At 39.0% G+C, this 122,258-nt stretch overlaps 5 protein-coding genes and 2 long non-coding RNA genes across 12 annotated transcripts; 2 read left to right on the top strand and 5 right to left on the bottom strand.

The window, feature by feature from the left end:
- Positions 1–1,097: 1,097 nt before the first annotated feature.
- On the bottom strand, positions 1,098–14,497 carry LOC128016624 (carnitine O-palmitoyltransferase 1, liver isoform-like). Of its 4 annotated transcripts, XM_052601275.1 has the most exons (21): positions 14,481–14,497; positions 14,197–14,346; positions 13,923–14,111; positions 13,122–13,283; positions 12,871–13,013; positions 11,815–11,986; positions 11,613–11,717; positions 11,053–11,190; positions 10,239–10,316; positions 8,802–8,909; positions 8,019–8,103; positions 6,954–7,149; positions 6,570–6,758; positions 6,317–6,422; positions 5,660–5,776; positions 5,360–5,524; positions 5,137–5,268; positions 3,862–4,014; positions 3,516–3,629; positions 3,328–3,420; positions 1,098–1,983 (listed from the first exon to the last, which is right to left on the bottom strand). In XM_052601275.1, exons 4-21 carry the CDS (start codon positions 13,260–13,262, stop codon positions 1,897–1,899), a joined length of 2,322 nt encoding a protein of 773 aa, XP_052457235.1. In that variant the 5' UTR covers positions 13,263–13,283; positions 13,923–14,111; positions 14,197–14,346; positions 14,481–14,497; the 3' UTR covers positions 1,098–1,896. The 4 variants fall into 4 exon arrangements, with proteins under 4 accessions (XP_052457235.1, XP_052457236.1, XP_052457237.1 ...); XM_052601276.1 differs by lacking the exons at positions 13,923–14,111; positions 14,481–14,497; XM_052601277.1 differs by lacking the exons at positions 14,197–14,346; positions 14,481–14,497 and having other exon boundaries at positions 13,923–14,176.
- A 10,084-nt stretch (positions 14,498–24,581) lies between these two features.
- On the bottom strand, positions 24,582–29,689 carry LOC128016623 (uncharacterized). The gene is made up of 4 exons (XR_008184226.1): positions 29,559–29,689; positions 28,378–28,499; positions 28,178–28,278; positions 24,582–25,873 (listed from the first exon to the last, which is right to left on the bottom strand). It is a non-coding gene; the product is annotated as an uncharacterized LOC128016623 (long non-coding RNA).
- Positions 29,690–32,617: 2,928 nt separating this feature from the next.
- LOC128016621 (TNF receptor-associated factor 6) lies at positions 32,618–49,462 on the top strand. Of its 2 annotated transcripts, XM_052601272.1 has the most exons (8): positions 32,670–32,756; positions 33,105–33,164; positions 39,006–39,304; positions 41,766–41,916; positions 44,574–44,732; positions 46,619–46,690; positions 46,819–46,896; positions 47,029–49,462. In XM_052601272.1, exons 2-8 carry the CDS (start codon positions 33,153–33,155, stop codon positions 47,896–47,898), a joined length of 1,641 nt encoding a protein of 546 aa, XP_052457232.1. In that variant the 5' UTR covers positions 32,670–32,756; positions 33,105–33,152; the 3' UTR covers positions 47,899–49,462. The 2 variants fall into 2 exon arrangements, with proteins under 2 accessions (XP_052457234.1, XP_052457232.1); XM_052601274.1 differs by lacking the exon at positions 33,105–33,164 and having other exon boundaries at positions 32,618–32,756.
- Positions 49,463–50,010: 548 nt separating this feature from the next.
- Positions 50,011–54,286, bottom strand: LOC128016622 (uncharacterized). The gene is made up of 3 exons (XR_008184225.1): positions 53,839–54,286; positions 53,402–53,483; positions 50,011–50,132 (listed from the first exon to the last, which is right to left on the bottom strand). It is a non-coding gene; the product is annotated as an uncharacterized LOC128016622 (long non-coding RNA).
- Positions 54,287–54,503: 217 nt separating this feature from the next.
- On the bottom strand, positions 54,504–67,225 carry LOC128016620 (transient receptor potential cation channel subfamily M member 5-like). Its single transcript, XM_052601271.1, has 26 exons — positions 67,124–67,225; positions 65,366–65,433; positions 65,138–65,288; positions 64,871–65,051; positions 64,622–64,788; positions 63,880–64,057; positions 63,729–63,793; positions 63,430–63,615; positions 63,204–63,300; positions 62,973–63,091; positions 62,564–62,893; positions 62,343–62,486; positions 61,389–61,512; positions 59,922–60,067; positions 59,727–59,839; positions 59,533–59,631; positions 59,205–59,454; positions 57,523–57,641; positions 57,308–57,440; positions 57,048–57,222; positions 56,704–56,872; positions 56,409–56,587; positions 56,062–56,194; positions 55,899–55,971; positions 55,728–55,818; positions 54,504–55,599 (listed from the first exon to the last, which is right to left on the bottom strand). The coding sequence occupies exons 1-26, from the start codon at positions 67,148–67,150 to the stop codon at positions 55,487–55,489; spliced, it is 3,630 nt and encodes a 1,209-aa protein (XP_052457231.1). The 5' UTR covers positions 67,151–67,225; the 3' UTR covers positions 54,504–55,486.
- Positions 67,226–70,043: 2,818 nt separating this feature from the next.
- Positions 70,044–71,545, top strand: LOC128016300 (cyclin-dependent kinase inhibitor 1C). Its single transcript, XM_052600791.1, has 3 exons — positions 70,044–70,653; positions 70,764–70,866; positions 71,086–71,545. Coding segments are annotated over exons 1-3 (621 nt in total). The 5' UTR covers positions 70,044–70,136; the 3' UTR covers positions 71,087–71,545.
- Positions 71,546–75,379: 3,834 nt separating this feature from the next.
- LOC128016619 (potassium voltage-gated channel subfamily KQT member 1-like) lies at positions 75,380–110,477 on the bottom strand. Of its 2 annotated transcripts, XM_052601269.1 has the most exons (17): positions 109,884–110,477; positions 103,254–103,344; positions 97,533–97,659; positions 97,377–97,455; positions 97,190–97,286; positions 95,798–95,938; positions 95,582–95,692; positions 95,400–95,495; positions 95,191–95,292; positions 94,663–94,801; positions 94,223–94,276; positions 94,004–94,130; positions 82,367–82,442; positions 81,205–81,299; positions 80,906–80,952; positions 80,655–80,716; positions 75,380–77,531 (listed from the first exon to the last, which is right to left on the bottom strand). In XM_052601269.1, the coding sequence occupies exons 1-17, from the start codon at positions 110,177–110,179 to the stop codon at positions 77,316–77,318; spliced, it is 1,956 nt and encodes a 651-aa protein (XP_052457229.1). In that variant the 5' UTR covers positions 110,180–110,477; the 3' UTR covers positions 75,380–77,315. The 2 variants fall into 2 exon arrangements, with proteins under 2 accessions (XP_052457229.1, XP_052457230.1); XM_052601270.1 differs by lacking the exons at positions 80,655–80,716; positions 80,906–80,952 and having other exon boundaries at positions 77,360–77,531.
- Between the last annotated feature and the right edge of the window lie 11,781 nt (positions 110,478–122,258).

The following is a 122,258-nucleotide window of genomic DNA, read 5'->3' as shown; positions in this document are numbered from 1 at the left end:
TAGTTTTCATTTTAGACAAATAGATGTATAAGTATGTAACTAGTTTCAGTTGAACATTCATATTTTCAAATTGCTTTGCCAGTTAAGATGTGACTCAAATGATAGAAGGAAGGCAACCAAATCCAAACTGGTTAAAATTGGCATTAGGAGGATCACTAATACATGAAAATAATGAAGCATCTGTGCAAAAATAGTAAATCTGATGGTCTGCAAGGGTCTCAAAAGAAATATTTATTTTATTAAAAAAGTCAGACTGAAGTAAAAAAAAAAAAAAAAGGATCAAATTACAGCACTCTAATGGCTCAGGGTGCGTAGACCCATAAAAACGTACACTTATTTTTTAAGAAAAAAAAAAACGGGAAGATCAAATCTCCTATTTCTACTTTTTACATTTCATTTTGCAACACAACACAGCACTATAATGAAGAGAGCAGATCTCTTCAAATAAGAACATAATTATCAACTGCAGCAATACAGTTATGAAAAGTATCTGAAACTCTATCCAAAAATTCTTCTTATTACAGAGTACAATGATATTAAAATGCAAACCAGGCCCAGATAAATGATGGTGTTTATGATTAAATGTGTACTGCCTTAACCTTATTCGTATCCCATCTCAAAAGCAGCAATACACCTAATATAAAGTGGGAATTAACAATTAAATAAGTAGTTTTAGCACACAACATTCTTTATAGAGACACTTCCAAAGTTCTGCGTTTAGTTTTTTAGAGGAAATAAAGGCTTGACCACATTTTCTCTTTGTTTTAGGATGATGTCATACTGATAACACAGGAACACGGTTCAATTCACGCAGCCTACTTAGAAGAGATGGCTTTCATAGGTCAATGACTGGACTCTGGCCTGAATAAAAAACACCAGTAATTCATACAAATCAACTGAAAATAGGAAATGCAATGAAACTGCAATAAATTCAACAAAACTTTAATGTGAAAGTAAAAATTATGTTTAAGATTTCCCAGAGTCTATCTTTAGTGAAGCATCCTACTTATATTTACGAGAATAATCTTATATATAATATAAGTCAACACTATTTTATTAGACCAGACATGAATAACTGAGAAAAAAAAGGACTTCCATTATTAATATGTTTATGGTATGTTTAATGCTTCTTCTGAATTTCCAAATAAATGTATACATGTACTTTAAGAGAACACTCATTATTTACTCATTAACACATTATTATGCATACAAAATAAATAACGGAGTTCAGAATATATTCAATTTTTCCCAGAACTTGAATCATTTTTTGACAATGATTTCCAAAATGATTACAGTCAAATCAAAACCTAAAATATGATGGAAGGAAATTAAATGAATTCAAATAAAAATAAAATGTACAATTAATGTGATAAGGCATATGATAAGCGTTAACACATCCCGCATTAAAACCTAGTGACCTTTCAACGCTGAATCGACACGATAGCAACCCATTCAATCAGGTGGAGAGCAAAATGTGTGCAAAATACATAATAAAAGACTGCACACTTGGGGTATTCAGAAACTTATCAATCCGCATAACCTCATTTCCTTCATAAGTTAACTCTTAATTTGAAAAACTGCAAATATCAGACTGCAAACTTAAAGCACAAATGGAGAGCCGAGTATCGCTTGATTTGCGACTCAACACTTCAGCCAAGTGAATATTATGCTCCTTGATATCTTATCAAGAGAATGTCATCTATTGAAATATATATGAAACTGTACATCTCAGTAAAATATACTGAAAGCTGAAAGTGAAAATAGTCTTGGTAATGCAGTTGAGACATGTGTTAAGGCACCAGCACAAATAACAACAGAATGAGATTCTCTCAACGCTGCTGATATACAATTGAGGTGACACGAGTCATTAAAAGCACAATCCTTTCACCAGTCAAATCACTTTAGGTCCTTCTTGTCAAGCTGAAACAGATCCAGCATAGCAAGCATTGCTTGTCTGATATTGTTTCCAAAGCGATGAGAGTCCTGAAGAAAAACCATGCAAAATAAATAAATAAATAAATGATTAAGAAAGAGAAATCCCCCAAGCATTTAAGAACAACACTATCCATGTACGCTTCTAAAGGAATGGAATATTGCATTCAACCTTTGAGAATAAAGCACAGTTTCCATCTCTTGTGTACAAGTGAGCAAACAGTCACTTCTCGAGAAACTGGTGCAAAGTTTAAATAATAAAAATGGAAGTTGTTGCATCCGAAGAAGTCACTGTGGCTCTTTTTCTGCAATAATAATGGCATGCGCCTCAGATGAATGCAGTATGCATAGGATATAGCATTGGAACACAAATGACGTATTGTTATCTTGCGTAAAGAGGCAGATGCCTGACGTTTGGGAATGCAATCATGTGTGGTTCTGGGAGGTAGCCTAATTATAGCAGATCATTTTGATTGGCTCAGGCATTTCAGAATGACTTAACATTGGAGATGCAATGCAGTGTGAAATGTGATTGGTCCACTGGTAAGTCCAGTTATCCAATCACATGATCTGTTGAGTCAAAGTCACATATGATTTTTGTAGCACATTGAGGAACTTATTCTGTAAAAGTGTTTCCATCAGAATTTATGTGTATGCCTTCTTATCGGATAAATTATCTACCTCAGTTGAGCACTTGTTTATTATGTGTATTTTAAAGGGGTCATGAACTGCCTCTGTTTTTATTTGATACTATTCTCAGAGGTCCACTTATAATTTAACCAAGATTAAAAACATTTGTTTTTAAACAAATTTGCGTTAAAATGAAGTGAACCAAGTTCTTACTGACTCAGTCTGGAACTTCATTAAAAATAAAGCTCATCCACTCTTTCCTAATGTTGTGATTAGGACTGTCAAAATGGAAGAAAAAAAGTAATGAATGGCTTGGTTTCAGTTTTGATGTAAACAACGTCTTCTCCACATTGTTGTTCTCTTTTTCTGCAAATTTTTAAAGAACATCGCAGCAGCGCTGCATCTAGTGGCTTCAACTGGATAGGCTAACAAGAAAAGTATAATGTAATGAAACTTACATTGTCATCGCATGTCGTGCGCCACTGATAAAGGCCAAAATATACTTCTTCGGATGACGGTGCTTGTTACATCATAAAAAGGCACATTCCACAAGCTTTCGTTTTGGCAGACTGGCTTCAATATAAACTGTTTTTAGACTAACAGGAAAGTTTTGAGTTCTGAAACTTACAGTATGTTTTTATAGTGCAGTTATTTGATTCCCCAAAATTCACATTCCTTTGGATGACACATCTACTGTCACTGATAATGAAAAAGGACCAGCATTTTCTGTATTTTCACAGATTCTCAGGTTGTGTGTGTTCTCACCGTTTCTGGACTAGAATGCTTGGAAGAGATGTGGAAATTGATGAGTTTTTCACCGATAATCACATAGGCCACACCATAACCGTCATCTGCAACCTAAGTTATAAAAAAAATAAAATAAAAAGTTCAATTTCATCCTTTCACCAAAGAATTTTAATATTAGCAGATTATGAAATCTTTGACAGACTGACCGGTCCAAATCCTCCTCCACTGGTCACATACTCTGGGTGATTCACCAGATCAAACAGCTCCCCCTGCTGCAAAGGAGTCTGACTAGTGGAGAGTTTCCACGGCTCTGACAACACCTGAACAGACAGGAAGGGAATTAAAAATATATATTTTTTTAAGAATATAAGATACATTGCTCCTAAGCAAGGCAAATACACAAATGTCTTCAAAGGCAGAAATGTCCTTTATCATTAATTTGTCATAAAAGAAGAAGAAGAAAAATCAGGACACTATCAATTCTTATAAAATATGTTTTTCCAAATTAAATTATTATCTGAATTTCTGAAATGCATAAATCCAAAAATCCACCTCCTTGAGGAATGGGGAGTCCTGTCCAAGGTACTTAGACACTACGTAGAGGCAAAAGAGATGGCGGTCAATGCCCTGACCAGTCATTGCCAGCCTATACATCTGCTGGTGTTTCTCAGCCGCCTGGGTTAGTAAACGAAGTTTCTCTTCTGTCTACAAAACAACAACAACAGAAGATTAATTTTCAATAATGGGAGCAGTAAATCAGTGACCCGTAAGCACTAAACTGCATTTGTCAAATCTTGAAAAGCAGTAGCTAAAGTCAGTGTTGGGGAAAGTTACTTTTAAAAGTAATGCATTACAATACTGTGTCACTCCATAACAAAAGTAACTTCTTGCGTTACTAAGTAACTCTTTTTTTGGTAACTGTAAAGGCCCTTTTACACCAAAAGTGCCTCAGGCTGAACCTCACTCCTAATTTCACGCAACACAGGGACAGAAGAGGTGTCAGTGAATAAATGGGAAAACAAAGTAACTTCTGTTACATTTTCAAAAAAGTAACTCAGATATCTTCTAGTAAATTTAAAAGTAATGCTTTACTAGTTACCTAAAAAAAGTAATCAGATTACTTAACTCACGTTACTTATAATACATTACCCCACAACACATGCTATAGCTAAAGCAAATGCAGATTAAATAAACAGCTACTGTGCTATTTGTGCTGGTATAGTAAACCTAAAGCCCGGGATACACCAAGCCGACGCTCGGTTGTCGGGCATTGTTGGCTGGTTTTTGAGCATCGGTTGGCTTTAGTTTTTTCGAGCAGTATTCCAGTAGGATGTAGGCATAGTGTAAGCTCTGGTGAGAGGTGACAAATGCACGGAGGAGAGAGCAAAACAAAACAAAACAAACTTTGCTTCCTTTCCTTCTGTAAACAAAACTTGGTTCTCGCCAGACGAGCATATTCTCATCTATGTCCTACGTCATCCGCTGGAACAGCACTCTCTCGTGTATGCACATACCAGTTAACGGAAGCTAGAGATTATGGTTTACAAAGCTGTAATTATATTTTCTTTAAATTATCTTATTCACCCCCCCAGAGCCATGTGGAGAACTTTTCTTATGATGGATGGACACAGTTTATTGGGCTTCTACTGGACTTGTCAACACCCATTCACTGCCATTATAAAGCTAGGAAGAGCCAGGACATTTTTTTATATAACTCCGACTGTATTCGTCATATACACCTAGAATGCCTTTAGGGCAAGTAAATATTGGGGTAATTAAAATTTTTGGGTGAACCATCCCTTTTAAGGGTGGTTTTTGGCATGATACCGTTTTGTTGTTGATCATGGCACGGACAAAAGCACAGGATTCCATGGTGCAGGAGCGCACAGTTTCTGTACGGCCTTCTCTGAATAAACGTGTCATGGACGCCTCATACGTCAGGCAAAACTTTCCTTTGTCCTGTATAATGAAAAAACATTGACATCATTACACCATTTCAAGTGAGCGATAAGCTAGAATATTTTGCAACATTTCAGATAAGACCGTTCACCCTATAATGGGCCAGCTGCAATGCTAGCTGGATGAAGGCATCAGGACTGATCTTGCACTTCTTGATCAAGCCTTTCCCAAAGTCACTAAAGGGGATGATGTGAGAGTCCACATCATCAGCCAAAGCCATGGCCACAGACAAAGAGTTGGCAATCATAGTTTGGCACTGCCATGAAACACAAAACACAACAGAGAGAACATTAAACAAAAGAAGTCTTGGTCCTTTCATATCCACTTAAACAGAATGAGAAAAAATGAGCTATTATCAGAACTTTTACAACAAAGTGAATCCTACACAGACCTCAGTTGGGATATTCCACTGGAGTCTTTGAGGTCCAGGAAGATTATGGTGAGGTTCTCCTTTACAGTGGCCATCTGCGGTGTAGCCCAACTTAACAGGGTCCATCGAGAGCACTTGCTTTATGAAAAATGCCATCAAAATGTACATTAGCAGCACATTAATATTTTATATTTCATTAAATAGAAGTGATTTTTCGTCAGAGGTTTGGGGATGTTAAGCTTTTTTGTTTTGCTTTGTTGAAGAAGTCTCTTATGCTCACCTGCCTTTATCTGATCAAAATTACGGTAAAAACAGCAATATTTTGAAATATTAGTACCATTTAAAATAACTGTTCTCCAATTTTTGATATATTTAAAAATGTTATTCCTGTTTTAGCTAAGCTGTATCTGTATCAGCCATTAATGCAGTTTTCAATGTCACATGATGCTTTAGAAATTATTCTAATATGGTGATTTACCTTTTTTTCTCTCATTTTAAAATGATTTTAAGGACAGTTTGATGAATAGAAAGCTTAAAAGAACATTTATTTGAAAAAATATTTTCTGTAACAATGTAATCAATTTAAGTGCTGAATAAAAGTATACAACAAAGTTTTAAAATGTAAAAATATCTTCCTGACTTCAACCTTTGAAGGGTAGAGTATTTGTGCATGTGTACCTCCCAGAGGTGGCCAACAACAGGAGCATCAGCCCAGCTGTGTTCTGCATTAAGGCCAACCGTTCCATTCTTGAAGACAATTAAGTTTATGGACTTATCAAACCACCTATGGAGAAATTGACCAATAAAATGTACATCATATAAAAGCTACTCGGAGTTACAGTAATGATTACCTAAAGACTAAGAAAAAGCATTTCAAAGGGGCATAGAAGGAGGTGGTCTTTCTTAACACATGCTATGGTTTCTTCTTCACCTGTCATAACACTTCCCATGGAGCAGCGATTTAGCGTAACGGTCCAGGGACTCCACAGGGTTTGCTTGGTCATAGCGCTGCTCTGTGTCATCTAGTGTAACAAAGAAAGCGGCCTTCTCCACAGCATCCAGAGACTTCTTGTTCTTGCCATGTCTGAGGTAGGCATTACGGGCACAGGCCCAAGGCACTCTGACATAGACAGACAACAAGTGTTTACTCCATCCTAAATAGTTTTGACTGTTCAGTAAAAATGATAAGAAGATACAAGAAGGGCCTCGTTTCAAATTGACATCCCTCTGAAGATTTACAGTGGTGACAAGTGATCAGAGAAATGAATTAAAGGAAGACGGTAGCGACTCCTGCGGTTGGGTGCGTTGTGAATACCTGTCCCCTGCGGTGAGGGCAGCGAGGGTTTCCTCTCCGGGCTGTGGCTCTGACGTGTCAGCCAGTATCTTCTCCAGCTGCTGCTCGATCTCCCGTGGCAAAAGTAACCGCCCATCATAAAACATCCCCACTTTAAAGTAACGGCCTCGGTGATACACCACAATATGCCTGCTGTCAGACATGTGCTGAAGTGTGTCTATAGTCAGATGGAGGTGGAAGAAAGAAATAAAGAAAGAAAGAAAGAAAGAAATGTTTTGTAGGTAGTCAAACATTTACATTACAATGAAAATCAATGAAAAAGAAAATGTATACACACACATAATACCTTTCAAACATTCAAGGTCAGTAAAATTTTGTGTGTTAAATTGAAAGAATTAAATTGAAAATTAATTTTTTTTTTACAATTAAGAACAACAAAATGTTCTTATGAACTTTCTAAATATTAAAAAACTCTAGGAAAACAAATATTTGTGGAAACAACTGTTTTCAACATTGGTAATAATGTAATAAGGTGATAATTGGTAATAAATAATAATGTTTCTTAGGCATATCATGTGACATGTGTAATGGATAAAAAAATCAGCTTTGTCATCACAGGAATAAATGCAATTTTTAAAAAATATATTGACATAGAATGTAATATTACTGTCCTACTATATTTTTACTCAAATACAAATAAATACATATACACACCATTATTACACAATAATACAATTATATATAATACAATTATTAAAAAAAAATGGGCTGCAAATGATTAAGGAAGGAACTAATGTGGAAGTCAGAGCTGAAGTATGTAATTTCTGAACCACTTTAGAGTCAAAATTTGAAATAGGTTTCCTGAACACATCTTCCACTTTCAGATAAAAACAGATAGTCCCGCGGTTTACATTCTCCCTCCCCCCACCCCCTTATACTGTAGAACCCTAGAACGGTCAATGCTCCTTAAACTAAAACTGTAGAAAGTGTGCATGCAGTGGAAAGTGGAATATAAAGTACTTTGCCCTATAACTTGAATTTGCCTCAAGATAAATTCTCTGCACAAAGACTATCATTGTTCAGTACCTGTTTCTATGCCTGGGATGCGACTGGTGTTGAACATGCACTCATACTGGGACGAGCACATAGGGATGGTGTTTTGAAGCATTAACTGTGAAGCAGAAAGGAAGAGGTCAAATAAAAGATGGATGGAGGAACTAGTGAAAAACAAACGTAACAGATGAGATAAGGCTCACAAATCACTATTGGAAGCTCTAGAGAGAATTATGCAATCATTAGGATATAAGAAGACTGACTGGGGTCCTAGTCTGAACAATTATGCTATATAAAATAAAAGGAAGGGAATGGAATGAATGGAGAGGGATTTTAAGCAGTGCAGCCCTTGGTCACCAGCTTGTCATTACAAGGTTATTATATTACCATGCATAAGAATAAACTGTCAATGGAACTGCCAATGAACCTATACAATAACATGTCTATTATTATATGTCTATCAGACTGGCTACTCTTACCCGTCTCCTCATATATTAAATAGCTGCTCCAACTGAGCAGAGCAGAGTGGAACCATGTTCATTAGTGCAAAAACTTTAACCATTTTGACCATATGATCAGGAGACATGAAATATAGAAACATTCACCAGATTAAATAAAGAGATCAATCTTCTTAGTAACAGGCCTTAGGTTAGTTAGTGCTAACCATTTATTTGTGATAGAGGGCATACGTTATTACAGTGTTGGGCCATTAAATTATAAAGCCCTTTTTTTTTTACTTCTGTATTAACCTCGCTGGTTAAAACCAATTATTAAACTATTAGAAAAGATGCAATAAAATATGGTAGCTTGTCTAACCGGTTTCATTTGAGCCCGGTCCAGGTTCATCCTGTAAAGCATGATAGCATGAATGATGTTGCCGGCTCTTGCTGCTTGCAGATGTGTAGGAAAGGCGTAAAGAAAGTCCTGTTCAGAGGAAACAATGGTTTCAGAAACCAAGAATGCATGTATAATCTAATTGAGACCAAACAAAAATATGATCTAGTCAAACTCTGTCGACTATTATATATCTACAGTGGGTATAGAAAAGAATCACCCCTCTTTAAAATAATCACATTTGTTGCTTTGCAGCCGAATGGACACAGTTTTTGTTTTATCCAGCTGTATTCAGTGCAACTTATAACTTCCAGGTGAAAGATATAACACCAACATGTCAGAAAAAAAGAAACAGTATCACAGAGCTAGAAAAATGGATCAATGGATGCAAGTATTTTGTTAAACCGCCTTTTGCCTTATTTACAGCCTTTAGTCTGTTGTATCTACTAACTTTGTCTCTACTAGTATGTCTTTACTAACTTTGCACATCTACACCACTCTTCTTTGCAGAACTGCTCAAGTTCAGTTCAGTTTAATGGTGAGTGTTGGTGGACTGCTGTCTTCAAGTCATTCCACAGATTTTCAGTGGAGTTTAACTGCTCCAGTCACTGCTGCAGAGAAACTCCCCCATAACAGGATTTTACCAGCGCCATGCTTTACTGTAGGATGCTGTTATTTGGGTGGTGAACTGTATTGGACTTCTGCCAGACATATCATTTAGTGTTGAGGCCAATTAATAAAATTTTAGTCTCAGCTGCCTCAGAATCAGAATGAGGTGTGTTTTGGCAAAGCTCAGACGTGACTGCACGTGGCCTTTCGAGAGGAGATTTTTTTTTCTTGTAACCCTTGTAACACTTCACTGTGCTTCTAAGCATTGATAAAGCAGTTTCTTTTTTATTTATTTTTTGTATCCATCCCCTTATTTGTGCTTGTCCACCACTTTATCCTTTTGACAGTGCCTTGCCACTCATAGCTGATTGTTTACTTCATTTGCACTACTAGAAATGTTCGGAAATGCTTCAGGAAAGTTATTTTAATGCTGAGCAAAGCAACGTGACCACAGATGATCACAGCTGAAAGGCAAATGGCTTTGTGTGCCATTGAGAAGGTGATTAGTTACACCTGATTGACTTTAAAAGTCATTTTTAGGACAGGGGTGATCCTTTTCCAACTCAGTCATTCTGTTTTTGTTTTTTGTTTTTCCTGATATGTTGCAGTTACATCTGTCGCTTGGATGTTATAAGTAGCACTGAGTGAATACAGCTGGATAAAACAAAAACTTTGTCCGTCTTCATTTCAGGCAGCAAAGCAACAAAATGTGTTTATTTTAAAGGGGGATGATTCTTTTCTATACCCACTGTATATATACACTCCACATTGTAGCTGCATATGCAAGTGAAGCCCGCAAGGTCTATTTACCATTACATAATAGTTGCTGTTAACCATGATTGGCCCACGACCTCTCAAATAGATATATTCTTCCCACCAGTCACTGACCTGAAACACACAGCAAACAAACTCCAAGATGAAAAGGAAAAAACAGCAAAATAGTAATAACAGTCAATTATGCATAATTATATGCAACTAACCCAAGACCAAAACCAATTTCTAACCCTAACCCTATAGAACATTGGTAATTAATCCTACTCTGTAACAAAATGTATAATTAAAGTAACAATGACACCCTCTTAAAATAAAGTTTAACCCAATTATTTCCAAATCTAAAAATCTAAAATAAAATATTATGATCATCACAGTTGCTCATTATCTTTGTGAAAACCACAATTTCTTTAAAGATTTAAACCTCAAAAGAACAGAATTCATTGGAAAAATATATATTTATAACAATGAAAAGTTGAAAGATAGATAAAAATAAAAATACTGTTATCAAGCTTTTGAATGGTAGTGTGTGTAATTGTATAAAGGATGAAATATTAAGCTTGCCATTTTAAAGATGGAATATGTATAATGTATTAATGTATTCTATTCTGTTCTATTATATTTTACAACATAGTTGTGAATAAGAATGAACTACTCAGGTATGCACAAATCAAACGACATTTGTCAAATTATTTCAGTATTTGTAAATATTAATCAAACTTTGCCAAAATGCAAGTAGTCCGCATCCCTGATAAAGGAGAAGATATCACACAACATAATGCAAGAACTTAAACTCCTGCTGCAGTTCTTCACTGAAAGGTCACTGATTTGTTGAGAAATGTGTTTTACTTACATAATTGGTGGCCCACCAAGACTTCAGCTTGAGGTACCACTGAAGTCTTGGTCCAAGGTTCTTCTCAAAATCAAGTGCAAGGCTCTGCATTCTTTGGTGTTCCTCATCGCTCAGCAGTGGCCGGATTGAATCAAGATACTATGGATGCAACATTTCGAGAAAACAAGAAAGCCCAGCTAAAATTCACACCTTAAAGCAAAATGTCACTGCCAGGGTTGTCAAAGAAATTAGTATTAACTGAAATCCAAGCATATTCATAATGAATGCCAGCAATTGAGCTAGTTTTGTTTTTCTAGTACCGTTCTTAACAGCGTGCATGTTTTAGTAAGTTAACTCACTTCATCCACGCTGTGCAACCTACCTCCAAAATCAGTAGATAATCACCTGAGCAAGTTAACTCTGGAAACAAGTGATCAAAATTCACATTGAAAAACTAAACGAAGTGCAGCTTTTCCTGGCTTTTCCGATCTGACGTTTAGATTACTCAATAAAACATCTTAATAAAAACAGCATTTGATTGAGTTTTGATCTGATTGTTGTTGCAAAGGTGAATAACTTACTCTTCTCATGGTCTCCTTCACAGATGGCACAGGTAAATTAGGGAGAGAGTTCTGGAAGCTGTAGAGCATTGGTGTCTGCATGCCAGAAAAAATCTTCACTAGGACCTGCAATGTCAGAGAACAAATAAGAGGGTTTAAAACAACCAAGAATGTATTAGTGAGCATAAACTGTTCCAAAAAAACAGTTATCACAAATACACACCAGCCATAGTCGAATTTGACAGGTAATTTTGCCACGGGGAGCAAACATCCAGCCATGCCAAGACAGCAGACCCTTCAGGACAGTCCTCATGCTGTATATGATGGCAATCCACAGACCAGTGCCCACCATGACACCTCCAACTAACATCTGCTTATGTGTAGACATGTAGCTACTGCAAAAAGAGAAGAACAAAGGATGGAACACACTAGATTACTTTTAAAACTTGAACAGGTTAAAACACTAGGCATCAAACACTTCCTGACTTTGTAATTGGTTACAGAGAAAAAAAACTGTGCATCATTCACTAAATTAAGAAAAAAAAAAGTCTACTACCAGACTTGCAAGTCATCCAAACATTACTTATTTGTTCTAAAAGCATCTTAAAATATTAAACTGGATGGACTCATGCCATTTCTGAATATTCCTACTTCCCATCTAATAATAATTCCTATATAACTAAACTATATAACAAGGGGAAAATAGTACGTGAAAAAACTATTATATGAATCGATGGAAACTTTTTATTAAAACTAAAAAATTTACTTTTTTTCGCCACTGTAATTATAAAAGTCAGAATTGCGAGATGTAAACTTGCAATTCTGAGAAATAAAGAATTTCTCGTTTAGATCTCGCAATTGTGACTTTATTTCTCACAATTATTCGTATATATGTCACAATTCTGACTACATAACTTGCAACCGTGAGTTTATATCTCCTCAAAATTCTGACATTGTAACTAAAAATAATGTAAGCTCCCAATTCTGAGAAAAAAGCTATAAAGTTTTTTGTTTTGTTTTTTTAGTGATATAAACAAGCTTCCACAGAATTCTTAGTATTCAGTAGGTGTAAGTTATCAGGAAGACTGCCGATATACTTAATTCTGTATAGAATGTACCCTTCACTACCCAATAAGGCCAAAGGAGAGGATTCCTGATAGTAAAGTATCACAACACAACTGATGATGATAGTCCATGTCACAATACAACAAGGCGGATGTATTATTTCAAAATTCATTCACATATGAATTAACATACAACACAAATAAACCAGACATACCTGACTGGGACAAGTTTGCCAAGTTTGACGAACAGGCCCAAGGAAGGGTCCACTTTTAAATAATGTGCTCTTCCCAAGTACCCCGCCAACACCAGCACGAACCCTGGTGCGCTTCCTGGGTAAACCCCATTCAAAATCCCATTCTGCAGGCACAATGACAAATCTAATTCTCCAAGACCGGCTTTAAATCTACAAATGATCTTGAAAACGTAACACTTCCACAGAAAATGTAAAAAACACACTCAGAGTACCTTAAAGCGTACAAATTTCTTCTTCCAGGAGTGAAGTCCGGAGAGGTAGACCTGCCGAAGAGCCTCATGACTGAGCTGGAGGTCAATACCATCAGGGCCGACAGTGAACTGAAAGGCCACAGCCTGATGAGCTTCTGCCATCCTGAATCACCACTAACAGTTCTGTGAAAGAACAAAACTCTTCAGTACAAAACACAAGAGGGGACTAGCTTAAAGTACAAATTACTGTAACATGCTGTCATTGTGCCGTATACAAAAAATTGTATAATGTTATAACCTGATGGTAATAAATGAACATCCAACAACTAACTAATACTTAATTACCTTCTTGCCTTCCTATTCAACAAGCAAGCACAATACTTCAACTTTATCAATTATAATTAAGTCATTAATATTTCTAAACCGGAACGGCTGTGGACTTACATCACTGACTGACTCATTCAAGTTCATATTCAAATCATACCGGCTTATTACATAATACGATTATTTCGATTTTGCAGAGCTTTTAAAACCAGAAAATTTGAATCTGGAAAGTTGCAAATGTAATAGCACATAGCAATGCATACAGACCTGATGATCTGGCCACCTTTTCCTCCTCTATCTATCAAAGTCAACTAAATCAAGCGATTTAATAAAGACAATTACACAATATAATCGTAAATGACACGTATACACCTTTGAATCTGCTCTAGGTTTGTTATCTTCATGTGTGTTGACTAAGTGAGCTAAGGCTAACCCGATGGACTGTTATTTACACCCGTGATGACAAACTTATCTATGTCAACTCTATGCTAGACTTACCGTCTTTTGATTATTTGATCTCCTGGCAAGACTAAACACATTAACTGTACAATTGGACATGCATTCGATGGAACGGGACGATGAATCCAGTTCAGGACAGCCACGTTTATTTTGCTAGATTTTTCTCCCCGCCTGTTACTAAACAACAGAGCACTACTATCGCCCGTCTAGTTTCCGATGTCCATATGGCTAAAAGATGTACAAACAAAATGGTAAAACATTTTAAAATTGGCTTCAAACAGGCTTCTTTAAATATAATATCAATATCAAATACCTTGGATTATAACTATTCGAGATTAAGGTTTGACCTTCATCATCCAAGTCGGAAGTAACCGATCAGAGCGCATAAAAGGATCACGTGCTTCACCGCGTGCCCAACACGGAAGTGAAGGCTGAGTGGACCGTCTGGCTGCTGTATAAATTTCTTTACGATGAGACAAAACAAAGCATGTTTACCACAGCCCCACGGGGTGTTTACTGATAACTTTCAATAGGGGATAATAGGATTACGGAACTGGCTAGTATTCGAAGATTTCTAATGTAATTGTAATCGCTTACCCAAAAATTATGCATAGTGCAGTGTAGACAACTTAGTTCAACGAAACATCCGAAAAAAAACACAGTACTGTTTTTGTATTTATGAATTTCGTATTTATTTTTCTTAAAGCGCAAGCTATCAATAGTATGGAGTCGTTTAGGTTACGAGTGTGACACAACAACAGATCCGTGCACGTGAACAGTGCGCGCACCCTGTGCTGAGAGTCTAGCTGCTCCACTTTGGGGATGACGTCAGGAGACCTAGCGGTAAAAAAAAAAAAAAAATCGCTCAGAGATTGAAAACTTTTTACCTGTTATAATACAGAAAGCACAAGGAAATAATACTGCATTACAGTACGTTACTTAAATAGTTAATGTTGCTTATTGTATGAAGAGGTTTATTTTTTTTTTACTTCATGTAGTGTATCATTTCCCCTTAGTCTAGTTTAGACCATCTTGTACAAAGGCATCTGCATCATAAAACTTTTTTAATAGTAAAAAAAAAAAAAAAAAACAATCTGTGGTTTGATTTCTCTTTATTTGTCTAATTCATTATATTTTATTTATTCTATCCAAATAATTATATTATCCTGTTAAATGGAATGCAGATGGACTTAGAATGTGGATCTCTAACCGTCCGGATGTATATGCTTACATTGTGTTCATGCCTTTTCTGTAATGTTGGTCTGCCAGAATGAAGTGTAATGAATGCTGATGCTTCCCGAATAAAACATGAGCTGCCTTTGATTAGGCCGCTCTTTTGAGTTGTTTGCTATTTATGTTTCTTTGGATACATTTTGTGCTGCACTAATTCTTATAAACATAACAATAACACAATATGAGCTCTGTTTCATGTCCACTTATCTAGAAAGTAGGCATGCATTGGCTATGCTGCTCACATCTCTAATCTTTTGTACTCTCCTGATCCTGTTGAGAAGCGTGGAAAGTGTTCTTTCCCTTTTTACTCCGTTGTATCTCTCGAAGCTTAATATGCAGGACCACTCGGTCTGTTGCCAAATTATAATATAAGATCTAATTCCAGTCTAATCTTTTTAATTCCACTCTCTTCTGCTTATGTGTGTCTCTAGGGATTACTGCAAGGTGAACCTGTGTCATACTGGAGGGACATGTGTGACTGGCATTGGAGAAGAACCCTTCTTCTGCATCTGTGCCAAAGGATTTGCTGGAGATACTTGCAATTCCACAGAGAATGGTCCAAAATGTTGTTTGTCTGAATTTCCCAGTTTACTGCTCATTCATATTTCAGCTTAGGTTTACATGGATCAACCTGTTCCCTGTTGAAAGCTTTACGGCTCAGAAGGTACTCTTTCATAGTGTAGAAAACTCAATAATAATAAATACGTAGCATAGAAATTGGAAGGGAAAAAAATGCTTGGATTTTGTGATATGTTCTGATTTCTGATGGCAGATTTTCGTTGTCTTGGCAAATGAACACAGTCTGAAACCTTTTTAAGATTAAAGAAACAAGGACACATCAGATTACTGCTTTCTTTAGAAGAAAAATACGAGAGACAAGGGAATGAGTCTTTGGGCCTTAGTCGTAAAAAGTAGAAGAACAAATTTCGGTGTAAATACACAATAATACCATTTCTTTGTCCCATTGTAACAACACTAACAAGTTATCACCACACAATATCACATCTTTAAAATTTACACGCCACTGTGCGACTGTCCTCAGCAGCTCAGAGCGCTGTTCAAATTCCTCACATAGTTTGATCTGTTTGGTCAAATACTGCACTTCAAACTCATCAACACTACTTTGTTCATTCTTGAAGTAAACATTTGCCTGTTTGGTACTGCAGGCACTTGCAGAGCCTTTTCCCCTTGATGCCCAAATTGCCCGTTTGTCAAGGCAATTTCTTTATTCATTTTTCTTTATTATTATTAAACCCCCTTTTGTGAAGGCCTGCCCAATATAGCTATTAGTAAAATTAATGAATGAATAATTAAGCAGTGAATTATCCACATGATGACTTCTCACCTGACGATCTCATCCGGGATGATCCATCACGTTCAGACATCTTCAGTAATTTTGCTTCAATAACGTCTGCGGTTGCTGGTGACTGGAGTTCTCAGCAGAGCGTGTGCATGTTTACTCTTTATGAAATTATTATTATTTTACAAGAACCATGTGAAGAGAGCATGCACATCTGTTGTTTATATTCCTGTGTGTAGCCTTTGGAAGTAATGTTAGCTGCAGCAAATGGCTTTAATATTTTTGTTCAGTAGTTTCCTAATGGCGATTTTATGGTTGGTTTATAAAGGCTACTGCACATTTTTCCCATTTTTATCACAGAATAAGGCAGGAAATGTATCTTATAGTTTCTATACTAAATGATATGTCAATCAGTACTGCATTATTCATATAGTTTATTTATTGGAGATAACTGGAAAAAAAACACACATAAACCATATATTTTCGCAATCGTGTGTTTATTGTCTTCACGTTGTATCCGTAACATTGTTGCTTTTTATTCAGCTCAGCTACAGTGATAGACAGATTCTTTTGTCCATATTAGGGATTTCCTGCATGTCATAAGTTATTATTTCTCTGAGTTTATTTTGTACTTTCTGCACGAGAGTGCCCTGAGGCTTCGAGTATGAATGAAACATGCACTTCATGAGAGTGTTCAGAGCTCTGTAATGTTCACGTTAAGGGGATTTGTTTTATGTTAAACTAATAAATAATATTATAACAGTATTTTTAAAACAAATAAACTGTAGAATTATTATTAAAAAAATATTAATTTAGTATTTAGTTAGTATATTATAGATATTGTGTGATGCACATGAAATGAATCATTTGTACATTTTTAATATGAAGTAATGTCCATAGGTAAATTATTTATTCTGCCATTTGTAGACAACACAAACCTACCAGACAAAATGTCATGCTTAAAATCAACCAGAAGATGGCAATAGGCAATACGCTTCAGTTTCTATAACAAGGCTCTCAGGGAGACATGGGAGAAACAGGTCGGGGCATTAAAAACAGTCTAAAAGGACTTCATGTCATGGTCTTGTCATGATCCTGTCTCTATCTCTCTCTTCTTCTCCCTCTGTCTCCCCCTGCTGGTTTTTCCCCTCCTGTCTCCCTCGCTCTTCGCTTATGTGTCACAGCTGTCTTCACTTCTCATTAAGATAATTCCCCCTCCACCTGGTTCTCATCTTGCCTTGTTATTTGGGCTACTTCTACCCTCTCGTTCCCGTGTCTCATTGTCAGATTGTTACTTCCGAATGAAGCCGTTGCCTTTGGCGTCCGTGTTAGCAGTTTGTCTTGGTCCTGTCCTGTCTAGCCGGGGTGAAGTTAGTTATCTACTATCGCTACCTGTACCTCTCTGTGCTCACCCTTTATACCCCACAGAACCTTACCTGCTGTTCTACGCCGCTACCGCCCCGCACTGCGAGCACCGATCCCCGGCTCTCCCCTGAGCCCAATCAAAGCCTCCACCTCGCCAGCCTTCTGGTAGTTCCAGCCACGGAGGTTTCCTGTGTTAGTTTAACCCAGCCTTCGGGTCTTCCTTAGTTTTCATCTTTGTACTCCTTTGTTGGATTTTCCTGTGGCTTTCCTTTGTTGGATTAAAGACTGTCATTTTGCCCTCGCATTTGAGTCCCCTCTCTTCAATACCCATCACAGAACAATCTGACCACGATGGACTCAGCGAGTGGCAGTCCGTTCCAGACCGCCGTTGAGCACCAGGGCGTCCTCCTCGGGAGGCATGAGGAAGACATCTCCGCTACCCGACACGCCGTCGGTTCTTTGGCTGCCCAAATGTCCGAGCTGTCCAGCCAGGTCCACAACCTGCGTCTCCAGCCTTCCGCCTCTTATTCTCCTCCGGGTCAGACGGAGCCTCGGATAAACAATCCTCCGGTCTATTCGGGTGAGCCAACTCAGTGCCGCGCTTTCCTTACCCAGTGTGAGGTGGTATTCTCGCTCCAGCCCGTTACATATGCTAAGGAGAGGGCCAAGGTGGCTTTCGTTCTTTCACTCCTCCACGGGCGGGCTCGCGAATGGGGAACGGCCAACTGGGAGACGGAGGCAGAGTGTACCTCAACCTTTGAGCGCTTCAAGGAGGAGATGATCCGGGTCTTCGACCGTTCCGCCTACGGAGAGGAGGCGTCCCGTCGACTTTCCACACTCCGGCAGGGAAGACGATCCGTGCCGGATTTCTCCGTTGAGTTCCGGACCCTCGCTACCACCTGTGGGTGGAACCAGCCCGCACTGACTGCTCGCTTCCTGGAGGGCTTGTCTCCAGAGGTGCGGGACGAGGTCCTCGTCCGTGAAATCCCCGCCCGGCTCGACGACCTTATCGACCTGGCCATCCGGGTGGAGAGACGGTTTGATCAGCGCCGTCGTGCTCATCGCCTAGAGGAGAGTCTCTTCTCGCCGCCTCGAGTCAGCCCCTCCCACTCAGAACCGGAACCCATGCAGCTGGGTGGTCTGCGTATTTCGCCTAAGGAGCGTCAGAGGAGGATCTCTAACCGCCTCTGCATGTACTGTGCTAGTGCCTCTCACTTTGTGTTTTCGTGTCCGGTAAAAGCCAACGCTCGCCAGTAGGAGGAGGGTTACTGGCGAGCGCTACCACTAAGTCCATCCCTTCCACTTCCTGCACGATACTTCCAGCGCATCTCCAGTGGGCGGGGTCGTCAGCCTCCTGTGCGGCCTTGATCGACTCTGGGGCCGAGGGAAACTTTTTGGATGAGAAGTGGGCGCTCCAACAAGGTATTCCGCTCACACCGCTAAGAGACTCCACCTCTTTATTTGCCCTTGATGGCAGCGCCCTACCTAGGGTACAGAAACAGACTATCCCTTTAACTCTAACCATTTCTGGCAACCATAAAGAGACAGTTTCCTTTTTAATTTTTCAATCTCCTTTTACCCCTTTAGTACTGGGGCACCCTTGGTTAGAACTTCACAATCCACACATTGACTGGGCTAGGGGGTCTGTTTTGTCTTGGAAGTTGTCGTGTCATGTTAAGTGTTTAGCCTCGGCTGTTCCCCCCGTGTCTTCTGTTTCTGTGTTGCAGGAGGAGACGGGAGATCTGACTGGGGTTCCGGAGGAGTATCACGATTTGCGAGGGGTGTTCAGCCGTTCTCGAGCCATGTCTCTTCCGCCCCACCGTCCGTATGACTGCGCTATTGATCTCCGCCCGGGGACCACGCCCCCTCGGGGTAGGCTCTATTCTCTTTCTGCTCCCGAACGGGAGGCTTTAGAGAATTATTTATCTGAGTCTCTCAGCGCCGGCACAATCGTTCCGTCCTCGTCGCCTGCCGGCGCCGGATTCTTTTTTGTTAAGAAGAAAGACGGTTCTTTACGCCCATGCATTGATTATCGGGGGCTGAACGACATCACGATTAAGAACCGTTACCCCTTGCCACTGATGTCCTCAGCCTTCGATATCCTGCAGGGGGCAAAAGTCTTTACCAAGCTCGACCTACGTAACGCCTACCATCTCGTACGCATTCGGGAGGGGGACGAGTGGAAGACCGCCTTTAACACGCCCCTCGGCCACTTCGAGTATAGGGTCCTCCCCTTCGGATTGGTTAACGCCCCCGCTGTCTTTCAGGCTCTGATCAATGACGTCCTTCGGGATATGCTCAATTTATTCGTTTTTGTCTATCTCGATGACATTTTGATTTTTTCGCCCTCTCTCCAGGTTCATGTGCAGCACGTTCGCCGCGTTCTCCAACGTTTGCTTGAGAATCGACTCTTTGTTAAGGCCGAGAAGTGCTCCTTTCATGCTTCGTCTATAACGTTTTTAGGCTCCGTTATCTCGGCAGAGGGGATCAAGATGGACCCTACCAAGGTCCAGGCCGTGCTCGATTGGCCCGTCCCTGAGTCTCGTGTCTCGCTACAGCGCTTTCTCGGTTTTGCTAATTTTTATCGCCGCTTTATACGCAACTTCAGTCAGGTGGCCGCGCCACTCACTGCCCTCACTTCGGTTAAGTCTCGTTTCAGTTGGTCCGGTTCTGCGCAGGAGGCGTTTGACCGGCTAAAGACCCTTTTTACGTCCGCACCCATCCTCCGCACCCCAGATAGCTCTAGACAGTTTATCGTTGAGGTCGATGCCTCCGAGGTGGGGGTGGAAGCCGTTCTTTCCCAACGGTCAGCGTCGGATAATAAGATACACCCTTGCGCGTACTTCTCCCACCGCCTTTCCCCCGCTGAACGTAATTATGATGTCGGGAATCGAGAGCTCCTCGCCATCCGCCTGGCGTTGGGTGAGTGGCGGCAGTGGTTAGAGGGATCCTCTGTCCCTTTTATTGTTTTAACGGATCATCGCAATTTAGAATACATTCGCTCCGCCAAGAGATTGAACTCGCGTCAGGCTCGCTGGGCCCTTTTCTTTACGCGTTTTGATTTTGTCATTTCATACCGTCCGGGCTCTAAGAACGGTAAACCAGATGCGTTGTCTCGACTCTTCGATCCCTCGGTCGGCCGCACCCCCCGAGAGGAAATTATCCCTTCCGGTCGGGTGGTGGGGGCTACGGTCTGGGGAATCGAGAGACAGGTTAAACGCGCTCTCTCTCACGTCGCTACTCCCCGTAACTGCCCTAGGGGCAGCCTTTTTGTCCCCATTCCCACACGATTAGCGGTTCTTCAATGGGCCCATTCTTCTAGACTAGCGGTTCATCCCGGTGCTCGAGGCACTGTCGCATTTATCCGCCAGCGTTTCTGGTGGCCCTCTTTAGAACGTGATGCGCGCCGCTTTATCGCTGCCTGCTCTGTCTGTGCCCAAACCAAAGCAGGCAACTCTCCGCCTGCTGGTCTTCTCCGACCGCTACCTGTTCCCTCTCGCCCGTGGTCCCATATAGCTCTCGACTTTATCACCGGTCTTCCGCCCTCAGCCGGCAAGACTGTCATCCTGACGGTAGTCGATCGCTTCTCAAAATCGGCGCACTTCATTCCTCTTATCAAACTTCCCTCTGCGAAGGAAACGGCCCAGATTATGATTGATAATGTGTTTAAGTATCACGGGTTGCCCACCGATGTCGTGTCCGATAGGGGTCCGCAATTCGCCTCGCAGTTCTGGAAAGAATTTTGCCGTCTCATAGGGGCCACTGCTAGCCTTTCCTCGGGTTTTCACCCACAGACTAACGGCCAGGCCGAGCGAGCCAATCAGATTGTTGCCCGCATGCTCCGCAGTCTAGCCTTTCGCAATCCCTCATCTTGGGTCGAACAGCTTTCCTGGGCTGAGTATGCTCATAATTCCCTCCCCTCCTCAGCCTCTGGTATCTCTCCCTTTCAATGTTGCCTCGGCTATCAACCGCCCTTATTTTCGTCCCAAGAGACCGATTCTCACTGCCCGTCCGTTCAGACCTTTATCAGTCGCTGTAAACGAACCTGGAAGAGGGTGAGATCCGCACTTTGTCGTTCTAAGAGACGCATGTGCGTGGCTGCCAATAAATCGCGTGTCAAGAGTCCTCGCTATGCCGCGGGTCAGAGGGTTTGGCTTTCTACATCTAATTTACCCCTCCAGTCTGACTCCCGTAAACTGGCTCCCCGCTTCATCGGGCCGTTCCGCATTATCAAGATCGTTAACCCTGTCGCCGTCAAACTCCGGTTGCCGCATAATCTTCGTCGTGTTCACCCGGTGTTTCACGTCTCCTGCATTAAACCGACCTCTCGCTCCCCCCCTCCCACGTCCTTCTCTGCCGTTCGTATCGAAGACTCCCCGGTCTACACCGTCCGCAGGATCATAGATAGGCGGCGTCGGGGTCGTGGTTACCAATACTTAGTCGATTGGCAGGGGTATGGTCCTGAGGAGAGGAGTTGGGTCTCCCCTAAGGATATCCTGGACCCCTCGCTCATTGATGATTTCCTCCGGTCTCGCCAGCATTTCCCCGCTGGAGCGCCTGGAGGCGCTCTTTGAGGAGAGGGTACTGTCATGGTCTTGTCATGATCCTGTCTCTATCTCTCTCTTCTTCTCCCTCTGTCTCCCCCTGCTGGTTTTTCCCCTCCTGTCTCCCTCGCTCTTCGCTTATGTGTCACAGCTGTCTTCACTTCTCATTAAGATAATTCCCCCTCCACCTGGTTCTCATCTTGCCTTGTTATTTGGGCTACTTCTACCCTCTCGTTCCCGTGTCTCATTGTCAGATTGTTACTTCCGAATGAAGCCGTTGCCTTTGGCGTCCGTGTTAGCAGTTTGTCTTGGTCCTGTCCTGTCTAGCCGGGGTGAAGTTAGTTATCTACTATCGCTACCTGTACCTCTCTGTGCTCACCCTTTATACCCCACAGAACCTTACCTGCTGTTCTACGCCGCTACCGCCCCGCACTGCGAGCACCGATCCCCGGCTCTCCCCTGAGCCCAATCAAAGCCTCCACCTCGCCAGCCTTCTGGTAGTTCCAGCCACGGAGGTTTCCTGTGTTAGTTTAACCCAGCCTTCGGGTCTTCCTTAGTTTTCATCTTTGTACTCCTTTGTTGGATTTTCCTGTGGCTTTCCTTTGTTGGATTAAAGACTGTCATTTTGCCCTCGCATTTGAGTCCCCTCTCTTCAATACCCATCACACTTCATTTAGTCACAGGGAAGTTTATTCCTTCCACTCCACCCAATAAGGCAAACATTATCATCTGCTTTAAAATACATTTCTAGACTGGGTTGGGTGAGGTTAAAACCAATTTCTTTCCAGTAGGCCTACCTGCAGAACCTCAGAGTACTCCTTGACCTTCATTCCTCTGAGTGACAGACAACACACAATTCAGTCCTGTATTAAACATGATGTATGGCATGTTTTAATGGCATGCTGTCTCATTTGCTGTAATACACTTATTCAGACACAAAGTTCATCTGAAGACATTCCTAGAAAAATGTAGATTCTCCTACTTTAGAAGACAACAGCTTATCACAACTACAGTAATTGTCACAGGTTCTCCCATGGTTTCACTGTTGTCACTCATACATCTCAATTTAAGAAATGGTGGGTTTTCTATGCCACAGAGTATCAAATTCATCAGAAAAATAAAATGCTTTTCAATAAATGTTTGTGCATCTTTTGCAGTTCATGCTACATTTGTTATTTGAGCTGTATCAGATGAAAATAAAGCTATGCTGTATAAAATAGAGCACAGCCTCTAGTACTAAGAATGCAGTCTCATCAAAGAAACAGGTAAAATGTAAAATATTCACAAGGCACTTGTCATTAATATTTCTATTGTAATAAAATTGCTGTTAGCCTATGCAGGGTCATTCTTGTCCCTGAGATGAGTTTGTTTCTTCATCTGAACAGATCTGGTGAAATTTAGCATTTTATCAAGCTTGCTCACCAATGGATCCTTTGCAGTGAATGGGTGCCGTCAGAATGAGAGTTCAAACAGGTGATATAAATTTAACAATAATCCACACGACTCTAATCCACCAATTAAGATCTTGTGAAGCGAAAAGCTGTGTGTTCATAATAAATCCATAGCTAAAGGGGGCATATGATGCGACTTTTATTTTTCCTTTCTCTTCGGAGTGTTACAAGCTCTTGTTGCATAAAGAAGATCTGTAAAGTAGCAAAGACTAAAGTCTCAAATCCAAAGAGACATTCTTTATAAAAGTTAAGACTCTGCCATGCCCCCCAAAACGCCTCGTTCAAACACCCCTCTACATGTCTATGTCACTATGTGGAAATATTTGCGTAATGCAGCCCAAATGTTCACGCAGAGAAACAAGGCGTAGTTTCAGTAACCGCAGTTAGTGTTGAAGAAGTCATGTCAGGGAGATGCTGTGTGTTTCTAGGTGAAAGCTAAAGCACTTTATTTGGGCTTCAGACAGTTCTTTAATATCACTTACAACAGAACAGCAACGCATTTTATGGACGACCGTTTCGTGAACCTACACTGTAAAAAAGAATTTGTTGAGTCAACTAAAAATATTTTGTTACCCCGCTGCCTAAAAATTTTTTTTTATCTTGACAAAAAAAATCTTGTTGAAACAACTTCAAACTAGAGTGGAGTTAGTCCAGGTAACAAATTTCTTTAAGTTGACTTGACTATTATTTTCTAGTCCAGTCAACTAAATCATGTTGTGTCAACAGGGATTTTTTTTTACTTCGATCAATAATCATAAACAAATGTTACTCCACTGCCTTAAATGTTTAAATAAAGATGACAAAACACTTTTTTAATGTCATTTATTTAATGATAGAGACAACACTTTCATTCACATTTAAATTGAACAAGCAATTTGCTGTCAACACATCAACTGATAATTGATAAACAAAACAAAAAATGCAAAATACAAACACGTCTAAAGATCTGAACCGACACTTGAAAGTGTGATGTATAATAAATAACATTGGCATGGGATTGAGAAACAAATAGTTGCATTTCAATTCATCAGATCAAAACCACAGGGATTGTTTTTAATTTCATAATGCAATATGAAAATCAGAAGGTTGAACTCTGCATATTAACCCTGCACAAGTTCACATGCACTCCCCCCACCATAATGCAAGTCATGGTCAAAATGAGAAACCAAGATATATGTATATAATATCACAATTAGTTACAAAAAATGAGTGTACTGTACTTCTGTATAATAAGATATAAATGGAATGAATGCACATGGAAGCACAAAGATCTAAAGTCAGATTCTAAATGTCACAGCACAACTTGACCAGACAGAGGTGTTAACATCAGAAGGATCTTGAAAGTTTCCAAACTCGTCCCCCATCATAATGCTACATACTGAAAATGTGTACATACTGTTTAAGAAAATGAGAGGTGAAAAAACATTTGTTTACATGAGAACATGCATATTCCAAGTCATGACATGTAAACTTTAATGTACATTCTATATAGTGAAAGGCACAAAAGAACCTTTCCTTATAAAAAAAAAAAAAAAAAACACTACTTTTTAAGAAAGAGTGCTGTGGAGCCGATGGACACATCATGAACACTGAAAAGTGAAAGTGACATGACATACATTTGTGCTCTTCATTTAACCCATCCAAAGTGCACAAACACAGCAGTGAACACACACCGTGAACACACACCTAGAGCAGTGGGCAGCCATTTATGCTGCAGCGCCCAGGGAGAAGTTGTGCCTTGCTCAAGGACACCTTATTTGTGGTGTTGAGGGTGGAGAGAGCGCTGGACATTCACTCCCCCACACCTACAGTTCCTGCCGCTGTAGCGAGCACATGGTGGGAGCAGCTGATCTTCACAAGTTTTTGCAGAGCCTCAATGGTGTATTGAATGCGCTGGAGGTGGTGGATGTTCACTGCATACAGACCCATTAGGAGTCCATATGCCTTGGGGACATGGGAGATGTCAGTGATGACAGGATGTCCAAATGAGACCAATGTTGGTTATTCCTTGGGAAGCACATCACATTGCTGTTCCTCAGTTACAATCAGAATGCCCTCTTCAATTTCTTTATCAACATCCTTAATGTCACTGGATGGCTGGGAAAAGAAAAAAAATATTACATTACTTAAAAAATTTATAAACGAACACACATATGTACATACACTATTAAAGTTGTGTGTTTGTACATATGTGTGTAAGTGTAATTCACCTTCAAGTGGAAGATATTTAGAAAAATGTAACCAAAAATGAAAGTCAAAATTAAATGGTGCTCCTCAACGGTTTCGTTTAGAAACATTCAAAATAACTTCCTGTATTAAACTGTTAAAAGCCTGTACTAAATTCTTTGTTCTGCTGAACACAAAGAGTTTAAAATCCCATGGGAAGATAAGTGTAAAATACACCCCCAGAACCAACTATACTAAAAATGGGGGGAAATTATTTTCTTCACTGGTATTATACATGATTTCTGAATGACATAAAATGTGACAAACCAATACAACATTCAGGTTTTTTTTCTTAATCTGATTCTAAGTGTCTAATCTGTCACACCATTTATACAATTATCAGAAAATATATTGGTGTAAATAGGTATTCCTTTTAAATAATAGTCTGTTGCACTGCATGTTCAGAGTAAAGCATGACTCCTAAGGGCCGTTTCATAGTCAACGCGGGAAACGCGAGCAAGAAACGCGAGCGACGCACTCCTTTTCATAGTCTAAACAGTGAACGCAAGCGTCACGGTTGATGCGTGTATGCAATACACGGCTCACGCAACAGGGGGTAGTAGAGTCGGGTGATATTAGTAGAGTCGGCTCGCGTGATATTCAGATTACAATGGCAACTGAAGAGGAGTGCATTCTGTTGCTGATGAACTATCGTATAAATGTGGATGAATATGTATAAGTTCGTATAATTTTTCCTCTTCGCCCGCCATTGTATTCAATTCATTGTATACCTTCTTCTTTTGTAAACACAATATACTTGAATTAATGTACAATACTTGCAATGTCGCCCCCACCGACAACGCATAGTATTGCGTGAATCGGCACGTCGCGTATCAAAAACTAGGACCACACATTTGGCTACGCACCGACGCATAATGGCGGCCGAAGCATAACGATGCGTAGCCTCGGGGACACGTATGCCTACAGATGAGTTGACTATGAAATGGCCCTAAAGGGTTGGTTAACCAATGTATGTTTTATTCACCCTCATGGCATTGTAGGTGTGTATGACTTTCTTCTTTCAGACAAATCCAGTCGGATTATATAAAAAAATATTTATGGCAATAGGTGGGTGTTTTTTTCAACAGTCCAAAAGTAGTCAAATAATGTGCATCAATTCATAATAAAAAGTACCTCACATGGCTCTGAGAGGTGAATAATGTCCTCCTGTAGCGAATCCATGTGTTTTTGTAATAAAAAAAAAATACATATTTAAAATGTTATTCAAAACATATTTAAACCCTTTTCTCTCACTTTCGTAAGAGCCATTCCAGGTGGATGAAAATAGGACATAGGGGTCATGCATGCACCGGTGATTAGTGACGAACACGGAAGAGCGGAGGAGACAACAATACGCCAATCACAAAGTAGAATCACAAAATTAGGCTTGCACCTATGATAGTCAGTGGAAGAGAAAAAAAAAAGTGTTTACAACTTTTTAAATATGGATATTTTTCTTACAAAAAGTGCATCGATTTGCGACAGGAAGCCTTTATTCACCCCCCAGAGCCACGTGAGACACGTTTTATTGATGGATGGGTGCATTTTATTTGACTATTTTTGGACTGCTGAGAAAAAAAAACACACCTGTCTGCTGCCATTAAATAACTTGGAATAGCCAGGACAATTTTAAATTCAACTCAGATCAGATTCGTCTGAAAGAAGAAAATCACATAGGGTGCCTTGAGAATGAGTAAAATATGGCCTAATTTAATTTTTTTGGTGAAACAATCCTTTAAGCAAAGTTGCTAATGGCCAATATGCTAGAACTGAACATTTTTCAGGATTCAGAACAGTATTCAGCAAAATAATAAAGAATGGGTATGTCCATAAACAGGGTTTCTGGTAGTTTTATGAAGATAAATTCAACACTTTATAAAGACATTTTAAATACCAACTATAGAAAATTCACGGAATAAAACTGGGGAAAATAATGTCAAATTATGTTCTCTAAATTTTGAAGCTGTTTTCCAATGCAAATATCTACATTTTCGTAAAGGGTTCACCCAAAAAAGAAAAAGAAAGAAAATTGTCATTTACTAAACCTCAAGTTGTTTTAAACCTGAATTAGTTTATTTCTGTTAGTCCCAGTCCCAGATCGTCTAACACAGTACACAGATCGTCTAACAACGAGTTACAACCCCAGATCACCCAGATTTCTTCTTCTTCTTTTACCTGGATCACATCACTGCAGACTGATGGTGCTCAGTTTGGTCATCCACAAGCGTGATCCCAGCAGTCATGTCCTTGATGAATTCCTGCGCAGAGCCTGTGTGCTTTAATAAAAACAAAGGGATGCATTAAACAGGGCCTTACAATTGTAAAGCATATAGACTCCAATAAATGTGCATTTATAAATAAATAAATTTACTTACAACTTCGTCCAAGCTCTACAATGTAAATGCCAATTCCATTATGTCTGCATATCTTTTTGATGGATAACTGCAAAAGGACTCGCTGCGGTCCATCCACAGGATTATTGAATTCTGCTCTGAATCTTCAGTCATTCAAAAATATCATAAACATGAAAAATACAAAAACATGTTAAAACACTGTAAAATAATAAACATACATATAAATAAATCTTTACAGAGAAAGACAAATGTATTGACAAGTTTGTATTAAATGCCAAAGACAAACTATACCATCCAGACAATGCTTTTAAATGACACAACACATAATTATAACACAATAAAAGGAAATTTAACACATTTGTGTCGATCGTTATTGTATCTCTATTTATACAAGATATATGATATTATTACTTTTATTCTAAAATATATAGATTTAAACGTACGCAATTTACTTATGACCGTATATTCACCATAGACTATATAAAAACAGTTATTCACGCAGTATTACACTGGGTTCTAGGTCTAGCGAGGCACTTGAATGACTAACGTTACTTCAGAAAACTGAAAGAAGAGTTTGTAACGCTACCTTCAGAACTTCATCTGAACCGTAGACTGTAAAAAAAAATCATCAGAACTAAGCTTATGTCAGCGATATCAAATGTAACGTTAAGATACGCGCTCCAGAAGAACTCTGAGGGAGGTGCTCATCTATGGTGATCATTTGTTTCCCTTATAACATGCAGAAAAGACACAGTTCGAGTAGGAATCTTCTTTTTTCTCCTAATGTTTCATCGATGTATATTCTGACGAATGTCTTACGCTGTCAGGTTTAGAGCAGTTCCTTTTTTTTTTTATTCCCGCCGTTCTTAATCCATACAGTGATCCGCGTTGAGCTCTCGCGCTCTGTTTGCACGGCCTCTAACGCAGCCCTGGGATCAAATAATACATACAAACTGTATTTTTATCGTGCTCCACATAAGTTCAGCTCCGCTGTCCCGCATGGGAGAATATCTGTTTTAATATTTATAAGGAGAATACTGTGGAACCGCCTGTATTTCGAGGCTTCAGAGTGCCGCGAATTTACACATTTACATACAGTAACTTACATACAGAATATACGACTCTTTAAACAATACTTACTCTTCTGAGACAACAAATGTAATTTTACACATTAAGCCAATAAATACGAATATTTTACTTACCAAAGTTGTATTCTAGTCAAATGTCCAAACTTTGAGGAGAAACTGACTAGAATGGCTGACGACCTTCTTCTCTCTTCAACAGCATTCAGGAGAATGACCAGATCTCGCGATAAGTGATGTTGTGAACGTGATATTGCTATTGAATTGAGTCAACAAATTTTTTTAAGTTATGAGGACAAATGACCTAGTTCAGTCAACTTTCAAACTAGTTGAGACACTGAAAGCTTAAAAATTTTTGTTGTATGAACAAATTCAGTAACTGCAAGTTGTGTCAACATAAAAAAATTCATTGAAACAACTAAACTGCTAAATAATTTTTTACAGTGTAGGAGAGGAGGTTATTCTGACTTTGCAACAACAATCTGGTGCTTCTGAATCAGCTACTGGAAGTATGTTTTGTTATTAGTTTAAGTATTTGCTATGGACTTCAAACGCAGAGTTTTGCATGTTGTTGTGTGTGTGTGTGTGTGTGAGAGAGAGAGAGAGAGAGAGAGATGGTCAAACAGTGAAGTCATGTCTTAAACATTCGTGGTTTAGGTACTGCAAACACATATGAGCTTCATCACTGTGTCTGTCACTCCACTCTGTTCCCCTTTCGAGCTTGAACTGATGGTAAAACTAAGGACATTATAGCAATTATGAAAAGGGGCGTTACATTTCCAATGAGTACTTGCAGCGTTCAGCCAATCACAATGCACTGTGTCAGTTGGCCAATCAGAGCAGACTGCGCTTGTCAAAAAGAGGGGCTTTGTAGAAAGCGACTCGTTTAAGACAGAGATAGAGGACCTTTAAATAATTTACAGTATTTGAAAAATAATGTGTTTTTTTAACATTAAAGCATGTCAACATATTCAATTACACCAAATACACAAAATAATGAGCTTTAAAAAAATAGCGTTCTAATAGCGAAACAAACTCATTTACAGCTTGTTTGTCCTGAGGGTGATATGTACAGTAAAGTGAGGGACATTTATTTAGCAGCCTTATAATTTAACTAGCAAATACCAAAATGTGTTACAGCTAGCCAGTGAATCAGATATGGTAGGTAATGTATCATTAGCTGCTAGCAAGCTCAAGCTGTAATCCTTTTCTACCTTCTGCTAGCCATTTTTCTGTTATCATACAGAAGTCTATACAGTACTGTTCAAAAGTTTGGACACATTACTATTTTTAATGTTTTTGGAAAGAAACATCTTATGCTCATCGAGCATGCATTTGTTTGATCAAAAATACAAAACAAAACAGTTTTATTGTGAAGTATTATAACAAGTTAAAATAATGTTTTTCTGTTTACTTTAAAGTCCAATGTATTTCTGTGATGCAAAGCTGAATTTTCAGCAGCCATAACTCTAGTCTTCAGTGTAGCATGATCCTTCAGAAATCATATAATATTCAGATTTCTAAATTTTTGAAACTGTGGTGCTGCTATATATATATATATATATATATATATATATATATATATATATATATATATATATATATATATATATATATATACATACATACATACATACATACATACATACATACATACATACATATATATATATATATATATATATATATATATATATTATAACTTGTGATACTTTTTTCAGGATTATTTGATGAATAGAAAATAAAAAAGAACAGCATTTATAATATATATATATATATATATATATATATATATATATTTATTATAAATGCTGTTCTTTTTTATTTTCTATATATATATATATATATATATATATATATATATATATATATATATATATATATATATACATATATATATATAATAAAATGTACTACCATTTAAAAGTTTAGGGTCTGTAATTTTTAGATCTTTCTTTTTTTAAAGAGGTTAATACTTTATTCAAAAAGGATGTGTTAACCTGCTAAAAAGTGATAGTAAAGACTTATATTGTTAGAAAAGATTTCTATTTTAAATAAATGCTGTTCTTTTTCAGTTTTTATCCATCAGTGAATTTTGAGAAAAAGTATCACGGGCTTCAAAAAATCCCCAAAATTTCATTTTTACAATTTGTATTAGTTTGCATGCTTGTATGACCAAACAACATGTTATATTTATCTTTTTATATGATACAGTTTCTATAAATTTCCAATAAATCCCCATAAATTCCTGTCAAGTTTCCAGAAATTTACTGGAGATTTTCCACCCCTTTGCAACCCTAATCCTAAAGTGGTACAAGTATAAGAAAGAATGTACCATGTTGGTCAGATGAATACTCAACAGCAATCAGAGAAAGGAATAAAGCATTTTAGTCAAGTCAAGTCAAGTCTGCTTTATTGTAAATTCTTCCACATGTACAGTACATAAATACAGAGAATTGAAATTGCGTTACTCTCAGACCCCCGGTGCATACAGATAACATTAACAGAAGAGCCTAAAAATCTAGATCAAATATAAAATGTAGATAAAACTTTACAATAAGGGAATGTAAAAAAGACATATAATAAAATTTAAAAAAAATAAAGCAGCACAAGGCACATTGCTGATAGAGTGCAAATCAGTGAAGTGAACAAACAGATAAACGATTTTTAGTGCAAAAAAGAAGCTTATTCAGTCTTTTAGTTTTTAAAAAGAAATCTCACCCCAGAAGCAGTCATAGAAAAGAGCTTATGTTAAAAAGGTTATTAAAAATACAAAGAGGACAGCATTTCAAAACTGCTGCAATACTACTATAGGGAGGGAAACTTAAATAACTGCAGTTAAAAAAAGAACACAATTTTAATGTGTATATGGTGGCAAAATGGGGAGCTACTTATAGTGAATTGTTTTGCATGTATCAAGCACTGATTCATTCCTGCTTTACAGTACAGTAGGTGTCGACAATGTTCCTTAGGAGTTATTCGCCATTAAACAAGAAGAAGAAGACGTTGCGCTAATACAAGGGTTGCCAAGTCCGCAATTTTCCGCCGAATTGGACCACTTTTGCTGCGGGTTGTTTTTCATGTCCGTGAGTTTAAGCGACCCCAGTAACGTGATATTTACCGCACCAAAAACGTGTATTTTACCCCACCGGAATGCGATTTTTACCGTGGGGATCCCCTCAAAACGCGATTTGGCTAGTTTTGAGTAGTAATTGGGCGGGTTTTTTTGTGAAAACCTGGCAACCCTGGCTATTACGCTGATGTTTGGAGAGACAGGAAGGTTGTTGTAGACAGACAGCGAGGCCGGACCGAGGCAAGGTATGTAAATTAAACATATTACTAATAACGTTGATCTGATACCGAGTCTTACGTTATATACCAAGATGTATTGTGGTGTTACAACTATAATATCAAGTTAAAAGTGTGTTTCCATTAGGCGATGTAAGGAAAGTTTCTGATGCAAGTTACCGTTAACCGTCGGTTATGACTGGTTAGCCGATTTGCTTCTTAAATTTTTCACTTTAACCATGAAAGAAGCTTTACAAGAATTACATTTAAGAGATGTTTATCCTTTTGAAATATATGTTTACGTTTACGCTGTATAAAGTGGGTATTTTTGGCAACAAAAAAGGAACTTTCCAGTTGAGCGAAAAGTTTTTCCCACAGTTCAGCCCCGCCCCGCAGAGCTTTGCGTGAGGAAACAACGGTTCAAAGATGAATACTTCGGTAGGGGGGGGCGGTTCAAGATGGCGCTCTAGAAACATGTGAGTTGATGTGCTCTGCAAACTCAAATGGTGAAATTTACTTTTAGTGCTGTCAGAATAAGTCTAAATTACTTTCAAATAGCTTCAAATAGCAATTTATAAATAAATGTTCTTCTAGTAAAGAGTGACACAATGGGCAAGTCCGAAAAAAGGAAAACAAAGAACGCTTCACAGGCTACCACTAGTCCTGCAATCAAAACTAATTATGAAGCGCTGCAAGCCTCTAATAATCTTGCGACAGAAAACCTGCATGATTACGTCAAGACAGATTTACAGGTAGATGCAATTTCTGACGAGTTCATGTTGTGCGAGGAGGAATTTCCTTCACTTTTAGACACGCCATGCAAATCTCCTGCCGCCAAACAACGGAAGACTAATCAAGCTGAGATTGCTGACGTGCTCTCTCAACTTGGAGCACTTTCTCAGTTAATAAACTCTCGATCTGATTCCCTGGAGAAAATCATAGGAGAAAACACACGCGCGATTACCAACATGAAGGAGGTAATAAATGAAAACACCAAGCAAATCACAAGTGTCAAAGAAGCAATCGAATTTATGAGCGAAGAGGTTAACTGTCTGAAAACCAAGTGCGGTGCAGTGGAGTCCAAGATGGGCAAAATGGAGCAGACTACCTCTGAGCAGGAGAGAAGACTAGCACATCTGGAAAGTTATTCGCGACGTTGGAATTTAAGAATTTACGGAGTCCCCGAGAAGGAGAGAGAAGATGTTCGACTACAGGTGATCCAGTTGTGTCAGCGACTCCTGCCAGAGGACAGAGACAAACTTCCGAACGCCATTGATATTGTACACCGACTTGGTCGCAAGCAGCCGAACAAAACTCGAGGAGTTATTGTTCAATTTGCCTCCCGATTTTATCGCGACGCTGTGTGGCGTGCAGCAAAGGAGTCTACTTTTCTCAGGGAAAACGGCCTGAAAATATCTGAGGACTTATCTCCTGCAGATAAAGAGAGGAGAAACAAATTATGGCCGGCAGTGGAAAAAGCAAGACAAAATAATAAGCGTGCTTACTTTATTGGAGGTAGGGCGTTTGTAGAAGGAATTGAAATATTCCCTCCAGCCTGAAACTTCATTTAGCTGACCTGATATACATGAAACTTGTTTCACTTTGTGCCGAAACCGTGGGTTAATGAGAGGCTATTTAATTTAGAGATTTTTGCCCTTAGGTTTAATTTATTTTTTCCCTTAAAAGAAGGCAAAGTCCAAATATATATATTTTATTTTTAGTTGGTATTTTGAAGGTATTTATTATAATTACTACCATTCTAAGTTATAATTACTTATATAATTTTGAGAAAAAGATACTCTGGAGATTTGTTTTGTTTTTGTTTTTGTTTTTTCTTTTATAACTTAGAAGGCAATCTAATCTCAGGAATATGTTTTTATATTTCTCCTTGTGGAGGAGAAAAAAAAAAAAAAAAAAAAAAAAACTAAGCCAACAACATTGATGGTTTTATTATTATATTGGCTGTATTTACACTACATAAATGAGAAATCTGAAATTATAAGACAAAAGTCTACTCAAGTTCTATAGATGTTGATGTCTAAATTCTGAATTGCACTACTTTATTTGTATTAATATAGAGTTTGCTGTTCTCATCATTTTACGTGTGTTAACACATTTTCAGAGACCAATATACTCTACTTCTATTGTAGACCTTTCTTTTTTCCTTTATGTCTCTATCTATAATTTCTTTCAACACTAGAGGGTTAAGAAACATTATAAAAAGGAAAGCAATTTTTTTGTTTCTTAAACAATTTAAGTCTGACTTTTGTTTTTTGCAAGAATGCCACTCAACCAAAGAGGATTGTAATTTCTGGAGATCTCAGTGGGGATCTGATTTATGGATGGCTCATGGAACAAGTAACTCAGCTGGTGTCTGTATTCTTAAAAACCGTTTTGATGGGAAGATTGTATGTTCTAATTGTGATCCTGGTGGACATTATATTTGTCTTGTATTGGAAATTTCGAATGTAACCATTATTATTGTTAATATTTATGGGTTTAATCAACAAAAAAATAATGAAAAACTTATTGATCAAGTGGAAGAACATGTGTTAAATTTGCTAACCAAATATCCAAATTCTTATTTAGTTTTTGGAGGGGATTTTAATGTAGCTTTGGATAACGTCTTAGACAGATGGCCTCCAAAGTCTCCTGATAATTCTAGTTTGTACTTAAAGAGGTTTATGCAGCGATTTTCTTTACTTGACGGTTGGAGAGAAACTCATCCTTCTCAAAAACTATTTACGTGGAACAATAATTCCTTCTCAAACCAATCACGTATCGATATGTGGCTTATCTCTAGAGATTTAAACAATGTATCTTCTGATATTATTCCATCACCACTTTCTGATCACAAATGCATCTCTATACGCATTCCTCTATCAAATTCTGCTAATTTACATAGAACTACCTCATATTGGAAGTTGAATATTTCATTGCTTAAGTATAATGAAGTAAAGGATAAAATTAATTTCATAATCACTAAATATTTTGAAAAAGCTAATGAGGAAAACAATTTTTGTAGTAATTGGGAATTGATGAAACATGAAATTGGTAAATACTTGCGTACTTTTAGTAGCAAATTGGCTAAAAAGAAAAAAAATGAAGAGAACATTATAATATATAAAATCTCAAATCTTCTATCTAAAATGGTTCTGTCTGATGCTGAAAAAGTTGAGCTTGTTCAGCATCAAAATGTTCTAGATGAGTTTTATAAAGAAAAGGCTCAGGGAGCATTTGTAAGATCACGAAAAAGATGGATCGAGGAAGGTGAGCAAAACTCTTCATATTTTTTTAGACTAGAAAAACAACAAATGAAAACAAATTTGATTGGAAAGCTACTAATCAATGGATCTCTCTGTGAAGACCAAAAGGCCATTGCAAATTTTTGTGCTAAATTCTATCACGATTTGTACACCTCTAAATTTAACAAACAACATGCTCATGATTTTTTTGAGTCATTATTTTCCATTAATCAATTAAGTAACACTGATCAAACCATTTGTGATTCTCCCATTAACTTAAAAGAAATCGAGGAAGCAATTAAATCTTTAAAAACGAATAAGTCCCCTGGTACAGACGGTCTAACATCAGAATTCTATCATATGTTCAGTAAAAACATAGCCCCTTTTTTGTTAAACGTATTTAAGGAAAGCATAAATAAATCGTTTCTTCCACCCACATTATGCCAAGGGCTGATCACTTTAATTCCCAAGCCAAGTAAAAATATTACTTTATTAGATAATTGGCGTCCAATAACATTGTTAAACAATGATTATAAAATAATTGCTTTAGTACTGGCTAAAAGATTAAAGGGAGTGTTACCTTGTATTATCGATGAAACACAATCTGGCTTTATGCCAAATAGACATATATCTAATAATATAAGATTAATATTAGATATTTTAGATTATTCTGATTTAATTTCTAATGACAGCTTTATCTTTTTTTTAGATTATTATAAAGCATTTGATACTTTGGAACATGGTTTTTTATTTCAAGCACTTCAAAAAATTGGTTTTGGTGATTATTTTTGTAAGATGGTTAAAATGTTATATGTAAATGGAAATAGTTCAATTAAACTGAAAAACGGCACCTCTCCCAGGTTTTCTCTAAATCGTGGTGTTCGTCAAGGATGCCCAGTGTCTCCTTATCTGTTTTTAATTGCAGTGCAATTTCTCAATTTACATATTAAAAACAGTAACCTGAAAGGAATCACTGTTGGAAATGCAGAATTAATCATTAGTCAGTTAGCTGACGACACAGCATTGTTTTTGGAAGATTCCTCTCAAATCCCAGTAGCCTTAAATATCCTTCAGTCATTTTCTAAAGTTTCTGGTTTAAATCTCAATATTGATAAATGCGTATTATTTCCCATTAAAAATTGTAATCTCTCTTTAATATGTGGCATAGCTGTTAAAAGCACTGTTAAATATCTTGGTATAGAAATAACTAAAGAAAAAAATAGATGTACAACAAACTTTAATCCGATTATTGAAAAAACTAAGAAAAAACTTAATTGCTGGCTTCAAAGGGATCTATCTATTAAAGGAAGAGTTTTGCTCACTAAGGCTGAGGGACTTTCACGCCTCTCTTATGCCGCACAATCTCTATATGTAGATAAGCCTACATGTAAATTGATTGATAGAGCTCTAACAGATTTTGTCTGGAAAAATAAATGCCATTATATGAAGAAATCTGTAATTTTAAATTCTTACGACAAAGGTGGTTTAAACTTTATTGATTTTAGTTCTTTAAATTATACTTTCAAAATAAATTGGCTTCATCGATTTTTGAAAAATCAAGACTCTATCTGGAATATTTTCCCTCAACAAACTTTTTCATATATTGGAGGTATAAAATTTTTATTGATGTGCAACTATAGCTTATCAAAAATTCCTATCAAACTTTCAAATTTCCACCAACAGGTTCTTTTGGCATGGGCTTTAATATATAAACATAATTTCACTCCCCATAAATTCTTTATTTGGAACAACCAGAATATTTTATACAAAAATAGAACTTTATTTTTTGATCGGTGGTTTAATAATGGATTACTTTTAGTTTGTCAGTTATTTAATGACAAAGGATTACTAATGAATTATGCAGAATTTCTTTCAGAATACAACATGCCAGTTACTCCCAAAGAATTTGCAATAGTTATGGGAGCAATACCATCAGGAATTTGTATGCTTTTTAAAAACTACAAACAATCTACTACAATAAACATTGCTTTCCCTGAGCCAGTAGACACTGCAATAGGTCAAATATGTTTTTCAGGAAAAAAAGATAGAAATAAGAAAGTTAGATCCCTTTTTACTGAAGATATTATCTCACTATCTCCTGCAATCTCTTACTGGAATAATTTATTTAAAAATTTAAAGTGGAAAAAGATTTGGTCTTTACAACAAAAATATTTTCTCACCAATAAAGTGAAAGAAGTATCATTTAAAATACTAAATAAATTTTACCCTGTTAATTATTTTATGATTAAATATAAAAACAATATTGAGACAAGATGCTCATTCTGCCAAGTTCACACAGAAACTGTTTTTCACTTATTTTGGACATGTTCCTATGCTGAACATCTATGGAAAGATGTAGAAACATTTATTAAAAATAATATCCAAAAAGACATATCTGTTACTTTTAAAGATATTATTTTTGGACACTTTGATTCTGATTCAAATAACAACAAATCTTGTTTTGTTATAAATTTAATTTATTTTCTTGGCAAATTCTATATCCATAAATGTAAATTCACCAACAACAAACCAATTTTTCTTGTTTTTCGGAAAGAATTTAAAATGTATCTTAATACTATTTCATCCTCTGTAAATAAGAAAGCTAGAAAAACAACTTCAATTTGTAATGACTTTAATTTGTATACTCTACTTGAAATATAAATCAATATCTTACCCTCATGTTCTTTTTTTTTATTTTTCATGTTAGCAATTGTTAAATTGTATGTTTGTTTTGTATATTCAGATGACATATTGTTGATACATATTGTGTACTCTACACAAAGTTGTGTATAATTGATGTCATCTTTGTATTGTTTGCAATCACAATAAAAAAAAAAAAAAAAAAAAAAAAAAATACTTCGGTAGGCCTGGAGTTACTCATCCTATGACTTTTCACTTTGCATAATTATTTAGGAAATCACCCTAATATATCACCCTCTTGCCACATTCTCTGTGCTTTTAAGACGGGGTGTTGTAGGGATGGTTATCAGTTATTTTCACTCATCAACAGAACACTCTCTTGATGTGATTACAGATGGCTTGCAATGACTCTGAGAAATCCAGCCTCGATGATGTCTGCTGTAATGACCAATACTCCAGCTGTGCAGCAGCCATGGAGAAAGACAGTTATTCGTATCTGAGCCCGACAGAGAACCCCTCCACCATCAGTGTCTCTGCGAGTATCCCCCCGGACCAGCAAGGCTATGACGTGGAGTTTGACCCTCCGCTAGAGAGCAAGTATGAGTGCCCTATCTGTCTGATGGGCCTTCGCTCCGCAGTACAGACACCATGTGGACATCGATTCTGCAACTCGTGCATCAGGAAGTCCATCAGGTCAGTAACTTGAAGTGTGTTCGTCACTTTCAAAATTCACACTGTGCTTAACCCTGCTGTGTCATATTCAAAACGTACACTTCTAAGGCTAAATTGTCAACATAATCAAAACTGAATACAGAAATGTATTCAATCTTGTATATGCTTTCTGTCATCTTATTGATAGTTTATAGTTTTAGTTTAATTCTAAAAATGCCCCCCTGGAATCTTTACTAATTTATTATATAAACATAAGAATAACATTAGTAATAATTTAAGATGAACATTTCATGAACTGAAGAAACTAGAGAGATCATAAAACTAAGTATTTAAATCTATTATCTATTGTAATAATAGGTTATTTAAGTTTATTATCTAAGGTATGTTATTAGGATGTATGGAGTGCTAGCAGTCTGTTGTGATCTCATTGATTTATATCACAAGCTATCAGAATATCATCTTAATATTTGGCAATATAAATACAAAACTGCACAAAATTCAAGTAAAATTGTTTGAATTGTTTTTTCCTTCCTCAGATATAAGCTCCATATTGTCCTATATCATACTATAGGTAGTCACAAAAGCCAGATTTATCAAATATGATAAACATCATTATCTATCTATCTATCTATCTATCTATCTATCTATCTACAGTACAGACCAAAAGTTTGGACACACTTTCTCATTCAAAGAGTTTTCTTTTTTTTTCATGACTATGAAAATTGTAGATTCACACTGAAGGCATCGAAACTATGAATTAACACATGTGGAATTATATACATAACAAAAAAGTGTGAAACAACTGAAAATATGTCATATTGTAGGTTCTTCAAAGTAGCCACCTTTTGCTTTGATTACTGCTTTGCACACTCTTGGCATTCTCTTGATGAGCTTCAAGAGGTAGTCACCTGAAATGGTCTTCACTTCACAGGTGTGCCCTGTCAGGTTTAATAAGTGTGATTTCTTGCCTTATAAATGGGGTTGGGACCATCAGTTGTGTTGTGCAGAAGTCAGGTGGATACACAAGCTGATAGTCCTACTGAATAGACTGTTAGAATTTGTATTATGTCAAGAAAAAAGCAGCGAAGTACAGGAAAACGAGTGGTCATCATACTTTAAGAAATAAAGGTCAGTCAGTCCGAAAAATTGGTAAAACTTTGAAAGTGTCCCCAAGTGCAGCGCTACAAAGAAACTGGCTCACATGTGGACCGCCCCAGGAAAGGAAGACCAAGAGTCAACTCCGCTGCGGAGGATAAGTTCATCCGAGTCACGAGCCTCAGAAATCGCAGGTTAACAGCAGCTCAGATTAGAGGCCAGGTCAATGGCACACGGAGTTCTAGCAGCAGACACATCTGTAGAACAACTGTTAAGAGGAAACTGTGTGAATCAGGCCTTCATGGTAGAATATCTGCTAGGAAACCACTTCTAAAGAAAGGCAACAAGCAGAAAAGACTTTTTTGGGCTAAAGAACACAAGGAATGGACATTAGACCAGTGGAAATCTGTGCTTTGGTCTGATGAGTCCAAATTTGAGATCTTTGGTTCCAACCACCGTGTCTTTGTGCGACGCAGAAAAGCTGAACGGACGGACTCTACATGCCTGGTTCCCACCGTGAAGCATGGATGAGGAGGTGTGATGGTGTTGGGGTGCTTTGCTGGTGACACTGTTGGGGATTTATTCAAAATTGAAGGCATACTGAACCAGCATGGCTACCACAGCATCTTGCTGCAGCATGCTATTCCATCTGGTTTGCGTTTAGTTGGACCATCATTTATTTTTCAACAGGACAATGACCCCAAACACACCTCCAGGCTGTGTAAGGGCTATTTGACCAAGAAGGAGAGTGATGGGGTGCTGCGCCAGATGACCTGGCCTCCACAGTCACCGGACCTGAACCCAATCGAGATGGTTTAGGGGTGAGCTGGACCGCAGACAGAAGGCAAAAGGGCCAACAAGTGCTAAGCATCTCTCGGGGAACTCCTTCAAGACTGTTGGAAGACCATTTCAGGTGACTCTTGAAGCTCATCAAGAGAATGCCAAGAGTGTGCAAAGCAGTAATCAAAGCAAAAGGTGGCTACTTTGAAGAACCTACAATATGACATATTTTCAGTTGTTTCACACTTTTTTGTTATGTATATAATTCCACATGTGTTAATTCATAGTTTTGATGCCTTCAGTGTGAATCTACAATTTTCATAGTCATGAAAAAAAAAGTAAACTCTTTGAGAACGTGTGTCCAAACTTTTGGTCTGTACTGTACATACATATATACATACATACACACACATATATATAATTGTTAAATATATGGTTAATTTAATAACTTTTTTAAATATTTTGTTTAAAGTTCCAATAAAATGCAATATTTGTTAAAAAAAAAAAAAAAATAAGCAGACTATTATTTCTTGACTTTTGACTATTACATTATGTCAGACTTTACAGGGTAAAAAATGCAAAAATATATCTTCCTATTTTCTGGCAGGGACACAGGGCAAAAATGTCCAGTTGACAATGAGGTGCTGCTTGAGGAACAGCTCTTCTCTGATAACTTTGCCAAACGAGAGATCCTCTCACTTACTGTCCGATGTCCTAATGTAGGATGCTGTGATAAAATGGAGTTGCGCCAGCTGGAGGTAAATTTGTGGGTCTGACATGGTAAAAGTATTTTAAATGCTGTATTTGAAATATTTGTACTTAAAAAAAAAAAAAAAAAAATATATATATATATATATATATATTTATGTGTCAGGCCAGTCACACCAAAAATAGAATGCATGCTTAGTATTATGGTGATTTGGCAGGAGGGCTGGGCGATATATCGAATATTAGTGATAATATTGAAATAATTTTGACGATATTGTAATATATTGAATATGAGTATTTCAAATTCAAGCATAATTTTTTCCAAAAGAACATGCCGAATTAGAGCTTCGCTGTTACAAAGGATACATTTTCTGCCCGGATGTTTGCTTATTTTAAGCAATCTGGCAACCATGTGCAAGTGCTCACTCCTCATTGTGGAAGCGCCACCGATGATGATCTGAAAACACTAACAAGCTGGAGTTTAGCGATCTAATGAAAGCAACGTTCAGCCGGTCGGAGTTCTGTCATTTCATCTCGACTGTATTGTTTGAGATTGTGATCGCTGAATAAATGCACTTACTCGACCGCTGATGTTTGAATAGAGAAACATAGACTATGGCCATCTGGAATTACTATTAGGAATTTTCACTGTTTTTATAATATAGACAGAGAGAGTGCAAAAGTCTTGGTATTAAAGGGGTCATATGATTTTTAAAAAAAAATCATTATTATGTGTATTTGGTGTAATTGAATATGTTGACATGCTTTCATGTAAAAAAAAAAAACACATCATTTTTCAAATACTGTACATTATTGTAGGTCCTCTATCTCTGTCTTAAACGAGTCGCTTTCTACAAAGCCCCTCCTTCTGACAAGCGCAGTCTGCTCTGATTGGCCAACTGACACAGTGCATTGTGATTGGCCGAACGCTGCAAGTACTCGTTGGAAATGTAACGCCCCTTTTCATAATCGCTAGCTTCATCTTTCAAAATAAATGTAAAGAAAGTTAATAATGTCCTTAGTTTTACCATCAGTTCAAGCTCAAAAGGGAAACAGTCACGTGACGGACACAGTGATGAAGCTCATATGTGCGGTTAAGACAGATGACTCCACTGTTTGACCATCTCTCTCTCTCTCTCTCACACACACACACACACACACACACACACACAAACACAACGTGCAAAACTCCGCATGTGAACAGTCAATTGCAAATACTTTAATAACAAAACATACATGGCTGATTCAGAAGCGCCAGATTGTTGTTGCAAAGTCAGAATAACCTCCTCTCCTAGGTTCACGAAACGGTCGTCCATAAAATGCGTTGCTGTTCTGTTGTAAGTGATATTAAAGATTCCTAAATGCATCTACTGTCGGAAGGCCAAATAAAGTGCTTTCACCTAGAAACACACAGCATCTCCCTGACATGACTTCTTCAACACTAACTGCGGTTACTGAAACTACGCCTTGTTTCTCTTCGTGAACATTTGGGCTGCATTAAGCAAATATTTCCACATAGTGACATAGACATGTAGAGGGGTGTTTGAACGAGGCGTTTTGGGGGGAATGGCAGAGTCTTAACTTTTATAAAGAATATCTCTTTGGATTTGAGACTTTAGTCTTTGCAACTTTACAGATCTTCTTTATGCACCAAGAGCTTGTAACACTCCGAAGAGAAAGGAAAAATTTTAATCGCATCATATGAACCCTTTAATAAGAAATACCTATGTGCTTCAAAACTAGCTCCCCATCTGAGAGGGTTTTAAGTGCCAGTGAGAACATAGTTTCATAATGCCACAGAGCTTCTTTTAAACCAGAGACAGGTGACAGACTTGTTCTTAGCTAAAAACTTGTTAGTTAAAAAAAAAATATATATATATATATATATATATATATATATATATATATATATATATATATATATATTTACCCCAGTTGCGCAGTTTAATTGTGATTTGCAAGTACTAAAAAAGTTGACAGAACTTTCTGTACTTGTTTTGCATTACTTCAGTTATATATACATGTGTTCATTTAACAAAAAGCTGTGATCACTTGGTCTTGATTTTTTTTTAACTGCTTAAATTAGCTGTTCAATCGAAATAGTTTTTTTAAAGGGGGAAAAGAAAATTGTTTTTTTTATCGTTTAAATGCAAAATTTTTGAGAGATATATCGAATATCGTAAAACCTTTGACAACATCATGATTTTTGTTTTATATATATATATATCGCCCAGCCGTATTTGGCAGTACAAAGAAATGCAGCCTGTGAATAAGAATACTCTAGCTTTGGTGCATATGTATGAAATCAACATTTTTTTAGAAATGAGACCCCAAGTTCCTAACTAAAAAAAAAAAAAAAAAAATATATATATATATATATATATATATATATATATATACACACACACACACACACACACACACACACACACACAGTACAGACCAAAAGTTTGGACACACCTTCTCATTCAAAGAGTTTTCTTTATTTTCATGACTATGAAAATTGTTTCTAGTTTTTGGCCTAAAACTTTGTTGTGTAAATGGCCCTAAAACTGTCCTTGGATATGTAATGTATTAACTCCTCAGAGAAGCAAGGCCTTTCATAAATGCCATTTAAAACCCATTAGTGTGGCGTCATGAACAGGCTTGCTAAATCGCAGTTGTCATGGTGGCTACTAATTGTGTTGTCACATTCTCTTTTCCTCAGAAACACTTGTCTCATTGTGAGTTTGCCACAGTGCCATGCCCTCAGTGTCTGGAGTCTGTTCGTAAGAGCCATCTGGATGAACACAAGAGCCAGCAGTGTTTACAGCGGCTTATGACCTGCCCTGATTGTGCAGGGAGCTTTATGTATGCTGACAAACAGGTGAAACCCATTGTTTCCTTTTTTATATACTGGATATGTTTAGATTGGGTTGAAGTTGTTTTGAAAGTAGATCAGTATTTATTTATATTCAATTCGCTTTTTTCAGTTTATTTTAGTAATTATATGTGCTTTTGTCATTTGTTGATTTTTCATATTTATATTTAGCTATTTTGTTCAGTACCCTCCACTAATATTGGCACCCTTGGTAAATATGAGCAAAGGTGGCTGTGGAAACAAATCCAATCATGATGTATAAATGTTTACCTATACATTTCCACATCATTTTTAAACATTTAAAATGCATGAAAATAAATATTTTCTATCACTTTATCACTCTTGAAATGACCTGTATACTAAATAATCTAACCCTCATACTTACATGAAAATAGCAGTCTATTTATTTAGTGGTCCAAGTTGAAGTCAGTGTGTACGTTAATGACAACATGGGACAAATATAATCATTTAGTGGCAGCAGGTGCTGCGAGCTGCGAGTCCTTTATGGGAAACGGCGAATCATCAGAACACCGGCGCAAGGCTGCTCACAGCGTTTGGTTACGTGTCGCAACCGTTTTCGGAACCGAAACTTAGAAATTGCTCACGGTTCCGGTTCTTATTAAAAATCAGAACCTGTTCTGAATAAGAACCGGTTCTTAGTTCCCAACTCTACTTGTCACACACCCTAGTGCCGATAAGCGGTGATATAGCTCATAATTTCCCAAGTGTATAATACAGCTTTCATTATTCCGGACAATCATATTCATGAGTCAGAAGTCAGATCTTAATGCTTGAAAAGTCCTTGAAAGTCCTGGAATTAAATTTTTCAGTTTGTGTACGAACCCTGCAAATCTCGTTTTTTGGAAGTGGGGGGAAAATCTCATTTTGAAATGTTTTTCTCTAGTTCACAATTATTGCCACATAATTATCGTAACATCCTTTTCCCAAGATAATAGCTCTGCGTTTTGTCCTATAATGCCTGATGGGTTTGTAGAACACCTGACAAAAGATCAGAGACCATTCCTTCATTCATTCCTTCAGAATCTCTCCAGATCCTTCATGTTGGTGCTTTTTAACCTCAGCTCACCCCACTCATTATTTAACAGGGATCAGGGAACTGAGACGGCCATGGCAGAGGCTTTGTTCCAGTGGTGTCTGACAACTGAATATGTGGGGATGTAGGGGATGTTTGACAGGCCTGTATATATTAAGGCTTTCTGACCCCAAGACTCAACTTATCTCAGCAGTTCTCCAGCTATGATCCTTGGAGAGTCTCTGTCTGGCCACTCAAACTCTCCTCCTGACTGTGCATTAGGTCGATATAGACACACGTCCTCTTCCAGGCAGATCTGGAACATCTCAAGTTGATTGGAACTACTTTATTATTGCCCTGATGATGGAAATGGGGATTTTCAATGCTTTAGCTATTTCCTTATTGCCCTGTTCCAAGTCACCCTGGTGTGCTAGAATCTTTTTTTAATATATATTATAATGTGTATTGGAATATTATTCAGCAATACTTTACTCATAAGAATTTTGAGTGGTGCAGTTGTAACAGTTATGTTATAATGTGAGTTTTTATCAATCAGTTGTTTCACTTCAATGAAAGGTTAGAATAATAAAATGGAATAAAGAATTCTTTGAATGAAAGATAACAAAGATAAATGATTCAGATTTTCACAGCCATCTTTGCTCTTATTTATCAAGGGTGCCAATATTAGTGGAGGGCACTGTACTTCTATTTCTTTATTCTGTATTGAGCTTATTTTATTTCAGTTTCCTGTTTATAAGTTAAGTTTTCGTTGTTTTTGTTTTATTTGAACATTTTAATAGTTTTAGTTTTCAATAACAACACTGTCTGAAAGGATTGTCTTTTTTATTTTTTTTTTTAGATTCATGAAAAGATTTGTCCTTTCGCCAATACAGTGTGTAAATATTGCGGAATGGAGCTCATTCGGGATCAGGTGCGTCAGATGATTTTTCACTCCTATGCACATTTCCTGAGGCACAACAGTAATGAACTCTTTTTGATAGTTCAAATGATCCATTGTTAAACTATGAAGCTGAATGCATCTGTTCTTATTGGTTTCAGTTGGCATTGCACTGTGACACAGACTGTCTTAAAGCTCCTGTAGCCTGTACTTTCAGCACGTTTGGTTGTCGTGAAAAGGTGGGCCATGAGATTCCTTTTTGCATAACGCTCAAAAACATATGTGCTGTTCTTCTGAACTTTCTGTTCATCAAAGAATCCTGCAATAACATATATCTGTCAAACCTTTTTATTTCTCTGGAAATGTTACAGATGCCAAGAAATGAACTGGCCCAGCACATGCAGGAATTTACACAAATGCACATGCGTTACATGGCTGAGTTCCTGCGCAGCCAGACACACAGTAGCTGCCCGGTGCCGTCAAATGCCGCCCACTCTTTGTCAGACGAACGAGGAGCAACTGCCCGAGCACCAGAGTCGTGCCAGTGTAAACCAGAGCTGATGAACCTGCGGGAGACAGTCTTGGAGCTGGAGGGTCGGCTGGTTCGTCAAGATCAACAGATCCGGGAGCTGTGCATCCACAATGAGACACAGAAAAACCAGGTCACAGAGCTACGCCGAAAGCTGAGCACCCTGGAGGATGCCACCCGAGAGCTGGAAGCCCAGCAGTATCAAGGCGTCTACGTATGGCGCTTGGAGAACTTCTCCCTTCACCTGCGCAACCAAGAGGCTGGTCAATCCATAGTCCTCCACAGCCCACCTTTCTACACGGGCCGGCCGGGGTACAAACTCTGCCTACGACTGCATCTGCAAACTCCCAACGCCCCTCGCTGTTCCAACTACATCTCACTTTTCGTGCACACTATGCAGGGTGAGTTTGACAGCCAGCTCTCCTGGCCCTTGCAGGGCAAGATCCAGCTGGCGGTGTTGGACCAGGTCGAGGGGCAGCATCATGTGGAAGTGATGGAGACCAAGCCGGACCTGCAGGCCTTCCAGAGGCCCACTGTGCAACGCAACCCCAAGGGTTTCGGGTACGTCACTTTCCTGCACCTACAGGTGTTGCAGCAGCGTGGGTTTGTGAAAGACGACGTGCTGTTGGTGCGCTGCGAGGTGACACCACGATTTGATGCTAGCCTCAGGAGGGAAGGAGTTCAACCTCGGGGGTCAGAACCTTCACTCTGAGTTCCTGCATCGCTCTTGTACTCTTAAGTTCTCATAGACACTTTGCTGAAACAAGCAAGATGTGGAAAAACCTCGTCATGATACACCAGGCTTCGTAATGGCAGTTGCACAACTCTCGTGTCTGTTGTGAAGTGTTTTATATACAAATGTTTCTCAAAAGCATTTTAATCCGTGCAATCAACGGAAAACTTGATAAGTATCAGAAATTCACTGAATGTCCTGTCAACCAAGCTAAAGGGTGTGAAACTATTATTTTAAAGGTGCTGCTTATGCTAAGAGTTAGCTTCCACAAAATATTTTCATTGTACTACATCCAACTAATTTTTGCTGCCTTTTCTGCCAACTCGTGCCAAAACGTGCTTAATTTTCATTTATCTGACAAGACCTGACAATTTAAAGCGTCATTAGTACAGTACAGCACAGTTTACTATGATCATAGTGAATGTTGTGCTTTGTTCATTTAACAACTTAACCACAAGGTGTGGTGTGGTTACATTAGCAAAGTGTCAATGAAAAACTGTTAGCGATGCATGAAGTGTGGCCTTTTCAAACCAGGCAACTCTCTGTTGGTTAATGGAGTGAATCAGTTTGAACTCTATGGGAAAGCTGCCTGGGGAAATCCTTTGCCCTCTCGTGAAAAACTCCCAGTCACTTGGATTTATATAGAAATGACTTGATTTTTTCCCAAGACAATTAATGATGGACTAATATATGCAAGTTAATCTAATAATTGTATTGACACTGGAAATCTGACAAATCTTTTTTTTTTTTTTTCATATAATGTTAACTTCATCACAATATACAGTGCCAAAATTAGTGGATGTGTGCCTTTTATAAATTATTTTTGAATTCAAGTTGTTTGTCTTTTTATGCGCACTCTAAAGTTCTCACAGATGCAGATTTTAGAGGTGTGTTTTAGTCAGATCCCAGGGCTCGCAAAATGGTTAGCCCTGGACATCCCGAGGCTATTGTGTTTTCCAGTCGGGCTACCAAAATCTATCACCGCTGTGCCCGGCGGGTTATCTTAAATGCAGGTCTTCAAGTTAGTTGCATCAAATTTAATGGTCTATTTATGTGAAGGTGTCTCTGAAGGGAACAGACCGTCTTCAGAAGTGTTTCGATGCTATTATCACTTTCACTTTTTTTCTTGTAATGCCAGATAAAGCAGCGTTCATGAGCACAGCGCCCAGAAAACAGCTCTAATTCTACGTTTCAAAGAGACGGGGTAGCTGCAGGTCAGAGTAATAGGTGTGGCAAAAGGTGAATGCTACCAAAGTCTTAAAGAACTTTGATGCTACAACAGAAACTAAACCCTAACCCTTAACCCTAGCCTTTATCTGCCCACTGCTCCAGCCTGCAGTTATCCCTACCTGGTTCAAAAGCCCCACTTAGTGGCAGAAAATTAAAATAAGAATCTCAGTTAGCCCTTCTGCGGGTTAATTTAGTTACATTTCTTTCTTTTTTTAAGATCAGTGTAAATATTGACCCATGTTTTTCTGCAGCAAACACACAGAGTTGTAAATGTGAGATAAGCTAATGTGCCTTCTAAAAATCTAAACAGTCATTTATATATATATATATATATATATATATATATATTATATATTTATAATACATATATATTTATTTGAAATTCATTTTATTTTTGACTCATCCCTTTAAAAAGGGGTAACAGGATGCCCTTAATGACAAGTCTTTCCCACAAGTTCAAGGTACACACCAGAGAGCCTTCAGAGATGTAATGACTAATCCTTATTTCATTTGGACCAGTTGTGAATTTGGAAGAACATGGACGTGAGTAGTACAAATAATCTTTCATTTTTGGGTGCACCAAAACTTTGTTGTTTTGTGGTTGAGTAGAATGCAGACTTGTAAAAGCATTTTGAGATCACAACAGAATAATACTTTAGGGCTAGATTAAACTATAATGAATCAATGTTGGTTTTCCTTTTTGTGTGTCTGCAGTTCCCTATGTAGGGTTTGACCATTAGCACTAGCAGACTCTCAAGTTGGTAATATTCCCAAATTCCCTACACATGCACAAGAACAGACATGAATAATAGAGATGTTTATACAGATGGCAATTCAACATGGGTTTGAGGTTAACATTCACCTGTAGCACAAGTAGCATCTGTGTGATGGATGCAGAGATGAGAGACTGATTCTTGTGCAGCAGGTCATCCAGAGAGAGTTTCATTAGGACCAGATCCCTGAAGCCGAGGAGAGCCATCTGTCTGCATACAGAAAGAAAGAGAGAAACAGAATACATTTCATGCAGAATCAAATTATATCACAATTAAATTAACAACTGAGGTTTAAAAGAATTAAGCCTAAACATTATTTAAATTCACTATTTTAAGTAGATCAACTGTTATACAGTCTAAATAACCCACTATGGAGTCAATTAAATGCCACATATATCTGCAAAAGATTTGGAAATATTGCAAGAGGAAAACAAACAAAGCTTTGCAAACAAAAATAAATAAAACCGAACAAAAGCAATGATTGTTTTCTATGGCAGCCATAGCTACTACTTTATTAGCAACGCTGCTTTTATTTTGTATTTCAGCGTGAGTTCACAACACCATTTTTTCCCATTGCATTTCACGTTTCTGCGTGTTTCACTTTCTGGTAGGGGTGCTCCGATCACGATCGGCCGATCATTATGCGCATCTCGTCAGTAAAGCCAGTTTCTAATCAGCGGTTAATTCCATCAGGTGCATGATTTCACATAGAGCAGCTGTTACTACACAGAGCCGTTGTTAACTGAGAAGATGCGCAAATCCACTTCATTTTCAGCGTTTTTTGGCGCATCTTCTCAGATAACAACGGCTCTGTGTAGTAACAGCTGCTCTATGTGAAATCACGCACCTGATGGAATTAACCGCTGATTAGAAAACCGGCTTTACTGACGAGATGCGCATTAACAATCGGCCGATCGTGATCGGAGCACCCCTACTTTCTGGCATTGTTTTGACATGGGGGTGGAGTCAAGGGACTGGAGGGTGTACAACAGACCTGGACACACCTCCGTGGAAGTCTTGAGCAGAGGCACGTGGGTAGATCAATTCCTTTTATACACTAATGTTAAAACTTGAATGGTTGCTGACATGAACATCTGGGCCCGTATTCATAAAGAATCTTAATGGACAAAATTCTAAGAAAATTCTTAGAAATGTGGCCGTTTACTCTTAAAATTAAAGAAAAAAATCCTAGTAAAGAAAAAAGTAATTCAGAAAGCATCTTAACCCTTAAAAGAGGTCTTAAGGTCAAATTTGTTAGGAGCACAGACGAGGACATTTAAGAGGCTTAAGAGTTTCTTTAGCAGAGGAGAAAATGGCAGAAAGACGAAGAGGCAGAAGAAATGTGTTGCAGACAATGGATGACAGTGAGTTAATAAGACGGTATAGATTATATAATCATTTATAATTTAATATATAAAGTATATATAAGTAATCACTACATTACGATATTTGGCAACTGGGAAAATGCAACAATGCAATAGTGATGATTTGGGTCTGTCACAACCTTCTGTAAGCAGAGTGATCACACAAACAATTACAGCACTTTCAGAACATCTTATTGTTTCGCAGTTCATTTCATTTCCACTGGACATTCCCACCTTGCAGGCTCAAAAAAACTGCATTTATGAATATAGCAGGCTTATAGGTGCGCACAAGCAGGGGGAATGAACCGTTAACAGTTTGTGCTTTACGCTCCCATGTCTGCTTCTTGTCTCTTGCTGTGACACCTGGCCCAAATTTTCCTTTAAGAACGGCCTTGTTCATCCACTAACTGGGCTAACAGTAAACACTGTTCCTCTGTCCAGTTTGGCTTTCTTGCCCTTCTTGGTTTTGATTGCATGTTTGATACATTAAAACTAACACTCAAACTGCCACTTAAATAGGACAGCAATCACTGTAATTAGAAAGAGTGGAACAATTCTTATCATTCTAATCCAATCAAATACCTTATAGGAAATTAAAAGCATGGTAAATAAAAAAAAAGGATTTAGATACACACATATAATGTGTGTTTGTGTGTGTGTGTGTGTGTGTGTGTGTGAGAGAGAGAACGCTCAAATAGGAAAAATTACGCATGTAGATTCAAAGTGAGAATTAGAATACACCCTATACTTAAAATCACTCTTTTTTTCCTTCTTGTACAACCAACCAATCACAGTCTTCAAAAGAATGTGTCATACATAGCAACGGGGTCAACCCCGCCTCCTCACGAAGATGAAAGTTTTTGTCTTTTCCTTACTCCGAGTTGCTCTCAAATTGGTCCCGAATCGCTCTTAAGCTAAGACTCCTACGTAAAAGTTTTTAAGCTAAATTAAGAGTTTTCTGAGAGGATTCTTAGAATCTTTATGAATACGGGCCCTGCTGTTTATTTCTCTCAATGTGCACACTTGTATAGCATTAAAATGTCTATTGTTTAGTTTTATAAACTTAATGTTTATTAACAGTGTTTGCTTAAAATCTGTTAACCTGTGGAAGGATGTCAGCTGAAGTGTTTACTATCGTTTAAATTTACTTTTAGTCTTTATTTAAAAGAATGTAATTAACTTGATAAACTTCACATCATTAAAAAGCTCTAAGATGGAAGCTTCAGTTTTTTTAATCTTACAGTGACAGTAATTTCTTAATTTGTCAGGAGTTGTGTAAATTAAAAACAAAAGTGAATACCTTCAATGTGACATGTGAGCCACAACCCATTAAGGATTGAGAGCAACAAACATTAATAAAACTATTATGGAGTTATCATGAAAGCACCTGACTAAACATCCCTCGGGGCTTTCAGTCCAAAAGTGTGCACATTTGGATAAACGTTTAATGGATTCTCACGTTCACTTTTCTATATATAGAGTAATATTTATATTTATAGAAACTATAAAATTCATGATGTTCCAGGAAATCCCGTTGTACATGCCCCAGTCCCTTGACTACACCCCGATGTTAAAACAATGCCAAAAAGTGAAACGCGCAGAAACATGAAATGCAAAGGGAAAAACAGAATTGCAAGATCACACTTGACTAAAACTTTAAATAAAAGCAGCATTGCAAATAAATCAGTAGCTATGGCCATGTGAAATATTTGTTGCAAAATCATTGCTTTTTTTCTTTTTGTTTGCAAAACTTTTTTTCTCTTGCAATAATTTTCTTTTGCAATTATTTTTTTGTGGCATTAAATTGATGGTAGTTGATCTACCTTGATGGTCCCTATTTATTTCTTCATGTATTTGCTCTCCATTGCCAGATTGTTGTCTAATGCACCTATATTGTTCCTGTCGTGCCTCACCTTGCTGTGCTATGCCCTGGCCTGCCCACCTGTTTTCCAAATCGAGTAGCTTTTGTTGGTTTTTGTTTTATTTTTTTATTAATAAAAAGCCCATCTACTCTGCACAATTAAGTCCTCGCTTCATCCCTTCACCCATCCCTGACCTATTATACTAGGCAACAATTTGGCACAAAATGTCAAAATTACAAGAACCTTTACCTACAGAGAATATAAAATAGCCTGCAGAGTGGGCAGAATCTCAGTGAAAAATTATTCCACACCTGGGCCAAGACAGCTATCCATCCCTTGATAAAAAAAAAAAAAAAATGCATGTTAAAGACCTGTTTTAATGATGAACACTCATTTACAACGGTCTTCATGCTTCTGAATTTCATCCAAGATCATTGATAGACCTTTGGTCTGAATCTGATTCCGCAAACAATCACGTGAATCAATATTAGCATGTTTTTCTTCTAACAGTAATGCATTTATTTTCATTTGTTTTACCAGATAAAGAACACCATGGTTCTGGGAACTGACAAGTTAAACCAGCTGAAAATACTCTTTAATAAAGAAGCCCATATCTGTCTTTAGAAGCTGCATACATGAAAGCCAATAGCTGCTTATTGTAGTTATTACACATTTAAAATGGGATATTACCTGGTACTGTATTTAGATTAAAGCAGTACAGCTCATTCAGCTGTAGTTCCTCTCCCTTGAACACCTTAATAACAGCAGTGTAGATACTAAAAAAGAAAACATTATAATTTTTTCATATTAAAGTCATAGTTGAGAAAAAAAAAGAAAAAAGAAAAAAAATTATAGATGGAAAAGGAAAATGGACAATTCAAAACTGTCTGTATTTGTTTGTAAGATCAGTGCAGGGATCAGCAGTGGATGGAGGTCTGGTAGAGTTTCCAGGTTTCTAGAGCTGTGTGAAAGTAGACCGGTGGATCTGACACATTATCTACTTCCTGTGGTGCACCAACTTCCTGTTACTAACTGTCCTGTTCTTTTCACATCTAATCACTCATTAACCTCAAATCAACTCGACATTTTGTATATCTTAGTCATTTGAGGATCTGGCACACCGATAACGTCAGAGTGATACAGAACATTCCTCTCCAAAAACTACAATACAAACACTCAAGAGAAGTTGAGAGTTGTGGCACAGTGGATTGTGCATCTGCAAAGGATGTAAAGTTCTTGGTATATATTATAAATGATAAAGAAATAATAAATTATTATTCTCCACATGCAATCACAAACACATGCATACAGATATTACACATAGTCTCATGAATAAGCTTGAACAGTTTTCTACTGAACTTTTTATTCTTCATTCTCATTCATTGTTGCATCACACAACATAAATATTACAAAGATGAGTAAGAAATCATGTATGGTATCAATGATTTTGCAGCACACATAAATAAATTCATCACAAACATTTGGAACAGAAAACATTGTTCCTTAAGCACAACGCCATAATAAAGGAACAAATGAAATTTGGTAACCCTTTATTTCAAGGTGTCCTTGTTACACATGTACTGACTATTATAATAACAATTACTACAATAATTATGCTAAGCCAAACCATTATTCTATCCCTAACCCTATAGTAAGTACATGTAGTTCATTAAAACTACACATTACTTAAATGTTTAGTTACACTGTAACAAGGACACTTTAAAATCAAGTGTAACCTGAAGTTTAATACATACCTAGCCTATCCATCACAGTGCAGAAGCGACTATGATGCTTTTCAGTTTCATTACATCTAGAGCAGGTTGGCTTCTGTCTTAAGGAGCAAACACTGTAGGTTCGTACAGAGTGAATGTGTCCTCATTTAGTTCTGGTCATCTTACTGAAAACAGACTTTCGCTAAATCCTTGTTTTCCCTCAAGGCTGATTTTGAGGTCCCTTGTGCACGTTGGGTAAATTTGCCAAGTCAATTGGTTCCTGATTCATTACGGTATTGGTCATTCTTGATCATGAATAATCAGTGTGTTCCTGTGTGAAACTGTCAAGTGTGCACTGTGACACTGTTTTTAATTGAGATGATAATAATAAGAAATGTTTCTGAAGAGTTGTGTTACAGTGAAAACTGGAGTAAGGGCTGCTGAAATCTCAGCTTTGAAATAAATTACATTTGGGAATATATTCAAACAGAAAACTGTTATTTTAACTTGTTGCAATATTTTGCAATATTGCCTTTTTGACTTTTTTTTTCATTAAACAAATACAGGCACAACCGTCTCACTAGTTATCTAGTTAAATGAAACAAATGCATAATAACGTGGGCAGATCACTGATCGATGTAGGGCAGTTTCTTGTCGACACCATTTCCTGAATGTCTCGATGGCTGCTCTCGCTTGGCTTCCTGCGGTGGCGGATTTCTGGAGCTGATAGCAATGGAACCTGGAAAACGTGAAGCTAGAGTTAACTGTGACAATGGAGAGAAGGCACGGAGTAACAGAGGGAACAAATAAGATATCAGAGATGAGGAATTCGGAATAAGAGCAACACAATAGTAAAGGAAGCCTCACGTGGGGCTTTAGGAGCATCCCTGTCACACTTCAGAGTACTTTTGTGGAAACACTCCGCAATCCAAGACAGCACCTCTCCACAGTACCTCACCTACAGATGAAGTTTCACTTTCAGTAAAGTCATTCACCATCATGGACTTAATGAAGTCAGCAGCTACTCCTTCTTCTCACCTCAGTCTCCACTGTTGCCATGCGCTTTTCTTGCTCCTTAAAACCCCCAACCATCCTCAGCAAACTCTGTACCCTATGAAGTGTTACACGCAAACAGGGTAGATCAAAAGCCCAAATCTCAAAGCAAGACAATGGGTTACTATAAGATCTTAGTGGAACTCACTTAGAGGACGTGTATCGGAGTCTCTCTGCACTGCTCTCCCTGTGCTCATGCTCCAGTTCAGCCAGGTAGTTCTCCTTCTGCACCGTCTCCCATGTCATCAGCTTCTGGTCCAGTCCAGCTGGTAGTTCCCTCTCTAACCACCACAAGGAAAGAGGAACAAACACATAACCACAGGTTCTTTAAATATTTTCCTTGCTTTTTTTCTGACATGTTCTTTTCTTCTTAGTCATCGTTCGGTACTTCTTGTAACTTGCCTCAAAAAGAAAGTTACCAGATGGGTATTCATCGTGAGTTACCAGAATAATCCGTCCAGGAAGCACACACAGAGGGTGTGTGGGTTTACTCACCCAGCAGATCCTGATTGCTTTCTGTAGTTTTGACGAGGCTGAGGAGAGCTTGAGAGATGTGGCTGATGATGATGAAGGGCGGAGCTAACGCCGGACGGCTGTGGTATTCCACAATCAGGTTATAGCGCTGGAACTTCCAGAAGATGTCTGCATTCTCCTGCACCACCTGGAAGGTGTAGCTGCGGAGAGAGAGTTGCGTGGCATACTTTTGAAATACATTTGAAATGGAACTTTACTTTTCTGCAAAGAAGAACTGACATTAAGTAGACTTTCAAAATATTAGCCAGACTCTGACCTGAACATGGCAATGAGAAGGTTGAGCAGCAGCACATTTGTGACCAGCAGATAGATGACGAGCAGCAGAATGACCAGCCAGTTGGCGTAGATGTTTGGGCAGGGAGGCAGAACACCTGAGACGATCTCCTCTACATCGTTTGTGCAGTTATCATCTGGCATTTTTGCCGCTGTGAAGATGCATGGACAAATACGGTCAAGAATAAACTGCAGTAGCTCCACCTAGAGTTCAAGTCTAGTAATTAAACAGAACAGATACTGTCGGAAATGATCTGACTAGACCCACTGAGCTTAAAATTAAGCACGGATTAACTACTGCTCTAAGCATGAATGCTGATAGTGTACCATCTATTTCCTCCAGAGGAATCTGTCCGAATATGTGGAGGTATGGGCGGTACAGTGCCCTGCGGAAGACCCAGTCGATGCGCGGGTCATTGGGGTGCAGAAGGGCTTGAGTCGTCACTCCATACGCGATCAGCCACACGGTCAGGAAGAACAAGAAGAAGAACACGTCTTTGATCTGTGAAACCATTTCAAAACAACACGTGGTTATTTGGGTGTTTCTTCCAAGATTTATTTTTAAATGAGATTGTGTCAAGTTTCACCATTCTCTCCACAATGATGATTTTGGGCCCAAGCTGCTTATGAATGGCAAAAATGTGAATGAGTCTTAAGGTGAAAACCATGAAATCCAAAGCAAAAACAGTGCGGCCGGCCTCATACGTGCTTGAGGCCATCCTTGAGAAAACAAAGGGTTCAGATGAAGTGCGCTGCTCTTTGAATGTGGCTCATGCAACGGCAACACATGTGATCATAATACCTGCATGACAGTCCCACCACGAAGAGGCAGATGGCCACCATGTCACATTTGTTCCAGTTATCCTCCACGTATAGCTTCATCTTCTTGAAAATACTCATGTCCTCATCCGTGAAGAAACTCTGTGGATCAGAGTGTTCGAAAATTGGTGTATACACTGAATACCAGCTTTGCAACATATAACTGCACTGTGGACTTTCAGGAGGTTAACCAACTAATACCCCTCCCAATAAAATCGAGAACGTCTCAAAAAAGAATTTACTGATTAAAATGGTTATTCCTCCACAAGCGCTGATCAACCTGTTCTGCACCTCTGTCATTAAATCTGCCCCGTACCTCATCCATAGCTTTCTGGTATAGCATTTTAATCATCATTACATATAAAGCCACACCTCTGCACTTTAGGCAACCAGCTGAGAGAATCACTGGCTGCCATCTACCCTCCCTACCCTATCTCAGTCAGAGTCAGAGTTCAGGAAATTGGTAGGTAAAAGTGTTTTTTAAACCCTGTTCACATCATATTTGAATATCTACCCTCAGAGAACCATTTCACACCTATCAAAACAAGAACTAATACAGTATCTTCCCCTGTGGTGTCACTCTTATAAACAACTTCCCTGAACTGAATATGTTTCTTAACCCTTCTCCCGTTTGTGTTGGCATTGTTTGTTCAGCTGCTGGGGCACACTGGCCACTTCACTGCTAAACTGCACCCTGCATGTGTGTTTATGACTGTTTGTATTTTCCTGCATGGTATTGTACTATATTATATCTGGCATATTGCATTGTACTGTATTGTATTGTGAATCTGTTCACTGGTGCATTGCATTTTACACTGTATTTTTGCGATGTGCTATTCTGTTGCATTGAAAGTTGTAAATTCAGACTATTAGACTTCTGAAAGCACTTTATATATAATTTGAATGAAAACAATTCTGTACGAAGACTTCAAGGGGTAGATTAGAACCCAAGTATCGTATCTGTATCGTAACATATTTATGGTTAACTCAAGTTACAGGTTTGCACCTTCTTTGCTACTTCAATACAAATCAAATCAGAATTCAGAAGGCATTTTAAAATCAAATTTTAATATTGTGCAACCCTGTGTGTGACCCAGTGTGTGTGAAAATCTACTGACCACTCTACATCGGAGCCGATTTAGTATTATTTATACATTATAATATCTTTTTAAGAGTGATATGTTTTCATTTTTATTTTGCTATATTCTTTTGTAATTTCTATTATATTTCTATGTAGGTTTACTCTTTAATTCAAATTTTGTTGTAGTAATTTTAGTACCAAAACTTATTTCAAAATTAAACTTTTGTAAATTTCAGTTAGTTACAAAATTTTTAATTTTAATTTACATTTTTCATCTAACATTTATATTGTATATTATTTCTGCTTTATTTCAAAAAAAATGTTAAGGTTTTTATTTTAGGTTTACAATAGCAACACTGCTCTATGTATTCTAAAGAATCCTAAAATTAGAAATGAGCAGATAAAGTTTACTTTTAACTACATTTCTGATTATTTTGGATAAATAATATGTAAAAACATATGTACCAAACTCCTGCTCAAAGTCATATCAGCAGGGAATCATACAAGACTGTCAACATACACACAAACACAATGTAAAAACAGCCACATAGGTTTTAAATCGATATAAAAATATGAATTCCTACCTGACGGATTTCCTCCAGCACCAAGGTAAAGACCCAGAAGTAGAGGATGATTTCAGCTGCAGACGGGCCATGCGGTGGGGGTGGCCGGAAGTCCAGAAGGAGCACGTAACAGAACAGAATGAGGAAGGCAAAGTACATGATGACATTCCCCAAGAACACAGTAACTGGAGCGCTCCAGAAACGGTTCCACTTCTGCAGCACCATGTAAATCCAACTCGCACGGCAAGAGTCACTGCCACCTTCAGCAGCACTGAGAGAAAAAAAAACACAGTTTTTCATTCAACTTCACTGTAGTTTTTATCTATTTTAGTATGGATTTATGGCTTACACTGGTTCCTCCTCTGTTAGTAACAGGGCCTGCTCTGTTTCCAAACTGTCTAGCTCATCAAACGGCTCCCCTTCACCTTTCTTCATGTGCTCCTCTGCACTGTGACACATAAACACACATATATTGATGCATATTGAATCAAAAATCTGTTTAAATGTCACATTTAATTTAATTTAATCAAATAATATCCCCACTTGAACTTGATGAGGCTGGTCCAAATGAGGGGAGGGATGAAGAAGGTTAGCACGAGTCTAGCGATGGAAGTGTCTGTCCTCATGGCTCCCCACCAGACTTTGGTCAGCAGGGCCTGTGCAAGAGCATCCAGGTTGATCATGGGGATATGGTTGGTTGGTGGCATGATAATGTAAGAATTAGACTTAGGGTGTTACCTGGACACCATCATGAGCAAAAAAGCATTTGGCATCTGCCAAAGTGGCGAGATTCAGGACAGTTGCTTTGCTCCAGCAGCATGTTTTCCTCACCAGGAGCGAATAGGCTCTGTCTTCACTGTTTGAATAACACTCACTGAACAGATCTGTCAGAACAGTGCAGGCATGAGGACTGATCGTTCTGGTAGTTACACTTTATACAGGCTTTTCAGACAGCTTAATGAACCAGTTCACCCAGAAATGAACACTTTGTGTCATTTACTCAAACCAATACTGTTCTTAATTTTAATTGAAGGAAGAGTTCACCCAAAAATGAAAATTCTGTCATCATTTACTCACCCAGAAGATATTTTTAAAAATGCCTCTGGCTTTCTTCCCATACAGTGGAAGTCAATAGTCACCAAATATGTTGGTTACCATCATAATTCAAAATATATTATTTTCTGTTCTGCATCAGTCATACAGGTTTGAACCAGGATGAGGGAAGGTAAATGATGACAGGATTTTCATTTTGGAAGAATTAAGCCTTGAATTCCTGATTCTGTTCCTCAGACAAAAATGCTGTATGACTTTAGAAGGCTTTGAATACTGGTTTTAGTTTGAAGCACTTTTATGATTTTTGGTGCATTCTTAAATGCTTTCCAAAATAATATTAGCTTCGTCCCAAATGGTGCACTGTACACTATGTACTCATACACTCATACACTACTCAACCATGTAGTGTATGAATGATATAAGGCTATTTCGTCATTCATAATCGAAGTCTGATAGCTCTTCCCCCGTCGTTTCGTAATTAAAGCTGTGACAGTTGAGTGCATGAAGTGTCCAACATTTCACACTAAGTTTTTTTCAGTTATTTAATTACATCATCCGGGTATTTAAAGTGCATTTTTTCTTTGGGGAATTTTCAGTTTGAACACACTACTCGCACTATTCATATTAAAAACGTCATGGAATAGTGCACAAGTACACGATTTGGGATGCACCAATTGTATTGAAATGGGACAATGTTGGGTAAACCATAACAAAATATTATACTTTTTACTTAACCTTGGGTTAACATTTTATTTTAGCAGCATGCAGGTTAAGACTCCTTTGGGCATTTTTAAAGGAGGTTAGCACCATATTTGACCCTGGTATAAACTGCAGTTTACAACAACAAAAAAATTAACTCAGGGAAACTGTGACTGTGAAAGGATTATTGAAACACATAACTAAAAATGACACTGAGTTCACAATTTTAACACAGTACTATATTACAAAGCAATCCATGTCAGTATATCACAACTGTCACAATCTTTAAGTGTCATTTTAAAAAGCTTCCTTGTACCTTCAAATTGGATTAGCTAGTTCCCTGTTCAAATGGTTTGACAAAAAATGAACTCAACGAAGATTAAATGTTTGATTGATTGGGTTCTCCACTCTGCTGAGCAATGAGTCTGTTGCTTATAAAGCTGTGATTCTCACCCATAGCAAATTGCTCATATTTGGCATTCTTCATACTACGAGCAGTCGCAGCTTCAGTAGCCAGATGAGCCATCTCCTTCATGATCTTACAGCCCACCAGAGCAGCTGCCACGGCCTCGGAGCCCTAAAACACACAAATAGTTTTAATAGATGACTGTACAGTAATTCATTGAATAAGTTAGGGTCAGTATACAGTATGTCCTTTCTTTCCCATACATGACCTGATCTGGATTTCTAAACTGCCTAAAATGTTTTGGTGTTGGCTTTGTTTTCTTATTGACGTGCTCTCGACAGTCCTCATTCAATATATGCACACATATTTGCATTGCTTTGATTGTTCTCTCCTCGCACTCCATGATTGGTTGAATGCCTGCATGCGATTGGTCAGACAACTTTTCAGTTATTACCGTCAATAAGTATAAAAACAATAAAGTCAAAACCCAGAAGGCCAATTCGCCATTGGATTACCACAAAATTTTTAAATAAGGTCTGCGGCAAACATACTTGACAATCTTGGACGTTTTGCTGCAGCACTTTTTTGGAAAAGCAAAGCCAAATCCAGGACATTTGAGGCAATTTATAAATGGCCAGGACATGCTCGGTGGAAATAAGGACATATGATCACCCTAAATAAGTACTGTGCATACAGTAGAAACGAGCAAGAATTGTAAACCACAAAAATGCAAAAACACAGCCAGTCAAATTCCTTCAGGGTTGATTCTCAGCAATGTTCATGCAAATTGCTCTTTGTTTACCCACCCTTTAAGTTTGATCTGTGAACCCTACTGAGGTCATTTGTGATATATAACTGAAAATGATTGGTTATCAATGGGACTTAGATTCAAGCTTCTGATAAGGACTAAAGAACAAATCGTGAAGATGTAAACAGAATTTGTAAATGCAAATGGAGTTTATGAAAATGAGCTCATCGCTCATATTGGTTTATTGACTCACCATGGCCCAGAAGTAGTTTGCCATTTCCTGCCTATTTTGCAGGATAGCCCAAAGGAAGAGGTCTCTCCAAGGGTGCTCACAACGCTGGTCCATGTCTGGGAGGTTTTTGTGGCTATGGAAAAGCCGGCCTTTCCCCATCCTCTCCTGCAGCAGATACACAGAATATAGTAGGACTGGAGCATGGCGGATCACGTCTCAGTGCATGTTAAAGGCCCACTCACCGCTGGAAGTTTTTGGTAGAAACCCCTACACGTGTCATCAAGAAAGTCTTTCAGGACTTTGGAGACGTCATGAAAGGTGAAACGAGGCCTGCGGTCGCCTGGTTCAGTGTGAGGGTGTCCTGACATCCGATTGCTAGCCAAATAAACCTGATGCTTTTTCAGGAGCAGGGTGTGAAGGAGATTTTTCTCCGACACAGAGCAGTAGAGTTCCTGAAGGCGGCCGTAAGTTAGGAATTCATTTATGTTCACGCCGTTGTCCACAAACAAACGCACAAAGTCCGGCTTGTCATTTATCAATGCCTCCATCATCACCTCCTCCAGGTCCTGAGCCTAGAAGAGTATAAATACATATTGAGTATGAGAATCCAAACAAGTAGACCTACTGATAAACAAAAAGTTCAGTTCTTACACTCCATGCTATGTCTCCACTGAAGATCTCACTTTTAGCAATGTCCACCCTATTCCAGGCCACAGCCAGTTTCAGCTCATCCAGGAAGTCCTGTGCTTCCTGACTTTGACTCTTACAAGCTAAGCCCAGACAAGAACAGTTATGAATACAGAAACATATCACTCTAATAGAGAAATATATACGATTCCCTCATGAGTTTGCTGGAGTTAGTATAAAATCACAGTTACACACCCTTAACCAGCGCTTTGAGAACTACTGTGTCCATTTCTGGGTCCTGCTCTGTGTCATGAACGGTCAGCAGGTGACCATGGTCCAATATTCTCTGGATCTAACGGACAAATCAGAGTCTTTACACAAATGACTTACAAAATTAAAAAAAGCGCCTAAAACAGAAGTATCCATTCTTCCATAAAAGCACACCATCTAAATATCTTAAAACAAAAAAACTGCTCATTACCAGTTTGATCCAGGAAGGGATTTCAGTGCTGTGTAGGCCATTGGTGAAGGTGTTTATCAGCAGCTCTTGGACCATATCAGCATCCCAGCATCCTTTGTCCATCAGGGTCACTAAAATATCTGCGACTCCTCCCGAGCCAGCTAAAATCAGCCAGGGTATTGAATTCTGAATATTCTTGTACATTCTCTGTAAGAAGGCATTGAAAGGGGCTATTACCAACCTGGTGAGAGTAACATGCAACAATAAAACGCTTCAGAAATTCAGAGGATATATTTGAATAAGAAAATTTTAAGAGAGACCTGTAATATCCTTGGCTCTCCATGAACAAGAAGACATAAGACAGGGATTTCTATACTACCTGTGCCTGTTAAAACAATGAATTCCATTGAAAATCTCTTCATGAGAAGATAAAATGAATAGATAAATAAATAAAAATCCGTCTCAACTCACCCCCATATCCTGTACGCTGCAGAGAGATGTGTTTGAGCATCTTGACTCTCATCTCAGCGGTGGCTCCAGGTCTCTGGGGGTCCTCGTCCACCAGGATGAAATGAGAATGATTGCAGTCTAAGGAGTACACTGCACCGTGGGGAAGATCCTCAGATGGGTATGTTGCTGGATGATCAGGCTAAACAAAAAGAACAAATTACACAAAATAATCAATGTTTCACAATCTCCAGAAGTAAACCGCTCAAGTTAGGCTTTAGACAAACTACACAACTGTTGCATGACTTTAATATCACTGCCACTAAGCTTCCAACAACTCTTTCAATCTTTATTTAAAATCTAGAAGTTCAAAAGTTGAAGTTAAAATAGTTTGTAAGAGTGCAAGTATAAACAGTGAGGCTATCAGTGTAGAGGAGTTTTCCGGTTTGCCGAGATTAGATTGAATGTCCCCTGCAGCCTCTGTAGTCCCATTAGACCACCTTTTTCAAGAGGTCACAAGTGAGGTACTATTACTGATTTATTTTATGTCATAGAATAAATTGGGAAAATATATTTTTATGTCATGTTAATTACAAAACCCAAACAACAACACTGAATATGGGACGATGTTCACTTGTTTTAGGAATCATTTCTGCAGCGCTCTATTGCAGAATGAAATGTCTGCATGCTTCTTTCATGCAACTAAATGATACATGATATGATAAATGAAAACACTTGTCTATAAACGTCTGAAGGCAGTCTTCACCTTTGCAGACAGTAGCAGATCTCTGTTCTGAATCATGTTCCAGGGAGCAATTCCAATGGCCACCACTCGCACCTTGTTGGAAGTGCTCGCTAGAGAGTGGTCCCTTACAGCCTGACCCAGGTTCTTAGTGATGCCAAAACGTAAACCACTGGTCAGGATCCACGCCCCTGTGTAGGTCAAGGGTCAAAGTTCTGTAACAGTCAAAAGGAAATTGTGATTTCTGTTTTTGGTGAGCAGTACATTATCCACCTGTGCTCTGTGCTGCCTTCACAAGGCCTTTCCTAAGTGTGTCCCTCAGCCAGGGCTTCATCTGAGCCACTTCATCTCCTCCCATTAGTGCCACCACCAGATGAGGAGGGGCCAGACCCCACTGCTTAGTCAACATCTGGTAGATTTCATCTGGATCTGTAGAGCTGGTTACCCTGATAAACTGGATTGACAAATAAAGTTGTGAATAATGTGCACAAGCTCATTAGTGGTAGAACAAAAAAGATTTAAATATCTGTCCTGATATACCTTGCCCTTGGTCCGACTGACGCCAGTAAAATCAATATCTCCCAAACGTCCATCCATCCACTGGGGTTTAACTAATCTCTTATTGCCCTTCTCGCCCATATTAACAACAGACTCTGTGAGTGGGACGTAACACCGACATCCTGGTAGAGAACTGCACATAGTGACACAAAAGGTCAGGCATTTTGAACTGTATTAAGTATTGGCAATAAGTGATGCAGCTAGTCTCACCCAGGTTCTTGAGACTCATTCAACAGCTGGCCACATTGCAAACACCTCCTGCCCTGCCGTAACACCTCCTACAGACAGAATTAAGATGCAGTGCATCACAGTCCAGTCAGGTGCAGCCACAGGAGCTGCTGATTTGTCCAGGTAGTTGGACATCTTTATGTAAAGCAGAAGCTATTTCCATTTCATTCTAGGCATGCAAACTTGCCCTCGTTTCTAGTAAAGGCTGAGCCATGCATGAACTGAAAAACTGATGTGTTTTTTACTAACCTGGGGTAAAGAGTCAGAAAGCAAAAAAAAATAATAATAAAAAAAATAAAAAAAAAGGCAAGCATAAAGAAAGAAACAACAAGTTAAAGACAAACATATTCTATTCTATTCTATTCTATTGTATATGAAGAGTTCAGATGCAAAAGCCTCTAAGTGCCATCTGAAATGTTCATCTAAAATTAGGATTTTTATCTGGTTTCTATATTTATGTTCAGTTATTTCACTTTAATAGCCTGGAAAAGGACCTGCATATTGCCATTAAAGTAAAATGACTCAAGGAGCTTGATAAAAATCCTAATTTTTGATGAAAATTTCAGATGTCACTTAGAGACTTTTGCATCTGAACTCTTCACATATATATATATATATATATATATATATATATATATATATATATATATATATATATATATATATATATATAATCAATCCATGTAAACTTATGTACATCATTTTAAACACTGATAGCAGCCAAAATTGATCATCCACAGAAGTTGTCTTCGTAATTGTCAACTATTGCTTATTTGCATCCTGGTCAACAAGTGATTAGGAGGTTAGTTCCCTCGTGTGGTTGAAGAGGCACGGACCAAAAGAGCAATAGTAAAAGCAGTCCGAAACAGAAGCGTGATGCTATAAAAACATTTCAGGAGGTTGACAGCCTGTAATCGATGTAATCAGTCTGAATGAACTTGATTAATCTCTTTTCTATCAATTCGTTTTTATCCAAATGCTATCAGTTTCAGGTATATCTGTCACCTTTCCTGATTAAACCTTTTGAAACTTCCAGTTTCCTAATAGCTGCCATTCATTTCATTGTTTTCAATGAGCCACAATATGGTTTGACTGAGTGCTGTAAAGCTATAGTTTTAAACTATAAATAAAAACATTATGCAAATTGCAACATAAATAATAATCAGTTCTCGGAGGGAGGATGTGATTATTGAAAAGTACCAAGGACATTTATGCAAACGTGACTGATGTGTGTGTGTGGTTGTGTGGAGAGCTGCAGGAGCTGCCCATGATTTGACTGGTGTATGGGAGAGGAAAACGCCACAGACACTGCCGCATACAAATACAGGCATTTGCATTAAAGGTCACATCTAGACATGACATTAGATCCGGCAGGAAACATATCTTTATCATCGACACTTTATCAATGAATTGGGTTTACTGTCATCGTTTAATGTAGTTTAAATATTTTCTTTAGTGTCCAAATGTTAACTTGAACAAAAGTCAATCTCTGAAAGAACAAATAAAACTCGAGGTTTGCATTGAAAGTATAAGCTGTAGGGGTATGTGAATAATAATCTGAAATGCTAAACTTCACAGATGTCTACTAAATCATAACAGGCTAGTATTCACAAAATGCAAAATGAAAATATTAATGTGGTTGTTGTTGTATTTTTATGAAAGTTTTTCAGCTATTATAAACAACCCAACAAATTATTTGGAAGCTGAAGTCATATTTTTTTACGGAAAGGGTTCACTTACCAGAGGAGTATCCTGATGCCCCAGCATATCTGGATGAAGCCTTTGCTCTTGGATCCTCTAGGCCACTACAAGCTTGGGCAGCTCTAGAGTGTCACCAGGAAGTGAATCGGGAGGTTTATGATGACAGAACCACTCCCTAACCAACCGCTGCTACCTACGCTCAACCACTTACCTCCCTTTCTCCTGATCTCCAGCATTAGCATTCCTTAGTCTAATACAGCAACAGGAAAATAGCTTCGGAATAGGTGATTAATTTAATTTACATGCTTACTGTTATTTTTTTCCCCCCTAATTGCCTTTAGACATTTGAAATGGTTGAAATTTTGTAGGCTGAAGGCTTAAAATACATGGAGGTCTTTCACTGAATGTTGCTAATTTGTATGTACTGTATAAATTGACATGAAAGCTTCTTAAATTTTTTGAAATCTTAGACTTAGAAAAGCTAGACTTAAAAAGATTGTTATATCTATAATGAAGGCAAGACACCACAAATGTAACTAAAACATACCTCCTACCTTGATTTATCACAGTTTTTTTTATATAAATTTCTGAAATGTTATGTTAAAATATGCAAATGATGCATTATGCATACATGTTCCAGGACAGGTATCTGAGCTTTGGATAAAATCAGGTTCAAAATTATTGTTCCTTTTTTGTTCACATGTTAGAGTTTCCAAAGGGAAATTTGGATATAATAATAATTATTAAATCCTTTCATTTATAGAGCACTTTTCTAAGCACTCAAAGCCCTTTACATTGACAGGCGTATCTCCCCATCCACCACCAGTGTGCAGCATCCACCTGGATGATGCGACGGCAGCCATAATGCGCCAGAACACCCACCCCACACTAGCTTGCTAGTGGAGAGGAGACAGAGTGATGAAGCCAATCAGTAGAAATGGGGATTGTTAGGAGACCATGATGGTCAGAGGCCAATGGGTGAATTTTAGCCAGGATGCTGAGGTCACACCTCTACACTTTTTGAAAGAAATCCTGGGATTTTTAATGACCACAGAGAGTCAGGACCTCAGTTTAACATCTCATCCGAAGGACGGTGCTTGTTGACAGTATAGTGTCCCCATCACTACACTGGGGCGCTAGGACCCACACAGACCACAGGGTGAGCACGCCCTGCTGGCCTCACTAGCACCTCTTCCAGCAGCAACCTAGTTTTCCCAGGAGCTCTCCCATCCAGGTACTGACCAGACTCAGCCCTGCTTAGCTTCAGTGGGCAACCAGTCTTAGGCTACAGGATGACATGCTGCGAATGCAAATATCTCTTTTTTCATTCCATTAAAATGTAATTGAAATCTTCAGATGCAAATAGATGCAATTTAATAAAATTAACACTTAAGTGTCTATTGATTAAATGTTTTTTGTAATTTCTTACGAATGAAAAATAAGCATGCCATCAGCTGGAGGACGAGAGAATCTGACGTTAGTCTGCAGTTTCGGGAGTCAGCCACTAGGTGTCAGCAACTCCTACTGAGAGACAGCACGAAGGCGAACGAAGACGACGTCGATGTGCAAATCTACCACAGGCTCTGTCTTAAACAGTAAAATGCTGCCTCGTGAGGCAGTATACGGTAGTAGGAAGGCATCAAGAAGCATAGGAAGCTGGTCTGAAAAAAAATGCTGCAATGGGCTGTCGTCGTCTCGCTGACTATAACTAAGCAACAGGCCATATCTTTAAGTAGGCTATGTAAAACACAATTTTATACAGTCAGAAGGAACTTTAATTATTTAAGAAGTAAATTATATATTAAGTCATATATATAAGTTAAAATATTAGATGTGAAATATAAAAATGTATAAGTATATACCGCTAATAAGCGATGAGTTGCTGGCCTGCAGACAAGCACTCACCCAGAGCGAACTATGTGTAGCGGTAATTGTTGTTATATTGACATTATCTTGGTAAACCTATTAGCACATAATGTGCATAACTTGAATGTATTATTCAAACTTAATTAGCATTTTGTATTTGGGTGGACAATTAGTGTTACTCGTCTCGAGTTAGTTTTTTTTTAATCTTCGTGAAGCAGATCTCGTCCTCTCAGATTCAGTCACGCGCATCGCAGCCATGTTGCGAACGCACTTGACGTCATCGCCCGAGTCACCTGGTTGGTTGAGGTTCGCGCGCCATTTGTGGGCACCGCCCAGCGGCAGCGACTACAGAAGTGCGCGCGGATTTGAGAAGTGTCGCGACTTGATTTAGATTCAGCGTTTAGATTTGTGTGCGTCACTTCGATTTCGGTATTTATCATACTTACATTCAACGCTTGTTTAATAATTTATACTAAAGATTTTACTAAATTTAAGGTAATAGTAAAGACACAATGTAAACCATAAGGTGTGTTGTTTTAAAATGCACCATTTTTAAAAATATTTTGGAACTAAATGTATCGTTTAAGAGATACAGTCGGTATCAGGGAGAAAACCTCACCGAATGCTAATAACTATAATTTACACCAAATGATATAATGTTGAAACTGAGCCAGCACGTATACACTTTATGAACAAGATGACATTGTTGTTAATGAAGATGATAATAAATACGGCAGACTTCGCTCGAATATTCGAAATATTCTAATACTTTTTATAATTAATTTAATAAAGGCTATTAGTAATACAATTTTATATTGGTTTAATATTTATGTTGCATATATATTTTTATCATGTTGTTGCTGTATAGTATATTGAGAGACCTAGGCTATTATTTTGTTTTCCTTTTGTTTTTATTTTTTCTTATTTTCTGAAAACAGTCGCGTATTTTACATGTATTTTATGGTATTAACACAGTGGCCGTGATTTTCAAAGTGAGGGGGGAAGGTCACTTTGCTGATACTGGTTTGGGGGGGGGGGGGGGGCACACAGGGCGTGGTGGTCGTCTAGCCAATCGGAGGATTTTGCTCGTACAGAGCTGGCCTTTAACCACCGGCACGGATATAAACAGACTACAGACAGCAAGAACTAAACAAACGTCGGCGTACGGCATTGACTTTTAGGCATCATGGCAAACGTGGACGTGTCAAGCAATCTGGAGCGTCATGTTGCACGGAGGACCTTTCCTCTTCTCGCGCGAACAAAGGTTTGCCGTAACCTTTTCGGATCCGTGGATCACGAGGAGCTGCACTGCGAAACGACACTTAAACTCCAGGAGATCTCCGAGCGGGACCAGAGCCGGTGGAACTTTAACTTTGAGACCAACTCCCCTTTGAACGGAGATTACGAGTGGGAGGAGATTTCTGAAGACACATTACCGTTTTTCTACAAGGATAAAGTCCAAATTAAGAGAGCGTCTGCTATGGCAACAGGAGACGCGTCCATCGCTGTTGACTGCGGGTTACATGGGGTTTCCAGGGGTCCGGTAGAGTCCGCGGACGTCCCGAGTCGACACGGAGAACTCAACCAGGAGAACCTCTCAGGTACACTCAACTCAAGACCAGCTCGCTCTCCAGTCCTTAGAAACACGCGCAAGAGGTCCCTCATCCCAGAGACCCCCAGACACAGCACGCCACAGATCACAGGTAAGCTGGAAACTATAGATGAAAACAGTGGAAACTGTTTAAAGATCAATATATTTAATGTGAAATGCAAGCGAACATGTCTAACGGCTATTAATATTGATTTCCACCAGACTTCTTCCCAAAAAGAAAAAGGACCCCGGAGTCCAAGCAGGATGACGGGAGCGCGCATCAAGCCGCCAGCACTGAAGTGACGCCGCGTAAAACAATACGATGGTACGATCAGCTCCGGGAATCATTATTATTGTTATAATAAATCATTATTATTGTTATTTTTATTACCCTATTACTAATTGTAGTAAACTTGTAACTAATTGACGACAACGAATTCAGTCGAAGTCCTTCATTTAAATGTCCATGCGCTGTATTAGCCGATTTAAAGCTGTTGTTTAGCTGTGTAACTAACGTTAAATTCTCGTTTTCTTTGATTTATAGATGTTTGCACTCCACGCAGCAGTCCACCTGTGTTTATCTGCAGAGCGGATGAAGGAAACAAGGGGACACACTTTTACTCTTTCTCATGTAGCAATAAAACACAGACTTTGTTGCAGTGTTACAATGTCTAAACGGTGCAATGTGATATTTCGTTTGTTTTGAACTGTGTAGAGGGCTGTACCACACTGCTCTAAATAGAGCAATACCTGTTTGTTTGATTTCTTAAATATACTAACTTATTTTATTTATGTTTATAATACTCGGTTACTCTTTATTATTTACAGCTATTGTTATTGTTTTTATCATTTTGGCCATATTTTATGTTGTGTTTTATTTAATTTTTGTTTGCAATTGCAACATCATGCAAAGAATTGTTCTGAGCCGTGTTTGTTAAAGTATATTATGTAGCTCACGCTGTATCTTTGAATCAAAGTGTAAATTAAATTATATTTTTGCTAAACCTGTCGTATTCATGTGTGTTCCTGAGTTATGTAGACCGTTTTAGACACGTTGTTGTGGATCATGGGATGTGGGTAGACGGGAAAAGAAAAGAAAAAATGTTTGCCATACACTTTTGTGGCATCAACATTTTGCCTGTGACAAAAAGAGGAGAGCTTGGCCTCTAAACAGGAGGGACTCAGCTGTTCCGCCCTCAGTGTTTGTGGGGAGGGATACGCGGGCAGCTGCGTGCTATAGGGAGGATTTAAATGCCATTTTCTTTCCATAATGAAGGAGGCAGGTGCCCTTGGAACCCCGCTTTGTCCACATAAGACCTTCATTTTCAGCACCCTCTCAGCTATCCCGCTAATGAAACACTTACCAAGACTTGAACAAAATGGGCTTCTTCTATTTACACGCCAACCACCTGCCTCCCCTCCCCTCCCCCTTACCTACACACTATCTGTGAATAACATTGACTATACCACCACACGCCAGATCTTTATAATGTCATTGAGATAGGAGAAAAAAAGACGATATAAACAAAACAGTGACCAAAACGAAATCTAATGGTGCGCAATATTTTATCTATTCCAATTTGATTTTTTTTTTGATTCGTTGACCATTTTAAAAGTATCAGACTCAAACTTATAGCTGCTTGAATCCTAAATCAATTGCGTTTCAAATGACGAAAAATCAATTGACATAAAAATTTGTCATGAACAGCTTTTTAAAACTGATAATAAATTGAAAAGAAACGAAAACTGGATGAAAGAGATTGTATTCACAACAGAAATGATCTAGTTTATTATTTGTAATTTACACGAAAAACGAAGACCTTTTTAACTTTGAAAAAAAAATAATAATAAAAAAAATATATATATCTGAAAGTCATTTTACTTTAATGGCAATGTGCAGCTCCTTTGCCAGGCTATTAAATAAAAAAAGATAAAATAAATAAATAAAAATAAAATAAAGATAAAAATCCTAATTTTAGATGAAAATTTCAGATGGCATTTAGAGGCTTTTGCATCTGAGCTCTTCATATATATATATATATTTATTTATATATATATATATATATATATATATATATATATATATATAAAGCAACAGGACATAATATGAATTATATATATATATATATATATATATATATATATATATATATATATATATATATATATATATATATATATATATATATATATATATATATATAAATTCAGCCGATCGAAGTTTGTTATCCTCAGAATTCTTTCCTTTAATTTGCGTCGTTCGCGTTTGGTGAAGAGCAGCCTACCAGTGTTTCGCCAGAAATAACCTCTCTAAAGAAGTTCCCCATTACCATGACCATCTGGCACCAAAAAAGGCGAAATGGAACAAAGGCCGCTAAAGGCGAGTGCCATCGCATTCACCTGCAAATGAGGCTTTGTGCTCTTATAGAAGCACTCGGTGCTCACAAATCCTGTTTGCCTTTGTTTCTAGTCCGTATCTAGTCGTGTGCAAGAAAACAGAGATACTCCAGTCCGTCATGCAGCGACTGGCCATCGTTCACAAGAAACGAATGAGATGAGATTTGAAACGCGATTGCATGAAGATTGTTGGATAACACTTTAAATAGCCCAAATATGCATGCAATGTATACGTAATTAACTAGCTATAATGATATAACAAATATTAATAATATTATTAATTATTAGCCTAGTTATTTACAAATAGGCCAGCATCTGAGGAGTTTAATCACTACTGATGTAACCTAAGTAGGCTATACTCGTGTATTGTGAATTTTGTATAAAAGTTTATGTAATAGGTACCAATTATGATCAAGAGGTAAAATTATTCTATTTACCGGAATGTTTTTTTCTTTCTAGTTATGTTTCGCGTTAAAACATATTAGGCTATATGTTCGCGAAGCAGACACCATCGTGCTTCATGATTATTAATGAAAACGAGGGTTTTAATAAACATAACTGTGTGACTTTAATGTGAGGAATCCCCCAGGGTTTATTCGGACCTCATTATTTGAGCTTTTACACTAAAATCATTATGTCCAGATTGACAGGGTTTCCAATATGTTCCGTTATAGTTCAGCTGGGTTTCCTGACCAGATGGATTACCTCAGGCTCATGGGACATCGACTTTTATCAGCAAATCCCACAGAGACACATCAATTCAGCCCATGCAGTTTGTACATAATTAAATAAAGTTAAGAGTTCGATTCGAATCCTTTTATTCGGACTAAAACATTATTTAAATGGTGCTCGTTTATTTGACTTAAAACTACGAAATAGTGTGCAACTTCTGAATTCAAAATACTGTATGAGTACGCAATAATCTACAATATATGATCAAGTAATTTAAATAAATAATTTAAATCTAATAATTAGCGTAGCCTATGACTAGGAGAGTTTTTTTTTCAATCTTTAAAATATAAAAATGAAAAAAAAAAAAAATCAATTCTAATTCACTTATAGAAGACAAAGTACTATAATAATAAAAAGAAGATACCACATATATATACAATTCATGTCCCCCCTCAATTGCCATTCATTTATTTTTCTCTAACAGGGACATCACTTTCCCAACATTGCTACCCACAAACATCTGCAATTTGCAACAAGACCATCAAACCATTCATCTCTGTGTTGTAGCCCTCTCTATTTCAGAGCTGGTTCTCTTTCACTAATAAAACCCATAAATATAGAGGAGGCACTGGCAAGCTGTGTCTTCAAGGCTGGATACACCTCTATGGGTTCACTAGCTAGAATTAATGGCATTTGGTCTCAAAATTTCCTCAGCGGTCCTAGAGACAGTGACAGCAGTACGTCCTTTTAAATGAATAACAAAGGCTTATCATTTATCTGGCGGCATATGGGCCAGACCCCCTCTGTAGCAGGCCTGCTCTCTGTGGTGTCTGCCAATACTGTTGTCCTGTTGATTCTATTGTTGACATAGTTGTCCTGTCATGAGGAGGTATATTCTATACAGTATCAGACACTTCTTTTATTCCTCTTCCCTATGGGACTTTTTTTATTTTTTATTTTATATAAGCCAGATATGGTATATCATGTTTTGTATCTGCTGGTTTTATTGACTTAAGATTAAGTTGGCACACATGGTTCAAGAACAAGGTGACATTCTGGTTTGCTACTTCAGCTTTCCTGATATTTAATCCTAAGCCTTCAATAACAGGAGTGAGATAATAAAGACAAAATCGTCATGCATTTCAGGAATGCGTATGTGACGGAATGTCTGATTTGTTGCACATATTACAGGTGACAATGGTCCATACGCGAAGCTGTGCATGAACAAAAGCCGAGTGGACAGCCGTGTTCCTGCCCAGGATAAGGTCAGAGGGTGCACATGTAGTCATCCCCATAGCAACAAAGCCCCTCACCCCTGAGAGCAAATGCATTGTCATAAGATCAGAGGTCACAGTGCTCCCCATATGGTCGTGTGCTGCATAAGTCATTGATATGTCGGGATGCTCCAAAGGAATTCTGAAAGTGTCACTGAAAGTCTTTTAGAAAAAAGACAACAACTGTTCCTGAATGCCATAATGCCTCCAGACCAGCATAAATAGCACTATTCTGGCCTGATGGTGAAGGAAAAGAGCGGGAAGCTGGACTGCACACACTTGTGTTTGAACAGCCAAGACGTTTGACCTCAGGGAAACATTGCAGAAATTACTGCAGACATGAGTAAGAAGAAACAAGAAGTTTATTTAGGAACTCAATTCCAATATTGCATTTTTTTAAACGTGAGAAGAAAAAGCACTTCTTAACAATCACAGTTAGGATTTGAATGGGGAATTGAATCAGTAGTTTTTGTAGGATACAGCATTTATTTATTATTTGTTTTTACAAAAATGAGTATTCATATTAGTGAATGAACATAAATAAAAACCTGATTGAGAGGACACAAGCTCTGAAACAGTATTTACACATCTGTGAGCCTCTAAAAGCTTATTAGTGATTTATAAACACGAGCAAAGAGCACACTTTTTGTTCCTGTCAACAGAAATAATTTAAAGGGGTCATATGATGTGATTTCACATTTTTTCTTTCTCTTTGAAAGGTTACAAGCTCTTGGTGCATGAAGAAGATCTGTAAAGTTGCAAAGACTTAAGTCTCAAATCCAAAGTGATATATTTTATAAAAGTTAAGTCTTGTCCATACTTCCCCAAAATCGCTCATTCAAACATAACTCTATGTCTCTGTGTGGGAAGATTTGCAAAACACCAGCCAAATGTTCACACAAAGAAAGAAGGCAGAACTTTTATTCTCGCTGTAGTATTGTTGTTGGCACCACCGACATGTTGTATAGATGCTGTGTGTTTCACTGTGAAAGCAAAACTGCTTTGTTTGGCCTTCCAAAAGGGGATGATATCTGTTTTGTCATGCCTAGAGATGATTCATGCTGTTCGCGGAAGAAATACATCAACCTTGCACTGTGGATTGGCGTTCAACGAGGACAAAGCAAAATTCAGCCCGTGGTCGTCACATGTGGTTGCCGCAACCTGCTGGCTGCATCGTTCTCAAGTCCGCCGGCCGTTCATCACTCAAGCCCGCAGTGTGTTACGCATTTTATGGAGGACTGTTTCCTAACCCGTCAGAGTAGCCTACAATGGGTCCGTGCTCAAAGGCTGCTTCTATAAAGTCGAGGAGTTACACCTTTGCGTGGACAGTCTGGCACTTCTGACTCACAGCCTGTAAGTATGTTTTTATATTTAAAGAATTTGCCAATGATGATTCAAACACGAGTTTTAAGCAGTGTAGAGTAGCGCTTGTTTGTTATTACTCCAATCACAAATGCAGAAATGTTTTTTTGTTAACCCGGCACCATACGCAACGCAATGCATAAAAACACAGTATAAGTCATTATAATCAGTAATTATGTCCCCACTGGACCTAATGGGTTTTATTGGTTTTGTCTCGTCGTGCCAGGAGACGCCATCACAGTATGGTAAGGGTCGTAACATTTCCATCACATGCTTGAGGTATTCAGCCAATCACAGTGCACTGGGTAGCTGGCCAATCAGAGCACACCTCGCTTTTCAGAACGATGAGCTTTGTAAAAATGTATGTGTTACAGAAAGGCGGGGCATAGAGGAGCAACAATAATATACATTATGTGGAAAATAATGTGTTTTTTTTTATCTTAAAATGCATAAACACATATTACACAAATACACAACATAATGTTCTTTTTTAGCAACGTCACATTACCCCTTTAAAAACATTCAACAATTCATAACACTCCAAATAATGTCACAATGTTCATATCTGCACATCTAAAAATAAGGGTTCTTTACTGGCATCTGGAACATCCATGGAAACCTTCCACTGTACAAAAGGTTCTTTATAATTGAAAAAGTTTCTTTAATTTATTAAAAAGTTCTTCACTCAAAACAATCATTCTTTTAAGAACTGTTCACTGAAAGGTTCTTTTGGGAACACAATAATGGTTCTTCAATGAAATCCCCCTTGTAGAACCCTTAATTTTAACAGTGGACGGAAGGAGTCAAACTTATCACACAAAGTATGAAATACCTTCGTTTAAAATAAAAAACTGAACAAACAATGATATGCTAAAAAATATGTGTCCATGTCTTGTTGCATCAAAAGAAATTCAATTCAAATTCTCAAGATGGAATAGTCAAACAAGACCATATTTTAAAATCAGCTGATGCTGAACCCGAGCCATACCTAATCTCTTATATTAATTCTAGCCAAAACTGACCCAGTATATCAGGCACTCTGTGATTTAGTGATTCTTTAGTGACTCGCTCAGCTGTCTTCGTGAATGACAGTTGTTGTGGACAGTTGCTCTGAGCTGGACAGGCTGTCCTGTCTGCACGGCACTGAAAGGCTGAAGGTGGCCGATTGTCGGTGGAAGCTGCTACGCAGTTCCTTCCCTCTGGCCAGATCTCCTCGTCTCTCTCGCGCCAACATGAGGTTGAGAGATTCTGCAATGCTGTTCAGGGTCCTGTCCATGTGTGTGATCTGTGGGGAAACGAGTGTGTGGCCTCAGCACATCTTTCAAACCAGTGTCTAAAATAACGTAGTCACAGCGTCTGTGTAAATAACGTCATAAACAAGAGCCAAACCGTCAATGCATGCTGTTAAACACCAGCAACTGATACAAGATCCCATCTGTACAAATAGACTAGAATAGACTTGTATTGTTAAAAGCGCTATATAAATAAAGGTGACTTGACTTGACTAGCAAAGGCAATAAATCCAATCTTCTATATGTTATAAATGGGATTACAGTTTAATCAATAAGGTGATGATGAATAGTCGAAACATGAAAAGATTAGGCCACACTCATTTGTTAAAAGTGAATATCAATGTGAAATTGAGTGGAAACTATCATCAGGGCTGTGGTTATTTAACATTGAAATAGAGGACCATTTTTGTGACATATTCATTAACTATTTTGAGAAATAAATAGGAAATTGCAAGTAATTTAAATGTGACATTTTATAGTAGACAGACTGAAATAGTATTTTGTCCTCCAATAATCTTTTTTTGATTTACAACTTCAAAGATATATTTTTTAGAGTGTGTCAGAGTAGTTTACGTTACTGTCTATGTTCATAGAAACCAACATATTTCAATACCAGTGGGATTTCTTGTTAAATATTTAAAGGGATTCATGTTTGAAAGGAAGAAAACTGTCAGAGAAATACTTATAATTTTACATTTGGGGAGCCAGATGTCTTGAGGTTCTTTCCCTTGGGTTTAGGGTAAGTGACGTGTGGAGCCAGTGCTGTCTACACTCCATTAGAAATAACCAGACGAGTGTCTCCGTGCTGAACCACAGTTTACACAATGATAGTGGCACCACAGTCACATACAGACACATACACACATGCACAAACACACAGCACCATACAGAGTATGGGCAGGAAGCTCAAGCATGTAAACATATACAGCAGTTCCCCATATAGACATGAATGCAAACATGCACACTGCTATCCACAGAGAAAAACAAGATCTTGAATTCATCCAAATGAAAATTCTGTCATAATTTACTCGCACTCACCTACAAGTTTGTCATAGTACTATATAATATCACATTTACAGATTTGCCCCTATAAACCTAAAGTAGTCTTTATTGAATATAATAAACTTGTAGTTTGATGGGAAAATATATTTTGTTGGCAAAACTATATAAAGTTACACAGTCATGTCTGTAGTTTAAATAAATGAATTATATACACACACACACACACACACACACACACACACACGCACACACACACACACACACACACACACACACACACACACACACATTTTTTACGGTTTAAGTTTAAATATGTTATATTCACTAACAATAAAGACATGTATATGCACATGCATAATGTAATAAAATATTTATAATTCAAATGAATGCTGTTGTTTTTAACTTTCTAATCTCCCTGAAAGAATTAAAAAAAAAAAAGAAAAAAAAATGTATCATGGTTTACACAATATTAGGCAGCACAACTGGTTACAATTTTGATAATTATTGGAAATGTTCCTTAAGCAAGAAATGTTTTGTAATTCAAGGATTAAATTACATTATAAAATTTATATATATATATATATATTAAAATTGTAATAATATTTCACAGTATTACTGTATTTTTACTGTATTTTTAACAAAATACAGCCTTGGTAAGTGTAGGATAGTTTTGTTTTTTGTTTTTTAATAAAAAAAAAAAGAGTTAACCCAAACATTTTAAACAGCAGTGTATATGATTAAATGAAACACAGAAGAAGAGAAATGAAAAACTGTTTCCCAAAAATAAGAAAAAAATAAAAGCCCTTAATGTGCAGAGAGTTCAGTCAGAGTGGAGGGCAGTGCAGTAGAGAATTCCTTCAGATGGCTGTTTGCTTAAATGTTAAGGCTATTTGTTCCTGTTTATGCCAGACACTGCCTGCTTCCTGTTTACCACAGAATTATGGGAAGAAGAATGACACTGTAAAGGGGTAGGGTATCCTGTCCACAGCCTGTACAACTAATGACACATTTTCAAACAGTTCTTTACAGTAAAAAGTTGAAGACGGTGGATCCTGCTGGGAAATGCTTAATTTGGTTACTCAATGCATCAATCACTATCGTTGCCACAAAAATGGGCCTAACATTACAAGAAGTCAGTCAATGGGATCAAATCAATCCTAAAGTCATTTATTTTTAATGTTTTAATATAAATAAATTCAAGGCAGCACAAGATGCAATTTATCCCTACAGATACGTCAGCTATGAAAACCATTATAAAGATCAAATTTCTCTTAAAATGTTTTCCTAAGCATTTTTAGTAAAGAATTTAAAATGTCCTAACACAGGCCTTTTTCAGGCATTTCGTAAAATGAGTCGATTTGTTTCTTACTCAAACATCTAGGAGAAACATTGAGGGAGAAAGTGAATGAGTGAGTGAGTATGTGAGAGAGAGATCATGTGAACAAGTGTGTACACTGTTTGGAGCTTGTGTCTGGGATGAGAGCTGTTTGTAAAAGGATTTATGGCTGGAGTGGCAAATGAACAGGAGCAGAGTGAGCGTTTGTAGAGCTCCAGAATCCCCTTCATTCTGAGAGGCTAACAGACCTCTCACTTTTAGACACACACACACACACACACACACACACACACACACACACACACACACACACACACACACACACACACATACACACACAAGCCAGAAAGCTGTTCTTTTTAAAGTCTTAACACCCTTATCAGCACACATCACTCACAGAGACTGTTTGAGAAGTCTTCAAAAAGTGATGTTTGATCGAAGGCAGAGAAAGAGAGAGGTTCCTTCTGCCTCCAGGTTAAAGGCTTGATGAATGAAGCTTACAGATCTTTATCTGTCCTTGCCGAACCAATTGTGCTGTGTGCATTTGCTAAAAGAACTAAAGAACTGGAACTTGTTATTGTTATACTAATGGGAGACTTCTTGCATGGTTTCTCAGTAAAATTCAAGAGCACGCGGTATTAACTAAAGAGATATTTCACATAATAAGGTAAAGACATGTTTTCCCTGTGTTTTTACAAGACAAAATGCTATAAACGTCCTTTTCACTAAGTTTAGCTAAATCCTACTCTGGCTGCAGCAAAGATATTCAAGCGCTTACCTTCTCTTCCATCCTGTTGAGTCTGGAGCCAATAGTGTTTATGCCTTTGTCTTTTATGCGCTCTAAAGGAGATGAGAATGGTGCCAAGAAAAACATAATGAACACCCTGCATAAACACGAATGTGCACTAAGACTACAAGACAACAATAAACAGCAAAATTAAGAACAACGAAGGGGTCAAGCTGTAGCAAAACATGGTGTGGGGTCAAGGAATGTGAGAGCAGAGAGTGTAAAGAATGGCTCAGCTTTACCTGAACTTGTCTGGTAGAAAGACAGCTTCCCTAAGGACTGATCCAGTCTGTCAGGGCCAAGCGTGCGGCATGTGAAATGTTCATGTGCAGAAATGGCAGATGAAATGTGAGAGGAATAGTGACAGGGATGAATGTACACTTAACTTCCCAGCTTTGTTTACCCAGAGGTCATGGAACTGTCATTTATATTGCTCTTATACCTCTAAAATGTCATTCATGTATACCATGTTACAGTCAACACTTTTCTCAACACAAGCTTAAGCTGCTGCTAACTGATAGAAAGTGAGTCCTTATCCCACCTTCTCTGGAGCTCCTTGATGCGCACCATGAGGTTGAGATGACCCTGTGAATACTGCTCAATGACGTCCCTCACATCGTACGGCTTACGTGCTTGCTGCAAAAACACAAATACATACAAAAAACTGCCAATATAATATAATATTTGAATTATAACAAAATTTAATATTTGTCTACAATATATATAATGTATAAAAGTGCTGTCATATGATTATAAAAATTAAAATAGAAGTTTATGTTTATATAATATATGAGTGTGCACTGTATTCATTTTGTATATTTAAATACAAACACATATATGTATATATTTAAGAAAATTATGCTTATATACAGTATATATATATATATATATATATATAGAGAGAGAGAGAGAGAGAGAGAGAGAGAGAGAGAGAGAGAGAGAGAGAGAGAGAGAAAGAGAGAGAGAGAACAGGTGATGATGCTTATGACTATTTACATTTATTTGAGCTTCCTGACTAACACGGGAAAGATGTGTGAAACTTCACGTTTGCTACAGAACGTAAGCTTGGTTTGATTAGCGTCAGTGAAATAGCCAAACATTCACACATCTTTGGCAAAAATGAACCATTTCAGGAGAAGCTAGAGTCTTTCAAAGGAGGGTAAACATTGTCATGACATCAGAAACAGCAAATCTAGCCAGCAGCATCTGACAGACTCTCCAAAGTGTGTGTTCTGTGTCACAAGAGTGTGTGAGAGGAGGGGAGAAGGACTTGGGGAAAATAAGGGGATTGAGAGGTGACTGAGGCAAGTGGGTCAAATGAAAGGATGGCGAGGGGATGGGAGGGCAAAGAGAAAAGACAAATAAAGTGCAATAACGAGTTATCAAGTGTGGCACAGCTGCTTAAAGGAGAAGAAGGAAGTGTCCAGGATAGCTATTAAGGTAATCTTTTGACATCATCATGTATTTTTGAGGGAGAGCATCTGCTGTTACTGAATGAGTCCCAACTCAAGATCTTCCCTTCCATACGTTTCAAAAAACACCTCACGACTTACACTGAAATTCATTAAGGAATGCTAATTACTGGAAACATGTGAATTTAGAAGCTTCTTTATCATCAAATATAAAATTGCATTAAACACCACAACCAAGAGAAACAAGTCTGCATTTCGGTTGTGCTTGCAAACAGAAGAAGAAAATCTTACCTGGAACTTCTTTTTGGCCACAAAGTAGAACATCCTCTGGATCACACGGATGGCTGCTCGATGGGAATCCCGCAACCTGTGTGTTTTTGTGTCATGATTAGTATTAGAGAGATACTTAAAGCCCATTTACAGGGATAGTTGACACAAATATGAAAAGTATGTCATTATATCACCCTCAAGTCATTTCAAACCTGTAGGACCTCTGTGCAACACAAAGATCATTTCAAAAATGTCTATTTTTTCCCCTTACAATGAGAGGCAATGATATTTTGGACATCACCGTCTTTCATTGGATGGGCAAAGATCATTCTTCAAAATGTTCTCTTATATGACTCTGTAATAAAGTCACACAGGTTTGGAACGACATGAAGGCTCATTTTTGGATGAATTATCCCTTTAAGTGCTAAGATTATCAAATAAGTTTTACATTTTCGGAAATAAGAACTACATTTTTGATGTAGATGTTTTTGTCTGTGGTGATAAATGTGGTATCTGATATTATGGTTGCATATGCCGCCCCTAACTAACTCATTTTCAATGTAATTTGCAAAACAATCCTATCAGTCTCCCGCAGGTCCTTCAGGTGCAGCCCAAAGCCTCTCCAGATGCTATTTATGTAGACAGGACTTTTGCAAGTGACCACTGAGCACAAGGGTCACGACCAGGACACAGTGTCTAAGAGAAAATACAAGGCTCACTCTGCTTTTCAAAGGTTTCAAAAACCACAGCGCTGAGATTTGGTGGGGGGAAGGGGACTGACTCCCAGGAGACCCGGGGTTATCTAGGGGAATGGGATATAGTCTCAAAGAAAGATGAAGTATGAGAGGTACACTTTCCCTTGCACGTCAGCTCCCGCGTGGGAGTATATGTGAAACGTGCCTGTAACATGTTAGCATGCCAAGACTTGGATCTGTTGCATGTCACTCTGACAAAAGATGGAGCGCACTCTCACTAGTTTCTTTAAAATGCATTAGCAGTAGACTGGCTGCAGGCTATCAAGCCTCATTGACTTCATGGACGTGGCTGTTGACAGTTTCTGGTTTCTCCCTGGCTGCAGGCTACAGGGAAATGAGGAATAAGGCATATGCCATGCTCCAGGCAACTGACAATTTACTGCTCTTTGGTGCCACACTCTAGACTTCAACCAGCGTCCCTCTGGGTTATACTGCCAGTGGTTAAATAGCAAGCCTTCAGAAGCTTTGAGCGTTATCATACCCACAGCAATGCAAATGTGTGCCAAGTTAAAGGAGGAAAGTGGAGGAAAGGAGGTAATGGAAAATTTCTGATAACAAAATCTGATACTATTTTGCATACGTAGTATAACTTAGTTCATGATTTATTTCCATGCATATATAAATGCTTGGGAACGGCTACACATTATAATTATGATAAATTTAAGTAATCAAAACTAGTGTACCAAAAATAGAAGTTTGGAATTATGCTGTAAATAACAAAGTTTTGATTTAACAATTGTATGTTATTGCTAGGGCAGAGCATATACACAAACTCATTGAAAATAACCAAAACAATCCAAGGTTTTTATTTAGCACAGTGGCTAAGTTAACAAATTACCAGACGCCACCTGATTCAAATATTCCACCAACGTTAAATAGTAATGACTTTATGAATTTCTTCACTGATAAAATAGATAACATTAGAAATACAATAGCGAATGTAGATTCTACAGCATCTAACACTTCAGTTTCATCCATCGCACCCAAACATAAACTGCAGTGCTTTACAACCATAGGACAGGAGGAGCTAAATAAACTTATCACTGTATCTAAACCAACAACATGTTTATTAGATCCTGTACCCACTAAATTACTGAAAGAGCTGTTACCTGTAGCCGAAGAACCGCTTCTCAATATCATTAACTCGTCGTTATCTTTAGGACACGTCCCAAAACCATTCAAGCTGGCGGTTATCAAGCCTCTTATTAAGAAACCAAAACTAGATCCTAGTGTACTGGCAAATTATAGGGCTATTTCAAATCTTCCATTTATGTCTAAAATTTTAGAGAAAGTTGTGTCTGCTCAATTGAGCACCTTCCTGCATAAAAATGATATGTATGAAGAATTTCAGTCAGGTTTCAGGCCCCACCATAGCACAGAAACTGCACTTGTTAAAATTACAAATGACCTGCTCCTTGCGTCAGACCAAGGCTGCATCTCATTTCTAGTCTTACTTGATCTTAGTGCTGCGTTCGACACCATAGATCATGACATACTCATAGATCGATTACAAAACTATACAGGTATTCAAGGGCAGGCTCTAAGATGGTTTAGATCCTACCTGTCCGATCGCTACCATTTTGTTTACTTAAATGGGGAGTCATCTCATTTATCATCAGTAAAATATGGAGTGCCACAAGGATCCGTCCTAGGTCCCCTTCTATTTTCAATATACATGTTGCCCCTTGGTAACATTATTAGAAAATACGGAATTAGCTTCCAGTGTTATGCTGATGATACTCAGCTATATATATCAACGAGACCAGATGAAACTTCCCAATTATCTAAGCTAACAGAGTGTGTTAAAAATGTAAAAGATTGGATGACAAAGAATTTTCTCCAATTAAATTCGGATAAGACGGAGATATTAATTATTGGACCAAAAAACACTACACAGAATCTTGTAGATTACAATCTGCAACTAGACGGATGTACTGTTACTTCCTCTACAGTCAGAAATCTGGGTGTTATATTAGACAGCAATTTGTCTTTTGAAAATCATATTTCCAATGTTACAAAAATTGCATTCTTCCATCTTAGAAACATTGCCAAGCTACGAAACATGTTATCTGTTTCTGATGCAGAAAAGCTAGTTCATGCATTCATGACCTCTAGACTAGACTATTGTAATGCACTCCTAGGTGGTTGTCCTGCTTCTTCAATAAACAAGCTACAGGTCGTCCAAAATGCAGCAGCTAGAGTCCTTACGAGGTCAAGAAAATATGATCATATTACCCCAATTTTACAGTCTCTGCACTGGCTACCTATTAAGTTCCGCATCAGTTACAAATTATCATTACTTACCTATAAGGCCCTAAATGGTTTAGCTCCAGCGTACCTAACTAGCCTTCTACCACGTTACAACCCATCACGCACCCTAAGGTCACAAAACGCTGGACTTTTGGTAGTTCCTAGGATAGCAAAGTCCACTAAAGGAGGTAGAGCCTTCTCACATTTGGCTCCCAAACTCTGGAATAGCCTTCCTGATAATGTTCGGGGTTCAGACACACTCTCTTTGTTTAAATCTAGATTAAAAACACATCTCTTTCGCCAAGCATTCGAATAATGTATCTTTTTAATTGTGAGTGTAGTTGCATCTGATCAAAGGTGCATTTTTATTCATTACCTTGGGTTAAACTAATTTTACTTTGTTGGATCAGCAGCTATGCTAATGATGTCTGTATTTTGTTTCTATGTTTTGCCACGGGATTCACATCCCGTGGTAACTAGGATTTACACAAGCTCCAGTCTGGATCCAGAACACCTGAGAAGAGATGATGCTGACCCTCAGAGGACCCCAGATGATGCTAACCCTGAATGAACAAACAGAACTAACAATTATTCCTAATTGTGTGACTTAATCATATAATAACTTAATAATATTGATAGTTCATCGTCTAGCTGACTACGTCTTGTATTATTATAATTTTTTTAGTTTTTCTAAAATCCTGTCAAATGTGCACAAACTACTAGCTACTACTAAATATTGTAGAAACATAATTTTCTGTAAAGTTGCTTTGTAACGATTTGTTTTGTAAAAAGCGCTATACAAATAAACTTGAATTGAATTGAATTGAATTGAGTCTTCACTTGTTTAATGCTTTTTCTTCACTCTCCAGGCCAACTTATCAATCTTAAAAATAAATCAGTAAAATCAAAATGTGAAGTTTGTAAAGAAACTAGTATTGCCACAATACATATTTTTCAAATCTGAACTAATTTCAAGCATATAAATATTGAAATATTACATTTAAATGTTACAACCCCTAAAGGTTCATTAGACCATGAGAAACATTCGGTCAAGTATGTGGAAAACTTTATACATACACTACCGTTCAAAGGTTGGTTGGTAATTTTATTTATTTATTTATAATGTTTTTGAAAGAAGTCTCTTCTGCACTTATTTATTGATGAAAAATAAATAAATACAGGAACATTATGAAATTATTATTACAATGTATTATTATTATAATTTATAAATGTTTTCTAATAATATAATATAATATAATATAATATAATATAATATAATATAATATAATATAATATAATATAATATAATATAATATAATATAATATAATATAATATAATTCTGTAATGGCAAAGTTGAATTTTCAGCAGGCAACTTTCTGTATTTAGTCTCACTGATCCTTCAGAAATCATTCTAATGAAATTATTCAAGAAACATGAATGAATAGAAAGCTCTAAAGAACAGCATTTATTTTTAAAAGAAATATTTTTTTATAGTCAGAATAAAAGTGATAAAAATTAACTTTTAAAAATGAACACCAAACTTTTTAACAGTAGTGTATCAAGTCATATTTATACACATATAAAATGAAATGCATTAAGAAATATCTCATATTCAGGTTTACATCATGTCAAGTGCTGAACGACTCCGTGTCATATGCATCCCAGAGGTCAATATGGTAGGAAGAACAAGTTTTGGTGGACATTATTTGAATCTACAGAATCCAAATAGATAAGCTGAAGTGGGAATCTGCCAGCGGTCTGCACAGAGTTCAGGAATCATTCCTCCCTGGGTGTTTGTCATTCCAGTGGAGCATGCAAACATGACAGAGAGAGAGCGAGAGAGGGAGAGGTGTGGGACAGAGATAGAACATGGGAACCATCCCATCTGTCCCTGAGGCAGTGCCACTTCCTCTCTCCAGTCATGGTTACCAGCATAGCAACGCTGGTCTCATGACCTCAGCAGGGTCACCATCTGCCTCTAGTGCTGGCACAAAGCCTGGCTAATGGCGAACACTGGTGGAGACCGACGCAAAGGGAGAAAGACTCCCACTATTATAGAGAGGGAGAGAAAGAAAGAAAAAGATGGAGAGAGACAGACAGATAAGGAGAGAATGAGAAAAGGAGGCGATCATGTGTATTTTTTTATTTATTGAGCCTGCTAAACAACAGCAGCCAGATGTAAAAGAAACTGCATATCCACTGGAGGACCATCACTGACCTGAACACACAGAGGAGTTTGTCTAGAGAACATCCATGGTGCACTGAGTACCTTAACCTACTGAGATTGTGATTATAACAAAACAATAATTCCACAACAAGCTAATCATAATCAATACTTCCTGTGAGAAAAAACATTGAAGGGAAAGCTCACTAATAAAACAACATTTCTGTCATTATTTGCTCATTTCGCTCCAAACCTGTATGACTTACTTGACGCCTTATATATTTATATAATATATATATATATATTTTATAAATATTTGTAACCAAAGTAAATGTATTACATTATTTGAGGATTCCTTGTTACATCTGAATTTGGTTGTTTGTCATGTTTTAATGTATAGGTGTAACAATATTATAAAGTATTATAACTGGTTACAATTATTCATGAGATTGTACAATGTATAAAGTACATTACAAGGCATAATTAATAGTTAATGAATTTAAAATACTTTTATAATGCATTATATATAATGGCTTCAATTAAATGTTACCATGTTTCTTTTTATTGTGAAATGCTGATATCCAGTGAGGTCCAAAACTAATTTATATTAGGGTTAAGTGCAACTTTTTTTATTCACAGAATTTTGACTTTTTTCCTCACAGTTTATATGTACTCACAATAACTCAAAATGTATTATTATCATTATTATTATTTATTTATAAACCTTTTTTATCACACGGCAGAAAGAGGATTCCATAGAAATTACATAAGGATGACATAATTTTTTTTGGAAGAACTTTAAGGCATTGGTTTTACATATTAATGCACAGATCACAAATGAAAATGTATATTATAAACCAAAAATCAACCCATTTTGTGCAGTTTTATAATGGTCAAAAGACAAGCCAGGCAAAAGCTGCCATATATTTTAGAAGCAAGCCGAAGATGAGTTTGCGTGCTAGTTCATGTAAATAACAAGTGATGTTGTATTTGTGACAAAGGCTGTCATAATTGCACCAAATAAAGATCAAAGAAGTGCATCGTGGGACAGGAAATAAACACACCATTAGTACCATCAACACTTCAGGCCAAAGGCTCAAACTCCCCACCTCCAATTAACTCTAACGGGGTGGGTTCAACAACATTAGGTCTGAGGAGGTGTTCTCAGCTTGGCCTCTATATGCAATGTTGAACAATGACATCCACACTTCTGTGCATCTAACCCTCATTAGCAGCAGTTAGATGAGAGAACAGCTGAACCAAGACTCGTGTCCGCTCCTTAGGGCAACGTTTGTATCAATTTTAATCAATTTAGTTGATCTTATTTGATTTTGGGGTAGGACGGGAAAGAATTCAAATGGAAAGGAGATGCTTAATAGAGATGAGGACATAATACTGACTAAATTAGGTCTTATAAGAACTGCAAAAAAAACAAAAAAAACAAAAAACAAAACAACAACACTAAATCTGCAAGGGTGATAGAAATTTAGTGGCATTTTATTTTGATTGTGTGTCTAAGGTAGGAAAAGTAGCCTGTTATTTGACCTCCCTCTGCTAATCTGAGTGTAATTAAACGTAGATAAACAGGAAACATTTCAATCTTCACTCTAATCTTATCACTGGAAAGCATCCATGTACACTCTCTCTCTCTCTCTCTCTCTCTCTCTCTCTCTCTCTCTATTTCACCAACATGGCCTCAAGTGGTACCGCAAAAGACAAACTCAATCAGACAGATCTGCCAATAAACGAATAAACCATGCTAAATTACAGATGGCTAACAATAAATGTATGTCCAACACATAAATATAGTTTATTTACATAGAAAGAAATGTGTGAAGGTAAGTAGTCACTACTTGTCCTAATTCTAGGGATGCACCAAAATGAAAATTCTGGGCCAATACCAAAAATTGTGGATGCAAAACTGACACCGAAAATGCTTTGTAACAATTTTTTCATCAGTATCATTATTACCACAACATCGACAATAGCATGAAATGTTTCTTGAGCAACGAAAATTATTTTTGATCATGTGACACTGCGCGTACCTACCTAATTCATTGTAGAAAGGTTTCATAATGTTTTCAGAATTATAATTTTCAGAGTTGGAAAATTTAATTCATTTAAGCTTTTATTCACTGTGGCACTGAAGACTGGTGTAATGTCTATTTTAACTGAATTTCTGATCAATTAAATACAGCTCTGGTGAGCATAACATACTTTTTTCCAAATACATTTAAAAAGGTTTTCAAACTGAAACTTTTGACTAGATTTTTCTTGATCAAAGCAGCATTTGAAGCAAATAATTACAATGGGATGAAATTCTGTATTCAATTGTAAGTTTAGAAACTTCAACCGCATGATATAACTTACGACTCAATCATCCGAAAGGAATGGTCCGCATACTCAAACCCTCCCTAATGTTTTGTTACGTCATATGATGAATCGCAGACACGTCAATTACCACAGTGTCCCCCACGGAGGCAGTGTGCGCTCTTGTGACTCGTCTCAGCGAGTCAAAGGATGAAGAGCTTTGTGCGGCAGTGTTGCGCCACAGGCTGCAGGATCGTGGCACTATGGCACTAAAAGGCTCACAGGGGCCCTGTGTGTCTAAGAATAGCTCTGTGGAAGAGGAGGGGAAGAGTGCTCTGATTAGCCGCGGTCTGAGAATCACAAGGTCTAGAGGGCTCTGCTGCGCTGTATGGGACATTATCCCAAATTTATCAGCTCTGTCTTCCCATTCAAGCTCAAATACCTCAATGACATTTTAATAAGTGGTCAGCTGAGATAAGGGCCACTGAGGCAGTAATGACTGATAATAGATGACCAAAGACTGGACATTGTACGCAGGGGTCTGGGCCGCTGGCCAAAAGCCATCACACACACACACATGTGCACACAAAGACGTGCGGGTTCAAGATGCTCACACACAAACGCAGCAGGGGTCCCTCTGCCTTCAGCCAAGCAAATATCTCTTTCATCCTGAGCATCAAAGCACCAGGCGAATATAGAGTATTAAACGTCCTTAAGAGGAGTGACACACAGCAATGCAATCTTCACTCTGACACCGAGTCCTCTGCTGCTATACACCATGACTAAATAGCTTATGTCCAAAACCTAAATAGCTTATGGCCTCAAATGATCCTAAACATTACAGCAGCAAAGAAACCCACAGCGTCCATTTCAACACAAGTCCTTTTACATCAACAGGGTCCTCCGAGCTTTTTGTCATATCATGTTGCCAGATAACAAAGTCACTAACTTTGCCGGGCCGTCTGACAGAAACCTGATATGGCACGTTGACATTGTCACAAAGTGAAACGGAAATATCGGTGCTCATAGACAACAAATGTATTGTTAAGGAGGCGAATGAATGCAGGATGCAGTTGAGTTTTCAGCCATTTCTTGAATATTGTCAGGGATTTGTTTGTCAGGGAAGGGTTAAGTAACAAAGCAAGCCAGGTTCGGAACAATACGTGATGTTGTACTTGTGACAAAGAGAGTGAGTGAACAATGACAAAATTTGTATCTTTTGCATCAGCTATCCAAATTTCTTTAGTAAAAAAAGCACTGCTGCTGACAACCGCTGCTCGGAGGGATCTGTCCGATTAGTTGTCAAAGTCAACCATGTGCAGTGTTCTGTTACAAACTTCTACAACTTCAGCTTCTTGCTGGGCTTTTGGTCTGACAGCAAATGAGAGAATCATCTGGGATGTGTTCCTTCTTGCTGAGCAACTCTCTCTCCCTCTCTGTCTGTCTTTCACTGCTCGGCTGACTCTCGCTCCATGTCCCTCGTTAGCTCTAACACACTGTAACGAAACACAATTACTGTTAAGGGGGAAGAAAAGGGACCGTGACGGGCGAGATAAAGAAACTTGTGCTGGCAAGCCGTGCTGAAGAGGCATTAGTGAGCCAATGTTTCTATTCTATTCAGTACGCCTCACACACACCGCCACACACTCCAAATCACACAGGCATAGTCTCATCACACACACTTTACTCGGTCTAACAGGCAAACGTGATTCTTGTGGTGTTCTCGACCTGGGAAATATTTCACATATTTAACCGTTAAATCAAAAACACCTTCATGGTGTTACTTTAAATAAATATTTTAGTAGTATGTTCCACTCTTAGGAAATTCTGTATATAATGCATAATACATTTCTGTGAAGTCACCAACATGGGGATTATTGCTCTGGAAGACAAGAGTGTTTCTAACAAAAGTCACTGTTGCACTCTTTAGCCCAGAAGCCACTTACAAACTAGGACCACTTGTCAATCAGGCTATTGTTGGCGTGTGTAGATCCACAGACAATGGCTCTTTGTCTCTGCACCAGTGTAGACGGCCAGGCTTGGCCTCCGCCACTAGAAGTCCTTCTCTGTTTACTGAGAATAAATCACTCTTTTCAGCTCGGGTCTTCTTTGGTAAACCTCACACCACAGCCCTACAAGACTGCAACAGCTGATACGTGTGAGTACAAATGGGCACATTCAGATGCACCTGCGTTAACCTTGATTGCATCTTTAGACCTGTGTTGGTCTGGACGGGAGTTTGTTTTATGTGATCCAGGCAGCTGTGAAAGGCACCTTTGTATTTGATATGAAATAACGACTGTGGCTATTTTCTACTGAACTGCTTGATTCAGAACACTTAAAAGAGTCTTCGAAAGCAATACATTCTTTATTTCCCACACCTCACTGCGCTACGAGCAATCCTAACGTCTAATAGATAGTAGTGAGAGTGTGTAGGTAGTGTTGATATCCTCCAGTGTGTGTTTTAGGAGCGCAGCGGTCAGAGAGATGTTTCTGTGCATTGTTCTTTCCCCACCCCCAATGCAGCCGAACTGTTTCAGCTGCAGGCACGAGGAGGCTTTTGTGCCTCTCCCACCTCTTGAGTTAACAGCCTGGGTCAAAGGTCAGAGCAGGGCGAATGTCCTAAGGGAGAGGAGAGGAGCGAAGTGGAGTGAAGAAGAGAAGAGAATGAGTAAGAGGAGAAAAGATGAGCAGAGAGGAGAAGAGATGTTCTGGTTCTGGTCTTTTTGAGTCCCCACCCTGCTCTGCTGGACATTAACAAATAAACATGTACTCACACCCACACTGAGCAGGAGAAGAAAGAGAGAGAGGGAGGGAGAGAGAGAGAGAAAAGCCAGCTGTTGCCATTGCATCTCAGTGTGAGGCGAATGAAAGCTCATTAAACTTCAAAGATCAAATGAAAGCTTGTAGGGACAAGGCTCCTTTGTAAAGGAGATGCAATATGTCTGCTAAGAATGAGGATTTGGAAAGGAATCATACTTGAGACTAAAAAAAAAAAAAGATATCTACCTAATTAACATTCAAATTTATTTGAAGTTGCTTTGGTGGAAAGCACTAACATTTTCCCACATTATTCTCAGCGTACAAGCAACGTTGTGATTGTATCAATTCGGAGATTAATATCATTGCTACTTCAGCTTCAGCTCCATCAAGGTCAGTGTGTAAAATACACAAGAACTGTGCAAAGGGAAGAAAACCAGTCCTACACAACAATAGTTTCCGGATTGTCCCTCAAAAGATGCATTTTCTCAGTTTGACTACCTACATCACACTGTATGAATATAATAAACATTTAAAGCAACAATAGCATGACTTTGCCCGTGTTCACCAAAAGAAACTCTTGCTTTGAAGTGTCGGGAGAAGGGGTTTGGTCTACAAAAACACCTCCACTGCCCTCTTGTGGCTTCTCAAAATAAATAAAAGTTTGCAGTGGACAAAAAAATACATTTGTATTTTCAGATATTTTAGAGGTTAATAGAAGCCTAAGGTTATATGCTGTAGAGTGGTGGATCCCATCACAAATGGAAAGGGGCACTCTGGATAATCTAATGGACTGTATACCCCCAACAGAGACTTGGATCATTAGATTATTCAGAGGCAGGGTCGCTCCATTGCTTGCAAAAGTAAATGGTTTGCAGTATACACAGGCCCTGCGCTGTTCCACATGCTGAACAGCTAATGGGGCAAAGAGATTCTGATAATGACCTCCTCTCAGGCCAAACACAGCCTGGGACATAACCACTCTTCATGGGAATGCTTTGGGGCCCAGAAACATACACTGTATTCTTTTCTAGCCACGTTTTCAGTTGAGGTGGGTGGGCTCGGAAAGCTGAGATGTGTTCCAGCAGAGATAGCGCAGTTGTGTTAAAAGTGTTTTCACAGATTTGAGCTGAGGATCCAGTGACTGCAGAGATTAGCAGGACGATTAGACCACATTTGCATTTACAGAGGCAATATTGTGAGCGTGAACCGCAGGGGTGTGCTAACTCTGACACCACCAAGCTAACACTTTTTAATTGCCCATCCACTAGATGTTGCGTGACATGTCATCCGGAAGAGCTGTGAAAGATTATAAGTCGGGAAAACTTTCTGAAACTGGAATAATTGACTGCCTGCTGTCTGTGGTTGATATATAGACTCCGTTTAAATTACTCTAAAAATGATATGTTCTTACTCACTGAGACACATGAGTGACTGGAACAAGCGAAATCTCTCGCTCCAGCTCAGTTTCCATATCATCGGCGATGCTGCTGCTCCTCCGGAGTGTGGGCCGAGACTGCCCTTCCAAAATCCCAGGCTTTTTCCCTAAATACACGCATAGCAAGCACATCATTTCAGACTGAAACGGCTTTGAAATTTTCCAATTTCAAAAAAGCGAGCAACGTTTTGTTACCCACCGGGAGATGAAGAGAACTGGAAAGAGGATAGAGAGTTCCAGGATGGCACCCGCCCTGTGAGGAGAGAGATCCATCACAATGCTTTCAAATGGCACATATCAAATCAAATCATGTGTATTTCATGCCAAGTAATTAGACTGTGATGGATAAGACGTTTCACAGACAAATGGCATGTGGTTCAATTAAAGAGTCACTATTATATATATATATATATTTTTTTTAAAAAAGCAATCAAAACAGACAAGCATATGGGATAGTTAGCAAGTACAGACACATGTAGCAATAGACACTAACTGGAGCTCCCTGTGTTTGCCCCTTCTGTGAGAATGCAGAGGGGAAATGAAGGATATCAGAGGAGAGATGCTTCAAGAGCATGACAGGTGAAAACCAGAAGAGAGGATGAAAAGGTCAAGAGTATCCTAGTTTATTGTTGGTAATACCTGACTGTTGAATACTGCACACTGTATCTGGTCCGCCGTCCTTCCCGTCATCTAAGGAGTCATAGGTTATGGAAGGTACCGTAGCAAAACTCAGTCCATCATCCTTTTCATTAATCTTCATTTTCTTCCTCATCTTCACCTGCCCAAAGAAAAAATCCACAAGTGTTTATTTTAATTTTGTATCTAAGCCCTTGAGAAACCTTAAAGGTAATACTAATTCGTTGCTGGTACTACAATTTGAAACAAAATATATAAGCACACACATACACTTAACTAAATTAAAAAACTGAAGCCATTTAAAATTGTTAACAGATTAACAGACTAACAGACTAATACTTCAATTAAATGTAAAATGAAAACTGAAAATGTAAAATAATAAATACTATAATACTACATAAATAATACTAAAATAACACTAATTAGAAAAATAAGCATTAAAACATTCTGAGTAACTACTACTCTTTTTACATAAGTGAAAATGTCTGGTTGATCTGTGCATGCATGTTTAAGTAAAGGTAGGTAGCCTACCTTCAATTTAGGGCTGGACACTGAGCTGCTGATGTTCCTTTTCACAAATAACTTGTAGGTGGCAGAATCACGGTTCTCTAAGGCAAAACACCTCCAGGATGCCTTCAGCATGAGAACAGAAGAAACAGATTGACTCTGGAAAGTCTGACCATCCTCATGAGTGACAAATAATAAGGAAAACTACATCTATAGGCAACAGGAAGAGACACCTGTATCAGACATGCAGCTGCAGGAATTTGCCTGTTGAAATGTTTTTGTCTCTGTTTCTGCTGCACCTTCAGAGCAAAACCAGAGCCTAGGATTCCCTGTGGGGAAATACGTTCATTCTTTTCATACACTGGCCTGCTGTGCGAGGAACAAGTGTTCTGGCTATTAAATCTCGGTAACTTACAGCAGGGAGGGCAAAAAACGAGATGGCAAAGACAGAGAAACAGGATGCAATGGTCTTCCCGATCCAAGTCTGAGGGACTTTGTCTCCATAGCCAATAGTGGTTACTGTGACCTGAGCAGATGTACAGAAAAGACACTGACATGCAACACCCATTACTCAACATGATCCCGTTTACTGGTGTATTATCCTTCAGTTATCCACATTGTGTCGACCTACCACACCCCACCACAGAGCATCAGCATAGCTGCTGAACTCTGTGAAACCACTATCATCCACGGCATCCTTCTCTGCCAGATACACGAAGTAGGAAGAGAAGATAAGTCCAAGGAATCCGATATAAAGAGTTGTGATCAGTTCCTAGAAAGAGTAAACAACTTATAATTTTACAGCCTTAAATCTTAAATGATGTTTCGCAGCTTTAGCGTTGGGTAGAGATTTCCAGATTCAATTGGATTCTGATTCACATTCTCATTTTATGATAAATTGCTGTCTTTGCTAATGCTGTACATTATATATGGTTGTATTTCATGATTCATTCTGAACTATGTAGTAATAGCTTCCACTAGTATCTTTTTTATTTACTAAAAACACACTAATCTAATTCACTGAAATGGCTCATAAGAGTCATTTGTTCATGAATTAGAATACACTTGTTGCATAGTAGCCAATGTTCTTTTTTAGGCAGATCTCGCAAAGACATCTCATTAGAAAGATGTTCATTGCCAATATATAGTGATACACCATCTGTAACGTGTCACATTCAAATAATTCAGACTGCAATCTTACATTTGCTGTAAAATATGAATCCTTTTAGCTTATCACTAAAAAGTCCCGCTACTCACTTGTTGTACAGGAAACACTGATAATGAATTTATGAAAATATTAATTAACAACAAGCCACAGGTCAGCTTCAACGGTACACCGTTACATCTGCAGGAGACGATGTACAAATATATTTTCAAGCAGCTACTGATAACATGCAAAGAGTGAAAAGGATTTTATGAATCAGTATTAGGACCGTTCAAATGAAGATCATGTTTAATTGGAAAATTAATCTTCAAACACCTTAAAAGGCGATAATCTCTTGTTGGTTCTAATAAGAACTTTCAATTTTAAGAGTGCCAAATTGAACTGACTGCTAAAACACTGGCATGTTAATAGACCGCGGTTCAGGGTAAAGGACCCTTTTTATAGTGTGTGATTGCACATTTCCACGAGAATTAACATTGTCAATAGAATAGTTTTTACATTATTATTTTTGAAAGTCAATTATTAAATATAAAAAAAACGGTAAAAACACTTCTGAGAGGGGATAACCGTAAACATATAAACTTATTTCTTATGACTGTCCTACATGTCCCTATATTTTTTTCTTAATTGAAAAGTCATTAACAAAAGATTTTTTTTGTGTGTGCTGTTGGACCAGTGTGAAAGCAAAAAAAAGAAAGCAAAAAAAAAAAGATTTAGCCTAATGCTTCAGTAAAAACAATAAAACACTATAGAAGTTCAAAAACCTTTAGCATCATTCCAAACCCAGAATTAAAATAATATTATATATATATATATATATATATATATATATATATATATATATATATATATATATACCTGGCGATGTACGAAGACTACTGATCCAAGCAGCCGCCAGGTTCCTCCCTGTCGATCCACATGCAGCATTCGCAGGATTTGAAGAAAGCGGACTCCTCTGTAACAAATCATCATGTCATGGCTTCAATACATTGCAAAAGAATTACATCTAAGTCAATTAGCTAAGTCAAGACAATTATAACCTTACCTGACAGTAGAGGTGGCAAATACCTGACCTTTAGAGCCAAATGCCAATACAACAATAGAGGCCACCACCACAATCAGGTCTAGAACAAGAAAAACATGTTGGCATGCCAATAACAACTACCACAAAGAAAATCAGTAAATGAATTTACACACTCACCGATCACAGATATGGGCTTTCGGGCAAAGCGAAGCCTGCCCAGAATTCCCACATATTTACTCCGGCATCCAGCTGACCACAGACGTACTGCATACTCCAGACCAAAGAAAAGTACCAGCACTAATTCCTGCAGAATGAAAGAGACAGACACACTATGCTTTCACAAAAGAGCACTAAATACATATATTAGTGATATTACGTGCTCATGACAATCAGAAATGATTGTAGCTGAGACATGATGTGAGATTTACTAGAACATAATGTAAGTATAAAGAGCTAATTGAGTTGACAGAGGCATAATGTACAATGCTGTGCTATAATATAACTCTGAAAGTATAGGGAGGTAATTTATTTGAGCGATGAGACGTCTACTTAACAATACTGCTTTATTATGTGGAAAATGTGAATGGCTGTCATTGTAGTGCTCTTTGGCGATCTTGATGTTCCTCATGAGGAATAATAATGCCTTTTTAAAATATTTATGAGGCATGTCCAGAACAACATCCTCCACTGTGTGCTGTGCACCTATTGCAACTCAATGCTGCAATCCCATGACCGAGATATATAATGACAGCTCTATGGACAAAGAATCCATTGAATTAATTGTATTTGTTGTTTGTATGGGATAAAAGATGATAGCGGAGTAATAATTTGGTCATGCATCATTTGGAATGTAGTTTGCAATTCATAAAGCATATAATATTAATATACATGGGATGCGTGTAGCAGATGCGTATTAACACTGGCACAGGGCTGTGTGAACACACAAGACGGCTGGTTCATGGTCATGGCCAACAACAGCAGTTGCCCTCGTCTCCTTCTTAAAGAAGAGAAAACAAAGGAAGGCTGAGAGTCTGCTGAGCGCAGGCCCTTTGAGAGCTGCGAGGAACCAGACATGTATGAGTTATGAGGCTGGCCGTGAAGCCCTCTGTCACATAAGCAGTCTGGAGAGCTGGATCCGGGTCTGAGAGGAGGCTAAGAAGGAGCTTGGTCAGCTGCCTAGGGACGGCTGCTGGCACAAAGCCGAGGGTTCGCTTGCCTAGCCTGTCTAAAGCTCCTCCAAAAATGAAATGAAACTGCAGGCACGGCCCTAGCCTGTGGGAACAGACAGAAGATGAAGTGTGGAACAACGCACAGTAGCAGAAAAGTGAGTTGAAACAGCTGAGGTCACAGCAGAGGAGAGAGACTGGACTGAAAGTAGGCCAACTCACTGTTTATCGAGTCAAATAGAATTGATATTTTTGAGATATATATATATATATATATATATATATATATATATATATATATATGATAATGAATTATGAGGTGTGAAAATGATTATTGGATTAAAAAAACAAACAAATTTTATATATATATATATATATATATATATATATATATATATATATATATATATGTGTGTGTGTGTGTGTGTGTGTGTGTGTGTGTGTGTGTGTATATAATATATTTTTTTCATTAATTCATTATGAAATAAGAAATTGAAAAACTTAAAAATGCTTAATAAAATGTACTCTTGTTTTTTTGTTTTTAATGTTAACATAACATAAAATATTCCAAATATTTCAGAACACCCATTTCTAGCCGTCTAATTATGTCAGATTAGCAGTTCCCACTTTGTTCACTCCATGCTGCTGGTTCCTCTACTTGCTATCTAATTAAATCTAGGCTTGTGATCACACTGACCAGCTGGCATGCGAAAGGTCTGGGTGGACGGCCAGTGGGCGACGGAGGCCATGGGATCAGTTCTGTGGGGGGGTGAAGGGGGAGAGGAAACAAGACCCCAGATGCAAGGGCCTCTCTCAGTTACCATGGCGATCAGATATCCCATCCAGAACGCAGCTGGAATGCAGTCACCAGAATGAGCAGAGGAAGGGTTCACTGTAATAACAGCGAGGGTCAGCTGACCCTTGTCCTCTATCTTATAAGATTACATCAAATATTAAAAATGGACTTACTATGAGCTTGTGACTTGGCATTGAGTGACTTCTGCTGCTCTAGCCTTTTATGTTCTAGCCAAAGCAAGCAAATTAATCCGATAATAAATAATAGACGTAGCATTAACTAACACTTCACACACTTGAAAAGAGAGACACAAAGCAAATCTGTTACTGATGTGACATTGTGCAAACCTTTTGGGAATTAGTGAGGAATTAATGAGCTTTACGTAGATAGTTCAACCAAAAAAAGAAAATTCTGTCATCATTTACTCATCCTCGTTCCATTAAAAACCTGTATGACTTTATTTCATCGAGGGAAAACAAAAGATGTTATACTGAAGAACGTGAAACAAAAAAAATACCTTCTTTTCTCAGAATAGCTTCTTTTATGTTCTTCAAAAGAACTCAAGGTTATGCAGGTTTAGAATGATGAGTAAATGATAACAGAATTTCATTTTTGAAGGGTGAAATATTTAACTCTTTAACTCATCTGACTGGAAGGTCACACATTAAAACGCTGTTTGAGAAGTTACACAGATTTATCCCAAGGTTCTTCAGTCCTGTCGCACACAATAGAAAGGCATTAGCTCTGTGTTGGGGGAGGGGGAACTGACAGGATAGTGTCTTTTCAGAGCAAATTGGATGAAGGTGATTTGTCCCAACACCCCAAACATCACCAGCATCAGAGACAAACATTTCAAAACTCCAGGGGTTAGCCTTTCACTTCATAACAGGGAACATCACTTCAGGTAAACAATCTCACCTCATCCCTAATCGCTGCGGGACATCGTCTGGAAAGATAAAATGCACTGGATAATGTTTAGTTTCTATTCGCTATACTATATTCGAATCACAAAAAGCCTTTTGACCAAGGGTTAAAACATTACTGCAAGACTGCATGAATACAGCAATAAATGGTCATTGCGCATTCATGGTGGTTTCAGATAGGAAACATTTCATCATGATATAGGCTTTTGTTCATTTACAGTTTTATTAGCCATTCATGAGGGGCCTCATTCATGGTGGGCTCTCACTGACAAAGAGAGAGACATCTGTGTTTTGTCCAATTAAGGGAGTGTTCTTTCTGTAGCTGATAATTGCCTGGAAAGGGGTTAGCAGCACCTCGTGGCAGGACTGCTGTCCTTGCAACACCTCGAGACAGAGCTTGATGATGTGTTATCACACTTAGCATATGGAGGACGTTTGCCGACAGCTATGACGCTTCATATGGGCCAGGGGGAAGCATGTGAGATCACAATCCTTGGGTGTGGGATCTCTCAAGGCGCGTGGTGTCAGCACAGTATAGTGTCCTGTGTGACTTCCAGCACCCGTGTGTGGCGTGACGTCCTGTGTGACTTCTTCCGCCTTCAGCTGTTGAGCAGGCAATGATCAACCACTGAGGCTTCACTCCAGAAGTGTGACACACACAATAGTCTTCTTTTCTCACAGAATAGGCTCAGTTAATAAGTGTCAGTGGCATGTGTGTGGCTATAAGTAGTGCTAATGTGCAGAAGCTCTCTCTGCTCACGGTGAAACAATGCCATCCTAATCTGGATTAACAGGGCCTATCAAGACTATTAGTGGCGGACACTGGAAAAAGACTTAAACAATTGATTTTAAGTTAATGATTAATCTGCACTTAGTAAGATTTGCCTGACAAGTTTAAGTTAATTTACATAAACACCTACCCACAATAAAAAAAGAGAATCTGGGATCTTAACTATGATATCCTACATATGCTAAACCGGTAGCAGAACATTAAATGATGTGTTATATCTATTAAGTAAAAAATTACTATAACAATAAGTACTTTTTCTTCATGATATCAGGACAGTTTATGGACCAGAATAAATATTAATATTAAATAATAGTTCATAATAGTATATATATATATCTATCTATCTATCTATCTATATATATATATATATATATATATATATATATATATATATATATATATATATATATATATATATATATATATATATATATATATATATATCTACATGTGTGTGTGTGTACTCTAACATGCTTCATAATATGAATCCAAAGAGTACTTTGATTATTTCTCTATTATTAAAAGTGTTTTAAAAACTTTTGATTGTGGCTTAGCGTGCATTTTGAACGTCATGAAAAGAGGGCAAGTCTGCTTTTGTTTGCCCCAACAGCTGTGAGACGCAATGTAGAGGGCCATGTCTCATTAAAATAGGGTAGGAAATTGGGGGTAGGGATGACATGCCGGTTGGGTCTAAGGGAACATTTTGGCCCTTAAAACAATGGTTCTACTTCCTGTGAGAACACCCTTCTCCCTTAAATTAGTCTAGCATCAAACCATGCTAAAAGTATGCGATTTGATTTTTGATGGTCACCCTTAACAAGCAATAGACAACACCTGTTGTGAGCTTGGTTAAGCAGAGCTGTTGTAGCCAGATTGCTAATCCAAGAGGGCCTTTTCTCCATCAAGCCCTAGATGGTGAAATTAACTTGTGATGTTAGGCATAGGCTAATGAACACAATGCATAGATTTAATCCCATTAGCCGGTGGTCGGGTTGACCTCTGACGCGCAGTCACCACGTTATAATCTTCCCATTTTTACGCTGGCCTTAGACAATTGATTCTCTTTTGTCTCTGTTCCTCGACCTGTAAACAGGCAGCCTAAGCTTGCAAACAGGCATATTGCATGCCGGGGAATATTAACTAATCTAGACATATGGCATTGAGGCTCCGGACCTTTGACACAAAAGCTAGCTATTGTTTTTGTAGCTGGTATTGATTATGTTCATGTTTAACAGCCTCTGTCAGGAGGAAATGCTTCGACGAGCACATTAATTACTTGACAGACTGTGATCTGAATATTGAGAAATACAAAGTCTCAGAAGCGCTAACAAGGCCTGAAGCAATTAATGCTTAACAGAAACACTGCCATGGATTATTGAACAAAGTAAACAGAATGATTTAAGAGTGCCAGCTCAAGCTGCCATTCGAGACAACAGAACACCTTTATCTTCTGTGAACTGAGCTGCTACTCTGATATAGACTTTGTGGTGTCAGTTACAATGTTGAGAGAGTTACCGTCCTCAAATTCATCAAGGCAGTGGTCCTCAAAATGAAAAGAAAAAGAGGAAGGACCAAGTTCTTAAATGATATTCACTTTTGCACATTTAAATCTGCTTCTTCTTCTAACGGTGTTGACTGGCCAGTTTTAAATGGCAGAGAGAAAGATTATCAGTGAATAACAACTCTTCCTCACAAGACCTGGATTATAGGGCACAGATTTTTTGGATGGACTTTCCCTTTAATATTGCTCTTGTGATTAATTACATGAGTGTTTCTTTTTCCTACATTTAATGAGGGCAAAGATTGTTCTAGTTTCAAAAAAGGGCATTACCAAAAAATGTAAAGCCACCAAATAAAAACATGAAAAGAGATAAACTGCTGCCCTCTGCTGGACAAAAACAATGGCAGTGAACACTATGGAGAACAAGTTAAACGATGAGTTGCATGCAAATGTGAACATTTCCAATGCCATCTTTAAAAACACAAGCTTGCTTGTTGAGTCAGAGTTCCAGAGCTTCGTGCCACACATCAAGTGTAGTCAATGAACCCTATGCATTATGCATGTTTGCTACTTATGCTGCCTGTTTACAGGTTGAGAAACAGACAAAAAAAGATGCAATCATCCAAGTCCACTGGGTATTATAGATATTATTAAGAAGCAGAATGATTCAGATTCAATTAAAAATACTTAACATACTGTAAGTCTAAAACAGTAAGACTCACCACCCAGAATAGTGTTTTATTAGCCAGTGTTTGATACTCATCAATGGTGGACAGCACACTGAGGATCAGGCAAGAAAGCACAATGAGGAATCTGCGGAAAGGAAGACAAGTCATTTTAACAACAACAACAAAATATTTAAGAATGTTCAGAGGACATTAGCCTATTCTAAGAAATACGAGAAAAACTGAGAAAAATTGAGAGAGAAAAACAAAAATATATTTGTATGGTGCAGATTGACTTCTAAGCCCTGAAACAGCACTGTAAGTTAAAACACATCACAGAAAGGTCATCGGGAACTCTCAGTCAAAAGCAGCAAAGGCTTTGTTGTAACTCCTCTGAGACAAAAGAAAAAAGTTCTTCTTTTGGAGAGAAAAGAGAGCTTGTTCACACACAACTGTGAAGTGAATCTGATAGAACAAATTATATAAACAACATAATTCCTCATGTGCTTTAAATATGTTTGTTAATTTGTTTTACCAAAGCAATCAAATTGTCCAACAGCATATGAAGGAGAAAAGCTTTTTGTTACATAAAGACATGAAAGCCATTTGCTGATTTAATTAAGAGGAAATTTGATCTTGTAATTAAAAAATGTTTATTAGAGTAATCTGAACTGCATGCTGTTAACAAGCAGCAATAGCACAACATCAAGTACACTACTGGTTGGTCCAATTTGTAAATGCTATTTCTCAGTGTTTGTTTTTGGCAGTGATGCTTAACCCATTACAACAGCTCCATCAGCTCAATAATTCATCAGCCTGATTGCATTAACAATAAAAATTGAAACACCAAGAGGTATGAAACCCAGCTGCCACAGTCAAACAGTGCCCAGCTGTTGCCTGTCATCACAAATGCAGAGGGAGTGGCCAGAAATGTAAGTAAACATATAAACATAACCTTGCAAGCAGTCTGCGAGAGAAGTTAAATGTCAATAAACATGCCAGAGGCTACCGTGCAATGCAGCGAATAATCGATCTACCAATCCATGGCGGTTAGTTAAGCATAATAAACACAGCAAACAATTGTGTTGCTTACATCAGTAATAGGGAAAAACAACAGAAGATAATCAGAGCAATGAGAAATAGTATTGATGAGTGGGGCTAAACAGAATCAAATATGCATCAGGTTATTAAACTATTCATACCTGCAGAAACCACTGAAATGTATAGTATTAAACTAACTGAAAAAGAAAGGCTGAGGCAGAAACAATGCAACAGACAGAATCAATATATGTGTGTGCTAAATCAAAATCAGTCACCACTGATTCAAATGCTGAAATAAGGACCTAAACTGAGTGCATCACTGTTGTTAACGACAGGTAGAGACAATACAAAGAGGTCTGCAAACTAGTATTTATCAAATATATCAAATTCAGAATGCCTTTTTAAATACCAATTCAATTCCAGTTGAATTTAAATTGAGGTAAAAGTTCAGTTCTTGAATGAAGAAATCCATGAAACCATTTTTAACCAGAAAGGCAAATTTGTCAATAAAAACTTTAAAATTTGGCTTAATAAAGCCTTGTTTGAGAGTTATAAATTGATTTAAAGTCATGAACTGAGAAATCAAATTTCCCTTGATCTTTGACATATAACAGATCAATATACAAAAAAGAAAAAAAAAAACCTTCCTGTAAGTTTCAGATCTCAAACCTTTCTCATTAGTTTAAAAATATTTTATTGAAACCAAAGCTTTATAATGTGCCACTTTATGTTGTAATAGCGTTGCTAAGCACTAGGGCTGTCAAAATTGCTCAAAAATGACGTTCGAATATTACCTCTAAAAAATACACGAATATTCAAACTATTCAAACATCTGGTTGCGCATGTTGTCAATGACGCGCATTACGTCAATAACAGGCCAAAATAATACAAAGGGACATAACTACTTGTATAGAAAGTCTATTTAAGTTTAAACATATGACAACATATTACCTACACAAAAACAAGGAAATCAACTAATGGCCAAGACTGCAGACCTCACGCTCTCTCCGCATAATGGTTTAAATGAACAAACTAATTTTTGTGCAAGAAATTTAAGGTCGCGACTGTTGTCCGAAATAAAGCAGGCTTCATTCAGTGATTGAAACTAATATTATTAATATTAATTGAAGTTTTACAGCATATAGGACTGACATTTTATCCGTTATGGCCTCTTGTCGTGTTGCAGACAAAGAGCTTGCGGCGGGCGATGCAAAGTAATGTTAAGTGTCAAGACGTGACTGTTTAGCTGGACTTCCACACATTATGCCATGCTCATTTGGGTGCACATTTTTGACATGTGACCTCATGTTGCTAGTGGTCGAATGGTATGTTAACTGTATCTTAAATAGCTTTCCTACAACTTTATCTCACGGGTCAACAATTTTACCTCATTTTCTCTGTTGCGATCGAGTTGGGCTCTGCACTTGCTGGCATCTTCCATGAAGACGCATCAACTTTCAGCAGTGATGCTGTGCCAGACAGTGCGACTCTTGTGAGGCTGTGACCTGTCCCTGAACCCTCCGGCACGCTAGCACGCCCACTCGGAAAGCAGACAACCATTCCTCTACTACCGGGGGCCTTTTTTCCAATTTTTTTTAATTCGAATATTAATTTTCACCTTCAAAATTCTTTAGCCCCACCTCTTTCATGATGCAAACCAGTTTCTCTTTTAGGTCAGAAGCGGTGCGAATGCTTTGTATGTCAGAAATAGCCAGTTTACTGTGTGGGATTTGTTGTGTCAATCCAATCCATGTCACAACACATAAGTGCATTTGGATGGGTTAATGCAGAGCACAAACTCTGAGTATGGGTCACCATACTTGGCCACACGTCACTTCATTCTTCACAAGGGAGAGTAAATGTGCTTTTACCACTATTGCATTGTCTGGTCCAAAACATTTTATATATACTGAGTAGTTTTCAATCAGGACCACTTGAATTGTGAAAAGTGGAAACTGCCCAGCGCATCACAGGGACACCACTTCCTGCTCTTGAGGACATCCAGAGGAAACGCTGTCTACGTCGAGCTCGCAGCATTCTGAAGGACTCCTCTCACCCTGACCACAGACTGTTTAACCTCCTCCCCTCCGGGAGGCGTTTCAGGAGCCTCCGAACAAGGACCACAAGATTCAGGAACAGCTTTTTCCCTAAAGCTGTCTCCTTGCTGAACTCTGCCCTCTGACACCCCTCAATACCCCCCACACCACACACATAGACTCCTCCCCCTCTTCAACACTGTGACTGATTTATTTATTTATTCACAACAAGCAAAAAACAGTAACTTGTTATTACTTGCACTACTGTCTGTTCATCCAGGAACACTGTACAATCCATTTGCACATTGTAATATTTTTTCTATGCACTTTACTGTCCATTGCAATACTGTAAATTATGTTCATAGTTCTGCCTATAGTGTACATACACTTTTACATAGCCCATCTGTATAGTATGTTCATAGTACACCTATCTGTATATCTTGCTTATAGTATTTAATATCTGTAAATTATGTCCATAATACTTACCTGTATAGTTATTGTACATATTATAGACCTTTATTCTGTACTTACTGCTTATTGCACTTCTGGTTAGATGCTAACTGCATTTCGTTGCCTTGTACCTACATGTGCAGTGACAATAAAGTTGAATCTAATCTAATCTTCTGTCAAGTATATTTATGACAATTATAATTGCATACAGTTAGTTTTGGCGGTATGTTCTGGGCAACACTCCACACGCCTGTCAATGCAGCCATGCTTGGACAGAGCGGGGAGAGCAGCAAGACAAACCCCCTGGGGTGCAGTACAGAACCATTATAAGCATATATAATTACAATTCACAATCACGCGAGTTGTAAACAAAATGTGAAAGACTGCTTCCAATGAAGAGACTGTGAAGTAAAAACAAAGTTAGATCGGATTACAGGTTCAGTTGGTGGAGTTGGGGTTGGAGGAGGGAGTTAATTGCAAGCAGCGATGCGTTGGAGGAGACACTGAAGAATGGGAATTTAAATAGACCACATGTGATAAGTGTCAAGACTGGATTGGTACACATCAGGAACAGCTGACTGTCAGCTGATGCAAGCGTGACTAACGTGGCCTGACTGAACTAACGCGATGCTCGATATATGTTTTTAACCCAAATGACCCGTGTTATTTTCAGAGAACGCCACAGTAGCGTACATCTGTTACATCATTTTAATAAGCATAACTATAAGCCAATCACATCAGTGGGCATTTACTTATGAGCCTCAAATACGCCTTGCCTGTAAAAACAGACCATTCTGCAGAGATGCTCAAAAACAGGATAGAAAATAGATAGTTAGAGAGACAGACCGACAAACAAACAAACAAACAGTTATACATAATGACAGACAGGCAGAAAAATAATGACACAGACAGACAGATAGATAGATAGACAGATAGATAGATAGATAGATAGATAGATAGATAGATAGATAGATAGATAGATAGATAGATAGATAGATAGATAGATAGATAGATAGATAGATAGATACTGCTGGGCAGATAAAAATAACTCTGTATGGCACATACACAATTACTAGTTTTTCCATCAGCATGTGTGTGCACAAGTACACAAACAAGGGTCACACTTTGATAAGTGCCTTACGTTCCCCCATGACTTTGCAGCCTTTGAAGCAGTGATAAGCTTGTGCACATTCTTGGCTAACATATACTGCCTCCTACACTTACACAACAGAAGAACGCTTCCGTATTCAGGCGATACTCTTCACTTTTCTGTTCCAGCTAACAGTGTGGTCGACTACTGCTCAAGGCCCTGGGCTAGTAAGGCAACAGGTGGGTATGAATTATGCACTGACGAGCCCAGAGAGCCCAGCTGTGCCCTTAAGCGATGCAATTAACCTCAATGTCCTCTATAGGGACCATCACAGTATTAGTAAACCATAAATCACAATAAATCGCATGTGCTACATCACAAGCCACCAGTTAATTACAGACTAACCTCCAACCCTCTGCCTCATGCTCATCATTCTTACCAATGCATTTAACCATGAGTCAGTCAAACGATCTATGACTAGTGAAGCTGTTAACAGTTTCTGTACGCCGATGCTACACCCTCACAGTCAGATTCCCATGTTCTCTTGGCAGCTCTGCCCAACACCACTGAGTCACAGGGTTACCAAACCCACAGGGCCCCTGCCGAACAGAGTCATCTCTGCAGCCAAGTTTAGCCGCCCGCTATCACCTCCTCTCCTGCTAGAGATATAGACCATGAAAGGTTCAATGAGTCCAGTCATATTGAGAATTACAAAAGATTACATTCTGCTGCAAAGCATCCTTTCAGGTTACTCATTACACTGTGAAAAGATCTTAAAGATCAAGTAATACTAGACAGCCAAAAAATGTTTTGCTTACTTAATATTCCAAAATGATCCCAAAGCAGCTTTTATATTACAATATGAAACTTGTTTTAGAAATAAAGGAATGCAAGGCTTAGCAAAAAGACTGGGGATAAGGACATGACAGATTTTTTTTAAATGCTTTTTCATGTGCACAAGGCCCTGCACCACAATTCTTACTGCATTTCCTGACTTTTTAAAGTCAAACCAACAAGCATTAGTTGATTAATGCATGTTTTGACAAAAATAAAATAATTTCCTTTGAAATAATTTGCCCTCTTCGCAGCATGCACTGGGGCATGATTAATTAATATGACTGCATTATTTGACCACTTGACATCTTTTGTCTTCTTATCCAAAGCAAATGACACTGAATTTAAAGCTTTGTGTCAATTGATGCATATGAACTTATAATCATGTGTTTTCAACATAATACTTTGCTGTTATACAGGTACAGGGACTTACAGTTTATCATCTCGTATTCATGTAATGAGTACTGAAGGGATGTTATTAGCTCATGAAAACAAGGCTTTGCTTTCTGTACTCCCTTTTATATGCACATTACTCAAGGAAGTTGAAAAAAAATATTTGAACAAAAAGTAAAACCATGTATAGAGGAACTACTTACATAGAGCTCTTGTTAACTTAATCACATACCTCAATACCTTAATAAATTGTTAGAATAATGCCAGATTTTAACTCAAGGTAACTTTGAGTTCCATAAATACATTTATTAATAAATTGATCAATTCAAACATCAAAAAGCTGTCACCTGTTGCAGTTTGTATTTATTATTAACACCTTTTTTTTTGTTTTTCCAGGGTATCAGTTAATACAAACATGTAAAGCCTTAACAGAAGAAGAAGAAGAAGAATCAGTTAATACAAACATGTAAAGCCTTAACAGAAGAAGAAGAATTAAAAGAAGAAGAAGAAGAAGAAGAAGAAGAAATACATTCAGCAAGTTCTATGTTGAACTCATAAAATTACATAAATTTTAATAAATGAACTATTTCTTGTTTTGGAAGACAATTTAGTTTCTGTATGCTGAAGCGCTGCACTGAAGGGAAGATTATTTCATGCAAAATGAAAAATGACCTTGAACAATAATCTCGCACAACACTGTACCTTCATCAAACATTTAATAAAAGCAGTGCCTCTTGCATCAGTAAACGAATTTTGAAACTACATTTCTGAATAGGAAAATATATCAATGTTGTAAACTTTTTCTTATTCTCTATTCTAAAGCAATCAGAGTTAGATACTCACACTGTAAAATGATACACAAAGCATTTCCAACCCGAAGGTCTCTCCAAGAAATTATATGCACGTCCTTGTAAGAAGGATCTGGAGAGTGTGGGACGGGTGGCGCTGTACACGGACATGCGGGGATGGAGGTGAGATGCCTGGCGTTGAGTGATCACTGCCGGCTCCGCGGACGCCGGGGAACTCCTGCCGAACCGCACACTGTCATTTCGCATGTGCACAACTTCACTCATCTCCAGTTCTGAAGGTCCAATAGTCCACGAAGCCTCTGTCGCTGTACTTTGAGGTGGAGAGCTCATGCTGCTTCTGAGAGGACACTTTCACGCCTGATCTCTCACCCAATTCAAAACTATTCCAACTTTGGATGGGACGGATACAGATGACTTGGTTTTATTTTGGTTTTATCTGCTTCTCCTGCGCTCAAAAAAAGTATAAAGCACTTTTTGCATGGCTTCATTCGTGTTTCAGGAGCAAGCAGCATCTAAGAGAAAAAGTCTAGCTGGCAGAACAGGAGGCTGAAACGACGCATCACTTGACTGTCTGTATGAACCTACATGCATTAATACTCATAACGCGACAGTGAGTGACGTACCAGGAAGCACATAGCCACCTGTCATTGCCAACAAAGGTAACTGGGAATTTAGTTTTTAATTAATTAATTAATTTATTTTATTTTATTTATTTAATTATTTATATTTTAAATAAGGCTAAAGTAAATATATCAACATTCTGCATGTAATAGTTAATTTCTTTAAACTGAATTATATGCAATAAATTGTTTAATATTAAGAAATATATATGTTAATATTCTCAGGCAAAATAAATAAAAAAATAATATTTCAAGGAGTGTGTGTATGTGTGTATGTGTATATACATACATACATACAAACATACATACATACATGTAAACCTTTAAACATTATATATGTATATATGTATGTATACATACATATATAATGTTTAAAGGTTTATAGCCAATAAAATTAGTTTTACAAAAATAAATGAACAGCTTTTAAGATATGTAATTAAAGCTATTAAGTCATATTAAATTTGATAGCAATAAATAAATTTATATAAGATTATATGAATTGATGAATTTATAAAAACATTCATATTTTTAAAAACAAAACTGGGTTTTAATCTACCTGGTCGATTTTTTCCATTCTTTGGTCACTCAAAAAACAAACAAAAAAACACTACAGAGTTTTCTATACAGTATCAACTGAAACTAAACCCTAAGTTTATATGACCTTTGCAAATCTGGTCATTGTCTGCTGATGATCACTATACCTATATCTATATCTTAATATCTACTTGACAACAGTATCTGTCATCACTTCACTGCCTCACGGGTAGACAGTATTTGAAACCTACGTCTCAGTGAATCAATACCTTCCTGAGCTCTCAAGAGTGAGGCACCAGTTCAAGGTCATGCTGAGTGACACTGCACCTTCAGCTTTTTTCCAAAAACAAATACACACAAACAGTTTTTCTTTAGACAAATGGACTAAAAATGATTTATTAAATAAAGATCATTCTAAATATGGCATGAACTTATTTATATATAATAAAAAAAAATCAGCTGCAGTGTCTTTCGACATACAGCAGAGAGCAGCATTTTCATTGACCTGTCCGATCTCCCACTGGCTTGACGAGCCTCTGTTTGAGTTGACAAAATCGACCATAATGTTATATAATACAGCCATCCTGGATTGTGTATATATATATATATATATATATATATATATATATATATATATATATATATATATATATATATATATATATATATATTCATATGGCACAGTAAAAAAATTAACATTACTCACATGGTTTATGCTCTTTGTGAAAAAAAATTCACCTCATGCCCCAAAAAGCTTTGGAACAGACCTGCTAGAGTAACCTGTTAAAATTTATTTTAAGGAGTGTTTATATGACTTGCATTTGACAGCACTGTGAAAAATCAAGCCACATATAATGTTATTAGTCAAACGTGGCATGCACCTCACTGTGAAGAAATTGCTCAGACGTTCTTAGCACAGACCATAGCACAAACTGACTTGCCTTTTTCCTCAATTTGTTACATTCTGAACTTTTTGTAGGTACTTTTCTGGACCTACTTTTTGACCCCAAGGACAGAACATCAGCAGTCTTATCTAGAATGGTGGTGCAAGTCCACTGAGGCTGGAACGCAGGCTGGAAGCTTTTATTAGACTCATCTACTACTTGGATCCTCCACAGAGCCTTCTAATGGAGGTATTGGATCTAAATGGCAGAATATGGATCTGTAATGTTCCATTTTGTTTGAGAGAGTACAATTTTTGTCTTTTATATGGTTTGTTTTGATGTTTGGAGCAGATGCTAGTGCTACCTATGACTCCCTGCTGAAGAAAGGAGCTGGCTGGTGAAATGTCATGAGCGCTTTCTTTATATGGTGGATTTTATGCAATGCTTTTGAGCACCAACCACACAATGAACTGTATCATAAAGCACCTATTGGGGTGCCTATTGATTGAGCCCTGCAGAGCTCAAATTCATTATAGCTGGAGTGGCTTTTGATAACGTTTTTTATGTATTGCCTAGAAAAGTGCTTCTCTCTGACTAAGTAGACTCTGTCGATTCTCAGCAACATGAAATTAACTATTGCCAACCTTCAAGCGCAGTTACCTCGCTTCACTCCATCACACCCTGAGGGATTAAACCCCTTGCTTTGCACGACTAAGTAAGTGTGGTGTGTAAATGTTCTGCGGGAGTCTAAGGTAAAGTGGGTCGCGTTGAGCTCCTGCTCAGTGAGGTGAGGAGAAGGAAGAAAATCACTGGATAGTTTTATCCACAGTGCTGGATTTAAACAACTGGAATGGGCTGGAAGTGAATGTTGAATGTCTTCATGAGATAAAGAGGTTTTGTTATGGCTGATGAATGCCCCTTGATCTTTGATTGAGTTGGTGGGTTACCAACAGATCTCCTGTCTTGGGAAGAACAAGTACATTTGCTTGGGAATTCAGTGGTTTCTGCCATTCATGCGTAAAATCATTGATCTTCAATGCGTTTAATGTAAAAAATGTCAACGATTAGCTGGGATGAAGTCCCTGGGGCGGTCAATGAAACTGTACAAAACCTTGAAGATGTACTGATTGAAAAGAGAGAATTCACTGCTGACATCAGGAATACTAATGCGGTTCAAGGTTTTTTACTTGAGATGAACTGGAACAGAATAGCTCTACAGCGTGCCCTTGCTTGTCTATCTCCTTATGGAGTGTAAGTGCTTTCACCTCTCCTCACCTCCCAAATGATGTTGAGGCAATATACTGTGACATGCGTCCCGAGCGCTCGTCAGCGTCGCCCTGGCAACACACGAGAGTCACCGGCACGAGCTCATCACGGGCTGAGCGGCCGCACCTGCAGCTCATCAAGCGGAGCCTTCTTAAACAGAGGAGGAAGACAGAGTGGTGAGGAATGTCTCCCAACAAGGACGCTAACCCTTTCCTCCTCTGTTACAGAGAGCAGCGTGTGACCGTCAGCCCCACCAAGGAGAGCACAGCACGGGATCCACCACTCAGGACACAGCGAGCACGAGGGACTTGAAGCGCCACAGGAGAGCACCGCCTTCACCCAGAGCACTTACCTTAAATAAATCCACCCTTCGGGGACTTTCTCTGTCAAACGGTTGTCGTGTAGTTCCTCACCCCGCCACACTGGTGGAGAATGCGGGCAAGAGTGTGAGCTGGACACCGACAACCGACCCCTGAGGAGACCGTTAAAGCCACCCGTTTGTTTTTTTTTTGTTTTCCTTTTTTCCCTGTCATTTGTTCTGCTCTGTTTTTACAGGCGGCCGCTCCTCCCCCGGCATGGAAGAACTTCTCAAACACCTCACCGAGGTGAGCATCCGCCAGCAACAAATAGTGGAACACATGGCCTCACGTCAAGGATACGCAGAACGTGAGCTCGCCGCCCTCCGCGCCGCCGCCCACCGCACGCCGCTGCCTGACCCCCGTGTCCAAGCCGTCCAGCTGATGCCACGAATGACATCGCATGACGACGTGGAGATGTATCTTCGGATGTTTGAGGCCACCGCAGTCCGGGAGGCGTGGCCAGAGGACGAGTGGGCCCACCTCCTCGCACCGCTGCTGACCGGGGAAGCGCAGCGGGCGTATTTCACCATGACGGCCGAGAGAAGCCGGAACTATGGAGAGGTGAAAAAGGAGATCCTGGGCCGAGTAGGCCTTTCCCCAATCTGTGCGGCGCAGCAATTCCATGACTGGGAATATCGAGCTCGACAGCCCGCCCGCGCCCAGGCGGCCGAACTATCCCGGCTGGCCCAACATTGGCTGCTGACCGGGGGTCCCTCCGCACACCAGGTAGCTGAGCGTGTGGTGATCGACCGACTCCTCCGCGCCCTTCCCCGCGCGTTGAGGCAGGCGGCTGGCATGAGGAACCCCACCGATCTCGACGGGCTCGTGGAGGCCATTGAGCTGGCGGAGGCCGCCCAACACCGGGAGATAGGGGAGAGAGCGCCGCCTTTTCCCCGAAGGGTGGTCCAGGAGCGACGCTCGCCGGAGGGCACCCAGCGACCCGTGAGCAGGCCCGCGGTTCCCGGCCCCCAGGACGAGCCAATGCCCACCGAGCCGCCGCGTTCCCCAGGACGGACATGGCTAGCAGGCTGTTCAGTCCACGGTCCAGCGCCGAAGGCACCACGGGCCAGGGTGCGCATCAACGGCCGGCCATTCGTCGCCGTCCTCGACTCGAGCCTGATACAACCGACTGTCCTACCACCCCGAACAGGTTCCAGGGCCCGACTGGCGATAACGTGCGTGCACGGGGATACCAGGCATGTGCCGGCCCGGAGAGTGACCATCACTGCGACACCTGGTTCCTGGCCCGTCGAAGTGGGAATCTTAAGGAACCTACCGGTACCCGTTCTCCTCGGCCGGGATTGGCCGGGGTTCGATCAGCTCCTCACCTCCAGCACACAGCCTGCTAGCCCGGCCGGGAACCGCCGACGCCGGAGTCCAGCAAGGCGCCCTCGACGAGGCCCCGCGCTGCTGACGTCGGACAGCCCTCGAGGAGGTGAGTCCCCCTCCCAAAACTCTAACCTGTTCTTCGATGTCTTCCAGCAGATAGCGGGAGGGGGGACGCTCGCCAAAGAGCAGCGTGGGGACGAGCGCCTCAAGCATTGCTGGTCTCAAGTGCGGGTGGCGGAAGGAGAGGATCTACAACCAGCTCCCCACCCCACACCCCACTTCATCATCCAAAACGGCCTGCTCTATTATGTCGGCCAGCGGAGGGGGGAGGAAAAGACGCTGTTGGTGGTACCGCGGAGCAAAGTCCCGGCGGTCTTGGAACTCGCCCACGCCCACCCGATGGCTGGCCACCTCGGCGCCCAAAACACTGTGCAACGGATCCGGGACCGCTTCCACTGGCCAGGACTGGAGGCGGATGTCAAGCGGTACTGCCAGGCGTGCCCGACGTGCCAACGGACCTCGCCACATACTCCTCCCCCTAGCCCGCTGATCCCGCTGCCGATCATTGAGGTGCCCTTCGAGCGCATCGGGATGGACCTAGTGGGGCCGCTGCCGAAGTCCGCCCGGGGGCATGAACACATCCTGGTTATCGTGGATTATGCCACCCGCTACCCAGAGGCCATTCCCCTCCGCAAGGCCACCGCCAAAAACATCGCACAGGAGCTCTTCCTACTGAGTAGTCGGGTTGGCCTACCAGCGGAGATCCTGACCGACCAGGGCACCCCTTTCATGTCCCGGATCATGGCTGACCTCTGCAAACTCCTCAAAGTCCGACAGATCCGGACCAGCGTATACCATCCGCAAACCGATGGGCTCGTGGAACGCTTTAACCAGACCCTCAAACAGATGCTGCGGCGTGTCGTGGCCGAGGACCGACGCGACTGGGACCAGATGATCCCGTATGTACTGTTCGGGGTCCGGGAGGTACCCCAGGCGTCCACCGGCTTCACGCCCTTCGAGCTCCTCTTCGGCCGCCAGCCCCGAGGGCTCCTAGATGTCGCCCGGGAAGCCTGGGAACAACAGCCTGTGGTATGTCGGACCACCGTCGAGCACGTCAAGGCCATGAGAGAGCGGATCGACAGGGTCATGCCATTGGTCCGGGAGCATCTGACCAAGGCCCAGCAAGACCAGCAGCGCCTCTTCAATCGGGCTGCCCAACCCCGGGAGTTCCAGCCGGGAGATCACGTCATGGTACTGGTCCCCACCTCAGCCTGTAAGTTCCTGGCCCGCTGGCAGGGCCCATATACGGTCACCGAACGGGTGGGACCCGTCACCTACAAAGTGCGCCAACCCGGTCGCCGAAGGGAAGAACAGCTCTATCATATAAACCTGTTGAAGCGCTGGGTGGGGACCGGGCCCCAGCTCTCGGCCCTCGCCGCCACCTCTCCCGTGGTTGTGGACATGGATCCCCATCTCTCCGCAGCCCAGAAGACGGAACTGCAGCACCTGGTCGGTCAGTTCTCGGATGTGTTCTCCCCTCTGCCAGGGCGGACGACCGTCATCCAGCACGAAGTCCGAACACCACCAGGAGTCATCGTCCGGCAGCGGCCCTATCGTGTCCCGGAGGCTCGGCGACACGCAATCGAGACAGAGGTGCAGGAGATGTTGAAGTTGGGGGTAATTGAGCCCTCGCGGAGTCCATGGTCCAGCCCCATCGTCATGGTCCCGAAGCCCGACGGCACCCTAAGGTTTTGCAACGACTTCCGCCGCCTAAATGAGGTCTCTGAATTCGATGGCTACCCCATGCCCCGCGTCGATGAGCTCCTGGATCGACTAGGAAGGGCCCGGTTCATCTCGACTCTCGACCTCACCAAAGGGTATTGGCAAGTCCCCCTGTCTAAGGATGCCAAGCCTAAGACAGCCTTCTCGACCCCCAGTGGCCACTGGCAGTACCGGGTCCTTCCCTTCGGCCTGCACGGGGCCCCCGCCACATTCCAGAGGCTCATGGATGTCCTGTTGAGGCCCCATATGGCCTACGCCGCGGCCTACATCGACGACGTGGTCATCCATTCAGAGACCTGGGGGGAACATTTAGAGCGGCTCCGGAGGGTGCTGCTGGACCTCCGCCGGGCGGGGCTCACCGCCAACCCCCGGAAATGTCACCTGGCTCTATCCGAAGCCAAGTACCTGGGCTTCTGCGTGGGACGTGGCCTCATCCGCCCCCAGGAAAAGAAGGTGACAGCTATCCTCTCGGCACCGCGGCCCTCTACCAAGACCCAGGTACGAACCTTTTTGGGGTTGGCAGGATACTACCGATGCTTTATCCCTAACTTCTCCTCCTTAGCCTCTCCCCTGAAAGATCTGACCAGGAAGGGGCAACCGGAGAAGATAGCCTGGAGTCCAGAAGCGGAAGAGGCGTTCCAGCAGGTGAAGTCCGCCCTCACCACGGAGCCAGTCCTGCGAGCCCCCGACTTCAACTGCCCCTTCCTGGTGCAAACCGACGCCTCGGACACCGGGTTGGGAGCCGTACTCTCCCAGGTCCAGGACGGCGAGGAACACCCGGTGATCTTTATTAGCCGGAAGCTGACCCCGACCGAACAACGGTATGCCGCCGTGGAGAAGGAAGCACTGGCCGTCAAGTGGGCAGTCCTGGAGCTCCGCTATTACCTCCTCGGACGCCGGTTTACCCTGCTGACAGATCATGCGCCACTGCAGTGGATGGCCCGCGCAAAGGACACCAACCCCAGGGTAACCCGCTGGTTCCTTGCGCTCCAGGACTTCCACTTCACCATACAACATCGGGCGGGGACGGCCAACGCCAACGCGGACGGTCTCTCCAGGATAGGGGCAGCTTTCGCAGGTCTGTCAGGCTCCACTCCCCACCCTCCCCATATCTCCCCATTGTACCGCAGGCGCAGGTCGACGCTTAGGGGGGGGGAGTGTGACATGCGTCCCGAGCGCTCGTCAGCGTCGCCCTGGCAACACACGAGAGTCACCGGCACGAGCTCATCACGGGCTGAGCGGCCGCACCTGCAGCTCATCAAGCGGAGCCTTCTTAAACAGAGGAGGAAGACAGAGTGGTGAGGAATGTCTCCCAACAAGGACGCTAACCCTTTCCTCCTCTGTTACAGAGAGCAGCGTGTGACCGTCAGCCCCACCAAGGAGAGCACAGCACGGGATCCACCACTCAGGACACAGCGAGCACGAGGGACTTGAAGCGCCACAGGAGAGCACCGCCTTCACCCAGAGCACTTACCTTAAATAAATCCACCCTTCGGGGACTTTCTCTGTCAAACGGTTGTCGTGTAGTTCCTCACCCCGCCACAATACATCCAGGCTAATGGCTTAAAAACGCTCTTTTATCGGCAAATCACCGTGTTTGAATCAGCTGTCTGCCAAAAAAAGCACAAATGATGGTGACAAGTGAGTGTCTGGAAAGAAGCTTCATGGTGTCTCAGACCATTGCAAATATATATAATATATATTTAAAATTTCAATATTTTTTTGAGTTCTCAATTATGAACGTTAAAACATTTACCAAAAAACTATTGGGTGACACTTCACAAAAAGTTTAATTGGCATTACTTAATGCTATACCAAATTGCATGAAAGGATGAACAATAATTGTAATCTTAATAGTTGTATTAATCTTGGTTAATGTTATTAATATTATTATTTTTGTATATTAATTTCTCTCTCTCTCTCTATACAGCCCACACACTCTCTCTCTCTCTCTCTCTCTCTCTCTCTCTCTCACACACACACACACACGCACGCGCACACATATACATATACTATTGCATATACCAATATTAACAGTGAACAATGGTATTATGAACAAATATGAATAATTAATATGAACTATGAACTATAGTATATTTATAAATGAGCATAAACCTAGCTTAGTAAATAAATGCTAAAAAACTATAACAACAACAACATTGTTTATTGTTAGTTCATTATACGCATTAACTAATCCCAACCTTATTGTAAAGTGTTACCTTTCACTGTGCATATGAATAAATAAACCTCTAAATGGGTTTATATTGCTATCAACCTGCGGCACTATTGGTGTGAGATATCACAGCATGTGTATTATTTGTGTTGCTATGCCTTAGTCCATTTTTAGGCTTGGTCTAAATGGTATCCAGTATTTGGTTCCATTGATTTTTCTATCTCAGAGATACTATGTTTAGACTCACTGTGAAAGTATATTCGGTTGCTTTATGAGTAAGTGCTCCTTTGGTGGTGTTTCACACGCACATATGTACCAGAACACATTTATGTTGACAGGATGATAGGGGGCTCTTCATCTCCCGAGAGCTAAGAAATGAAAGAGTTCACCATTCTGTGACATCACACAGTAATGGTTAAGGAGAGAAGAGGATAGGTTGGTGAGTCACTCTTTCCCTCCAAGACACTTTTTATTCCATGCTGTTAAACTAATGGGATCAGCACAGAACTACAGCGACTCTGCTGAATATGCCAGTCTCAGACAGATCAGGGGAATGGCTCTCAGCTCACGCTACTGTCACAGGCGCCGTCGTGCAATAGCACCAAGTAACTTATGGGTCAACGAATGAAACATCACGTTTCATGTGGCTGGGGACGGAATTCTTGCAGAGAGGTGATCAATCACCAGATCCATGCAAATGTAGCCTTTGTTTTGTTTATGTTGCCTTTGTTTTGTTTATGCCTCAGGAAATTCAAAATAACCAACATGTGATGCATAACAATTAAGAGCTACTTCGGATTCTGTCTGATATGACAACATGTAAACTAATCTGCAAAGGAAGAAACATGGATTTGCTCTTTGTCTCCTTCAAAACAAACTGTGAGGAAGGTTAGATACTTTACCCTGGCCTCATGTGAAGAACTGGTAGAGAAGAGGATGGAGACAATATTGGAGTTAATAATGAAGAATTCTTCATTCCTTCTCCACAGTCTGCTGTCTTGAAGCACCTTTAGCCGTCAGCTTGTTCCAGCACTCTGCTCTAGGAAGCACTACTGGGAATCCTTCCTGCCTTCTACCATTAGGCTGTACAACACTGTTTCCTCCTCACATGCTTCCCCACACATTACTCCTGCTGTTCCCTAGTCAGGAGTCATGACATTGTACAAGGTCACTCTTTCCTATGCAAGAACCCATTACCATTAACGCATAACACATTCATATCTCTCACTGTATGAATTGTATCTCACTGCATGTTTCGTAATGTTTAATTGCCATAGGAGGATATGTGTCATGGGTGCTATTAATGTTATATGAAAATTAAATAATGCAATATAATACATAAGTAGAAATAAACTAATGTTTTAAATGAATGTACAGATTTGTTATTCACAAGTGTACAGTTTATGTAATTTACAAATGTAACATTTTCAGATGTAACAGGTGCATCACAATAAACTAGATTGTCATGGAAAAGTTCATTTATTTCAGTAATTCAACTCAAATTGTGAAACTTGTGTATTAAATAAATTCAATGCACACAGACTGAAGTAGTTTAAGGCTTTGGTTCTTTTAATTGTGATGATTTTGGCTCACATTTAACAAAAACCCACCAATTCACTATCTCAACAAATAATAAACACTTCATAGGACCAAAAAAAAAAACTTTTTAGTGAATCGTTGGCCTAATTTACTATATATGTGCTAAATTCTTGGTAGGGGCTGCTTTTGCTTTAACTACTGCCTCAATTAAGCGTGGCATGGAGGTGATCAGTTTGTGGCACTGCTGAGGTGGTCTGGAAGCCCAGGTTTCTTTTACAGTGGTCTTCAGCTCATCTGCATTGTTTGGTCTCTTGTTTCTCATTGTCCTCTTGGTAATACCCCACATATTCTCTAAGGGGTTCAGGTCTGGTGAGTTGCTGGCCAGTCAAGTACACCAACACCATGGTCATTTAACCAACTTTTGGTGCTTTTGGCAGTGTGGACAGGTGCCAAATCCGGCTGCAAAATGAAATCAGCATCTACAAATGCTGGTGAGCAGAAAGAAGCATGATGTGCTCCAAAATTTCTTGGCAAATGGGTGGTGTGTCTTTGGTTTACAAAAAACACAATGGACCAACACCAGCAGATGACACTGCACCCCAAATCATCACAGACTGTGGAAACTTAACACTGGACTTCAAGCAACTTTTGCTATGAACTTCTCCAGCCTTCCTCCAGGGTCTAGGACCTTGGTTTCCAAATGAAATACCAAACTTGCTTTCATCTGAAAAGAGCACTTTGGACCACTGGGCAACAGTCCAGTTCTTTTTCTCCTTAGCCCAGGTAAGACGCCTCAGGAGTGGCTTAACAAGAGGAATTCCTTGACACGTCTGTATTCCTTGACCCCAGCCTCAGTCCATTCCTTGTGAAGTTCAAATTCAAAAACTCAAATTCTTGAATCCAGTTTTCTTGACAGTCCTCATAAGGCTGCGGTTCTCTTGGTTGTTTGTGCATCTTTTTCTTCCACACTTTTTCCTTCCACTCAACTTTCTGTTAACATGCTTGGATACAGCACTCTGTGAACAGCCAGCTTATTTGGCTATGAATGTTTGTGGCTCCTTGTGAAGGGTGTTAATGATTGTCTTCTGGACAACTGTCAGATCAGATCAGGCACAGTAAAAACCTTTGCAGGTGTTTTGAGTTGTTTTGGGAGATTTTATAAAAATAGAGAAATTATAATTAATTCTAAATGTGATGTATGTGACTAATTTTCAATCCTGATGAATTAATTAATTATGCTCAATGTATCACTTATAGTAGATCATTGATGCTTTTGAATTTAAATATTTAACAAAGCATGCAAACAAAAGGCTGCTGTTATTAGCCGTGTTTCCACTGTCGGGCAAGTGCGAGCCAGGGCTTAAAACGGGCCGGGCGGGGCTAATAGCCTCGGGCCAGTAGCACCGAGGCCAGAATAGCGCTGCATTTCCACTGTCGGGCCAGAAGCTCCGCTGCGCTTCACTAGAAACCCACCCTTCACATGCCTTTCAGGAACAACGTCATGCAACCCCATCATTTCACCAACAAAGAGAAGTTATCAGAAAACTAAGAAATAAGTCAATGGATAGCGCAATCACAAAATGAATATGATAAAAGCATCTGTTTGTTTGCATGCTTTTTTAAATATTTAAATTCAAAAGCATCAATGTTTTACTATCTATAGATATAGAATAAGTGATACATTGATCATAATTAATTAATTTATCAGGACTCAAAATTAGTCACACATAAATAAATTTAATTATATTTTATTTATTTATTTATAATGCTTAAGCGTCATGAAAATAGCCTGCTTATTCAGTCGAGTCTGATTCTCTTTATTTTTAGCCTATAAGTCACATTTTGAATGAATGATATCTCTATTTTATAAAAGCACCCGAACAAAAACATAGGCTATTTTTATTTTTATGATAGGCTATGTGG

The sequence above is a fragment of the Carassius gibelio genome, chromosome A7 (assembly GCF_023724105.1).
Source record: "Carassius gibelio isolate Cgi1373 ecotype wild population from Czech Republic chromosome A7, carGib1.2-hapl.c, whole genome shotgun sequence".
NCBI lineage: Eukaryota > Metazoa > Chordata > Actinopteri > Cypriniformes > Cyprinidae > Carassius > Carassius gibelio.
This window is presented reverse-complemented; position numbering and strand designations above follow the sequence as displayed.

What these genes read in the sequence shown, in the direction of transcription:
- LOC128016624 (XM_052601275.1), bottom strand. Translation starts at nt 13,262, where the DNA reads ATGGCAGAAGCTCATCAGGCTGTGGCCTTTCAGTTCACTGTCGGCCCT. An exon ending in AGAAATTTGTACGCTTTAAG is followed by an intron (nt 13,014 to 13,121) that starts GTACTCTGAGTG and finishes TTGTGCCTGCAG; the next exon opens with AATGGGATTTTGAATGGGGT. An exon ending in TGCAGCTGGCCCATTATAGG is followed by an intron (nt 5,269 to 5,359) that starts GTGAACGGTCTT and finishes TTCATTATACAG; the next exon opens with GACAAAGGAAAGTTTTGCCT.
- LOC128016621 (XM_052601272.1), top strand. An exon ending in TGGAGTTGCGCCAGCTGGAG is followed by an intron (nt 41,917 to 44,573) that starts GTAAATTTGTGG and finishes TCTTTTCCTCAG; the next exon opens with AAACACTTGTCTCATTGTGA. An exon ending in TGGAGCTCATTCGGGATCAG is followed by an intron (nt 46,691 to 46,818) that starts GTGCGTCAGATG and finishes TATTGGTTTCAG; the next exon opens with TTGGCATTGCACTGTGACAC.
- LOC128016620 (XM_052601271.1), bottom strand. Translation starts at nt 67,150, where the DNA reads ATGCTGGGGCATCAGGATACTCCTCTG. An exon ending in GAGAGCCAAGGATATTACAG is followed by an intron (nt 63,616 to 63,728) that starts GTCTCTCTTAAA and finishes GCCTTCTTACAG; the next exon opens with AGAATGTACAAGAATATTCA. An exon ending in GTGGAGACATAGCATGGAGT is followed by an intron (nt 62,894 to 62,972) that starts GTAAGAACTGAA and finishes ATACTCTTCTAG; the next exon opens with GCTCAGGACCTGGAGGAGGT.
- LOC128016300 (XM_052600791.1), top strand. Translation starts at nt 70,137, where the DNA reads ATGGCAAACGTGGACGTGTCAAGCAATCTGGAGCGTCATGTTGCACGG. An exon ending in CAGCACGCCACAGATCACAG is followed by an intron (nt 70,654 to 70,763) that starts GTAAGCTGGAAA and finishes GATTTCCACCAG; the next exon opens with ACTTCTTCCCAAAAAGAAAA.
- LOC128016619 (XM_052601269.1), bottom strand. Translation starts at nt 110,179, where the DNA reads ATGAGCTCTCCACCTCAAAGTACAGCGACAGAGGCTTCGTGGACTATT. An exon ending in TTTGTGTATCATTTTACAGT is followed by an intron (nt 103,345 to 109,883) that starts GTGAGTATCTAA and finishes TCCTTTCCGCAG; the next exon opens with ATTCCTCATTGTGCTTTCTT. An exon ending in CCAGTCACTCATGTGTCTCA is followed by an intron (nt 82,443 to 94,003) that starts GTGAGTAAGAAC and finishes AAAAACACACAG; the next exon opens with GTTGCGGGATTCCCATCGAG.